Source organism: Lolium perenne, chromosome 7 (genome assembly GCF_019359855.2).
Source record: "Lolium perenne isolate Kyuss_39 chromosome 7, Kyuss_2.0, whole genome shotgun sequence".
In the NCBI taxonomy this organism is placed as follows: Eukaryota; Viridiplantae; Streptophyta; class Magnoliopsida; order Poales; family Poaceae; genus Lolium; species Lolium perenne.
This window is the reverse complement of record NC_067250.2, coordinates 180930492-181074670: the sequence shown is the minus strand read 5'-3', so window position 1 is coordinate 181074670 and position 144179 is coordinate 180930492. Positions and strand designations below refer to the sequence as shown.

General features: G+C 42.5%; 3 protein-coding genes, 2 long non-coding RNA genes and 1 pseudogene across 17 annotated transcripts in view; 4 read left to right on the top strand and 2 right to left on the bottom strand.

Moving 5' to 3' along the window:
* Nucleotides 1–48347: 48347 nt before the first annotated feature.
* On the bottom strand, nt 48348–48838 carry LOC139833442 (uncharacterized). Its single transcript, XR_011749225.1, has 3 exons — nt 48740–48838; nt 48493–48652; nt 48348–48398 (listed from the first exon to the last, which is right to left on the bottom strand). It is a non-coding gene; the product is annotated as an uncharacterized lncRNA (long non-coding RNA).
* Nucleotides 48839–50417: 1579 nt separating this feature from the next.
* On the top strand, nt 50418–52449 carry LOC139833773 (uncharacterized). The gene is made up of 4 exons (XM_071824115.1): nt 50418–51549; nt 51650–51969; nt 52051–52285; nt 52384–52449. Exons 1-4 carry the CDS (start codon nt 50617–50619, stop codon nt 52447–52449), a joined length of 1554 nt encoding a protein of 517 aa, XP_071680216.1. The 5' UTR covers nt 50418–50616.
* Nucleotides 52450–64054: 11605 nt separating this feature from the next.
* LOC127314866 (putative callose synthase 6) lies at nt 64055–103120 on the top strand (annotated as a pseudogene).
* Nucleotides 78492–81637, top strand: LOC139833080 (uncharacterized). The gene is made up of 2 exons (XM_071823237.1): nt 78492–78871; nt 80646–81637. The coding sequence occupies exons 1-2, from the start codon at nt 78850–78852 to the stop codon at nt 81635–81637; spliced, it is 1014 nt and encodes a 337-aa protein (XP_071679338.1). The 5' UTR covers nt 78492–78849.
* A 283-nt stretch (nt 103121–103403) lies between the features above and the next one.
* Nucleotides 103404–109508, top strand: LOC127314867 (uncharacterized). Of its 6 annotated transcripts, none has more exons than XM_071823396.1 (9): nt 103435–104005; nt 104521–104605; nt 105034–105234; nt 105414–105581; nt 106059–106162; nt 106652–106728; nt 106918–107159; nt 108724–108829; nt 109085–109508. In XM_071823396.1, exons 4-7 carry the CDS (start codon nt 105537–105539, stop codon nt 107025–107027), a joined length of 336 nt encoding a protein of 111 aa, XP_071679497.1. In that variant the 5' UTR covers nt 103435–104005; nt 104521–104605; nt 105034–105234; nt 105414–105536; the 3' UTR covers nt 107028–107159; nt 108724–108829; nt 109085–109508. The 6 variants fall into 6 exon arrangements, 4 of the variants coding, with proteins under 4 accessions (XP_071679500.1, XP_071679497.1, XP_071679498.1 ...); XM_071823397.1 differs by having other exon boundaries at nt 103436–104005; nt 105034–105088; nt 105181–105234; nt 106918–108829; XM_071823399.1 differs by having other exon boundaries at nt 103404–104005; nt 106652–106713; nt 106918–108829.
* A 32831-nt stretch (nt 109509–142339) lies between these two features.
* Nucleotides 142340–144179, bottom strand: part of LOC127314865 (uncharacterized) — a 2839-nt gene continuing 999 nt past the window's right edge. For 7 of the 8 annotated variants that reach the window (XR_007859997.2, XR_011748485.1, XR_011748486.1 and 4 more), the window contains 3 exons: nt 143960–144179; nt 142692–142881; nt 142340–142600 (listed from right to left, as the gene is read on the bottom strand). The exon at nt 143960–144179 is cut by the window's right edge. This is a non-coding gene — a long non-coding RNA (uncharacterized lncRNA). The remainder of the gene's footprint in view (nt 142601–142691; nt 142882–143959) is intronic. The other variant, XR_011748487.1, reaches the window with a different exon arrangement.

Genomic DNA, 144179 nt, shown 5'->3' with positions numbered 1-144179 from the left:
TTCTTTGTACACGAAGGGATGGATATCTTGAATTATCCAAGGGGATTTGGTACGCCACCCGAAGATGTGGAGCTGCATCAGAACCCAACACTGTCTGCGACAACAATGTGGATCCTTGGTGTGGAGGAAGGGCCTGCTGATTGTTTGCTCAGGGTGGAGTTGAAGTATTTTGCTGGCCCTAAGGATTTTGTGTATGCATTGCGTGTTGCAAACTTGCCAGATGTGAAGTGGGCTGTTGATGAGGAAGGCTCATTTGTACTTGAAGTTCTCCAGTCGTTACGCATTTGATTACACTTCCATAAATCACTTCTTCATATGTGCTCGGTTGATGTTGAAGTTTTACAAAGTTGCTACTGTAAGGAAAAGACACCCTGCTTTTGATGGATCGTTCAAGTCAATTTATAGCAGGCAGAACATCAATGACACCTGGGCTGTTGTTGAGTCAGCATAAATCTATATACATAAGTACTTGCAATGTCAGATGAACGAGGAATCAGGTGTTTGCTGAAGGACAAGTTGAAGATATCTATTGGTTATCAATCCAAGATCAGGCACACCTAAGTTGTCCAGTACTAGTTATGGCTTGTATGAACTATTAGTTTGTTTGCTTAAGCTTTTGCTGGGAGTGTGTTCTCACCTCTTTTTTCAATGAAGTGCTACCCTGTCAGGAAAAGTTGTAATGCTGTTTCTTCTGAACACAGATTTGCTTGTTTATTTGAACTACTCCTTGTTTGTTATGAATGTGTCTGTTGTCTGCATTGTTTTTTCTGGTTTGTTGGTATCCCCGAAATGTTTGAAATAGACATTTTTTTTATATGAATGTATCTTGTGTCCGGACGCCTTTGACAGGGTGTACGCTCGGTACGATCTGGGCTATGTCCTATTGCGAGAGGTACGATCAGGACGCCTTTACCGTATTTCAGTGTGTTTCAGTGTAAATATCTCCGTTTTCTGTAGCGCAGGTATAGGTGCAATTCTTGAAGAGTACATATATGACGAAGAAATGGGTACAGCGTCCTCACAAATAGTAGTACGGGACCGTGTTTCTATTTAATTCCCCATGCAGATATCCGTTTTCTCTATTGCAGATACAGATGCAATTTTTGAATAGTACGTATATAACGAATGTAGACGAGTACAGCGTCCGCACCAAGAGTAGTACGGGACCGTGTTCCTGTTTGTTTCTCCCATAAAGATATCTGTTTTCTCTAGTGCAGGTATAGGTGCAATTCTTGAATAGTACAACTATGAATAAGAGACGAGTACAGCGTCCGCACCAATAGGAGTACGGGACCGTCTTTCTGTTTGTTCCTCTGGAAAGATCTCCGTTTTCTCTAGGTACAGGTGCAATGCATGTGGAGTACAGAGGTGACGGAAAGACGAGTACAGCGTCCGTACCAAGGGGAACACGCACCCGTGTTTCTGTTTGTCTCGAATAGTACGGCTATGAGTAAGAGACTAGTAGATGTCCGCACCAGGAGGAGTTCGGGACCGTGTTTCTGTTTGTTTCTTTGGAAAGAACTTTGTTTTTTATAGCGCAGGTACAGGTGCATGGCTTGAAGAGTACAGCTATGAATAACAGATGAGTACAGCGTCCGCACCAATAGGAGTACGGGACTGTGTTTTCGTTGGTTTCTCCATAAAGATATCCGTTTTCTCTAGTGCAGATGCAGGTGCAAGGCTTGAGGAATACAGCGGAGAAGAAGAGACGAGTACAGAGTCCGCACCAAGAGGAGTATGGGACCGTGTTTCTGTTTGATTATCTGGAAAGAACTTTGTTTTTTATAGCGCAGGTACAGGTGCATGGCTTGAAGAGTACAGCTATGAATAACAGATGAGTATAGCGTCCGCACCAATAGGAGTACGGGACTATGTTTTCGTTGGTTTCTCCATAAAGATATCCGTTTTCTCTAGTGCAGATGCAGGTGCAAGGCTTGAGGAATACAGCGGAGAAGAAGAGACGAGTACAGAGTCCGCACCAAGAGGAGTATGGGATTTGTGTTTGTTTGATTATCTGGAAAGAACTTTGTTTTTTATAGCGCAGGTACAGGTGCATGGCTTGAAGAGTACAGCTATGAATAACAGATGAGTATAGCGTCCGCACCAATAGGAGTACGGGACTGTGTTTTCGTTGGTTTCTCGATAAAGATATCCGTTTTCTCTAGTGCAGATGCAGGTGCAAGGCTTGAGGGATACAGCGGAGAAGAAGAGACGAGTACAGAGTCCGCACCAAGAGGAGTATGGGACCGTGTTTCTGTTTGATTATCTGGAAAATTCTCCGTTTTCTCTAGGTACTGGTGCAAGGCAGGTGAAGTACAGCGGTGAAGGAGAAATTAGTACAGCGTCCGTACCAAGAGGAGTTCGGGACCGTGTTTCTGTTTGTTTCTCTGGAAAGAACTCCGTTTTCTCTAGCGCAGGTACAGGTGCATGGCTTGAAGATCACAGCTATGAACAACAGACGAGTACAGCGTCCGCACCAGTAGGAGTACGGGACTGTGTTTTTTTTTGTTTCTCCATAAACATAACAGTTTTCTATAGTGCAGGTACAAGTGCATGGCTTGAGGAGTACAGTGGTGAACGAGATATGGGTACAGTGTCCGCACCAGAAGTGGTACGAGACCGTGGTTCTACTTTTATCTACATGTCGTTTGAAATGATCCGACTTTGGTTCACTGCATGCAGTGTGAACAAATACAGCTGTTTCTTTCGTCAATGCATGCAAGAAATGTTAGCATGCATGAAACAGCGCAAATTAGGAAGTAATCATGGATTACCTACGTCCCATTACACAATAGGTTATGGAGGGAGCATCTTAGTCAAAATGCTTTTATTACTGCCCGAGATAAATGCTTATATTAGTCCGTTTTTTTTAATGCTACAGCGTTGGGGAGGTGAGACGACTCGGCTTCAATATATAGACAACCTTATCACTTTGCAGCTATTCTCACTCTTCTTCCCTCTTCCACCTTCCCTCGTCTAGGTCTACACCCACGCCGAGAGATTTTGGCAGTGCAGCGGGTCCATCAGTCCAGAGCGAAGCAATCGTCCTCTTTCTCTATCTCGGTGGGTCTTCTCCATATCTGTATCGCGTATAGGTTTCTTTTATCTTATCTCAGTTCTTTCCCGTACCCTCATGTGTTTGCATTAGGAACTCGTTGGATTCTTTTGTCTTCCTCTTCCTTTGCCTTTTTTGTCTCTTCGTTTTCTTTGCTATGTTTATCCTAAAACAGGTAAGTACCATGGACAACAACTTTTAAAAACAAATCATATTTGAAGATTTAACCCTAATAGATCAGATCTACAAATGGTACTTTCTAGATCTGTTACATGTAATCTCTGTGAGCTCATCGTCTTTGCCTGTTTATACTTTACCAATCAATTTTATTCCTTTTTTGTTACTAAAAAACTTTACTTAGGGATGTCCTTTTCCATGTGCGCAGGATTTTATTCAATATGGTCTGCAATGTTTGTGGTAATCCAGATGGACCATGCAGGGCCAAAACAAGGGATTGTTCCTTTTTCATAACAGAGCTGTTGGTTAAGTCTGAAGATTTGCTGGTACATTTTGTTACTATATTTATTTATGCACCAACGTATTATTTATATTTTTATCCTCTTTTTTTAAACAAATATTAACTTATTGTCGTTTTATTGTTGATTTTGCATGTTTCCCTTTCTTGTAGAATGTCCCATGCTATGTTAGGAACAAGATAAACATGATATGTGCAGGCAGTAGTGAAGTCCGTGTCTCTGATATTGTAGGCAACAATTACACTTTCAATGTAGTGGAGACTGAGTCTGTAACTAGTTTTTATGGTTGGGGGTGGAAGGAATTTCTATGCAATTCCGGTTCTCGTCCTGGTGATTTCATTATGTTTCAAATGACCAACAACTCCGATAGACCAATTAGAGTAGGACCTTGCAATTCAGCAACAACGTCCCAGATCATTAATGTCCAGGCTGGTACTTCGAGTGTTTCTTACAGTGAATCAAGTGATGAAGAACCAGATGAAGGTTATATGATTTTTATTTTTTCATATTTTTTACTTATGATACAATATGTCTCCATCTTAAACAAACATTAGCTTATTCAGACTTTCTTCGTTTTGCTTTTTTTGTTATCAGTGTATGATAGACACAGTGTTGTTGTTATGACAAGGCCACTTGATTGGTCTACCAACATCTTGGCTAGTTGGAAGGCAATTATCAATAGGAGAGGCACTGGGTTGGGACCATTGTTTATCCACAAACTCACTGCCACAAACATTAACAGATCCCTGATGGTATGTATGTAATCCGTGACTCCTTATTTATGCTTGTCTTTTTTTAATTTTGTTGTAGACCAAATCATCACATGTACATGCTTGCTTATATATTTACTTTGTTTATTTTTTTTGTGCTGTGCAGAAAATTCCAAGCACTGTTGTCCAAGGTCTTCAACTAGAACCTTCAGGTTCTATGGTTTTATCAGTAGATAACACATCAGATGTTGTTGGACAGTTCTATCCCTCCACTGATGGTAGGATGATAATAAGTCCTGATGCATGGGAAGATTTTGCTAAGAAGAAGGCACTAGTAGCTGGTCAAGTGGTGATGTTTCTCTTCCATCCTTATGGTGGTATCATGGAACAGAGGCAGGGTGTTGTTATTTCTGTTGATGTCATTTGAAGATGTAGTGCATTTTGTTGTTTGTATTACTTTATCTAAGCTGGGACATGGTTTTAGCCTTTGTTGCGTGTGAACATTGTTACTATTCTGTTTTTTGTATTATGTTTGTAGCTGAACTTCGACATCGATGACTCTGTGATGTGAACCATTTCTTGTGTTAAGCAATCTGTATGTGTGTCATCTTTATTTTTTAGCAATCATGCCTTGTGTTAAGCAATCTGTATGTTATTTTTTGTTTATCATAGGAGTTGCCTATGCAATACCTGAATAAGCTCCGGGTCTTTTCTCTCTTTTAAAAAGTGCTTATACGGCATATGGTTGCTGCAAATTGTACAGACAAAGAGTTGCTAGTTTATCATAGGAGATTTGTGCATAAGGGGGAAGAAGCTGCTGCCAGATGCATAGAAATAGAAGAAGCAGTTGCTGATGGGTTTATCCAGATATATGTGTACACGCAGGTACTTCTACTTCCAGAATAGTACAGACGTGGCAGGAAGATCAGGAAGATCAGACACGCACATCCTTAGCTATATCTAGCATTTTCCGTTCAATTTTTATTTAGGGCAGTTACAGTTGTTAATATTGTAGAGTACAGTTGTCAAACTGAGACTAGTACAAGTGCGGCTTGAAGACGAGTACCATATTGGTTAGGTTTATTTTTCTTCGTAAATCCGATTACATGGGGTATGTATAGTTGTTAGGAAATGTCTAGTATGACCGTTCTACTAAGAGGAGTACATTTGCGGCACGAAAAGAGGTACATTTCGCGTTCGTAGTTTTGCTTTTCTTGGTACTTTTTGCGGCATGAAAGTCACGATTACTAATAAAGTTGGGTACGGCGGTTCTACTGAGATGTGTACAAATGTGGCACGAAGAATAGTACCAGGTTTTCTTTGTTGGTTTTCTTAACATCAACGAAATCTATACATCAGCGATGCTAAATGGAATGATAAATTTACACATTTAAATACAATACATAGATTCAAGGTTCCACAAATTGAGATAGAAAGCATAGCACACAACAACTTTAAATCACAGGCTAGACCTAACTTTCACATATCTGGCCATGGCAGAGTTGGCACAAACCACATCGGTACCTCGTGAAACTCACCCCAGTTGAGCTCAGGCCAAACAAAAGTCGAGCCTACAGAAGCACCACCATCAACTGGTATGCGGCACCAATCTGGGAAACGTAGGATATGGTTGACGTAGTTTGGTGCAGCAAAAACACTGTCCGGCTTGAACAGCGGAAATGTGTTGCCAGCGTTGCCAGCTTCTGGTTCTGGGGCATCTAGCAAGAATGGGTAGTTTACGCCGAGGAACAAAGAGTTACCCTGTAGATCTCCCTGCCTCGGCGGTCTGTATCAACGGGATCGGTAACTTGCCCATTCCTTGCATATACTTCACAATGCAGGGAAGGACAATTCCATACATTCTTGCCCTTGTAATTGGTTGGAATACCCACTGGCTCGCCTTGACCTCGGATACAAACCAAGATAATGTTGCCACCAAGACCAGACGCTAGGAACCAGATTCTTGAATCTTGGCCTGCTGCGTTAACATTTGCCGCGTCCTCGTTCAAGGGCGTCGAGATTACACGGGGACCTGATCTTGCACCTTTTTTGTGTTTTAGGCAAAAGAAAAAGAAAAAAAACGGTGATCACGAGAAATAAATAAACAACGTAGTCTGAACATAGTTACAGTATATTTAACATGGTAGTTATTTAAGTAAACAATGTAGCATTGATCATATACTTTGTGATAACTATTAAAATTTTATAGGGTTGGAAGAAAAAGAAACAAGTGAAATGTGAATAAATTAAAAAATGCATAGGGAATTTGAACAAATTATCTGAGATTGAGATAAGTTTGATTGTAGACAGCCTTATAATTAATCTAGGAAACAGTTAACTGTATTTGATGGCGTAAAGACAAAAAGTGCAAAATTGTTATAAAATAAATAGAATACGAACTTACCATATTCCATTGGCTGCCACACAAGTACATCCCCACGGGGTTCCGTAACAGCATATATCCTACCTTCATCGTAGATGGCATCAGCATAGAATGGCGGACGAAGGAAGTCATTCTTAAGGATCCTCCAGTCAGAGTCCATTCCACCCATCATGATTGCCAATGTCTTGTCAAACACTGCTATGGCACAGTAGTGCCATCTGCCTTCAAACATGAATGGTTCACCAGTAATCTGGATCTTTAGTAACACGAGACTAGCCATCTCCCAATGATACCTGGGTGGTATTTTAAAAACTTTTGGCTTAAATAAATCAAAAAAGATGGTGAAATAACGACTTATCGAGCAATACCTGAAATGGTCATCCGGATGGATCCCAACATTTCGAATCGAAGGAAGTGTTATCTCCGCCTTGGTGTAGACGTTCATCAAGGTCCATTGTGCACGATCCTGAACAAATGCAACCGGTCCCCATTCGCACCAACCCAATGCTTATTATTACGGCCTATCACTCTACATGGAACGAATGCTGATACCGCAGCAGAGTCTAACGGCGTCAGGGAAGCGTCAATTCCCTATATGAGTTTTGCATCATTAATCTCACAAATTTATGTCAAAATAAAACATAAAAAACAAAATATTATTGAAAATAAATACATGAGAGTTCCGATGAGCAGAATACTCCTGTGGTCGTAGGCTGTGTAAAATGCACGGGGACCCGAACGGGAGGCTTCGGTCTTCATGGATGGCATCGCGCATCTCCGGTATACCATATGCAATGCGAGCGGTGGTAAGAAGATCTGATCGCGAAGTGATGTTTGCCATCGGACCAGAAGCAAGAACATACGCGTGCGTGTTCGAGTTGCTGCTGTCACCTTGCTCCATCGCTACAGATGAGCAGTGCAAGCCGCGGCGATCAATCGTTGGGTGGCAAAATAGGGGAGAAAGTGGAATGCGGGAATTAGTGGCGATGGTGGTGATTATTTAGAGAGGAATGTAGAGCGCTATATTACAGATGTATACGATTCAATTCCGCTAACCGCAAAGCGGTTCCACTACTCGTCTAACCGCAAAGCGGTTCATCTTCTTGCGTATTCTGTATCATGTCTAAGTCAGTTTGGCACTTGTCTGTCTGACGCATTACTGTCATTTTATTAAAAAAAAAATTTGTTAAATAATTGTACATAATATAACCTAGTACTTGCATATAAGCCTGAGCCGTACTTGGGCTCAATGCACTTTGTTACCTATTAGTGGCAAGTGTGTTATGGTAACTACTTTAAATTTTATAAATATGTGCCTAATAAAGTTTTTGATCTGCTCATCGGGATTACCATGTCTCGCGCGCTGAATTGCCTTTGTAGAAATTATAAAGAAAATATGTCACTGCGTGCGTACTATTTTTTTTTTTTTTTTTGTACTTACGCATCGCTCTAATATAGAATTGTGTAAGTAATGCAATTAACTACTTGCATATGCATTTCTCTGTATGTGGCAAGTGCTAGTAATTAAGAACGACACGTTTTATTGTACCTTGCACGATAATACATAGTGGCACACGTACACACACGTACACACACTATATGGTTGCAGATAAACACATACACTACATGGCTGCAGAGACACAAAACACTATTGCTTCCTTAATTTATTTCTCACCCTAGTCAACCATCTCTTCATGACCCTTTTGACCTTGCACAGAACAATTGAAGCAGTTACTTCTTTCTCCGTCTCAGGAGGTACCAATGCATGAAGGTACTGTCCTTCAAGAGCCCTCTCCAAGTGTTCAAGTGGAGGGTACTCCCCTGCACAAATACGCCGATTTCTTGCCTCCCTAGGATGCAATCCATCGACTCTTCTTGGCAACTCAGACATTGATGGCATGCTAGGTCTACAAGCCCTTCTAATGTTAGGTGGAGCATTTGGAGAAGGGAGTGCCATGATAGATGTTCTCACAAGACACTCACCTAGCTTCTCCAAATCATCCACAGCTTCCTGCTCCAAGAATGCTCTATTCCTCTCATCTGCCAACTCCCTCTCTCTTGCACTTCTTCTGTGGTAAACTAGGAGATTGGCAGGAGCAGGTTCTTGTGTCTTTGGAACAGTGGATCTCCGAGAATCTTGCATGGCTTCTATCTGCAAACCAACAATGCAGTAGCTACTATTTATATGAAAAAGTAGAAGTCACTACAAGAAATCGGTGGAATCAGAACCAGCCCATTTTTCTAATTGCATTGTCACTCGATCGAGAGAATGGTCACTCAATTGCTTGTCGCTGTATGCTTTTTATGATTTCTAGGCTGCATTTGTCTTGTCATTCTTTGTAGAATATATTCACTCGAAACACTGGCAGGGCGCATGACCCAATCCGTAATCATCAACGCAAAGCAACTACTATAAGCCGAGGAAGATAGAGGAAGATTCCAGGATTGCACATGAACTAAATAAATGTTTTCAGAAGTGCTGTCATATAACGTGGGTTAATTACATAATTTCAACAAGCACCCAAAACATGGGACAAATAAAAAAAGTAACACAGTAATATGGTGTAATCAGAGTGACTGCATTTTATATTATCTCGAACACACACTGTCGCTCAGTTGCTTGTCGCTGCATGCTTTATATGCTTTTTATGCTGCCACTATCGTGTCATTCTGTGCAGAATATATTCACTCGAAACCCTGACAAAGGAATATATTCACTTGAAACCCTGCCACTGTCGCAGTACCTTTTGTCAGCATGTTTTTTAGTTCACTGGGGAGGGACAGGTGTCAGCTGTATCGAGTTCAGCAATGGCACCAAGAGGAGTACAGGAGTTTTTTCTATATGTTTTCCGCAAGATTTGAGTTATCTAGGAATGTACAGGTGCCAGAATGGCTCGAGTACAGTGGAGAAGGTTGAAAAAGTACAGATTTCACCAAGTAGATTACACGAGTATTTCTCCAAGTTTTCTGCAAGTTTTTTGTTCCTTGCGAATGGACATGTGCCAGCGGGGGTCGATTACAGCGGTGAAGTGTCCACAAGTACAGCTTAGGCAGCAAGAGGAGTACTTGTCTTTTTTTTTCTATATTTGTCTGCAAATTTTGGGTTATTCAAGAAAGTATAGCTGTAAAGTGTGTCGAGTACAGCGGTGATGGGTGCAGGAGTACAGTGGTGAAGGGCACACGAGTACGGCTTAAGCAGCAAGAGGAGCACATGACTGTTTCCCTATGTTTTCTGCATATTTTTTGTTCCCTGGGAATGGACATGTGCCAGCAGGGTCGAGTACAGCTGTGAAGGGCGCACGAGTACAGATTAGGCAGCAAGAGGAACACATAACTGTTTCACTATAATATCCTGACAATAACGCGTACTGCAAGAAGGTACAGGTGTAATATGTGTCGAGTACAGCGGTGATGGGTGCACGAGTACAGAGGTTAAGGACACAGGAGTACAGCTTAAGCAGCAAGAGGAGCACATGACTGTTTCCCTATGTTTTCTGCATATTTTTTGTTATCTGGGAATGGACATGAGCCAACAGGGTTGAGTACAGCTGTGAAGGGCGCACGAGTACAGCTTAGGCAGCAAGAGGAATACATAACTGTTTCACTATATTTGTCTGCAAATATCGGGTTCTGCAAGAAGGTACAGGTGTAAGGTTTGTAGAGTACAGCGGTGATGGGTGCACGAGTACAGCTTCGTTAGCAAGATAAGTACAAGAGTGTTTCCCTCTGTTCTCTGCACGTTGTTTGTTCTTTGGGAAAGGGACATGCGCCAGCAGGGTCGAGTACAGCGGTTAAAGGCACACGAGTACATATTAGGCAGCAAGAGGAATACATGACTGTTTCTCTATTTTTTTTTTGCAAATTGTGGATTCTACATGTAGGTACAGGTGCAAGGTGTGTCGAGTACAACGGTGATGGGTGCACGAGTACAGCTTCGTCAGCAAGAGGAGTACAGTAGTTTTTTGTTACTTGTCTATGGAATACATGACTGTTTCCCTATGTTATCTGCATGTTTTTTGTTACTTGCGAATGGACATGTGCCAGCAAGGTCGATTACAGCGGTGAAGGGCGCACGAGTACAGCTTCGATAGGAACTGGGGCACAGGAGTGTTTCCCTATGTTTTCTGCTTGTTTTTTGTTTTCTGTGAAGAGACAGGTGCCGGCTGTTTCGAGTACAGCGGTGAAAGGCGCACAAGTACATCTTATGCAGCAAGAGGAGTACATGACTGTTTCTCTAAAAAAAAAGTGTGGATTCTGCGGGAAGATACAGGTGCAAGAAGGTACATCATCATTAGCAAGAGGAGTACATTTGGGAATGCTGCACGAGAGGAATAAATCGGGCTCCAAATTAAGATGCGCTCATCGATGGCAGGAGAGGCTGGGCCAAGTTCAACCACCAGTTGCACAACAGTACACAAAGTTGCCGCCTTGACCGCCCAACCACCAGCTGCACAACAGCACACAAAGTTGCAGCCTTGACCACCCGCTGATGCAATTTCGGTGTAGTAGATTCTTTAATCTTACCACACAAACCATATGCTAGCTTAGCTTGTGGTAGGAAGTAAGATCACAACAGATGTCATGGTAGGAGCTGCTGCTGTGAGTCGCATGGGCTAAAGCAATGCTGCGCTTATGATTAGCTCGAAATGGGCGGCTCGAGCAAAAAGAAAAAGATGAAAAGGACGAGTGATAGCTGATCTGATACAGAATGGCAGGGGCAAGTTACTTGGCCGATGCAGCTTTGGCAACGTTCACACACAAACACACCAAGAACTAACTGATCGTTGTTGATTCGTCACAACTCACACCAGATAGACCGAAGAGCAAGTAGGTGCTCGAACTAACTAAGCAAATTTAAAGCCACTGCCAAACAAGGTACTCCTACAGTTCTAAACTTCTAATGAAGGCTAATTCAAAACGGCGCCGGCGACACGCGCGGAGATCAAGCGACGAGCGTGGGCGCCGGATCCGGTGGTTCAGCTACGGCTTCGTGGGCTCGTAGACGGCGGCGGCGTCCATCTCGGCCAGCTCCGCCTCCAGCGCGACGATCTCGTCCTTGGCGCTCGCGATCTTCTTCTCCAGATCCGCTTTCTCCGCCTCCCTCATAGCGCGCGCCTCCTTCGTCATCGTATCCTCGGGGGCAGGCACGAGTCCCGGACGGTAGGAGAGCGACCCTCCGGCAGCCGCCACGCCGTTTCCTCCTCCGCCGGCCGCCGGAACCGCCCGAGATTTTCCCGTGGAGACCGACATAGTTACTCGCTGAGTTGTGGCTGTGCAGCGAGAAGAAGGTGCTGGTGGTGTGTGACTTTTGCTTTGAACATTGGCTTGAGAATTTTCAGCTCCCACCGTGTATTTGTAGGCGCTTCCGCTTTCTTTTTCTACCAGAGTGGCCCTCAATCTTTCAGCTTTGGAGCGCATCTTAATGCACGAGAGGAATAAGTACAGCTTAGGCAGCAAGAGGAATACATGACTGCTTTTTCTGGGATTAATAAGTCTCCTCGAGCGCTCTTTGCAGCTTGGCCTCCTACAAGGCTGTCTTCGGCTCCTCATTGGCTTTGTCTCTAATCCCCCTTCGGGATCGGATTCTCCCTATGTTTTCTGCATATTTTTTGTTCTCTGGGAATGGACATGATCCAGCAGGGTCGAGTACAGCTGTGAAGGGCGCACGAGTACAGCTTAGGCAGCAAGAGGAATACACAACTGTTTCACTATATTTGTCTGCATATATCGGGTTCTGCAAGAAGGTACAGGTGTAAGGTGTGCCGAGTACAGCGGTTATGGGTGCACGAGTACAGCTTCGTTAGCAAGATAAGTACAGGAGTGTTTCCCTCTGTTCTCTGCACGTTGTTTGTTCTTTGGGAAAGGGTCATGCGCCAGCAGGGTCGAGTACAGCGGTTAAAGGCAAACGAGTACATCTTAGGCAGCAAGAGGAATACATGACTGTTTCTCTATATTTTTTTTGCAAATTGTGGATTCTACATGTAGGTACAGGTGCAAGGTGTGTCGAGTACAACGGTGATGGATGCACGAGTACAGCTTCGTCAGCAAGAGGAGTACAGTAGTTTTTTGTTACTTGTCTATGGAATACATGACTGTTTCCCTATGTTATCTGCATGTTTTTTGTTACTTGCGAATGGACATGTGCCAGCAAGGTCGATTACAGTGGTGAAGGGCGCACGAGTACAGCTTCGATAGGAACTGGGGCACAGGAGTGTTTCCCTATGTTTTCTGCATGTTTTTTGTTTTCTGTGAAGAGACAGGTGCCGGCTGTTTCGAGTACAGCGGTGAAAGGCGCACAAGTACATCTTATGCAGCAAGAGGAGTACATGACTGTTTCTCTAAAAAAAAAAATCAAATTGTGGATTCTGTGGGAAGGTACATGTGCATGAAGGTACAACATCGTTAGCAAGAGGAGTACATTTGGGAATGCTGCACGAGTACAGCTTAAGCAGCAAGAGGAATACATGACTGCTTTTTCTGGGAATAATAAGTACTGATACAAAAAGTACATGTCCAGCATATTCACAAGTACTAATAGATCACAATGTAGTGAAGTTTACTATCCAACGGTACTAGTACTAAATTTACGCAAGCGCATCTGATGTACGTGCACTGTCCACCATTCACCATAGGGAATGTGCTACAAAAGACAGTAGATGAAAGTAATTAATAAATACATTAGACAAGTCATTGTCATGTTAACATTCATTGCTGAACATGTGAACATGCTTACTATGACAGCATCATCCGTAAAGTGCGGAAGTTGGTTGTAACTCTTGGATTCCAGATGGCAAATTCACCCTGTTGCGCAGGGTGAATATTAAAGCGTACAGATACTCACCTTTTATGGAGTTTATCTTGGGCTGCAATGAATGGAGACGACAGTAGTTACAATTACTGCATATCCTACAAACACTGTATCTTATTAACAAATGTGTATTTCAGTAACACTTACATGATCCTTTTCAATTGGCTCATATCCGTCTTTTTCATCCAATAGACGAATCCCATCATATAGGTACGCACCCTTCAGAACGTAAAATGCACATTGGTTTATTCCTTGGTGTGGGCATGCGATATATCTTGGCTTTTTTGCACAGGCAACCCAGCTCTTTGGTTGATTACTTTTATTGTATTTGTCTGTACCGTAAACATGCCTGAGTACAAGTTCCATCCTTGCCATACGTAGGAATCGGGGAATAAATGATTGTAAAATAATGGTTGACAACAACAAATAGTATTATTTGAAAAGCATGCATCTGGAATTTTTCTCTACTTACTATTTTCCCGCATTCCGTGTGGAATCTGCTCTTTGTATAAAGTTGGACATCACCTTTTCTCACAACATAGTTTCTAGAGTCCAATATTTCGAATTTTTGTGTATATTTGTTCATCACATACAAAATATGGTGAGAACTTTTGAAGTACGTCATCATTATCTGTTTGGAGATTGGACATGTAAGAACAAGATGGAAATAGTAGATGGAAATAGTAGATATTGTACTGATGTTGCACCTATAGAGGCAGGGAGCTTACAAGTTTTGCATCGAGAAGGCTCTTTGTTCTGTCAACATAGTTATGGAAAACATCCGATGCAATATCCACGTTGAAACCTTCTGTGTAGCTAGATGAATCATTCATTTTTTGAAAGGATTCTTCTACTTCCTCAGTGGACTGGGACCAAATACCCACCTGGAGAACGTGCTGCATCATACATATCAAACATGGATTATATCGAGTAGTCGATTGCACAATATAATCATTGTTATAGTGCAGCATACATTATAGACTGCAATGCGTACCATGATAAATCCTTGGCTTAACAAGACTCGTTCTCCGATGGCGTACAAATCGGATGTATTCCTCACCTCGTCAATGATGTAGTCCATCGTAGTACCATCCAGTAACTGATTAACACCAAATTGTGTTTTAATTTCAGCGCCCGTGTAACGGGTATCAAAGTTAGGAACAGTACTGTGCATAACTGGTGCATTGAATATCTCAATTCTGCATGAAAATCCAGAGGTTAAAAAATAACAAGTTGAAGAGATGAACATTATGCAGTGCAAGATGAAATACTTACTCATCATATTTCTTTCTTTTCGGTATGATGTCATATAAGGCGTTTGCTTTTTCGATGCTTGAACTTCCTTGGTTTATGGTTCGGCAAAGGCTCGCAAAACCTTTTGCAGTAGCTCTTGGTCTCTTTGTTGTCGTGACGTTAGACGGAGTAACATTGTCCCTCTTCGGTTTGTCTACATAATTGGACTTTGAAACCTTCGGTGGAGTCTCAAGACTTTGTGACCTAGTGAGGCTACAGTGCAAGTCTTTATCAACTTTATAACCAGGCGATGAAGAAGAGGTTCTGTTTATTGGAGTAAACAAAACTTGGTGCAATCTTGAGGGATCGTCAACTCTTGCTTCTCTAGTCCTCAAGTATTCGATCTTGTTGTCTTCATAGTTTATGGCAACAACAGATTTACGTTGCTTCGATTCTTGTCTTCTTCGCCGCTCTTTGTTGTTTCTTTGTTTTCTTTCTCTCTACGATGTTTCTTCCGCTCTGCGTCTTTCCTTCAAGCATTCCATGCTGTAGTCTTCTGGCTACCGATGAGTATGTATTCTTGTTCTTCAGGATAGTTTTCTTTTCCATCATCAATCTCCCTTGGTTCTGGTATATTGACATCAGGTAGGTCAATGATAACAACCATGTTTGGCTTCACAGTACTCTTCCTGATTAAATTGTACTCTCCTGGGATGATTTTTTTAAGCTTGCCTACACCAAACAATAAAACAAGAATATAAATATGTCATGAAATTTCTATATGTGATAAATCTTTATTAATAAATGGGCGATCTTGACTACCTTTGTCAATTGATTCAATAAGACCAATATTAACCTCCAAACTTTCCCACATAAGGATCAAGTATAATAATATTTTTCCGATGTACAATACATCTTTCTATCGAATGAACATCAGAGACTGTCCATTCCAGAACATGAGGAAAATCAGCATGTATACTCCACAGTTTAACCTGCGTCGATCACCATGTAAATCATTAGCATGTATTTATATATGAATAAAGGTTCAACAATTCTTATTTAATAAATGTCCAACGATTTTTACGTTTCTCCCTGAAGTGGAATAATTTTAGGCTTCTGATACGAAAAGTCGTCGAGGTTTTCAGGTGACAGCTTTCCGTTGCTTTGTTTGTACGCTTCCCTCCAAATTTCCTTGAACACGTCAGCCGTGTTAACAAAGTGCTGTTCAGCTTCTCGCCCTCCAAGTGAGTCTAGAAGTTCAAACCGCTTCTTCTTTAAATTCACGGACATGACGAAATAGTGACCCACAGGACACTCTTTATCTCCTTCTTCGAAACATGGAATTTTTATCTGCATAAACAAAAAATGCATTCCAGCTATTTGTTTGAGGCACTCTTTTTCTTTTAAGATAATTATGGACTCCACACTGAAACTTACAATATCGTATTTGTCCAACTGGAAACAATCTTCAACCGGATTAATTGCCTTTATGAGATTTGCCAATTTCCTCGTATTCATTTTGCCATCATTGTTCCTATTAATCCTGTTGCACCTTAACTGTTTGGGTGTTATATTTTTATGTTAGTGCCGCCTCAAATTTTCGCATAGAAACGTGCATGAAGAAAAATATTAATAATAATAATAATATTTCTTACCACTGCCATGAATGGCACTATTAGACGTTTGGTTTCAGGGCTTCGAAAAATATCCCGCGCTACATCTACCAAGATTGTCATGATCTTGGTTTTAATAGGAGCACCATCTTCAAAGGAGTCAGCAACATCACCAATGGTAACCTCCATATCACCATATCCAATAAACTTCGATTCCTGCGGAAATTTAATAAATTATTTGTCGAGCGGTGTTTTTGCATTATTTGTAATTACATATGCCAAAACACGATACCTAAATTTTTCCATGCGTTCCCTGCTGGATGGATCCTGATTATCAGTGATAGATGATCTGATACTGTATTTGCATACTTCTTTATAGACAAAATCAGTAATGGTATTATACCCATCATCAGGATTTTCTCCATCATCTGCAACGAATGATCATACTTTTTTCACACCGTATATTTTAACATATGTATTGTTTACGGAAAAAATAGATTACGTAATTTGCAACATTTTAAATATGCAACATGGGTTTTTCGTCTCTTGCCTTTATTGATGGAATTATCGATGATGCTTTTCAATTCTTCCTGAATGGTCATGGCTGGTTCTGATGCAATTTCAGGGCTGCGGTTGTCGCAATTGTTCTCGTCTGTTGCAATTGTACTCTCTTTGACAACCTGCTCTTGTTCATCGTGGTGACATGACACGACATTGGTTTTCTCTTCCCCATCAGCTGTGTTACCACCCGTTTTGGCTAACTCGTTCTCTTCCCTTATGTTACCTTCATCGGAGACATCTTTCACAGAAAAAGAAAAATACATGAGCTGCCATAAATGTAATCAAATTGGGTTGCACATCTTATGGATAGACCACTATACTACTTTTAAAGTATTTATCCCATGATTGGGTGTGCACCTTTGATAAGAGCATCATCTGCATTCTGGTCAGCGGTGGCACATGGACGCTCCATGATTTCCTTAGGTGTTGCATCTCCTGGCTGATCAAAACTAAGTTTGCTTGACACAGATTGAGTAGTTTCTTCTGCTGTGGAAACATGAATTGGTGGGCATTTCAGTGTGCAGATTGGAAAATAGATAAGAATATATTTTCGGTACTTGCCTATGTGCTGGCCATCCTCAAGCATTTGTCCATCATCGGGTACTATAGCAGTTGAGGGCTCCTCCACAATGGTTGCAACTACAGATATGTCACAGCCATCGCCATCTGAGCCCGTCGAGGTTTTAGAATCCTGGTTGGCAACATTAGGAGATGCACTAACATCAAATTCCATACAATTTTGGTAGATCGATGGACTTGTATTACATTGCGACAAGTTACCAATAAGAAAGCTCCTCTGGCTTCTTCGTCAATTTGTTCAGTCGTTGGTGGAGATATTTTTAGCTGGTCATAATTGCCTGAAAGAAAAGAAAAAGAAATTGTATTATGTAAATTACCAAATAGCACGGTAAAAAAATTCCATGAACTTGCCTTTGCACGCAGGATCCATTTGTTGGGTAACTTGCACATCATCGTCTGCGCGTGTATTCTCAACAACCTTATTGCATAGCTCCTCTTCGGCTGAGTTTTCATCTTCTATTCGTGCTTTTGAGCCCTCCACGCAATCTTCCAACAAATTGTCTGAAGTGCACTGGTCCGCATGTGCTACGTCGTGCACAAGATCATGTTCCGCCTGTTCTCCTTCTATGTAATCCCCTGGGTTCTGAACTTCTTCACTATTGGTTGCACTTGCAGATTTTATGTTTTGATCCTGCTTTTCAATGGAATTCTGTTGGCTAAAGTTAATGAGTCATATAATAAGTTATCTAACTAGAATGATAAAATGTTGGATGGTTTACGTTTCGATCAGATGACTCCGCTATCATATCAGCACTTTTCTGACTAACAGTAGCAGCACTTGTTTCAACGTATGGCGCATCAGCTTCGGCATCAGCATTCGAAGTTCCCGCATCCTGTACAAGAATTTAGAAACATTTATATCTGAGAAACAAAAATAGTGCTAAATTTGAAAATATATAAATTAGTACCTCTTTACCAGACGTTTCACTGGCTGGTTCCTTGATGGATTCTTCTGTACGAAGAAGAGGTCCAATAATTTGCTCTGGAGCAAGAGGGGGTTCTCTCACCTGCTGTTCTCCGATGCATGCCTGTTGTTCGTCAGTCGCCTGAAGTTACGTATAATAGAGATGGCAAAATAAATTTAATACATAAAGCACATTTATTAATACAGTTAACACATGGATGTACGGATGCTTATATTTATATTTTTTTCCAACTAGCCTGGATTGCACCGATGATATTAAACTTCACCTTAAGGTTATACAGAAGATTATATATATTAATGATTTATTACAAAGCTGCCGTGTACATGTATTGCAATTGTGTCTCCATATTGCACAAACACAGTGACATATAAAAACATGTAATGGTGTACCTGGATTCCTTCCTGCAAGTTATCCGATGGGTCATGAACTTCTTCAATCGTGGTTTGGCTCGTACATGTTTTTTCTTGATCCTGTTAATGAGTGGTTGGCCAAAATCAATGAGTTGTATAATAATTTATTTCATAGTATAATGATTAAAAAATTATGGTTCACTTTTGGATCGAGTGATTCCGCTAGCTTATCGGTACTCATTCCAGTGATTGTAGCAGCACTTGTTACAATCTCTGGCATGTGAGCTGCAGCATCCTGAATTGGGCAATTTAAAAATTAACACTGAATTGGTTATTTTGTAGTTAGTACCTTTTCACAGGTCATTTGGATGGCTAGATCCTTATTGGATTCTTGGATGTTCTCGGAGATATCTGGGAGAGAACCAGCCTGATGCTCTCTGGGATCAGGATGGGTTTCTTCTAGCACCTTGTCTCCAATGATGCCTGTTTTACTCGAGAGTTTACGTTTTTTCTTATTCCTCTTTTTTTTGACTACTGATTTGGCCTTGCAGCCTTCTTCTACTATTTTTGCCTGCTGCTCGCAAGTCTCCTGATAACACATGGAGTACAGTTAGCAATGAATAATAAGTACAAATACTGAATTCCACACATGCTTATGCTTTTACCAATTAGCCTATTTCTCACAGAGAAAGGTACATCATATCTTGTGTAAACATACAAAGCTATAAAAGAATGTGCGAGTGTATTAAAGGATTACCTTCCCTACATCAACCTCCACGGTTTGATGTGCCTTTTTCGCATCAGGAATTGATGTCAATTTGTTGGTTTCACTGACAAGTCCATCTGTACGGTGTCTATCAAGAAAAGATATCTGCTCATCTCCAAACAAATCAAACATCGATAAGAGGCTGGCTGTTTGGACCTTGAGGTTTTCAATCTTTCTGTCATCATTATCCCCGGGTATATCTCTATTTAGCAACTGCGACGTAGTCTGCAGATTGCCTGTCAAATTCAAAGCCTGTTGCATCAGGTTCTTGATGCTGTTAATCGTATCACTCTGGACAGCATAGCTGTTTCCTATCATCAGGGCTCCTTGGTGCTCAGATGCGGTTCCCGCAGGCATGTGATCGCCACCGTGAAATGACCTTCCTGCAACGGCAAAGCAAATGGATCCGTGTCTCTTTGCCATTGTTTCCTCTGCTTTTTCTTCTGATATTGTCTTGTAAACTCTATCATTTTGTGCCTTCCAAGTCTGATAAAAAGATTTAACTTACATTACAATGGCAAATAGATAGATCGAAACAAACTTTTAATTGCAAAAAGGACGTTACGCAAAACCAAGAAACAAAATATGAAAAATGTTTGTTTCAAGAGCATGCTTACAATTATTTTTCCAAAAGCCCAGTCTTCACTCCCTTTTTGCGCTCCCATGTCCCTGTCAGCTCTTGAAATTGCTGTTAATTTTTGTTCATCAAGAACCAACACCCGAGGTGTCTCCTTTCCCATATGAGCTAAGTCTTTGTAAATAAGAGAATCCAGGTACATTATTAGCGGTGCTACAGCTAATCCTTCCAAGTGCTTATTTGCTAACACATTGTAACTCTGCCAGTGAGTAGCTGAAATCTGCAGCTCATCCACCACTAGCTGACAGAAATCCATATCTTTCATTTTGCCATAATCAAGTCCTTTAACCATGCTTGCTTCTTTTGCAGTTACACGTGATCCAATTCCAACACATAAACCTTTATTAAACAATATGAGATAGAAGATCTTCAGTGCAAGGTTTGTATTGATTTCCACTGCATTTGTAGGACTAAGATGCTCATCGACCATAGATGTTAGCTTATCAAGAAGTTTCCTTGCATTGATATCTTCACCTGATTTGAACCCAAGTTCTTGCTTGAGTTCTGCCAGGACTTCTCTGCTTTCATTCGGCCTTGGAGCTGACACATTTCCATTTGGTATGCCATATAAATGATGGATAGCGTAGCGATTTATCTCTATCTTCTTCTCTTCAGAGAATGTCACCGTCATTGTACGAATATCTATATTCTTTAGAATGAAAGAAATGCACTTACGGTTGACTGATCCCTTTATTTTAGTGTCTATGAAAGGACCAAACCCTGCATTTCTAACACTCTCTATAAGTTTAGGGATCCTCGCCAGTTCTTTTGCAGCATCAATAATTATATTGATTGACATCTGACTCATAATATGGTCCTTGTCCGAAGGATCTTCACTGACTTCTCTAGGCAACAGATCCTTGCTTACCTTTATCCTTTTTGCATGCAAAACTTTATTTCCACTGTCTTTGCTTGGTAAGGACCTTTTGGTCCTTTTTTCAACAGTTTCCTTCACTGAAGTGTCTACTTCACACATTTCAACACGAGGATCATATAATACAACCTGAGATGAAGATGCCGGATTAGCTCCGTCATTTGTTCCTTCATCTCCTTTCCCCTCTGTATGCAGAACTACAGATTCTCTAGAATGCTTGGCTCTTTTAATTCCCTTCTTCTTACGCCCACTTGCCTTCTTCTCACAAGCACCTGTTATGTCTCTGTTATCTCTGCTAGACGGCTTGGGCACATGACTACCCTTCTTGATATCAGCAGCAGTCAGTGAAGTGGCACACTCCTCTGCATTTTCATCAGGCCGAGCAGCTGCTTCATCATCTGTACACTTGGTGTTGGAATTATGCATCTTGTCGTCGTTTCCAGCCTTCCTTTTCTGCCTTCTTGTGAAAACAGAAGTAAAAGTTTTTTCCTTCCTTCTCGGGTTCAGAACTGGAATATCTGCAGGATCAGCTCTATCTAAAACTGGAAGACTGTCTGCGAGTGGGTATTCCGTGTCTGCCTCTGGCGTGCTCAAGAGAAATAATGTATCACCAATGGTCCTGCTTGTTGGAGATCTTGAGAAATTATCTGCGTAACAAAAATAAAATACATCAAAGCATATATACACAACATCAAGAAGAAACCAATGATTTTCAGAAACAGATTACAAGCAAATATTGACTAAAGTAGCTTTAAAAATTAATTCTAAATAGTTGACGAGTACAGGCACAAACGCAATCAATCCGCTGCACTGCAAAAATAAATAAGAACACAACAACAGAAGAATGAACAAGAACAAATTAACTACTACCGGACTGTTTTGTCCCAGGACTAAAGTTTGAACATGGGGATAAGTACAAGTACAGAGGCAATAGCGGCTGAAGTACAAATCAAGGCAGGCCTCAAGTATTAACAAACCAGAACACAACATACAGCCAAAATCAAATTGCCCATCACGCGAATCTGAAGCACCGCAGAACTAAGGAAACCCTAAAGCAGTATTGGGAATATTCAACAGCACAAAAACTATTACGCCCTAGGGTTTCTTAAAATTATACAACAGAGCAGTGTACCAGGATTCAACGGCGGGGATGATCGCGAAAATGATGACATCTCGTTACAGGTGCAGACCTTGGACTCAAGCGGCGACTGTGAAACCCTAGATCAGCAGCGGCGGGACCAACAAAACAATTCCAGCACGATAAGGGCCGACGCGAACGGAGCAAAGCAGCAGAGTAGGTACGGGCGAATAGGCTGATACCCTGCGCAACAGTTATGGGAGGCAAAGGATCCTCCTCCTCGGCGCGGCGGCTTCTCCGGCGACGCTCTTGCGGTTTTCCCAAATTCTAGTCTGCTTTCAAAACTGGGAAGTTTTGCGGGTGGGGGAGGAAGACGGTGGGCGTAAAGACGGAGGGGACGAAACGGCAAAGAATAAGGCTGACACGTGGGTCCCGGATAAGAGACAGATTTTATCAGCCATGCTTTAGTTAATTAAACGAAATGTGCGTTATTTATTTTTGCAATAAAATAACACCGTAGTTACAACACTGTACAGTTATTATAGTAGTAGCATTTCATAATATACGATCATTCAGAAAATCTATCTCGTTGGTCTACCCATCTTGGTCGTCCATTTCTTCCTGTAACTACACTAGAGAAAAAAGAAAGAGACACAATCCTGTACTCCTCTTCCTAACTAGACTGTACTCGACTAGACGTCACCGCTGTATTCGACACGTTGTTAAACTTGTACCTGCGCTAGAGAAAACGGAAAGACACAAAATCATGTACTCCACTTGGTGCGAAACATGTACTCGACTAGCCTTCTACGATGTACTTTCCACGCATTTGAACTTGTACCTGCAATAGAGAGAGCGGAAAGAAACACAGACCTGTGTTCCTCCTGCTGCGGAACCCGTACTCGACTAGCCGTCATCGCCGTACTCGTCACCCCTTTGAACATGTACCTGCACTAGAGAAAACGAAATTCTCCCAGATAAATCAAAAGAGAAACACAATACCGTGCTCCTATTGGTGCTTCACAAGTGTTGCACATGTAAATGCCCTAGAGAAAACAGAATTATTTCCAGATAAACAACTCTTACCAAACCCTTGTTTAACCTTTACTCGACTAGCCGTCATTGCCGTACTCGACGCCCCTCTGAAAATGTAGCTGCGCTAGAGAAAAAGAAAAACAACTCCAGGATGCGGGATCTACATCCCATTGTTCATTGGCGGGAAAAAGGAGAGTCCGGGAATAATTTCCCGCCAAATGCTGTGGACTTCTATTTATGCTACATGTCGCTACACGCCCACGCGTGAAGGAAGACAACTCTTACCAAACCCTAGTTTCATCTCCACATTCGACAGAAAACTCCCCCTCCCATCGCAAATCCGTGAGCAAAGTCGATATCGCGGGTAGCTATGGATGGCCGATGGAGGAGGCGATCTACCACACCGATCCCTCCGCGCCATATTCCGTACCTCCCATCAATCATACAGATCCCTCGCCGAGTGAATCCATGCCGCCGCTCCCGGGCGCAAATCTGCACCCATGTCTTGCCATACCGCCGCTCAAGAACGGGAGTGTCCACGCGAGCGTACCCTGACCCCCCCAGATCAATCAATGTAAGACCTGCATCGTTCACCGGCTTTTCTCCCTTCCTAAGGATGGTATCCCTCTCATCCTGCTCGCCAATCAGAAGAACTTCCAGACGCGTTACTACTGTGGTTCTCCCCAAAGAGTCATGTGCCCGGGAGACAGCTCATGAGGTAAAACGAAAACAACGGCTCAGCATTATATGTTCTTGTTGACCTTTTAAAACAGAAACTGCTATGTTGATTAGTTACAGTTTCAGATAATATTGTTACAATTACACAGGATAAATTTATGAGTAAGTGATTTTATTGTACCTCTAGAGTATATATCATATGAGTTGTTTTCTCCAAAAATAAAATGCTATGTATAATTGTTCTGTCATGCTATATATATTACATTGTGCTGTGTTGAATCTAATCTACCTATCTTGAAATTAATGTACATCACAATAGATTTAGATCAGATGTGTGGGTTCACTATCTACAGTTGTACAAGTGCCTACTAAGAAAAACTCAAATAATTTATTTAAACTACAACTGTCATTCAATAAATGCAGGCAATTGAATCAAGCTTCGACAAGGATCAGTACGCCATGGATAAAAAGGAGGAGGTTGATAAAGATGAGGAAATCATGAGCACCCATCAAGAACACGAGGAGGTTGAACTGATTGTCATAAGTGATGAAGAACAGGAATATCATTCAGATAATGTTGTGCAAGGAGGCAATGCCGACGATGAAGACGATGATGATGGTGATGATGGTGATGATGGTGATGGTGATGAAGCAATGCTACCGATGAACAGTGAGTCAGAATCTGATGATGATGAAAAATACAGAGACTTTATTCACATGGAGGACCTAATTCCAGTGGACGAGGATGAGAGGAACCTCTACTATGCGAGCCTAGAGTCACTGGACAGCCTAAAATACCCTGAGGCAACTCCTGGAGCAATACAACAGAGGAAAGATGATGTAGTGTTCACCATTGATATGTTGATGGGAGTTGCACAATCCAAGAAGCAAGCAATCAATGATAAAATCAACAGGGACAGTGGACGTGCAAGGAAATGCATGTGTGACACGCCAGGTAAAAGCTGCAAAGAAGTGATTGTAGTTTCCGACGATGAATGAGGAAGAATACAGAAGGATGGAGCTTTATTTATAACCTGGTAGATTAAGTTATGTGCTTATTATATTTGCCGAATATGTTGGACATATTTATTTGTGTACACCGATTACCTTAAATTATACAGCTATTATGTGTGTTTGTGTGTGCAATACAATTTTGCTCTCTCATCTATAGCTGACAAGAAAAACAAAAGAAATTATCTAGCACTCCTATTCATGATACAGATGTACTTGTATCTACTGCAAAAATGTACTCGATACACTTAGCACCAGTACCTACCCCGCAGAATCGAAATTAATAACGAAAACCACGACATATAATCTGGTACTCCTACTCGTGCTGCAGACGTACTCGTCACAGTAGAACCACTGTACTCCATACCATAAAGCACCTGTACCTACGATATACAACAGAAAACCTGACAAGAAAACCAACAGAAATTATCTAGCACTCCTATTCATGGTAAAGATGTACTTGTATCTACAAAAAAATGTACACGATACACTTAGCATCAATACCTACCCCGCAGAATCGAAAGTATTAACGAAAACCACCATAGATAATCTGATACTCCTACTCGTGCCGCAGATGTACTCGTCTCACTAGAACCACTGTACTCTATACCATAAAGCACCTGTACCTACGATATACAACAGAAAACCTGACAAGAAAACCAACAGAAATTATCTAACACTCCTATTCATGATACACATGCACTCGTCTCTGCTGCAAAAATGAACTCGACACTGTTAGCACCAGTACCTACCCCGCAGAATCGAAAGTATTAACGAAAACAAACACAGATAATCTGATACTCCTACTCGTGCCGCAGATGTACTCGTCTCACTAGAACCACTGTACTCTATACAATAGCGCACCTGTACCTACGTTATACAACAGAAATCCTGACAAGAAAACCAACAGAAATTATCTGGCACTCCTATTCTTGATACACATGCACTCGTCTCTGATGCAAAAAATGTACTCGACACTCCTAGCACCAGTACCTACTCCGCAGAATCGAAAGAAACAACGAAAACCACCACATAAAATCTGGTACTCCTACTCGTGATGCAGACGTACTCGTCTCAGTAGAACAACAGTACTCCATACCATAAACCACTTGTACCTACGATGTACAATAGAAAACCTGACAAGAAACAAACAGAAATTATATAGCACTCCTATTCATGATACACATGCACTCGTCTCTGCTGCAAAAATGAACTCGACAATCTTAGCACCAGTACCTACCCCGCAGAGAAACGGAAATTTAAAGATAAAACAACACGGATGATCGAAAATATGAGCAAAAAACAACAGACTGGCAGTCCCCATAATAGTACATATGTAATTGTGTAAATTCCACAGATACTAGCTAAACTGAACTATAAACCATAGATAAATACGAGGTGAGTACAACAATAAACAGAAGATAATTAAAGTCAAGTACCACGTACATGGTACATTACATTGTACTCAACAACAGAAAGTCTTACAAGATAACCATACCGAACACGACACAATAAAGTCTTATAAGACAACCATAACCAACACGGCACAATAAAGTCTTACAAAACAACCATATCCAACACGGCACGATTTAACAATTTGCCACACACAACTTCAGAAGTTGGATTTGGATGCAAAAGCATCTAACACCTCTGCATAATCGGTAGGTTGAGCTTCAACATAGTAAATTTGACTGACATGGAAGGGTCCAAGAAAGTCATAATTGAATATGTGGCCAGTAACTTTCTGCAGGTCATTAGGATCTTGGAACTTGACAAGAACACTTCCATGATGGTAGTTCTCCATGGCAAGGAACTTTGTGTGACCAAGAAACTTGCTCAAAGCATGAGCGACAACGAATGTGCTGGTAAAAAACCTGGTTATACTAAACGTAGCTTCTCCAATTGTATCGACAGGACCAACATCAATTCCAAGCATATCCATTGTAATCCTTGGAAGTTCTGTACTTGGGTTTATACTCTAGAAAATTGAATTACAAACAATAGGGATCAAAGTTAGTAAGTGCGTATATTCCTGTGCAAGATGACTGAAAAAATAAGAACTAAACAAATACCTTGGCAATATCTTCGAACTTACGGATTTTTGAAGCATCTGCGACATCAACTGCATCTTCAACCTTAGGCTTTTTTGAAGCTTCTCCGAGACCAACTGCATCCTCAACCAAGGGCCTTTTCGAAGCTTCACCAGAATCCATCACAAACCGTGCTTTGTGTGTTCCAGCTTCTACAACACCACAAGAAAGAATAATGAAAATAAAGAACAAATATCATTTGGACCCATACAAAGAACCGAACAAAATAATGTTCTATAACAGCAGGAAATCTTGCAACAAACGAGCATGCTATAAATATAAAAAGAATAATTCTAGGGTTCGTAGACTCATCATCTACAAAAACAGCAGTTTAGAAATAAGAAATAGATACAGATCTGGAAGAAATAGACGGAAAGGAGGTAGTTAGAAAGCGAGAGAAATAGAGGATGTCCGAGAAAAAGTCTAAGAGGAATAAAGAGGAAACAAAATAAGAACCACACCCGAAACAGAAACAATATATCTATAGGATTAGAGAATGAATTTACGAGGGAAATTAACAAACAAACAAATGAACATATTACGGAAACCCTAACCAGGAAGGGAAGATGGTGAGCAGAGAGCGGAGCGGAGACGGGAAGGGTGAGCGGAGCGAAGACGGAAACCCTAACCAGGAAGGAACAGAATATAAAACCGGCGGTGTCGAAGCGCAAACCACCAGATGCTTCTAGTACGACGACTGAACGGCGCCATTTTACATACCATAGAGTGGCTTCAAGTCACTAACACGCGGAACCCACTTTATGTTGGCCAACTCATCAGTGAGTAAACGTAAAAGAAAAGTCGGGAATGCGAAAGGAAAGAATCTCACTCGCAGGACTATCCCACGCTCCACAGCACCAGCCACCAGTGCAAATTTAATGAGAAGTAAGTAGATTATTGACTAATCGTTTCCAGTTCCCCATGCAACATGCGCATTTCTCGCTCATTATTTTATTAATAAATTCAATCACCGCCACAGGCATCAAAGTGGTACCAAAGAACTGTGAATGTTCCCCGTCATACAAAAACAAGGCGTAAGTACAACGACAGAAGAGTCCCAAGTACGCCACATATCAAGGCGTAAGTACAACGACAAAAGGCATAAGCACAGCACCTATCAAGAATAAAGTACATTTCTATCGCGGAACAAGTACACAAAACAAGTCTTGAAAAACTATTACCCAATTGTACTCAATACTTTCCCATGTAAAATATCAGTCGAGTACAGAGGTGAAAGACGCACGAGTACATCTTAGGCAGCAAGAGTAATAAATGACTGTTTCACTAATTCTGTCTGCAAATTTTGGGTTCTGCAAGAAGATACAGGTGCAAGGTGTGTCGAGTACAGCAGTGATGGGTGCACGAGTACAGCTTAGGCAGCAAAAACTGTACATAACTGTTTCCCTATATTTTTTTTGCAAATTGTGGATTCTACATGTAGGTACAGGTGTAAGGTGTATCAAGTACAGCAGTGGTGGGTACTCGAGTACAGCTTCACTAGGAAGAGGGGTACAGTATTGTTTCCCTATGTTTTCTGCATGTTTTTTGTTACTTGCGAATGGACATGTGCCAGCGAGGTCGATTACAGCAGTGAAGGGCGCACGAGTACAGGTTAGCCAGCAAGAGGAACACATGACTGTTTTTCTATATTTGTCGATGAAGCAATACTACCAAGGGACAGTGAATCAGAATCTGACGATGATGAAAAATACAGAGACTTTGTACACATGGAGGATCTAATTACAGTGGACGAGTATGAGAGGAAACTTTACTATGCCAGCCTAGAGTCACTGGATAGCCTAAACTACCATCAAGCACCTCCTAGTGCAATACAACAGAGGAAAGATGATGTTGTCTTCACCATTGATATGTTGATGGGAGTTGCACAATCCAAAAAAACAAGCAATCAATGATAGAATCAACAGGGACAGTGGACGTGCAAGGAAATGCATGTGTGACACGCCAGGTAAAAGCTGCAAGGAAGTGATTGTAGTTTCTGATGATGAATGAGGAAGAATACAGAAGGATGGAGCTTTATTTATAACCTGGTAGATTAAGTCATGTGCGTATTATATTTGCCGAATATGTTGGACATATTTTATTGTGTAAACCAATTACATTAAATTATACAGCTATTATGTGTGTTTCTGTCTGGAATACAATGTTGCTCTCTGATCTGTACCTACTGCGCGGGTTGCGTAAATTAACCTAAAATCAACCTAGTAGTAATAAACCAAAATGGGAAGCAGGAATATTAATGAAATTCATCATAGACATTCTAGTAATCCTCTTTGTCCCAAACGTGTAATTGTCTGAGTAGAACCATTTTGTACTCCTACTCGTGCCGTAGATGTACTCGACTCAGCAGAACCACTGTACTCTACACAATAAATCACCTGTACCTACGTTTTACAACAGAAATCCTGACAAGAAAACCAACAGAAATTATCTGGCACTCCTATTCATGGTACAGATGTACTTGTATCTACTGCATAAATTTACTAGATACACTTAGCACCAGTACCTACTCCGCAGAATCGAAAGAAACAACGAAAACCACCACATAAAATCTGGTACTCCTACTCGTGATGCAGACGTACTCGTCTCAGTAGAACAACTGTACTCGATACAATAAAGCACCTGTACCTACGTTATTCAACAGAAATCCTGACAAGAAAACCAACAGAAATTATCTGGCACTCCTATTCATGGTAAAGATGTACTTGTATCTACTGAAAAAATGTACACGATACACTTAGCATCAGTACCTACCCCGCAGAATCGAAAGTATTAACAAAAACCACCATAGATAATCTGATACTCCTACTCGTGATGCAGACGTACTCGTCTCAGTAGAACAACACTACTCCATACCATAAACCACCTGTACCTACGATGTACAATAGAAATCCTGACAAGAAAACCAACAGAAATTATCTGGCACTCCTATTCATGGTAAAGATGTACTTGTATCTACAAAAAAATGTACACGATACACTTAGCATCAATACCTACCCCGCAGAATCGAAAGTATTAACGAAAACCACCATAGATAATCTGATACTCCTACTCGTGCCGCAGATGTACTCGTCTCACTAGAACCACTGTACTCTATACCATAAAGCACCTGTACCTACGATATACAACAGAAAACCTGACAAGAAAACCAACAGAAATTATCTAACACTCCTATTCATGATACACATGCACTCGTCTCTGCTGCAAAAATGAACTCGACACTGTTAGCACCAGTACCTACCCCGCAGAATCGAAAGTATTAACGAAAACAAACACAGATAATCTGATACTCCTACTCGTGCCGCAGATGTACTCGTCTCACTAGAACCACTGTACTCTATACAATAGCGCACCTGTACCTACGTTATACAACAGAAATCCTGACAAGAAAACCAACAGAAATTATCTGGCACTCCTATTCTTGATACACATGCACTCGTCTCTGATGCAAAAAATGTACTCGACACTCCTAGCACCAGTACCTACTCCGCAGAATCGAAAGAAACAACGAAAACCACCACATAAAATCTGGTACTCCTACTCGTGATGCAGACGTACTCGTCTCAGTAGAACAACAGTACTCCATACCATAAACCACTTGTACCTACGATGTACAATAGAAAACCTGACAAGAAACAAACAGAAATTATATAGCACTCCTATTCATGATACACATGCACTCGTCTCTGCTGCAAAAATGAACTCGACAATCTTAGCACCAGTACCTACCCCGCAGAGAAACGGAAATTTAAAGATAAAACAACACGGATGATCGAAAATATGAGCAAAAAACAACAGACTGGCAGTCCCCATAATAGTACATATGTAATTGTGTAAATTCCACAGATACTAGCTAAACTGAACTATAAACCATAGATAAATACGAGGTGAGTACAACAATAAACAGAAGATAATTAAAGTCAAGTACCACGTACATGGTACATTACATTGTACTCAACAACAGAAAGTCTTACAAGATAACCATACCGAACACGACACAATAAAGTCTTATAAGACAACCATAACCAACACGGCACAATAAAGTCTTACAAAACAACCATATCCAACACGGCACGATTTAACAATTTGCCACACACAACTTCAGAAGTTGGATTTGGATGCAAAAGCATCTAACACCTCTGCATAATCGGTAGGTTGAGCTTCAACATAGTAAACTTGACTGACATGGAAGGGACCAAAAAAGTCATAATTGAATATGTGGCCAGTAACTTTCTGCAGGTCACTAGGATCTTGGAACTTGACAAGAACACTTCCATGATGGTAGTTCTCCATGGCAAGGAACTTTGTGTGACCAAGAAACTTGCTCAAAGCATGAGCAACAACGAATGTGCTGGTAAAAAACCTGGTTATACTAAACGTAGCTATTCCAATTGTATCGACAGGACCAACATCAATTCCAAGCATATCCATTGTAATCCTTGGAAGTTCCGTACTTGGGCGAAAACTCTAGAAAATTGAATTACAAACAAGAGGGATCAAAGTTAGTAAGTGCGTATATTACTGTGCAAGATGACTGAAAAAATAAGAACTAAACAAATACCTTGGCAATATCTTCGAACTTACTCATTTTTGAAGCATCTGCGACATCAACTGCATCTTCAACTTTAGGCTTTTTTGAAGCTTCTCCGAGATCAACTGCATCCTCAACCAAGGACCTTTTTGAAGCTTCACCAGAATCCATCACAAACCATGCTTTGTGTGTTCCAGCTTCTACAACACCACAAGAAAGAATAATGAAAACAAAGAACAAATATCATTTGGACCCATACAATCAACCGAACAAAATAATGTAAACCGCAGTTTAGAAATAAGAAATAGATACAGATCTGGAAGAAATAGACGAAAAGGAGGTAGTTAGAAAGCGAGAGAAATAGAGGATGTCCGAGAAAAAGTCTAAGAGGAATAAAGAGGAAACAAAATAAGAACTACACCCGAAACAGAAACAATATATCTATAGGATTAGACAATGAATTTACGAGGGAAATTAACAAACAAACAAATGAACATATTACGGAAACCCTAACCAGGAAGGGAAGATGGTGAATAGAGAGCGGAGCGGAGACGGGAAGGGTGAGCGGAGCGAAGACGGAAACCCTAATCAGGAAGGAACAGAATATAAAACCGGCGGAGTCGGAGCGCAAACCACCAGATGCTTCTAGTACGACGACTGAACGGCGCCATTTTACATACCATAGAGTGGCTTCAAGTCACTAACACGCGGAACCCACTTTATGTTGGCCCACTCATCAGTGAGTAAAAGTAAAAGAAAAGTCGGGAATGCGAAAGGAAAGAATCTCACTCGCAGGACTATCCCACGCTCCACGGCACCAGCCACCAGTGCAAATTTAATGAGAAGTAAGTAGATTATTGACTAATCATTTCCAGTTCCCCATGCAACATGCGCATTACTCGCTCATTATTTTATTAATAAATTCAATCACCGCCACAGGCATCAAAGTGGTACCAAAGAACTGTGAATGTTCCCCGTCATACAAAAACAAAACGAAAGTACAACGACAGAAGAGTCCCAAGAACGCCACATTTCAAGGCGTAAGTACAGCGACAAAAGGCATAAGCACAGCACCTATCAAGAATAAAGTACATTTCTATCGCGGAACAAGTACACAAAACAAGTCTTGAAAAACTATTAGCCAAGGTTTGATGAGGATGGCAATTGTATTTGGGACGGTAAAATTGGTATGTTCCCTTTTGTGACCGAGAAGCCGGCCGAACGTCGTAGTGGAAACCGCCCTAGGGGAACAATGGAAACTAAAACGAGGAATGTTACACGAGATGTTAGCCGAGAGTTCCTTATTGAAAAAGTCTTGCCCGCTATCAAGGAGAAGTGGCCGTTGGAGGATCGTTGGAGCCCAATATTCATTCAACAAGACAATGCGAAGACTCATGTCTTGCCAAATGATACCGAATTTTTAGAAGCGGCTACTGCAGGTGGTTGGGACATTAGACTTCTTTGTCAACGTCCAAACTCACCGGATACAAATATTCTTGATTTGGGTTTATTCGCCGCTCTCCAATCATTGTTTCAAAAAAAATCACCCACTTCTATTCTTGACATTCTCATGAAGGTATACAAATTTTATTTGGTTTTATTTGCAGCATTTTAATTATTTATTTACTAATGTTGTCATTGTAATGAAGGTAGAACAAGCTTGGAACGAGTACCCGGCTGAGAGGAGCAACCGTGTCTTCTTGACACATCAAACTTGCATGGTGGAGGTCATGAACCTTATGGGGGAACACCGGTACAAGATCCCGCACATGAGGAAGGGGGTTCTACAAAGTTTAGGAATTCTACCTGAAGTGCTAAATGTTGATCCCGCAATTGTAAACGCGGCTAGAGAGTATGTCATGCTAGATAGTTGATCATGCTAAGTTTTTTGTAATGGACTTTAATCATGCTTAGTATTTCTTGTAATGGAGACTCATCATGCTAAGTATTTTCTGTAATGGAGTTTTAAAATGCTAAGTATTTCGAGATCTACAAAAAAAACAGTAACATGGTATGCCACGGAAATCCATAATTTTCTTAACAAAAGGCAATCCATAATTTTCTTAACAAAAGGCAATCCATAATTTTCTTAACAAAAGGCAATCCATAATTTTCTTACCATAAGGCAATCCATAATTTTCTTACCATAAGGCAATCCATAACATAAATTTCATATCTCTAAAGATTGCATTACATTTCATAACTCATTACATATTCCTCATAATAACGATAAACACCATTGTCGTCAAGATAAATTTTAGGATGGTGAATGTCAAACATGACATCAAATATTACTTGCTCACCGTTTGTGAACCTCTTGTCCATCCATCTCCACAATCTCTTCTACCCCTTGTATCTCCACATCTTGAACACTATCTTCAGCACCATCTTGAACAACATCTTGAATCCCTCTTATGTCTGCAGCAAACTCTCCTTCCCCATCCATCTCCACAACCTCTTCTACCCCTTCTATCTCCACATCTTGAACACCATCTTCAATCCCTCCTATGTCTGCAGCAAACTCTCGTTCCCCAACCATCTGCACGGCCACATCTTGAACTCCATCGTTCATCACATTATCTTCAACATCCATGCCATCGAGCCATGCATCAAAAGTAGACTGCACATCGAACATCCACTACATGGAAAAACTCCATTACCATATGCCTCACATGATGTTCTATCTACAAAAAAAAAATCATCAGAGATTAACACACTTACCTGCATGTTCGTGCGATGCTGCTCCATGAAGAAGTTGTCCTCAAAGATGTAGTCCTCCACGCTGACCGGCATCGCAATTCCGTCTTCCATCCATGGTGGGGATCCGCCCTCGCCCATCGCTGCCTGGCTGCTGCTCGAGCCGCCCTTCCCCGTGGTACCAGACGAGCTACACCCTTCACCGTTCCCGTAGGTGGCATGGGATAGCGCCAACGCCACCATCGCCAAAACTGCTGCCGCCCTACAGATGCGAAAAAATCCCATCGCCATGGATGTCTCACCAAGAAACGGAAGGAAGAAGGGGCCGGGGGAGAGGAAATTAACGGAGATGGACGACGTACCACAATTTGTAGTGGGACGGAGCGATTAATCGGCGCAGAAGCCGAAGAACGAGCCGCCATGGACGTTGCTGGCGCGCTGGATACGAGGAGCTGGGGAAGACGATCGGGAACGAGGGGGTACGTGAAGTAGGGGTAGAAACGGAAGTTGCACACGTCCACGACCCCCACGCCTTAAGCCCTGATGAAAAACGGCAAAAAATTATACGCCCTGTTCCCTGGTATGGAGGGAGTAGTACTCAATAGTTCCCCATGTAAAATATCAGTCGAGTACAGCTGTGAAAGGCGCACGAGTACAGCTTAGGCAGCAAGAGGAATAAATGACTGTTTCACTAATTCTGTCTGCAAATTTTGGGTTCTGCAAGAAGGTACAGGTGTAAGGTTTGTCGAGTACAGCGGTGATGGGCGCACAAGTACAGCTTCGTTAGCAAGATAAGTACAGGAGTGTTTCCCTCTGTTCTCTGCACGTTGTTTGTTCTTTGGGAAAGGGACATGCGCCAGCAGGGTCGAGTACAGCGGTTAAAGGCACACGAGTACATCTTAGGCAGCAAGAGGAACACATGACTGTTTTTCTATATTTGTCTGCAAATTCTGGGTTATTCAAGAAAGTACAGGTGTAAGGTGTGTCGAGTACAGAGGTGAAGGGTTCACAAGTACAGCTTCGTTAGCAAGAGGAGGACAGGAGTGTTTCCCTATGTTCTCCGCATGTTTTATGGTTCTTTGGAAAGGGACATGCGCCAGCAGGGTCGAGTACAGCGGTTAAAGGCGCACGAGTACATCTTAGGCAGCAAAAGCAGTACGTAACTGTTTCTCTATATTTGTCTGCAAATTTTGTGTTCTGCAAGAAGGTACAGGTGTAAGGTGTATCGAGTACAGCAGTGATTGGTGCACGAGTACAGCTTCGTTAGGAAGAGGGGTACAGTATTATTTCCCTCTGTTCTCTGCATGTTTTTTGTTACTTGCGAATGGACATGTGCCAGTAAGGTCGATTACAGCGGTGAAGGGCGCACGAGTACAGGTTAGCCAACAACAGGAACACATGACTGTTTTTCTATATTTGTCTGCAAATTTTGGGTTATTCAAGAAAGTACAGGTGTAAGGTGTGTCGAGTACAGAGGTGAAGGGTTCACAAGTACAGCTTCGTTAGCAAGAGGAGCACAGGAGTGTTTCCCTATGTTCTTCGCATGTTTTATGGTTCTCTGGGAATGAACATGTGCCAGCAGGGTGGAGTACATCGGTGAAAGGTGCACGAATACAGTTTAGGCAGCAAGAGCAAAACATGACTGTTTCTTTATATTTGTCTGCAAATTCTAGGTTCTGATGGAAGGTACAGGTGTGTAAGGTGTGTACAGTACAGCGGTGATGGGTGCATGAAGGTACAGGCGTAAGTACAACAACACAAAAGTCCTAGGTACATAACATACAAGAGTACAAATACAGCTAAAATATAAGCTAGAATATAAACTGCAAACACATGTATTAACTACAGCAACAAACAAACAACAAAGTACAATTCGAATACGGGAAAATAACATCTACATAACTTGAGGGAAACATAGCAAGGAATAGTAAGTGTCTCACAGTCACAATAAAGAGGTAAGTACATCAGGAAGCAAATATCAAGTACGTAAGACATAAGAGTACAAGTACAGAAAAATATATGCCAGAAAAAGGAAACCACATATGTTCAACACAAGGTGACAGTACAAAACAGGAGATTCTTGGGTTCACTTACAAATAGTAAAAGCACAAGCTAAAATATAAATAGAACCATAACGGAGAATCAATGATACTGTCGGAATACAAACAGAGAAACATGTTTCTTTCCGAAATGGTTTGTATCTCCTTATCGAGCAACATTCACCGTCTTGCATGCTTTCTCATTATATCAATGACTGCAGGCATTTTCTTTGCATTGCCTTGGAAAGTTAGCATATAGAACGCCAGCTGCTCACGCAGCTTGATAACATCATTCTGCAATTAACAAATGAAAATTATATGCAGACCAACAATTACATTTGCAAAGAAAAATATAGACAAAGACTTACTTCTCTTATCTTATGCTGGAAACCACCGCAATGTTGAAGAATTACTTTCATAGCTTGAGGTCCAGAGTCGTTCCTAAAAATAGTATTGAGTAAGATCAAGAAAATAAAACTATATGGATTACCACAGAACAAAACAAAGACACATAGAAACACACTGATAAATACAATCTCCTAAAATTTTACTTACTCATTGATGTTGTCAGAAACAATTTGGGCAGGCATCACCTGAAAGTTATAAATATCATAACGCTCAGAGTAATATGCTGCTGTATAAGCCTTCTTGAAGTTATCAATAACAGTCATTGCAATATTTTCTGCTTCAGTAGCATCATAATAAGGACAATATGTCTCAAATCGCAGTCGGGCGAAATTAGCGACAACCACAATCCAAAAGTGATTATCTCTAACAGGAAGAATTACGAAAAACAACCAAATTTTTAAAATACCTAAAAAAATAAAATTAAAAGGACAAATTTAATTTTTGAAATACAAAAAATCAAACAGTTGCACAAGAGTTCAAATAGCAGTTGAAACCAAATTCAATTATAAAACATCAAAGGAAAACTTGTGGCATACTAGACAATGTATATATTCAAGATACAAATATCATAAAAACAAAATACTCACAACATCAAAGTGATATATCCTGCAGGTAAATTAGGCTCCATAATGTAATTCTTGGTGCGTTCGGATCAGCACCCAATTCCACTGAATGCCCTCTAGCGAGAGAGAGAGAGAATAAAAAACACATTTTACCATTACGCCAAACAATTATCCATAAAAAAAGTAGAAAATATCCGTATTTAATAAATAAAAAAAGAGTAAAAACTTACTACACTCTCACTATACATTATGTACTTTAGGCACCGGGGACGACATTGTTGATTAAATAAGACAACATTGTTGTCATACTGCTCTTCCATTACAGTGGCAGCAAATACATTCATAACGTAGTCATGAACATAACCACCAGGCTGCATTGACAACCCAAAATTTCTGTGAGTGGCCCATCTTCCCCTTGTCTCAACAATTCTTGGGCTGCACAACGAAACAAAATCACAACATAGCAAAAACATTATTTAAAATGATTAAATAAAATGGAAAACCAGTGGCATAAAATAGTAGGATACCTTCTTCCAAATTGCGCTGGTAAATACTTTCGCACCCACTCCATCATATCAATCTCAGCCTGCGTCGAATCTCTAATTGAGAGGAAGGGGCGATGATTTCCATGATGCAAAGGTTGACTTTGTGAAAGCCCTGCTGTTGATCCTCTATTATATGTGCCTTGTGACAGACTCGTGTTAAATCGTACCTGCTGTTCACCATAATTCCTCCGGTGATACTGCGGCGTAGCACAAACACGTGGGGACCGAATCATGAATTCCGGAAAGGGAGTAACCACATAACCAGCGTTCCCACCCACATCTTCATCATCATGTTGGCTACTATTATACCTTCCTGCACTTTGAGAGCTCTGAAAATTTTGCTGCCCAAGCGTGTTGTAAGAGCTGTTATGACCAGTGTTGTAAGAGCTCTGAACAGAAGACGCTTCATAAGGAATAGATCTCTCATGTCTATAACCAGCAAACCCAGAGTTAAAACCAGACACAGATAATGTCCTTCCAGGTGTGTTCACTGCTTGCAAAGAAGAATGATTTGACAGGTGCAAACCATCAATGTTAGAAATAATAGCTTGGGAGGCAGGAGGGTCTGTGAAATTAACAGTCCTTCGCCCTCCATGGAATGTTCTTCCATTTCGATCACGGAGAATGCCCTGATAACAGATGACAATACAGGTTGTGATGGCTGCGACATACCAGGGACTCCGTCTAGATACTGGTGTTGAGTTCTGGATGGCATACAAATACTTCCAACAGGCACCAAATGCTCAGCCATCAAGACATCTGAGGGTGATGAATATGAAAATTTCTTCATTGCAAGCGTTTTCGTCCTCTCAATCCTTTCTATTTCTTCCCAGGCAGAAGGTTCATCCAACGGGTCACATTGAACAATATAACTAGTTTGGTCTGCTCCACTTGCCATCTTTGAGCTCCCCTCCTCCAGTACAGACATCTTTTGTTTCTTCGCAGACGAGTCATGCTGGAAACCGTGAGACTCAGATGAATTTCTCTTCGAAGACGGTTGTAGAAGAGAATCTTCAAGACCAGTAGCTGGATTATTAGAAGTGGAAACCTTAGCATGCTCATCAGCAAAAACAGTGGGATTAATTGGAGGTTACGCTGTAGTGCAATAAGATTGAGTTTCAACCGCCGACTTCTTGCCAATTTGTCTAACTTCAAGCTGTTGGATCGTTAGAATTACCGGATGAACCATCTTTGCAATCTACTCTATCAGCGTTAACACAAGCCAAAGAGTCGGCATTGCAGATTTTCGTAGTAGCACTTTGAAGAACACGCAGCTGAGCCACTCCCTCTGCTAGTGGACTCAGGAAAACAAAGGACAACTTCATTTCCTACAGCTGCATCAACTTGTTTAACATTGTCAAGCACCTTCAGGGGGGTCACAGAGGGCACGTTTAACCTCTCACCAACTGCGCTCTTACCAGTATCTAAGGCAACCGAGCAGTTGCAAGTTTCAGAAGCAAGAGGACTATTCAAAAGTCCACAACAGTTGCAAACAACTCCTTTCTGGACAAGCAAATCCAAAGCTCCTTCGGATGGGAGTATTGATGGAAGATCCTCCACAACGCGATCAAGATACGCTTCGAGATTCAAGAGATACTCTTTATACAATGCATTTGGCGTGTATTTGCAATTAATGGGAATGAGCTGTTGAAGCAACCTAATCTGTTTATAAACATTCTGACTAATCGGCATGATTTGCTCACGCCACATGTCATCGCACATCTCAGCATTAGTAGCAATACCCTTATTCCTGTTCTGGCCTTACGGCAAGTTTGTATGTTTGATCATTCAATACGGAGACTTCTTGATTTGATTCAGTTCTAACGGCAGATGGGCTATCACCCGTTCCATTCGAGCGGTATATATGATCAAAATCATTGAGTATACCCAGACAATTCGCCATATTACTGAACCATGGCCTTGAACAAGAACCACCCTGTTTATCTTCAGATGCGCAAAATCTTCGTTCATTATAGTGGCTCGCAAGCTGCAAAACATTGGCAATCTTATTGTTGATGATTGGCTGAATTGCAGAAAATATTTCAAAGTACAAGCCCTGCTGAATTTCTTTCAGGTCATCGATAGCCTGTTGCAAAATCAAAAACAAAACAAAACAAAAAATTAGTAATTGCAGACAATTACTTCAAAATATAAAACATTACACTACAGATGTCAATTAAAACAGAACATCACAATAAACGTACCAACGGACGCATCGCGAGCTTCACAAAGGAGCAAAGAAAAGTCTCGAGACCGGGATGCAGATCTCCAATACAGAAAGTGGAAGACCCACTCTGATGAAACGGAGTACGTCTCACATCCTTCAGCTAATTATAACACACACAAAGAAAAATAAAAAACACAGTTTCGGGACAACACATAAACATAAAATTTTAAAACATGTATTGCTCATCATCAGATAATAAAATACACTAACCGGTATTTCGCCATAGGTTCCATCCTCATGAAACAAAGTCAAGTTTTTCAAATTCACTAACTGTAACTGAATCCCATACGCTAATTCTTGGAACAACACTAGCAAGCTCTTTGACTTTTATATCAAGATATTCTAAGTAAGTCATCTACAAAGAACAACAAAGCAAAAAAAAAAAAGATCAGGCACTCAGATAGAATTAATCAATAACATGACAACGGCATTTGTTGAGAAACTAAAGAAGTTACTAACCGGAGGAACTACCAAGCAACCACGAGAGGGCACCACTGTAGACCACAATCAACGAACGTTTTCATGGAAGCGAAAGTTTAGAAAATCTCTTTGTAGACCAGTCATACGTGCGGATTTCCTCGAAGGACCCTCAAGTGCTGAAAGGTAGTCGGGACACACTCATATGTCGTTGGACATAGAAATGCGATGTCTGAGAACATCATCCAATATATCTTGAAATCTTCCTCTTCCAAGTCGAGAAGACAGCATATTCATTAGCTCATTTATAGTTGGGGTCTGCCCTCACAGCATGAACGATTCCTAACAACATCCACTGAATTGCTCCTTTGCACTTGTTAGGGATGCGCCGTCCTCCAATTGGTGTGCCTAACACCTTATGGACACACAGTGCATTGAAAGCAAAGTCAAAGCCATTCTTGAACACAAACATCCTTTTTGAAGCAACATAGTTGCTGACAATCCAAGCAACAAAAGCCCTTGGTATCTCTTCAAGACGAATATCAAGGAGAGATTCTTGACCTATATCTGCAACATAACCCCTTTGTTTGGGGCTAAGGGACTTGCAAACAGAAATGAACTTTGGAAGGCTAAGTTTTGTACTAAATTCTGATGAACCATTAGGCATAGATCCAGAACTGGAAAACAGAAAACAATAACACATAAACACATGATCATGACATGAAAATAAACCACAAGCATGAACAAACATATTTAGGAATAACAAACAATCTAAACTAACCAAGATTTTCTCAATCTGTGCAGCTCAATTTTTTCAGTATTAGCAGATACTTTCTTCTCCATCCTGATCCTTTCCTGCTCAAGCTGGTCACGCACCATGAATTCCTGAGTCACCATCTCAGTACCATCAACGGAAAAAGACTGCGTATCAGATAATCGAGGGGTGACCTCATCTTCACCATCACGAGGTACAGCAGCTTCGTCATCCATTGAACAACGCAGGCTACGAGAAAACAACGAGAACTCACAAAACCAGCCGAAAAAATCCACGGGGCTCTTTATTGAGAACCCGCCGCCTACATTCAACAATCGAAGAAAGAAATCAAACGATAAATAGGATTAGGAAGCATTCAAGACGAGAGGTTTCGGAAAACAGATCTGAGATGGGGGGCGCAAACGTACGAAGAGGCCAAGAGGGAGGAAGAAGATGGCTCACGGGATCAATGAATGACGACAAAAATTACGGGAACGCCACAGAAGAAAAATTGGGAAAGAGAAATAGAACCAATCATCCCATCCACAGTCCCACATGTCATCCATGCAGAAAAGGAATCATAAGAAAAATGAGGACCCACATGTCATACTGAAACATCAACTCCCATTTTAATGACATGTGCTGGCCCACAAATACAGGTGAAGAAATATATCGGAGATAGATAGATATCTTAACAAATCCTCCACTTCTGGTGGACAACAGGATCACGCTTTCCATCCCTTTCTCTCTCATCAACAGATTCAAAATTCAAATCAAGATCCAGACGAGAGGAACGACAGAGCCACCAAGGAAGACGAAGGAAGACGAACGACCACGAACTCAAGGTAAACATCTAAATCCCAGATTCGAAGATTTGTAACGTTGTATACCGTACCCCGATTCTTCTCGTTCGACATCTGGAACCCCATCCACGACTAACATGTATTTCGGTCAATCGCAATTTTCCATCTAACTTTTTTTTTCCAACGATTCAAAATTCGAACGTGCAGGACAACATCAACGCAAAGGAACAAACAAGGGATGAGAGAATTAGGCAACGTGCACAGTACATCCGATAGGAATATCCACATAGGTAAAATTCACCAGGTTTCTTTTTCATTGGTTTTGGAATCTAAAGAGTCACAGACTAACCACTCAAACAGGTGGCACTAAATAAGTTCAAACACTGGGTACTCATCAAAAGTAATCATAAATTCAAACTTGCACATTTGCTTCTGAATACTTTTCAAAAGTAGCAGTCTAACTTCTCAACCTTCCACGCTTGCTCTTCATACTCATGGACTTGAACACTTCATACTCGTGCAGAGCTGGAGAAGAAAAAAAGAGAGACATCAGAGAAGATGGATGAAACATGGGCACAACAGAACAAGGATGAAGAACAACCAATATTGTGGTTGAACAAGCTGCCTCCTGGAGTCAAGATACCACTAACCGCATGAGCAGAGATGGCAAAAGTTGCAAAAATGGTAAAACTTACCGAAATATACTCTACTTACAAGCACCTTCCCGTTATGATATAGTGCTAAACTTTGTGGTGTCGGGAAGTACTAAATCACCATACTAACAAATACTAGTAACAACTTGCATGGAGAAAACAGGACTAACGAGTGTAGCAAGTACGGAACTACCGAGTCTCGTGCTTACAATGATCAGGAAAAACTAACTGTTCATATCAAGAAGTACTAGTAACATTTGCAAGGAAAAACAATTTCCATGCTGTCAAACAAAAGCAACAGTATTAGGATGCCTATGTTGTTCAAAGAGTACTAACCCATAGTATTAAGAAGCATTAAAACAGTTCCAGGCAATCGACAGGTACACAAGTACTAGTACTATGCCTATAATATAACTTTATTGTGGTTTATTTTGTAATGTTATCATATATCTTTATTTAAAATGTACACAACATAAACTATATTTCTTTTGTTTTTGACATGCATGTACAAAATAATTTATATTCAATTTTTTTTCAGGCAAGAATACACACGTGGAGGAATAAAAGGGAAAAAATGCAACAAAATAAACTTAAACAAGCTGAGTCACAGTACAGAGTGCAGTGTGCTCACCTTAAACGATCTCTAATAGAAGTAAAGAAGGAAGAAGCTTCCAGCAACAGCTCGACAATGGAATTGGATAGAGAGACGAAGGAAAAAAATTGCTAACCTCTGAGAAAATCAATCAGTATGCGCCCTCCTACGCTTGTTCAAGAGAGCATCCTTCCCTGCTTCCAAGCAACATCAAATCAAATCAATCGCAAAAGTTCACAACGAAGGTTGGTAAAATTAATTACTAGACATGGCACCAAAAATTCACTACTAGATTTTATTGAATCAATTTAACGAATATACTTAAAATTGATTATTTTTCTGAGATGGTAATATTATTGACTGTCAATCTTCTTACAGGATGCCAATGGCACCAATTTGAGACAAAAGCATCACGAAGAAACAGGAAAGCATAATTATATGTCAGCAACAAGCAGCCAGAGCAGCTCAGCTGCACCAGCGGAAAAATACATGCAAAGACAATCATCAAGTTATGAGGTAAGTAACAAATATTACACAAGCAAAGTACAAAATCAAAAACATTTTTAGGATAAATACTGACAACTATTTATCCATTTCTCAGGGTTTATTCAAAGAAATCGACAACGATGATATGTCTGACGACAACAACGACAACAACCACACACAGATCAAGCTAGTAGACAAGCACGACACCTCCCAACAACAATCTCAACAAAACAAAGAAGACATCAAGAAGGCATGTAGATTACAGTTAATCAACAATTCTCGCAATGACCAGAAAAGTATCTGTGATTAAAAAATAGCCTGACAAAAATAATTTATATCCAATTTACAGGAGGTCTACAGCAACCAGACAAGAATGAAACAACATACAAGACCAAGCAGCAGCTATGCTATACCAGACAAACAGAATGACAGGAAAACACACAAGCAACCAATACCAGAAAAAATTATCAAGGTACAATTCAAGAATTTATACAAGATAAATGATGATTATGCATTATGGAGAAACATTAGTAAACCAGGAATCTAACACAAAGTTTACTTGGTTTACTTATTTGCAGGAAATGAAGTTTGCCACGGCCAACACCAACTCCAGTGATAGCACAACAAGCAATGCAAAGGTAGTAACTACATGTATGTATTTATAATTACAAATTACATTTAAAATAATGCATTAAAAAAAATTGTATACCTTTAATTTACAGGAAACATATGAAGCATACACATGTACAGAAACATCGGGAAACAAAATCATCGATCAGCAGGTACGTACTTTTGATTTCAAAAACAGTACACACTTTGTTATATGTGGAAATAAACATTAAAATATCTAAAAATCTGGAACACCATCTTACAAAAACTGATGCACAATATGAATGTTATGAATTCAGGAATACAGAGAAATGGGAAGTACAGACGAAGAAACAAGTGCCTCAAAGGAAACAAATCAAAAAGAAGCTTATTCATCATCGCAGAAACACAGCACAGGAGATTCAAACTCGCCCTCGGAGGAACAAGCTACCAAACAAGAAACAAAAGAAGAACTGAAGGATGATGATCCAGAAATAAATCCACATCCTGCAACAAAGATGGAAGAGGAAATGGACAAGATGTTCAGCACAGATGACTACCCAGCAGTTGAAGAGATTATCAGTGCAGCTACACCAAAGGAAGGTGCCCGTTTCAAAACAAGAGACGATGCATTCTACAGATACGCTCTGTATGCAAGAAAGGAAGGATTTGCAGTGAAGAAGTTCAGCAGCAAGAGATCAGGGAAAAAAGGAGAAATTTACATGCAAACGTTTGCATGTAACAAGGAAGGATGCACAAACACAGATGCCGAACCATCGTCGCACAGGAGAACAAACATACTACTGAAGACTGGCTGTAAAGCACAGATAATTGTAAAACAATTTGATGGATACTGGTACATCAAGAAGGTTCACTTAGAACACAACCACCTGCTGGAACCAACAGACTATCTCATTAGGTTTGTACACTGTCACAAAAGGATGACTGATCTCGACAGGAGATTAATTCATCTACTACAGATGGGACGTCTGCCACCAAGGAAGATGATGTTAATCTTCCGGTCGATCAGAGGGAAATTCCGTGGAATACCCTTCGATGCTGTTGATCTAAGCAACATAAAGAGTCAACAACAACAAATAGAGAAGGACCATGACATCCAGAAGTGCCTGGAACGCTTCAAGACACTCCAGAAAACGATTACTGGTTTCTATCATGCCATGGAAATAGACAGCGAAAAAAGAGTTCGGAGCCTGTTTTGGATGGACGCAATGTGCGTAATGAACTACAAGCTGTTCGGTGACTACATATCTTTCGACACAACTTTCAGCACAAATAAGTATGGCTTACCATTTGTTCCTATAGTTGGGGTGAATAATCACGGCTCCACAGTACTGTTTGCCGTTGCTCTGCTAAAGGATCAAACAACAGATACATTTATATGGGTACTGGAAACATTTGTTCAGGCCATGGGTGGAAAAGAACCAAAGACAATAATAACAGACCAGGACAAGGCAATGAAGAAAGCAATAAAAACAGTTCTAAAGTCCACAACACACAGGAACTGCTACTACCACATCGTGACCAAGATGAGCCAGAAAGAGAGCACCTTCTTTGCAAAAAACACAGGACTGTCGGAAATGCTAATGTACATTGCAAAGAACGCATTCACACCAGCTGAGTTCGAAATGGGATGGAATAAAGTGATAGAGGATTACAATGCTAGCGGAGAAGAACACCTAAGCAAGTTATTCAGGATAAGACACAGGTGGGTACCAGCATACTTCATGGATAAATTTTTCCCATTCTCATCAAGCACAGGAAGGAGCGAGAGCACAAATAACATGTGGAAATGCTATAGCCAGCACACAGACACGATAACAATGTTCCTTGAACAATATGAGGTCATACAAGACAAGTGCTTATCTGCCCTGGACAAGAAGAAGCTCACATCAACACTGAAAACAGCAAAATTAGTAACAAGACATCCGTTTGAGAAGCAAGCTCTTGAACAATTCACAAATGACATATTCGAGAAGTTCCAGATTGAGATCACAAACAACACGGCATTCAAGGTAGATGGATCACTTGAACCTGGCCGCCACCTGCGGCTGAAAAGAATAGTGAAATTCTACAACCACATGGAATTCAAAAGGGAGTTGTTTGATGTCACATTTGACGATGAAAAAAAAAATTCATGTGTTCCTGCAAAAAGATGCAGAGGGATGGTATACATTGCTGCCATGTAATAAAAGCAATGGTTCACATGGAGATCAATGATTTGCCAGAGAGTTTTGTGATTAAAAGATGGAGAAAAGACATAGACATGGAACTCGCAACATTAGGAAATGTCGCAGATGCTTCTTGCGGAGACGAAACACTAAAGTTTGCCGGTGTGATGAGCCATATGGCAGAACTTTGCAACAAAGCATGCCCAAATGACAAAGCATACAATGTCATGATTCAGTGTATGCGTGATATGGAAACAAAAGTGCTGGCAGCAATAAGAGAAGATGAAGGAGCTAAAAAACTTCACGACGAAGAAACAGGTAGCAACGAAACATTGCGTGACCCACCAATGTCCGACAGAAGAGGAACAAAACGAGGGGACAGAATGATGCCAGGTTCAGAAAAAAGACAGAAAACTAGACAAATAAAATGCGGATACTGCAAGAAATCAGGTCACAACAAAACAGGATGTGGAGAATCGAAAGCAAAAATTGCAGCGAGAGGCAGCACGAGCAGCACAAGCGGCGACGGCGAAGCAGACGACATCACAGGAAAGATATACAAACAATACAGCACAGAATCAATCAAGCAACAGACACACAAATAACGATAGTAACACAACAGAGAGAACAACACAACCAGGAAACACTTACGGTATGTACTACCACAACGGAAGAATAAGATGCGACTTGGAATATCTAGTATTTGGTACAAAAAACACATTAACAAGGTAAGTGTGCCCATGAAGTTTCTTTGTCAGTGATGAAAACCTACTGATGCAAATAATCTGCTTTTCCCTACAAATTAACATAAATTTAAAATATATTTATTTGCAGACGTCGACGATGAACAAAGGATATCAAAAGGAGAGCAACAAAAGTAGGAATCACTCAAGGAGGAAGCCACATGAATATTTAGAATATATGATACAGACAATGGAATGAATATGTAATGTTATTATGTACTTCATTTCCTTATTTTGTACAATCAAGTTCACTTCATTGACTTCACTGGACGAAAAAAGGATAACCATTGTAAAACAGTTCTTACTTTCGAATTCTTCAATCTGTTCGCGAACGAAACTTGCCAAATAATCAGGAGAATCATAAGTGAGCATCATTCCGGCGAAGAACTGTCGAAAACTTTCGATGTCAGCCTGAAAAACACGAAACAACACAATGGTTAATGATCTTCAACAAGAATGCACAAGCTCCAAACGAAAAAGTACACAACGACTAGACAAAAAGATGCACAAGTACTAAAAACAACCATTGACATGTACTATTTATACAGCGAACAAGTACTAAAAAACTGCGTTAAATACTATTGAATAAAACTATGTACACAACACATTACCTACCTTGAATACATCTGGGTAAAAATTAGCCTTGAATATCCAAATAAACCTCATTGCATAGATACCACAGTCACGCCTCGCGCTTGTCCTAATGGTCAAAAAGAAAGAAACAATTAAATCCAAACACAGTAAACAAAATAAAATCATAGTTCACATTAAGGAAAGATGATTACTCTGAACAAGAAGGGGTGCCACAAACTTTTATCTTGAACGATGAGATATTTAATCTCTCGACACCATGAAGATAACTGTAAAGTTTCTTAAATGATTTGCACTGAAAGAATAAAAAATAAAAGTTATTGTTGTCATGTGTAAATAATTATTTAATTAGCTAGATTACAACGAAAACCATACAATTCTTTGAGTAGAAGCCATCTGAGCTTCAGTCAACTCCAGCGAGCTAGACACTCTAAATTTCCTGAAATGGAAGTCGACAAAGATAACCCACCAATGGCTGTAATCGCAACAAGTAATGTAGACCTGTTTGAAATTAAACAATCACACGAGAAATAAGATAGCATCCACGATACTTGTAGTAGAAAAAATATAAGCGCCAAACAAAACATGACAAACATGCCTCTTCCCTATCCAAACTATAGTACTTTAGATCATGTTCACCAAAGCTTGCAGCAAGATGAATAGGGTCAGCCTCATCCACATCAAGAATATGCTGGAAAAAACAACAAGAAGATGTTTAAAAAACTAAATGCTAAAAACATTTAGTTAAAAAATAAATAAATCTAAAACATATACACATGACGTACCGCCAAAGAGCTCGGAATAAATAAGAAATCAAGACCATCATCAACGCACTTAAGAAAAACATCCATAACAGAAGGATCCATGAAACCACCACCCTTCATAGCAAGGTAGAAACTATGCCAGCTGACAGACTTACCACCAACTTCAAGTATTTTCTCGGAACTGCAATTGTTAAAAACAACAAGAATAAACATCCGTATATACAAAAATAGATGAAAAATAGATGGAAAATTGAATTCCAATGGTTACCCTTCAATGTAATTCCTAGGAGCCTCAAGTACATCAGCAAACAACATTCTATGCAAAGCAGTTACAGGGACTTCCTCTTCCCCAGATAGCTCCTTAAGCTCAAGTGACAAGGGATTAACTTGTCAATGCCTATGGATTGTAGGCTAGGGTTTAGTTAGAAGTAGAGGGTAAGTAGATCTCGAAGGTTTCAGCCGAAAAGTACTCGACGATTGTGAAAACTAGGGTTTGCAGAAAATGATTCGGTTGATTCTTCGTCCCTCGACTCCCCCTTTATATAGGAGGTGGAGTCGAAGGATTCGTGTTGTACAAGTTTACAGAGTTCGGGACGGTTTCTAACTCATCCCGCCAGATTACAAGTAACACTTCCTATTACAACTCTATTTCTTCCTTAAACGCATCTTGGGCTCCCGAATCTTCTTATTCTTCGGGTAGTGGGCCTTCAATAAACCCCGGGTACTATATTCGGCAGGCCCATTTGGGATGCCTATGTCAGTAGCCCCCGAGATTTTGCTTGAATTGTAAAGTCAGGGAAAATCTCCACTGTTTATTTTTACCCGAAAGCCTTAACTTTCTATATTTCTTCTCATAAAATTCTATATTGTACAGGGATATTGGTAATTGGGGCTAGTTCATCTGACGGATCAGGTACTAGTTAACTGCTCTAGTGGCAATCCGCAAAAACCTACTTCAAAATCACGTCCCTGGACATGATCTCGGGATACTGGTGTAAACTTCGACAGGTGCCGCTTAAGGTCTTACCATTCTGTCGAGTCCCAGTCAAATCTATCGGGTACCTAACGCGTCCGTTAGGATTTTTCTTCGTATCTGTTGATACGGATAAAAGTAGCAGTAGCGCGATCTTTGGCGATGCCACGCCCGACAGAGAATGGATTACGGGGTCTTACCTTCGCAAATTTGCGGCATTCAGAAATTGATCGCAACTTTGGCGTTCTGAGAATATATTGTCGAGTGCTTTTCCGGCTGTTGGAATGGCACATTTTATTGAGTCAAATATGACTTATATTGTTCTCCCGATGGGAGTATATGTAGAGTTAATTATAACTCGAAATATACTCTCTTGCTCTTCTATTTTTCCTTTGTTAATTTCATCGGGCACGCGAACAGCGTTCCCGATGGGAGTAGCGAGGCTACAGCCAAGAACTTGTGCTTGGTTGTAGGCTCAACATTTTATTCCACCTTGTCGCTATTTTGTCATTATTTCGCAATATGAACTCTTTCCTCTTCTTCTTCTTCTCTCTCTTTATTTTTATATTTCTCGGGTGCGCGAACAGCGCTCCCGATGGGAGTAACCCCCGAGGCTACAGCCAAGAACTTGTGCTTGGTTGTAGGCTCAACATTTTCTATATTGTCATACTCGAAATTTTACTTTTTGTCGGAGTAGCCCCCGAGCATTTGGGCAAAAACTTGTATTTGATCAAAGGCTCTCGAAGTATTGAATATTTCATCCTGTCGCCAATCTCTGAATACTTCCTTGTCGACATTCTTCACTTAATCAAATTTACTTCATCCTTGACAAGTAGTCGTGAATTTTCTGTCCTGTGGGTCCATTGCTTCCACCACGTTGACACGTCGTGCAAGTGGGGGACACACGTCCTCCGCTTTTCTCGGCGCACGTACGGTAACGCCTATCTCAAGAAAAATACCTTTTACCCTTGTTTCTAGAAGATCTATTCTCACCACACGATTTCTCCATCCAACGGCACGCTGCTTCACCCGATTCTTATATAAACCTTTCTTCAACCTCCGTTCATCCCCTCGCTTGCGCCGCTCATCTGTTCCCCTTCGCAAAACTTCTCCTGCGCCCGAATCTCTCCAAGCTTCCGCACTCACAGACCTTACTCTGCCCATTGCCGTTGATGCCACCGCGCACGCGACTCACTCGCCACAGCACTCCGGAATCCAAGATGGCTGCCGAGGATCTTGAGTGGGAGAGATCCAAAATCTCCAACCAAGACACCAACATGCTGAAGAGGCTTGGCCTCATGAAGAAGGAGGACGCCATCCGCTTCCCCAGCGAAGAAAGCTACCCCAAGCCTCCAATGGAGTACCGGGTTAGTTTTGTTGATCATCTAATCCGCGGCCTTTCGACCCCAATCCATGATTTCCTCCGCGGCCTTCTTTTCGTTTATGGGATTCAACTACACCAGTTGACTCCCAATTCCATCCTTCACATTTCTATTTTCATCACGCTTTGCGAGTGCTTCCTTGGAATCACTCCTAATTGGATTCTTTGGAAACGAATTTTCTGCCTCCGCCGCAATGGCTCCCACAACGTCACTTATAACATAGGTGGCGTTGTAATCTGTGTTCGTACTGATGTCGACTATTTCGACGTCAAATTTCCTGACTCTGTCCAAGGATGGCGCAAAAAGTGGCTCTACATTCACGAAGAAAGCGCCAATTCTGTGGAGCACAACATAGTTCCTTTTGACGGAAGTGCCAGGATTCAGCGTCGCCGTTCCTGGGATGCCGAAGCTTCTGAAGAAGAGAAAAAGGCGACAGAGGCGCTCATGGCTCGTATCCATCATCTTCAAAACACTCGAGGCAAAGAGCTATCTGGTGTTCAAATTACTGCCTACTTCCTTAGGATTAGAGTGCAGCCTCTTCAGGCTCGCAAAAATCCCCTTTGGACGTATTCTGGTGAAAATGACGCCAACAGAGTTTCCAGTGATCTTTCTGTAAAGGACCTGGAAAAATTGGTTCGAAGAATTTCTCGATTAGGCAAGAAGGATCCTATTCCCTCCTCCTGTCGAGTGGAACCATACAGTGCTTCCAATCCTCTTCCCGAGGTATTTTGTCTTCTCGAATTTCTATCTTGTTCTGAACTGTTCCTTGTATCTTATTGCAGTGGTATCTCACTTATTCTCTTTTGTCACTATTTCCTTGTAGAATCATCCTACTATGGCTTCCCTTCCTCCTCTTCCTGAGGATGGAGAGGTCGAAGAAAGAGCCGTTGTCGATGATGACAACCAGGAGACCCCCTCTTTTGTTAATGAACCCGCAGATTCTCGAAAATCTGCGGGATCTACTGAGAAGGATGCTGCCTCTGAAGGTACAACATCAGCACAATCTCCTCCTCCTGCTGTTTCTCCGAAGAGCAAAAGGAAAAGGAGCAATGCCGAAGATTCCGGGACCTCGAAACCCGAAGAAACTGCTCCTTTACCTCGAAAAGCAGCTTATGATCCATACATCGAGAGTATCATCAGCTCGTAGGTTCCTTGCTCTTTTCCTTTTCTATTTGAAGAATTTTATTTTGCCTTGCTTTTTATGCTGCCACTATTTTGTCACAGTGATGATGAAGAAACACCAACTTTAGATGTGGCTGCTCGAACGAGCACGTCACATACTTTAGTTATTTCAGAAAAACCAGTTGAAGGGGAGGAATCGTCGCCTCCTCAACAAAATGTTGATACATCTACTCCTCCTTCGAGCCCCCGTGCCCCTTCACCAAAAAGGGCACGGGTTGAAAAGATTGTTGATCCTGCCCCTCAGTTGGGCAGTTCGTCGACTCTGCTCTTAGATGATGTAAGTTTGTCGGCATCTATATTTTCCTTATTTTGTTTTTTCACACCTTTTCTCTTTTTCATGCCGACGTTTCTTTTGATGTACTTACCTTTGAACAGCCAATGATCAAAGAGCTTCTTCGGATCGGGTCCCAATTTGTTGGGTACCGTGAATATGCCGCCTGAGCCGAAGGTAACGACTTTTATACTTGCTATTTTTCTTTGACTTTCTATTCCTGTTGCTTGTCGCTATTTTTTGATCTTTCTTTTCTTTCTTTTTCATATCTCGACAGAAAAACTTTCAGAGGCCAACGAACGTGTCGACGCACTTGCTCAAAAACTCGAGCAAAGTGAGGCGGCTCGCAAGAAAGCTGAACTTGCTGCTAGTGAAGCCAAGGCCGAGGCTGATGAAGCCAAGGTGAAAGCTGCTAGTGTTGAAGCGTTGCAGAAAAGTCTCACAGATGCTGAATCTGCCTTGAATGAGCGTAAAACTGCACAAGCTGCACGTGAGCAAGATATCATCAAGCGCTTGAAGTCGCAAAGTCGACGTACGCTAAGTAATATCATCCATCCCTTCTGTTTTATTGTACGTCCTGTTTCTTGGTTTTCGACTAATGTTCGGTCTCATGTGGCAGCCCAAACAGACCAAGATTTTGACTTGGAAAATCCCGTCAAGGACCCTCTTCTTGACGCACTTTCTCTTCTGGAATTTCATGGGCGTGAAATTCGCGAAGGCGTGGCCAATGCCAGTGCAAGTTTGTCGGCGTTATTCCCCTACTTCTTCCCGAAGAAAGAGGAACCTTCGACTTTCCTTGCCCTTGCCAAGCTTTTCAATTCGTCGGAAGACCTGGGATTGAAGATGCGTCAGGAGAATATGAAGGTTCTTGCCGAAATCTTGTTGCCCTGGTTGCCGACAGCCAACGAGACGCTTGATTGGATGAAGGTTGGCGACACCGATCAGATAGAGCAGTCAAGATGGAGGTCGCTGATCAAGGCGGCCAAGCCCAACACGAAGAAGATCTTGGCGTATCCGGGGATCAAGCCAGCTTCAACTCCTAGCTCCTCGAGGCCGGAGGTCTAGTTGCATGCCTCTGTTTTTCTTCTCGTTTTTTGCTTCGTCGCCAAAGTAGTCATTTGGCGACACGTACTTTCTTAACTCCACTGTAATGCCCTTGTAATTATTCCAAGAGATTAATGAAGACTTCTATCTTTGCTTGTTATTTGATGTTGTCTTGTTTATTTTTCAGTTGATATTTGATAACTATACTCCATCTTCTGCTCCTTCCAATGTTTCGCCTTCTTCTTCCCGCGAGGAAAGCTTTTGGTGATACCGCTCACATCGACGATACCTTGTCGCAAGAACTGGATGAACTTCGGCAACAACTTCAATATGCGAAGAAGCAAACACTTGTGATGATGGAGCAATCTCGTAAGTCATCCGAAGCCGAAAAAATTGCTCTTCAACAAGCTCACGAAGCCGTGGCTGCTAAGGAAATTGCTGCTTCCGAGGCTGAAAAGGCAACTACTCGAGAAAATTTCATGCTCGAATTAATGAATGAAGCCAGTGCAGATATGCTCGGGTATGCCTGTTTCGTCCGTGATATTCTTTATCTTCATGCTATTGTTTCTTAGAGGTTTCCACTTCTTTGTTTTGATAGGTGCCTTTGTTGATGCTGCTGCCGAGGAAGAGAGGGTAAATGCTAGGACAACCCTCCTTGTTAATCTTTCCCTGGACCATGGTTCGTTGTTTTGGGCTACCCCAGAGAGGACCCGCCAAATTGTCGATTTCAAGATCGCGCCTCTCAAACTCGCGATTTCCTTGACTTCTGTACCAAGACCTTGTCCATGGTTTACAACTCCATGTTTCCTCGAACGTCCAACCAAAAACTCTTCCTGAATTGATGGAAAGGTTCAAGGATGCTCGCAGTATCCATGATTTTGTCAAGGCTCAACTAGTAGCTGGCGCTGATTTGCTCTTATCATGCTCCAAATCTGCCACTCGAAGCTTGACCTTACCCAGGTTGTCGAGAAAGTTCACCAAAAGTAAAACGTCGGAGAGTTGGTGTTGACAGGATTAACACGAAGGTTACGCCTATAGCCGAAGAAATGATTGAGGACCTACTTCGGATGGATGCCGACTTTTTGCCGATGGCCATTATGCCGATTTTCTTGGTGCTGCTCCCGAGGAAAACAGGGTTACTCTTGATGACATATTGAATCAAGACTAGTTAGTTTCTTCTTGTAGATATTTTTTCTTTGTAATCCACGACTATATTGTAAAGCAATCATTATATTTCTCTGTTTGTTTAGCCCCGAGTGTTTCGGTGACTCTTTACTATATTTGTATACTTGCGAGGTTTTGAACCAAGGCATTTATATATTTAAGGCGAATATGAGCCCCCAAGCTTTTTATTGAGTACTATTTTGTATTTTTGTTGACTCACGAGGTATTTGAATACCAAGGCAAGTTTTTCCTTTTGTTGATGAACTATATTGAAATTCGTCTGAGCGAAGACTTTGGTCATGTCGATAAAGAAGAAAAGTTATATTGTCACTATCTTTATTATATTGCAGCACCGCGAGCCCGCCTCATTAAAAACCTTCTCCGGCCCCACTCGGTGCCCCGAAAAAGGAAAAGAGTGCGTCTGAAAACTTCGCGGGCGTTTCAGTACATTGAAGCTTTACAAAGACTATATTTTGACTCTAGGCGTAAAACGCCTAAGTTGCGCCACGTTCCAGGGGTTTGGCTCCTCCACCCTGTCTTTTTGTCCTTTATTCTGTATGCTCCTCCTCCAATTACTTCCGTGACAATGTAAGGGCCAAGCCATGGTGACTCGAGTTTTTCATGACTTTTTTGCGTGAGCCGAAGAACTAGGTCTCCCACCTGAAAAGATCTTGGCCGCAAACGTCGACTGTGGTAATTCTTCAAGTCCTGTTGATATTTGGTTACCCGAGATAATACTTCATCTCGAGCTTCATCAAGTGTGTCGACGTCGTCTTCTAGCACTCTTCTCGACGTTTCTTCATCATATTCAGCGACACGTGGAGAGTTGTGCTCTATCTCGATTGGTAGTACTGCCTCTGCTCCATGAACCAGGAAAAACGGAGTTTCTGCGTTCTTGTGTTTGGTGTTGTTCGGATGCTCCACAACACGCTTGGTAGTTCTTCTGGCCAGGTATGTCGAGCTTTTTCCAGTGGTCCTAACAAGCGCTTCTTGATACCATTGCAGATGATGCCATTGGCTTTCTCGACTTGCCCATTGGTTTGAGGATGTGCAACTGACGCAAAGTTCAGCTTAATACCCACCTCTTCGCAATAATCTTTGAATTCATGGGATGTGAAGTTGCTGCCGTTGTACGTGACGATGCTGTGGGGCACTCCAAATCTGAAGACGAGGCCTTTTACGAATTTTATCGCGGATGCTCCATCTGGTGAATTTATCGGCTTCGCTTCTATCCACTTTGTAAACTTATCGACAGCTACTAGCATGTACTCCTTTCCTCCTGGCCAGGATTTGTGTAACTTACCCACCATATCAAGTCCCCATTGAGCAAAGGGCCACGACAATGGTATTGGTGCTAGCTCTGCTGCTGGAGAGTGAGGTTTTGCGGCGAACCTTTGACATGCGTCGCAAGTTCTTACTATGTCCTTGGCGTCTTCGATTGCTGTCAACCAGTAGAATCCTGCCCGAAAAACCTTGGCTGCGATAGCTCGACTACTTGCGTGGTGGCCACATATTCCTTCGTGTACATCCTTCAGGATTATTCTTCCTTCTTCGGGTGTAACGCACCTTTGCAAAACGCCTGAAATACTTCGCTTATACAATTCTCCCTTGACCACCGTAAAAGCTTTGGAGCGTCGAATTACTCGCCTTGCTTCAACTGGATCATCGGGTATTTCTTTTCTCATGATGTATGATATGTACGGCTGCATCCACGGTATCTGTATCACCATGACCAAGTCCTGATCCTCTTCTTCGTCCTCTTGCTTTTCCTTGGCAGCCCCCGAGGGTTTCTTCTCCTTCTTTTTTGACTTTGTTGGCTTAGTGGATCTCTCTGTTATCTCTTCCCAGAATACACCTGGCGGGACTGGAAGGCACTGTGACCCGATGTTTGCAAGAACGTCGGCTTCGTCGTTGCTCAACCTGCTAATATGATTTACTTCGCATCCATCGAATAACTTCTCAAGCTCGTTGTACACCTCCTTGTATGCCATCATGCTATCATTGATTGCATCACATTGGTTCATAACTTGCTGAGCCACCAACTGTGAGTCGCCAAAGATTTTTAATCGAGTTGCTCCACAGGCTTTTGCCATCTTCATCCCGTGTATGAGGGCCTCATATTCTGCTTCATTGTTAGATGCGTTAAGGAACGTCATCCGGAGGATGTACTTCAATTTGTCGCCTTCAGGTGATATGAGTACTACTCCTGCGCCAGCTCCTTCTAGTCTCTTGGACCCATCAAAGTTCATGGTCCAAGTTCTCGATAAATCTGGAGGTCCTGTATTTTGCAACTCCATCCATTCTGCGATGAAGTCTGGCAGTATTTGCGACTTTATTGCTTTTCTTTTTTCATACGTGATGTCCCGAGGGAAAGTTCTATTCCCCAAAGGGAGACACGACCCGTAGCTTCCGGGTTATTCAAGATATTTGATAAGGGAGCTTCATTGACCACTATGATCGGGTGTGCCGAAAAATAGTGGCGCAATTTTCGTGCTGTCGTGAACACTCCATATGCTAGCTTTTGGTACCGAGGGTACCTTTGTTTTGAAGGTGACAAGACTTCGCTCCACGAAGTATACTGGCCGCTGCACTCCATGGATTTTCCCTTCTTCCTCTCTTTCGACAACTAATACTGTGCTAACCACTTGGGGCGTGGCTGCAATATACAGTAGGAGAGGTTCCTTTTCCTTTGGAGCCACCAGGATTGGTGGTGTCGAGATTTTTCGCTTCAGATCCTCGAAAGCTCTGTCGGCCTCTTCGTTCCCCTGGAATTTATCTCCTTGTTTTATCAGCGCATAAAATGGTAACGCTTTTTCTCCTAACCTGGCGACGAACCTGCTCAAAGCTGCGACTCGCCGCTTAGCTGCTGTTTTTCTTTCATGTTTGTTGGCTTTCTGATTGTTACTATGGGGTGTATTTTGTCGGGGTTTGCTTCAATCCCTCTTGCCGAAACTAGAAACCCCAGAAGTTCTCCTGCTGGGACGCCAAAAGAACACTTCGTCGGGTTCAGTTTGAGGCAGAATTTGTCGAGGTTGTCAAAAGTTTCTTTGAGATCCTCGATCAACGTTGTCCCCTTTTTTGATGTTATGACGACATCATCGATGTATACTTGCACGTTTTTCCCGATCTGTGTTGCTAAACACTTCTGCATCATCCTCTGATATGTTGCTCCCGCATTTTTTAGACCAAAGGGCATTGTTTTGTAGCAAAACACGCCGTAAGGTGTAATAAACGCTGTCTTGGCTTCATCATCTTCTTTTAATCTGATCTGGTTATAACCAGAGTATGCATCCAAGAAGGAAAGACGTTCGCAACCTGCCGTGGAGTCGATAATTTGATCGATCCTTGGGAGGGGAAAGTGATCCTTAGGACAATGTTTATTGAGACACGTAAAGTCGACGCACATGCGAAGGACTGTCGTGTTTTTCTTCGGCACCATCACTGGGTTAGCTACCCATGTGGCTTCTGTAGATATTTCTCTGATAAAACCAGCTTCTTCGAGTCGATTTATTTCTGAAAGCATGGCTTTGCGGTTTGGTTCCGAAAAACGCCGCAAAGGTTGTCTGATTGGTTTCGCTGTTGGATCCAAATTTAGGTGGTGCTCGGCAAGTTCCCTGGGTACTCCTGGCATGTCAGCTGGACACCATGCAAAGATTTTCCAGTTCTCACGGAGGAACTTGACGAGCGCACTTTCCTATGCGATATCCATATCGTTTGCGATAGATGTCGTTTTTTTGGATCTGTCGGGTGAATCTGCACCTCCTTAGAATTTTTCTCTGTGTTGAAAGTTGATTCTTTATTTGGCCTTCCAAATACCGGGCAAGACGTCGTAATCAGTCATGCTTTTTGACGCCAAGTACTCGGCTTGCAGCCCGACAGTTTCTGCCAACCTGTGAAAATCCTTGTCGCAATTATCGGCTAAGGCAAAGCTTCCCTTGACTGTGATTGGTCCTCTTGGTCCGGGCAACCTCCACAACAGGTATGTATAGTGTGGTACTGCCATAAATCTAGCATATGCTGGTCGTCCCAACAGAGCGTGGTATTGTGATGGAAAATCCACGACTTCAAATTCGAGCTTCTCGATTCTATAATTTTCTCGGGTCCCAAATTGAACATCGAGATTGATTTTTCCCAATGGATAACTTGGTTTCTCTGGTGTGATGCCGTGGAATCTTGTGTCTGTTGGTTTCAAGTTTGCTAAGGATATGTTCATCTTCCTCAATGTATTCTGCATACATGAGGTTCAAGCTGCTGCCGCCGTCTATGAACACTCGAGAGACATCAAATCCTGCGATAATCGCCGGCAGAATAAGTGCTGACTGCCCTGGTCGAGGAACTTGCTGCGGATGATCTGCTATTGTGAAGCCGATATCTTGTCCCGACCAATTAAGGTACTCAACTGTTGGTGGAGGCATTTTCTCCGCCATAAACACCGTCGTGAGATTACTTTTTGAGCTCTATTGGACGGCCTTCCCTTCTGAATCATTGACACCGCTCCGTTGGAGTTAGGATCAACATAGGGTGGTGGTGCAGGTGCTGCCGCTATTCTTAGCTGGTGTCGATTGTCCTCTGTAATCGCGGGAGGTGGCGGTAGATGAACCTCGCTCCTAGGCTCCCGAGGGTTTCTCTCGTGCTGCTCGAGCGTGAGCATTTTCTCGCGTATCTGAACATTGCACGAAAATTTCGACAGTCTTTCTGCAGTGCCCCGACTGTCTTTTCCCGTTGTCGTCGAGGAAGAAGTGCATCCGGCACGGTCCGTTCAAAGCATTTCCTCGGGGACACGAAAGGTCTTGGAAACCTCGGCCCACTATTTTGCCTGTTGCGTGAATCATCCCTATTATCACCTCGCTGTTCACCGCTTCTCTCGGTAATCATCTCTGTTGCCTCCTGTATTTGTCCGAAAACCTGCCGAAATTTGTCTCGGGGCGTCGTAGTTCTGGTACGTCCGAGGAGATCTTCGCCTCGGTTGATAGTTTCGACCACGGTCCTCCTCTGGCGACCTGTGTCGTTTGTTTTTGCCATCGTCATCACCATCTGCCCATTTATTTGCAATATCCAAAAACGCGGATAAAGTACGTGGAATGGTCCTTCCCAAATACTCGACAAAGTCTCCACGCCGACTCCTCGCGACAAACGCATCTATTGCTCTCTCGTCGATATGTTTTCTGCCGAGTTTTTGATGATATTCCATCTCTGGATGTACTTTCTCATTGGCTCATCTCGGCTTTTGTCGACACGCTCTCAACTCCTCTAACGATGCGGGTTTTTTGCACGTGGATCTGAAGTTCTTGACGAACACGTCCTCGAAACTTTCCCAGCTGTCGATGGATCCTGGAGCGAGTTTCTTTATCCATGATCGTGCGGCACCACTCAGGTGCACCTGGATGCTTTGCATGGCTGTTGCCCTAGTTCCTCCTGTCAGCTTCACCGTCTCCAGATAGTCGACTAGCCAATCCTCTGGATCTTGAAGGCCGTCGAATTTCTTGAAATTATCGGGTAACTTGAATCCCGAGGGACTCGCGTTTTCGGACTCTCCTCGTGAAGCATGGTAAGCCGCACATATCTTCGTCGTTAAGTTCTGGGGATTGCCGATGATCCCTTCTGCTTTGCCGCGCTCTGTCGACTCTTGCTTGTGCTGCTGTGTCTCTTGCTCCACTTGGCCCTTCAGGTGCTGCCGCTGTTGCTGCTGCGGGTCGCGGACTATTTTGCCTTGCCACTCCTTCGGGAGGCGTTGATATAAACGCTGTCCCCATAGCTCCAACTCCTGCTACCGCCATATTGTACAGTGTTTCCCTTGGGTCACCCGGAGGTGGTTTAGATGCAAGGATAAAAGCATGTGTCGCCATATACCCAGCCTCTGGTGTCTTAGGGATGATGTTTCCTCTTGTATCTATCGACATAAAGGACATGTCGAGGTTTTGAACCAAGTGCTCTCTTTCCGCTTCGGGTATGTGTTGCAGTCTTGACCTTGCTCTGTTCCGCGCCTCCCGATGGCTATCACCCGTAGTTCTAGATTGTCGACTTAGATCTGCCCTTCTCCTGCTGGATGCAGAAGCTGCCTCCTTTCTCTGTTCAACTCAGTCTGTTTTTCCAATTCCTCGGCAGCTCGTGCGAGCCTATATTGATATGCTTGCAATTCTTCCGGTGTGGCTGTGGTAGCCATTGGTTACGTGCCGTTCATTGCTCTCGCAGCTCTGTCCCTGGGTGCTTGTGAAAGTTGAACTCTATCTCGCGGCTCTGGCCCGACGTATTTGTTGCCCAAGCCTTGTCGCAGATTGGAGGGATCGACGTATGGATTTCCCAAACTGTCGAAAGCCTCAGATGTCTCTTCTTGATTTTCAATGGCGTAAATCTGATGATACTTTGTACTCAGATCTATGTTGGGTTTGGTGACATCGTCGTTGAGACTGATGAAGACCTTGCCCACTGTCAAAGATTTGTCGATGAAGTCATGACTGTCGACATCGCTTGAGCCATCGCTTATATACGAGTCCGCAGATGACTCAAACGATATGTCGTTGAAGATCTTGGCGAGTTTCTCTCTTGCTCTGATACTGACGTAGCGTGTCGCCGAGGTTTCTTCTTCTCCTGACTCGTTTGACGATGCATAGCTTGAAAAATCTGAATCGGCCACTGATGATCCCGACGAAATCGGAATCTCGACACGATACGATCCTTCCTTCTCGACGCGAAAGTGGAACCTTCCGAACGTCATCTCCATGGGCTCCGCCAGATACGCATATGCATCCAAACGGGAGGGTGGGTGAGGAACAAAATCGACAAGACCAGTAGCGATCTGTTTACCTCGATCCATTGTGTTGCTTGCGGTTGACGATGTCGAAGATCTTGAGCGTGCCATCGAGATCAGCTCCTTACGCCTCTAATTCCCACAGACGGCGCCAATTGACAAGGGATTAACTTGTCAATGCCTATGGATTGTAGGCTAGGGTTTAGTTAGAAGTAGAGGGTAAGTAGATCTCGAAGGTTTCAGCCGAAAAGTACTCGACGATTGTGAAAACTAGGGTTTGCAGAAAATGATTCGGTTGATTCTTCGTCCCTCGACTCCCCCTTTATATAGGAGGTGGAGTCGAAGGATTCGTGTTGTACAAGTTTACAGAGTTCGGGACGGTTTCTAACTCATCCCGCCAGATTACAAGTAACACTTCCTATTACAACTCTATTTCTTCCTTAAACGCATCTTGGGCTCCCGAATCTTCTTATTCTTCGGGTAGTGGGCCTTCAATAAACCCCGGGTACTATATTCGGCAGGCCCATTTGGGATGCCTATGTCATCAAGACAATCATCAGAATCGCCGTCTGCATAGGAATCATACTCCTGAGCCACAGAACTACCTCCAACAACATTTTCAGTTTCAGGCTCCTTTTCCTTGCATGTACATGGCCCCGAACGCTCAAGACAACAATCCTCAAGACAATAATCAGAATCAGTGTCTGCATTGCCATCACCCTTCTGTGCCACAGAACTACCTCCAACAACATTTTCAGTTTCAGGCTCCTTTCTCTTGCAAGCACATGGCTGCTTCTTCAACTCAATTGACAAAAGAGAAACCATATCACGCATCTGATCAGCAAGACCACGTCCCGTTCTTATCATCGACGAAATGAAGATAGTCTTCCACATTTCTTTCAGCTTAGAACGTAACTGTAAATAAAAAACACAATTAAGAATGCAATTTACAATAACACAATAATTAAAAATCAAAAGACATAATAAAAAACCTTACATCATTATGCATTTCACCAGGAAACATATCTGAGATGTGACGATCGACTGCTTCACGAAGATGGTCAGGAATATCAGCACGAGAGTGGAAACCTGGATCTGCCATCTTTTCCAACCTGAACAAGCACTGGAGAACACTAAAATTAGTTCAGGTACAATGTGTGCAGCTTATCACTTTCGAAACTAGAAAAAACAGGACAACAAAAAAAGATTACAACAGAAACCACCTTTGTCGTCGCAATTGCATATCTTCACTACACGTCTAAAACGATACGCGCCTTTGGCGCAAATACATCGACAACCAAACAAACCAAAAGAAAGCAACATAATTTACACGCATGCACTGGCGAAGACGTGTAACAGAGCGGCACAAACTCTACAACAAATAGGTGCACAAGTACAAGAGATATAGGTGCACAAGTACAAGAGATATAGGTGCACAAGTACAAGAGATATACGTGCACAAGTACAAGAGATATAGGTGCACAAGTACAAGAGATATAGGTGCATAAGTACAAGAGATATAGGTGCACAAGTACAAGAGATATACGTGCACAAGTACAAGAGATATACGTGCACAAGTACAAGAGATATAGGTGCACAAGTACAAGAGATATACGTGCACAAGTACAAGAGATATACGTGCACAAGTACAAAAGATATAGGTGCACAAGTACAAGAGATATACGTGCACAAGTACGATAGACTAAGCTACGCAAGTACAGAACAAATTGTCACACGAGTACCAAGGTCAAACACGAACAAGTACAAGACACAAAGGACAGCAAGTACCAGACAGAAACGGGTGGACATACAGAAGTACAAAACCATCTTATGAACAACCACTGGACAAACCCTAGAAATAGTTCAGGTACGATGTGTGATAAAACTAGACCAAACAGTACAACAAAATACACAGATAGAAACCACAAGAACCACCAGAGTCATCGAATCTGCATGTCAACACGACACGGGAAACTCAGCGGCTCATCCAGAGCGGGTAAATCGTCAAGAAAAAAGACCAAGAAACCCTAAATAGTGAAACTCAGCAGCTCATCCAGATGCATGTAACCACGAAATGTGGAATTATACGGCTACTCCGACAAAGGCAAACCCTAACTAGTGTTACTCAGAAAGTGTATAACCAAGAAGAGGCGGAAGAAATCGATGAAAAAAGAACGACTTTACTGAGAGAAAACGCATCTGCATCCGCCTTCCGCATATTTTCCATTTGAAAGTGCTACCTCCCTCCCATTAATTCCCCAGAAAACTCACAGCCCGGAAATACAAAGGGAAAATACTGATTCGATCTAATCGAATCAAAGGGAAAAACCAAGATCTTAGAAACCCTAAGCAGGCAGAAAAACGCGACAGCGCTTACCACTGGAGCAGCAAAAACGTCCGCCGACGATGAGTTGCGAGAGGTTCTCGACAGCAACGGAGGAGAAGGGAAAATAGCAGCGCCGCCGACGAGACGACCAGCCGAAGGAACCAGAACCCACGACCAGCCCAGACGACAGAAGAAGAATAAGGGAAAAAACGGAGATAAAGGCAGACGCGAAACGGGTCCCTGTAAACCCGTTAAGTGAGAAGCGGACCCGTTACGAGAAGTGGACGGTTCGCAAAATCACCAGAAAGCAACACGTGTCGAGCGCGGAGGAAGTCCACCGGCAAATTCCGCGCCCCACGTTCAACCACGTGTCGCGCGCGGAGAAAGTCTCTTCCCTTCTCAGAGGTCGGCCTTTTTCTAGAGTTTTCGCGCGATTCCCCTCTATCATCCATGTGAAGAGTTCCCATATTTCGTGAGAAAAGCCCGCCTGTTCCGTTTGTCGAAAAAGGCAGGCACCCCATGACTTCGCTCGGCTCTCCAGTATTATTGAGATGCTCTGTCTTCCTCCTCCTCCTCCTCCTTAGTCTCCTCTCCACCTCTGCGCTCCATGGAGCAGCCCTATCCCCCTCCCGGCGAGCCGCCCACAACCGGCATCCCCTACTCGAGCACAGAGATGCTGAGCAGCACGCATCTGCACTCGGTGCTCGCCGGCGATTCGAGCGGCATTCAGGTGCCGTGCCTCATTAAACAGATCAACGACATTCTTGATGTGGCCAAGCAGATCGAGCCGCAAAATCCACGCGTTGCTTTGCTCTGTAAGAGCAGGTCTAACAGACCCCGTAAAAGGGGCAAACCCGTATAATAACCGCCGGTTTGAGGGTTTCGCGTCTACCCGGCCGTCTAGCACGCCCCGTAAAAACGGCCCCCGAATCGTTTTTTGCTGTTTTCGAGTACGGGGCGGGTCCTCGCCCCCTACTTGTGCGGGGTAGGAGCGGGGATAGTGGGCGAAGCCAGCATCCCAATTCCGAAAGCGCGCGCGGACATTTCAGTTCCCCCCACCCGTTTTCCCCCGCGCGCCGCCGCCGCCACGCGCGCGCCGCCGCCGCAATCCGTCAGATCCGTGCCCCTCCGCCGTCCGCCCAGCCTCGTCGAGGTTCTTCGACGCCCGCCGCACCTCCGCCGCACCCCCGCCGCACCCCCGCCGAAGTTCCGCGTCCGTCCGCACCGCCGCACGCCCGCCGCACCTCCGCCGCACCTCGGTGAGTATTCCGCCGCGTTCTTCTTCGTTGCCGCCGGTAAATTGGTCGGATTTGGGGCTGATGTATGGTACACCGTGGTAGATGGTTTCGGAGGATGTGCACATGGCGGATTTGGACGCGACGTCCACCGATTGGTCGTCGTCGGATGATTCCGATATCGACGAGTTGCTCAACGACGACGAGACGGAGATGATGGTGCTGCTGTTCGGCTTGAAGCAAACGGAGGACCGCTTGAAGCTGCTGGATCAGCGGAAAGGATCCGTGATGGGGCGTATGTGCATTCCGCGGAACCGCGCGCTCGGCCACGAGCAGCTGATGCAAGATTACTTCGCCGAGGTACCGACCTATCCTCCCCGCCTCTTCCGTAGACGGTACCGAATGCGTAGGACTTTGTTCGAGAAAATCGTCAAAGATTGCGAGGCAAATTGCGATTATTTCAAGCAAAGAAGAAATGCTGCCCAAGTCATGGGATTTAGCCCATACCAAAAAATTTCTGCCGCCATGAGGGTTATTGCATACGGTATACCAGCAGATTATACCGATGAGTACCTTCGCATTGGTGTGCAAACAACCACGGATTGCGTGCGTATGTTTGCCAAGATGGTGATCAAGTTGTATGGAGAGAAGTATCTCCGAGCTCCAAATGAGGATGATACAAAAAGGCTCATGGAGATCAATGAAAAGAGGGGGTGGCCGGGGATGCTTGGTAGTTTGGATTGCATGCATTGGACATGGAAAAATTGTCCAAAAGCATGGCATGGCATGTATTGTGGCAAAAGCCGTGATGCTACCATTGTTCTTGAAGCTGTGGCCTCTCAAGACTTATGGATTTGGCATGCTTTTTTTGGATTGCCGGGGACACTCAACGACATCAACATCTTGAATAGATCCCCTTTGTTTAAAAGACTAGTTAAGGGTGATGCTCCACCTTGTAACTACAAAGTTATGAACAATGAGTACACCATGGGGTACTATCTCACAGATGGTATTTACCCTAACTATGCAACCCTTGTCAAGTCCATAAAAGAGAAAAAGGACAGGCCTTTGACAAGAAAGGAAGCTTGCTTCACCAGAAATCAAGAGGCATGCCGCAAGGATATTGAGAGAGCTTTTGGTGTCCTTCAAGCAAGGTTTGCAATTGTCAGGGGTCCTGCTAGGTTTTGGGACAAGGAAACTCTTGTTGATGTCATGACATGTTGTGTGATTCTTCACAACATGATCATTGAAGATGAAAGAGGTTTAAACTTGCCATGTTTCTATGACAATGTTGGCACCCGAGTGCAGCCCGAGAGGAACCCTGATCGGCTTGAAGCTTTTCTTGCAGCTCATCGAGGCATTGAAAATGCCGAGACTCATCACCAGCTCACCCAAGATCTGATTGATCACCATTGGCAGTTGCATGGCCAATGATTTTTTACATTCATTTCCCATTGTTGTATGTGTGAAACATTCATTTCCTATTTGTTGTATGTGTGAAACATTTGTTATTTGTTTAATTCTTCCATTAGAACATTTGTTGACATTTCCGAGAAACATTATTGTAATAATTAAGACGATTATTGTGTGATGTAAAACATTTATTTTATGTGAATGGTGTGTTGGTTCTAATATGCAATTTGTCAAAAAACCCTGTTTTGAGGGGCCAAAAACTCGGGCGAGCTAGCAGAGCCCGTATCCCCACCCCGTAAAACAGAAACTCGGGCGAGCTAGCAGAGCCCGTATCCCCACCCCGTAAAACAGAATATTCTGTTTTACGGGGTGGGGATACGGGCTCTGCTAGCTCGCCCGAGTTTTTGGCCGGCGAAACCCGGATACAGGGCCCTCTACTCGTGTTATACGGGGCGAAAAAATAAGGGCCTGTTAGACATGCTCTAAGTTCTTACTCTCGCTTGAGTTTTGCTCTCCCTTTTTCTCGATGCTTCGCTTAACGTTGCCGGGCGATCCTCTCTGTACTGTTTTCCCTCTGTGCATAAAAAAAATTCATCTGTACTAATGTTAGTTGTTTTAGAATTTGCTCCTCATAAAATCTGTCTGATTTCTTGATACTCTGCTCATCTAGGCCGTATTGCTGCACGCGACAAGCTGTACCTCATGGATCCAAGATCAACTGGGCCTGGAGTTTCGGAGCTGAAAACCGACCTGTCAAGAAGGATTAGGGTATGCGCATTATGTTGGAACTCTAAGCTCAAAACCACATCAAAATTACCTACTCCGACGGATGGAGGGCATAACATGCAATCTATGCATCTATTTACCTTGATTTATTACGCCCAGTTGACGATATCATCATGTTATTTAGTCGAAGCTCTCCTCATCGTGTGCTATTACCTATCCCGATTTCATTAAAACCAAAACGTCAGACAGAGTTTTTACAGATCCCTGGCTATATTATAGTATGCAAAAGCCAGGTTTATCACCCTCCCACAGCCACAGGGGTAACAGAACATACGACAAACCCCTAAATTCTAAAAGAACAAAGCGTACAGGCGTACAGCTCCAGCAGAACAATTACTATGACTAGAGCTAAACAGCGGAGAACATTTTTGTTTTTTGATTCAAAGAAGGTAAAGGCGAGTTTCAGATCATCGATAATGTTTCAGCTCTGACCACAGTTTCTTGATTTCAGACTTTCTTGATTTTTTCCTGATAGCTGTGACCAAAGTTTCAGCTCATCGATAATGGTTCTCAGCAGCCTCTGCCTATATACGGCTTTGTTCTTGAAGATACGATCATTCCTCATTCTCCAAAGGCCCAGTAGGCACGCAGTAGGCAGATCGGCCAATGTTACCCTCTGTCACTTAGTAGCAGTTTGTAGTAATCAGCAGTAGAAGGTTTTTTTTTCCCAGTGGTGAGCAGTAATCTGTTGTCACCTTTGCGATAACTGCAGTGGATGTTCTTCCAAGTATCCCTGTAGCATTTCCAATTGTAGCTGCGCTGTGTTTGTTAAGGGATGTAGAAGCTGAATGGTTAGATTTTGATCCTGGAATTGTGATGTCACCGCTCCGGTGCTGGTGTATTGGTATGCTATCCTGCATGTACCAGCGTGAGAGCCATCCAAAGCATGGGCCTTCTCCTGTAGACAGTAATTTAGTGGTCAAATTTTCCATTAGGGCCATATTGCGTATGTGTAGGTTTTTAATTCCGAGAGCTCCTTGCTTCTTTGGGAGCGTGACATAGTCCCAGGTCACCAGCCATTCGCCTCCAAGCACTTCTTTTCGCCCTTTCCAAAGGAATGCTCTCCCCAGATTGTCTACTGCCTCAGTCCTCTCCTTGTCCCATTGTATGCAGGCCATAAAGAAATTACGGATGGGAGATAATATTGAATTCACCATCTCAGGTGGCTGTACACTTGGTTGATTGCTGTACTGTTGTTATTAGTGGCTGAACACTTGGTTGATGTGGCAGGATGAACAAGAGACAAAGCGAATGCTTGCGCCGACTGATGGAGCTGAGATGAAAATATTCTATGAGCAGTACTGCAAGGAGAATATCAATGAGGGGCTTAACATGAGAAGACCGTAAGCTTCAGTGTACATTTCCTTAACAATCTTCTGATAAAAATATCATCATAATATCTGTTCACTTTTTTGTGTATGACATAGTGAGATGGTTGGACTCTTTCAAACTGCATCTGTACTTCAAGACGTGCTAAATTGCATGACACCAAAAAAATCTGAGGTTCTACATCGGCAATATCAAATAGTTGCAACATACTGCTTCATCTTCATAACTTGCAAATCATTAAACATAATAGCTTGGAACATCTTTTTTGCAGATTGAAGAGTACCCTGAAGGTGTTGAAAAGGAGACCGCTTCTGTGTCAAATTATAATATTTTACCACTTAATATTTCTAGTCCCACACAACCTATAATGGAAATACCCGAGGTAAGATCATATATTCTATCATGCAGACTACTTATTTAATAGATATGTTGATTGAATTATTTTCTTGGCCTTGAAAACTGCAGATAAAAGCAGCAGTGGAGCTTATTCGCAAGATGGAGAGCCTTCCAACACCGAGGCTAGATATGACTACCAGGCCTGAAGATCAAACTAATGGACCTATAATTCAGGACTTGTTTGACTGGTTATGGAAAACATTCGGATTCCAGGTAGAAAATTAGAAATACTTATATTATATTCTAGACTATAATGTGATCAAATCTTTCATGACTACACATGATCTTGAAACTTCTGGTTTTCTATTTACTTTTCCTGACTGAAAACTGCAGAGGAGATCGAGGCCACAAAAGTAAAATTATATTGCAAATGGGAATATATACTAGAGTGACAGGGAATATACAATGGGTCAGGGGAATAAACTGGGAAGGCGAATATGAACAAAAATACTAAGCAAGCTGGTCAAGTTAGGCTTTGAGAATAGTGATGAGTTGCATCCTTTAAAGTTTTTGTCTTTCTAAATATTTTCTGCTAAACATTTTCGGTTTAGTAGTTTGAATAATTGGCACATATAGAAGTTGACTACAAAAGTTCATGAATCACGTGAGGCGTTTTTTGAGTCAGTGGAGCTGCGGATTTTAGACTACTGCAGTCAAGAAGTAACATGTTAGTTTTGTATCGGGTGGTTAGGCACTAAGGTGTTTTTGTTATTTGTTTAGGTATTTCATACTATTTTGGCTTTATATTTTGTAGAAAGGTAACGTGGAAAATCAAAAGGAGCATCTTATTTTGCTGCTTGCAAACATAGATATGAGAGGAAGTGGTATTGTGGACCCAGATGGAAGACGAAATCACGTGGTAAATCTTGTCTGTGACCTTTATTTGTTTCGCTAATTCTGAATCCATTCAATTTTGTGGATCCCTTTTGCAAATGTTTTAAGCTCCTATCAGTGTCCATTTTAAACTGATTCATGATCTTCTAATATCAATTGCAGATACATAGTAACACGGTGAGGCACCTAGAAAATAAATTATTTGAAAATTATATTTCATGGTGTCGGAATCTGCATTTGGTGTCAAACATCAAGTAAGTGATATAACCTTCTGTTGTACAGCTGGAAATTATTATCCTCGTTAACTGTGAAGAATTTACATGCAGAATTCCGATCAATGCCCCGACACAACAATCAGAGCTTCTTTACATAGGGCTACATTTGCTGATTTGGGGTGAAGCTTCCAATGTTCGCTTTATGCCTGAATGCATTTGTTATATCTTCCACCATGTAAGTGGAAATATTGTTCTTGCATATGACATTTCGGCTGTTAAAACAATTCTTGAATCGATTTTTTCATTCAATTGTACTTTCTTTGAAGTTTTATTGAAATTCTAGTATGTTAAGTTCCTTTTTAAACATGCACTGTGGTGTACTCTACTGCTACAAGGCAGTAAATCCCAAGTATTTTCATCATATATAGCTATATAAGCTTTTGAGTGACGTAAAGGTGAACTTCATACAGACTTACGTGGGAAATGCATGTGATGAGGGTTTTGAGGAAGATTATTAGCTGATTATTTCAGGAGACCTGTACCACACTATATAAAACATACTATGTTTGTTGTGTGAATTCAAGAGTACTTTACATCATAGCAATTCTGTAGCCACCGGAAAAAACATAATTTTTGCCAAGTGTAAATGGCGTAACGTGAAACCAACTTATTGATGGGCATAAACTCCAAATGAAACATGTAGCACCGAATTTGCATCAATTGTTATGAAATGACAATTTTGGGATATATTTTTGAAAGTAGAGGTGCATGTAAAACTTTTGTTAGAACTTCACATTTTTTTCTTCTTAAACATAGACTAACTTGACGAATGTTTTTTATCCTAAATTCATGATCTAGATGGCAAAGGAATTGTATGACATAATATCTAGAAACGACGGTTCCTTTGACCCACTCTTCCAGCTAGAGGGGAGTGATAATGCATTTCTAGAGGTGGTTATTGAACCCATCTACAGGGTTATTCAAAATGAAGCTGCATTGAGTAAGAAAGGTTCCGCGAGCCACTCAGAGTGGAGAAACTATGATGATTTGAATGAATACTTTTGGTAAGTTTACTTTTAACAGTTCGTTTTTGTGCTTTGCCTATCAGTAGGACCTAACAAATCATTTCAGGTCAGAGAAATGCTCCAAGCTAGGATGGCCAATGGAGCCAGCCCGTGACTTTTTTGGGGATCCTACAACAACTACAGATGTTATAGTGGTTATATACATATCTCTGAGAAATTCATTTAAAAAATAAATAATTTTATCATAATCAAACTAATTTTAAATGTGTGCATTACGCAGCAACATGATCGTTCAATTAGCAGACAGAGGATGTCAAAAACAAATTTTGTTGAATTTCGTACTTGTTTGCATCTCTTCAGAAGTTTTGATCGAATGTGGTCTTTTCACATATTAGCTTTCCAGGTATGAATTTTATCATTGAACAAAATACGTCAGGAATCTTATTTGCATATCATGTGTTTCTTTTTTTCTCTTAGGCCATGATAATTATTGCATGGAGCCATCCTAGATCACTTTCTGTCATATTCGAACCAAATGTTTTCAGAAAGGTTATGACAATATTCATAACAGCTGCATGTCTAAACTTCTTTCAAGGTATGGATATAATTTGTCATCTTAATAGAATATGACATTTCGTTGGCTCTTTTTCAATGTTGTACAGTTCCTAAAACTGGAAACTTTTTCAGCCACTCTTGAGATAATTTTTATCGGGAATGCTTGGAGGAGTCTGATGTGCTCCCAGATGATACGACATGTTCTAAAATTTATTGTAGCTACTGTCTGGTTGATAATACTTCCAGCGACATACTCAAGTTCTATTAAAAATCCAACGGGCTTGCTCAAGACCTTCAGCATTTTTATTGGAAATTTCAAGAGTCAATCGATTTACAATTGTGCAGTTGCTCTTTACATGTTTCCGAGCATTTTCAATGCCTTGTTTTGCATATTTCCACCGGTTCGAAGGGCATTGCAAAGCTCAAATTCTCGCATTGTTAGATTCTTTTTGTGGTGGATGCAGGTATAATTGAAATCTATCTATATGACTCAGTAAAAATCATTGTAGTTGTTGTTCTCACATGTTGTTTACTTATCAGCCAAAATTGTATGTTGCTCAAGGCATGTATGAGGACACGTTTTCACTTCTTAAGTAAGTCTCTTTGTCTCTTAATTTCCTGATACTAACTTTCAAATTTACCATCTTTTCCAATCACTAATGTTTTTCTTCATAAAATAGGTACACAACATTTTGGATTTTGTTGCTTATATGCAAACTTGCCTTCAGTTTTTATTCTGAGGTTGGTAGAATCTAGGCACTACATTTACATACTAATCTTCGGCAATTATGTTTATGTATTTTTAACCCCTGCTCCTTAAAAACAAATTGCTAACCAGTGCTACATCAATTAATTAATCCGAACAGTAATTGAGATTAACCTGCCACATATATATACCTCCATTGTTATATGTGCCATGTATAACCAACCTTTTTTTTCTTATGCAGCTTCAAATTCAAAGTGTACTTAAACTATTCTGTGTTGTGATCATTGTTGCAGATTTCTCCTCTAATCGAACCTACCAGGAGTATTATGTCTCTGGAACGAAAGTCTTCTCTTTTGCCCTTGCCATACTGTAAGATTATGTTGTAGTATTGAAGTGTCACCTGTAATTCTTCCGATAAGGTTCAAACACTGATAGGATGCTAATTATTCACAGTGCAGCATAATTTTGATGTTATTTTCATCATATGGGCGCCAAACGTCATGGTACGTATTATATCATGTGTTTGTGCATGCCTGTGGGGGGTACAGAGGGGCCATAGCAAGTTCTCATTTTATATTTCCTACAGATATACTTCGTCGATACACAGATATTCTACGCTATTTTTTCCACGATATGTGGTGGAGTAAATGGCGCCATCAGCCACTTGGGTGAGGTTGGTAGCATGCCATTTTTACAATAGGGTGTTTTGATGCTTTAGCTGCTGCTAGTAAAGTTTGCAGAATGCTTGCCTTCCTGCAGATCCGAACCATTGGGATGTTAAGACTAAGATTTGAAGCAATCCCCACAGCCTTTTGTAAAAATCTTGTGCCTTCACATGGTAGTCAATCAAAGAGCCGTGAGGTCAAATTTTGCTAAACTATCTTACAATATTTTCTCTGCCACTCTTTTGGCACAATAGCTCATTTTTTCATTTTCTAATGCGTTTGTAAACTCTTTTCACCAGAAGGACAAAAAAGTGCAAATTGATAAGTTCCCTGACCCATGGAATGCATTTATCATCTCTTTACGAGATGAAGACTTAATAAGCAACAGGTTTGATTTTGGTATTAATCTTCTCCTTTTGTTGATAACTTGATATGTTTCTAAAACTTTTTTCTGTTTGCTTCTAGGGAGAGAGATTTATTGACTGTTCCATCACTTGTGGGTGACACAAGCGTAATTCAGTGGCCGCTTTTCCTTCTTGCTAGCAAGGTATGATTAGTTCGACTCCTTGATTTTCTCCCTGAGATAAGATAGTGCTGTAATGCTCATGATTATTATGTTTTAGATTCCAATTGCACTTGACATGGCAAGGAATGTCAAGATAAGTGAGGAAGAATTGAGAAGGAGGATAACTCAGGATCCGTACACACATTATGCGGTAGTAGAATGCTACGAAACATTGTTCAATATTATTTACGCACTTACAAGAGAAACAAGGGATAAAGAGTAAGCATAATATCATGTTTCTAGGGAACTAACTTGTCAAAGGTTCATGTGCCTAACTAATGCATTATTTCATGCCTACAGATTCGTCGATCGCTTACATGGTATCCTTCAAGATAGCATAAACCGTCAAACAATTGTGGAAGATATCCGATTAGACGAACTTCCTCAACTAACTGCTAAATTTGATAAGCTACTAAGTCTAATATTGGTACTGATTTTTAGCAAGATATATTTTTGCATACTATATTTCTGTTTTGGAACTCATTAATTGATTAACAGGAAACTAAGCTAAACGAGCATGACACAAGAAAGACACTAATTGCCAATCTACTACAAGATGCAATGGAAATCATCACACGTGATATTATGAAGAATGGACAAGAGTAAGTTATATGCTGGTTAGTGAAATGTGCACCTTCAGAAATAATTTTTAACAACTAATTTTCTTGCAAATTCTAGTATTTTGTATGACGAAAACAGAAACAATCAACTGTTTGCAAATCTCAATATGGATTCAATAAAGGATGAAGCTTGGAGGGAGAAGGTCATTTGTCATTTTTAGCAACTTATTTAAGTAGTAGTATTCATTTTTATGAGTTTATAAGCATCACAGTGTCCTCACTATCTATTGGAATTCCGTGTTGGCAGTGTTTTAGGCTTCAATTGTTGCTAACAACGAAAGAATCTGCAATTAATGTGCCAATAAACTTGGAAGCTCGGCGCAGGATCACTTTCTTTTCAAACTCGCTATTTATGAAAATGCCAAGGGCTCCACAGGTTCGCAGCATGATGTCATTCAGGTCAGAATCTAACTCACTAGCCTGCCACATTTTTATCTGTTTTAATTACTGAACAATCATCAAAACGACGTGGCTTTTCTTTGGGCTGGACGCAAGGATATGCTAATGTTGTTTCCTCGATTTTTTAATCTCTGTTAGCTAGTTCACACACGTCACATACAAGATTATCTTTGTTTACTTTGTTATTTTCTTCTATTCTGATCGTTCCGCGTATCTCTTGCTGAAGAGAATATCCGATTAACCCTGATTATTTATTTACATCAGTGTTCTTACTCCCTACTTCAAAGAGGAGGTAGTCTTTTCAAGTGAAGATCTTTATAAAAAAAATGAAGACGGCATATCCATCCTGTTTTATTTACGGAAATTATATCCAGGTACTCATGCTTTGATTTATCGAACTGTGTATATTAATTATCTTCTGTCAATAAAAATGTACATCATGAACTGTTGCATTCCAATAGATGAATGGAAGAATTGTCTTGAGCGGATAGAATTTAAACCAAAGGATGAGGATTCCCTTAAATTAAAGATGGATGAGTTCTCACAATGGGCATCTTATAGGGGACAAACGCTCTACAGAACTGGTAATGTTACTAATTCACTTGTGTTGCATCACTGCTATTATTAGTGGAGCAGAGTCCTGTACTGTGATGTTTTTATTGATATAATAACAAAAAAGCAGACATTTGAATCCTTTAAGATTGAACTGCCCCCAGCGTGTGTTAGTTTTAGAATTGATCTCTACCAGAAAGTATGAGAGATCCTACTTGATAGTAGCGTGAGGTACATTGTTTTGATAGTATGCATCCCGGACTAATTTGACCCAAGGAAGTTTTTTTTTCTTATAGAACTTGTCCAAGTATTTTAGCAATGGTGCCTCATTTTTGAACTTTATAATGTAAATACCTAAACCACCTTTCTTCTTAGGTTTTACATTGGTTGTTTCATTCCAGCCTTTGGGCATTTTTACCTCCATTCAAAACACGGAGCACCTCATCCTGTACATTGCTTCCAATCAACCCCAAAATATTTTATAGAACACTGCAGGCATGCCATCCGGCCCGGGGCCTTTAAATCCCCCAGATTGTTTAGGATTTTATAGAACACTGCAGGCAATGATGCCCAAGTCTGTTCGATCAGTGTCACCTGGATTAAAAGCTTTGATCAGGGACTGACAGACCGTTTCGACAATTATCTGGTTGTATGGGCTGTAGATGGCAAGTTTCAGTCCTTGATAGCAGGCTAGTTCTTCACCGAGCTGTGCTGTCTGACAGTGCCCAATTCTGCTCCATGCAGAGGAGATAATTTTTTCCTTCGATGGCAAGTTTCAGTCCTTGATAGCAAGTTCCTGATTTTTGGTTATCATGAAAACTGGCGTCTACGTTGACTTTAATCCATCCTTCCATTGGCCTAATCCATGGAGTTACCTTTTTAACTGACGGTGCCTTCCCCTGAATTGTTTCTAACGGCTGTGCAGTTTTCTTTCCTTTCCTGTCGATATCTATGTTTCCAGACTTTATCAGTTGCATTGATTCAAGATAGTGTTTCAGGAACGATGCCGAGTGTGAGTAGCTTGCATCTCCTTTTCTGAAAATACAGTCATTCCTGTGGTGCCAAGTACGCCACCACATGAACATTACTTTTTCCCTCATATCTTCATTCAGACTCTGAAGAAGAATAAGAACCCAGTCTTTCCCTGTATATCTCAGGGCATTGTCAGGCGGCAGATCCCAAAGTTTCCTCAGTTCATAACGTAGGGCTCTTGCTGGTGTACAATTCATTACCATGTGATATCCATTTTCAACCCCCATCCCACAGATATTGCACGTTGGTATTTGGTTTGGAAGTCTTTTTCTGCGGTTTTCTTGAACTGACAGCGTCTCAGTAGCCGATTTCCACATAAAGACCCTCACTTTCGGAGGGACATTGGCATCCCAGATATTCTTCCATATCATGCGATACCCATTAGTATTTGAGATATTATTACTTTCATCATTGCTCAACTTCTCATTTAGGGCATGCTTGTATGCACTTCTAACTGAAAAGATTCCAGATTTTTCATAATGGCAGGACAATCTTGTATTGTTCTTCCTATAATGAACCCATATTGATTTTTGTGAATAATTCTAGAAGCTATTTCTGAAGTCTCTCACCAAGAAGCTTAGTGAGAACTTATAGACAATAATTCAGCAAAGATATTTGTCCATAATCACTTATACCAGTGTTGCATGTACTATATTTTCCTAACTACATTGTTTTTACTGTGCTAGTGAGAGGAATGATGTATTATAGGAGGGCACTTGAGATTCAGTGTATCCAAGATAAATTTGATGTTGATATGGCACTAGCGATTGCTGACATCAAGTTCACATATGTGGTCTCTTGTCAAGTCTACGGCATACAAAAAAAATCCAAGGATCCCAAAGATAATGCTTGCTATCTGAACATCCTTAATCTCATGATAAAGTACCCATCATTACGGATTGCTTATATTGACGAGGTAGAAGATCGCAGCAGAAATGGAACAAAGAAGACATATTATTCCGTTCTTGTCAAAGGAGCGGGTGGAAAGTATGATGAGGTACTTACTGAACATAAAGATAAATATTTTCACTTTACTTCTGTATCATATGGATTTGTCAACTTCTAGATAAAGGTAGAGAACTTCATTTTCTATGTTCCTTTTCTGGAAAGCTTTTTAAACAAAAAAATACATTTTAATTTCTGTATTTGAAACAACACCATCGATTGGATATACATCTTCAATTCAGTGACACTTTTTTGTGCTGTAAACTTGATTTAGGAAATTTATCGCATCAAGCTTCCTGGAAAACCCACTGATATTGGAGAGGGAAAACCTGAAAATCAAAATCATGCCATAATTTTCACCAGGGGAGAAGCACTCCAGGCGATTGATATGAATCAGGTACAAATCAAACTGCACTTGGTAGCATATGCAAAAGATGGTGCGACTTGGTTCACTCTAAGTCTTGGCTTCATAACACCTGAAACCAGTCTAAATTGGTCAATGGTTGCACTTGGTGGTATATGCATCTCTGTGGCTAATTGGATACAACAAACTGCACATGGTCGACATTGTCCAGCAAACACAGCAGTCCCACGATCTAATTTTATTACTAAGTATGCTCATTTTCTGGCGCAAACACACAAAAGATCTTGTTCAAATGCTGGCATACATGGCCATCTCTTAAACCGTGTTACCTAGGTTTTGAGCCCCTTGATTGCGAAACCAACACCACATTAGCTTTAAAGAAACAACAATAGTATGCATTGTGGCTAGGCTGGTTGATATATGCGTGGAGAACTCACGTGGAACCAGTTGGGACTAATCGTAAAGGTCCTACAGTATTCCTAATACATGTGTACATGAACAGATTTTTTAAAATAAACTACTGGTAACCATTGCCCCTTTGCCTGTAGGATAATTACCTAGAAGAAGCATTTAAAATAAGAAATTTACTGGAGGAGTTTGGCAGTGGAAATTATGGAAAGTGCAAACCCACTATATTAGGCCTCCGAGAGCATATTTTTACTGGAAGGTATATCCATCTATCTTAAATTATGTCCAATTTTATCTTGTTCCTGATATTCCTGCTAATTTCTTCCTTTTTTTCTCTTCTAGTGTATCATCACTTGGTTGGTTTATGTCCAATCAAGAGAGCAGCTTTGTTACGATTGGACAGCGAGTTCTTGCTAATCCTCTCAGGTATGCAACCTTATTATCATTTTCTTTTGAAACGAGGCAAAAACCTTGCCTCGTTCCAAAAAAAAATCTCATTTTCATGTAGAAGATATTAAAGTTGGCTTTCAGCTTACAATTGTATTGTTTTGCTCTTAGTTTGTATTTGTAAATCATTCAGATTGATCTTATGAAACTTTGTGCTAATTTCCTTTACATACTAAACATTATGAAGTAGATCCAATTATCCATGTTCTACAACAAATTCCTAATCTGTCAAATAGTTGTAGTCTAGTAAGAATGACATACTATACTACCAACAAGGCAAGGCCTTTGATATATTTATGTAAAATTAGGGGATCGTAAGTCCGATAAAAAATTTAAGTCTTAGCTTTTGGTTTGACAAAAGAAGAAAGCTAGCCATGATTGATAGACCATGCTGGATAGTTTTACTATGTACAAAGGCAACAAACAGAATTACGAGTGTTGGATATTTTGGTGATCTAGGCTGCTCTCCTAGGTCAGATCTTTTTGGGTTGCTACAGTAGGACGGTGCTACAGTAGGGCGGTGCTACAGTAAATGGCCACCTATCCTTATGTGTTGTCTTGATCGGAGACATCGATTTTGATCCAACGGTGCTGGTTCCCCTAGTGCATAGTGCTAAACATATAAAAGGGGTCAAATGACCTAGAAGAGGAGTGTGTGGAACACGGCTGCTCTCAGCTCTCTCTCTCACTCTCTCTCTCACACAAATTAAGCCACCGATCAGGCTAGCACTAAAGCACTGGGAAGAATCAAGCACAAGTTGCTCCATTTTGGTGTGAGCAATTAAACAAGAGGAGACATGGCATCATCTTCAGATCAAGGTATTTCTGATCTTATTCTTTTGTGGCTCAAACTAGAGCTAGTTGATCCTGCTGGATTCAACAATGGTATCAGAGCACCTAGCTCTTAAGTTTGAGCCCTCTTATGTTCAAGATCATGCTTGTTTTATCAAGTTAATGTCAAGTATCAAGCTATTCTGGCTTGATCTTTTTTCTGGCCCCAACAAATCTTTTAAGGCTCAAGGGTTTTTCAATTATCAAGTTAAGTAAAAGGGGGTCTGATGCAACAACAGAAAATCCCCAATTTCTAGAAACCCTAGAACAGAAATTTCTTTGTTTTACCCCTAATTTGGATCAAGAGTTTCGGTTTATGTAACAAATTGATGGGGAAAGAAGCAAATTATGCATGAATCTTGATGTTTTCCCCAAAATCCGAAACCCTAGCTAAGGTATCTCTCTGAAATTTCCCCTGTTTTGATGCTTATGGTTTCGGCTAAGTATGAATTGAAGTGGGGATTGATTGATTTGATGCCGTAATCAACCCTAATGTAAAATCCCCAAATCACCGAAACCCTAAATTTAGGAACTTCCCCAATTTTGGAGGAACCCTAACCCTAATCCTAAAGATCAAGAAGCGGACGATTACCTAACGGGTTTCGTCATCGCCGCTGGCCACGGCGGTGTCGGAGCCACCACCTAATGCTTGCGGGTGGACCCGGGTTCAAACCCGAGCGGCCTCGCCGTCCGCCGGACCGGCCCGCGGCTGCTGCTCTCCTCGCACGTTTGTCATCGTTGGAGACCAGCCGCTGTGCCGGATCCTGACGAAGCAAGCCATCGTCGTCACGGGGACGCCCGCACGCGTATGCTTGTTTCGCGAAGGGCGCCGTCCAGGGCCGCTCGACGAAGGTGCGCTCTGGCCAAAGCCGAACGCAGCCCCGGCGAGAGGGCCTGGAGGACACCGACGCCTTCTCCCATGGTCGCGCGGTGCTCGCTACCGCCGCCTCTTTCTGGTCGCTCGTCGTCGCAGGAGAGGAAAAGGAAAGGGAGGAGAGTGGATGTGGTTAGGGTTTTCGCGGGGAGCCGGGCGGCGACGACGCGGCTGGTTTTGTTCCAGCTGCGGTCGTTCCTGGCCGTCGGATTGCATCCGACGGTTCAGGTCGTCCTGGCATGTTGCAAATGGGCTGTGGCCCAAGAGGGGATCAGGGGGAGCAAATACTGGGCTGGGCCAATTTCGGCCCAGTTCAGCAGAATTATTATGCAATAAAAAAAAAAATTGGGGCTGAAATAATTAATTTTCAGGCTGATTTTTCCTGCATAAATTTATTATGTCTATTTTAGGACACATTTTTTTTTTTTTTTACCATGCCTAGTTAATTTACATGTTGTTATTACATTTATTATTAAGTTTGTTTATGATTAATGAATTATGGTGATTTTCATCACTATAATTATTATGTGATAATGCTTTCGCTGCAAAATAAAGTTTATGGATCCTCAAATAAAGTGTGGTTTTATGCCTTGTCATTCTGACCAAAGTTGTTTGACGGGCATTTTAACTGCAAAATTCTTTTATTGGTCTGTTTCACTTCTGGCCAAAGCTGATGTGAACCGGGTCGGTAAAAGAAAATAATGAATGAGGATCATTAATGTGTGGCTTCTATTTATCAATTTGGCCAAAGCTAATTGATGAATATTTGTCCACAAAATTTTGTTGTTCATTTTCATCTCTGGCCAAAGCTGATTTGAATTTGATCAATAAAATTTAATGATGATTATGATGATGCTTACTAAAGCATTTTGAATTTTTCTTTTGCAGCAACTAATGTCTCTAATATTGCTGGAATGCTAAATGGCATCGAACAGCTAAATGGCAGCAATTATGTCACGTGGAAGGAGAAGCTTGAGATCACTATGGCCTTACTCAATATTGATTATGCTCTCCTTAATGATCCTCCTGAGGTGCCTAAAGAAAATAATGAAAATTATGAAGCCCTCAAGAAAGAATATGACATTATTAAGGCTAAGTGGGATGATTCTAATCGCAAGTGCCTTATGATGATAAAGGGCTCCATTACACAGAGTATGAGGGGAGCCCTTCCTGATTGTGAGACAGCAAAAGGGTACTTTGCAAAAATTGAGCATCAATTTAAAGGGTCTTCTAAAGTTTATGCAACAAGTCTTATCAGAAGGCTAATTGATGAAAAATATGATCCCACTGGAAGTCTTCGAGAGCATATTATGAAAAAGTGCAACATGGCCGCCAAACTAAAGTCAATGGAGATGGAAATCTCTAATGGTTTCCTCGTCCATTTTATTATGTCATCTTTGCCTCCCCAATTTGATCCATTTATGATCAACTATAATGCGATGGATGTTAAATGGGAGATTGATGAAATGATGGCGCGATGTGTGCAAGAAGAAGAAAGGCTTAAGGCTGACAGAATTGATCATGTTAATCAGTTTGGTCATTCACAAAAGAAGAAGTATAGAAAATTTGTGAATGAATATGTGAAGCCCAAGCCTTATAAGTTCAAGGAAAAAGGCCAATCCTCAAAAGGTTCACAGCAAAAGAAGCCAGAAAAAGCGCCTAATGCTGAAGGAAATAATTCCAATGCTTGCCACTTTTGTGGAAAAGGTGGGCATAGGCGAAAGGATTGTTTTGGCTTCAAGAGATGGCTCAAAGAAAGAGGTACCGACACTATTACTGTTGTTGAAGAATCCCTTTATGTTAATTATGCCACCAATACTTGGTGGATTGATTCAGGTGCAACAATTCATGTTGTAAATTCGTTGTGGGATTCAATATGAGGAAGACCCTAAAAAGAGGGGAAAGAACAATTAGAGTTGCTAATGGTGTTGAAGCTTATGCCGAGGCGCTTGGAGACTTCACTCTTACACTTCATGGCGGTTTTAAGCTTCAGCTAAATAATGTTCTTTATGTACCCTCGATGAAACGGAATTTAGTTTCCGTCTCATGTTTAGATGATGATAGTTATGAGTGTCACTTTGGGAATAAGCAATGTATAATTATGTATGACAATAATAATGTTGGTCTTGCCTGTCGACAAGACAAACTTTATGTAATTTCCCTTTGTGATGATATAAATAATGTGGGTTCTACCTCAAATATAAATGTCGGTACCAAACGCAAACGTAATGATAATGAGACTTCTTCGAAATTATGGCACTATCGTTTAGGCCATATTTCGAGGGGGAGGATTGAGCGTCTCATTAAAGATCAAGTTCTTCCTTCTCTTGATTTTTCGGATGCGGATGTTGATCATTGTATCGACTGCATCAAAGGAAAATATGCCAAGAAAATTAAGAAAGGTGCAAACCGAAGCACGGGAGTTTTGGAATTAATTCATATGGATATATGTGGTCCGTTTAATGTGAGATCGGTGGACGGTTATAATTCATTCATAACGTTCACTGATGATTTCTCCCGTTATGGATATATTTATCAAATCAAAGAAAAATCAGAGGCATTAGACAAGTTCAAGATTTTCAAAGCTGAGGTTGAAAATCAATGTAATAAAAGAATTAAAGTTGTAAGATCTGATCGTGGTGGTGAATACTACGGCAGACATGCAACTTATGGTCAAATTCCTGGACCATTTGCAAAATTCTTACAGGAAAATGGCATTGCCGCCCAGTACTCAGCACCGGGTGAACCTCAGCAAAACGGGGTGGCTGAAAGGAGAAACCGCACACTTATGGATATGGTGCGGAGTATGTTAAGCCACTCCACTTTACCGGTGAATTTATGGATGGAAGCCCTTAAAACAGCAGCACATATTCTGTCAACACCCGGATTTTTAAGTCCGAATGCCTATTATGTCATACATCGCAATCCCAGGAATATTGTTGTTGCGAGGCATAATAGTTAAGTATCACAGTCATCATTCATTACAAACCATAAGTCTTACAAATTTGGAATCACATGATCCATATTACACGAATAGTTGATCTATCGATCAACGAACAAACACAAGTTCATAGTTCAACATAGCGGAAGCGTAAGATACAAGGACTCTCGAGTCCACAGGCCAACGCTTGACGTCGGAAGGCGCTTAGTTGTCGTAGGCGTCCTGCTGGTCATCTCCTTGTTCATCTTCATACTCTGGCCATTTGAATAGCCAGGGACAAAGCCGTGAGTACGTTGAGTACTCGCAAACTAATTCAAGAAAAAGTGCTAGACATTCTAGTAGGGTTTGCTAAGCTCTAGTTTATTTGCATAAAGCTAGTTTTGGTTCACAAAGTTTTGAGAAAAACTTATTCAGGTGCTAACTAACCCAAGGGGGAACATTAGTGTCATTCCCACCATTCAAGTGGTGATTTCAATTCAATTCACCACAAGTCAATTCACCATCACCTTTCAACATCATTTTCAAAGATATGACATCGGAAACTGTATGGCCTTTCCAACCGTCCGTAACCGTGGACGCGGCTATTCGAATAGGTTTACACTCTGCAGAGGTTGCACACTTGTGCCACAACATTTGATTTCATCCGTCGGGATTTCCCCGAATAATCGTAACACAGTACGCGGATCATCAACCATAACCTTTCACTTACGAATCCTAGTATGAGCGCCTCTCCCCATGAGCTTGGCCTCCCAGTGAAGACCAACTGTCAACCTGGGAACTGCACAGGGCTTGGGCCGGACATTCACCTCCTTTCGCATCATATCGTATCGTTTCTTTTGTGGTAGAGGCAGCTTTCGGCATAACCCCGATGACGCTTGTTTAGAGGGAACCCATACTAAGACGCATAAACTTCCGCTTAAGCCCTACCCATAATCAGGTATTGTGGGGGTACTTGAGAATTGGAAAGGTATCGCATTCAAACCAACATCATGTTTTATCAAAAATCACCATCTTCTCTTGGTCATATTCACCTTCAAAAATCATTCAATGGAATGCATCTTCATTCCAAGGTTTCAAATTCCTTTCAAAATCACAACGTTCCCATCTAGAGTAGTCAAGTTTAGTTGATTAGCACTAGCTCTAAGTCATGAGGGGTGCTACCTTGCTTTGCTTGGAAGGGCTAACTCACTACTCTAACAACCACTTGTATTTTGACCAAAGTTAACTATAAAAGGAAAAATCATTTGGAAAACAAGTAAAACTTGGGATGGGTTCTCATAAGAAAAGGTAAGACATGGTGCCTTGCCCCAAAGGGGCTTTGCACTTGGCAAGAATAAAAGCTTGCATAGTAATTTAGCTTGCCTTGGTAGTTCTCAAACTGTTCCTCTTCCTCCTCCTGGTAGCAACCTTCTTCTTCGGCGTACTCTCCGGTGCTACCGTCTAAATTTGAATACGAGTATAATTACTCACTAATTCCAGGGCTATTCCACACATCACAAATAAACACACAAACTATTCTATGCACACACATAAATAAACTAGGGTGCATGGGTTGTGGGATTAAAATAGGATTTGTATTCTATATGTAAATGATAGTTTCCATAGGGTTCTTGAGAAATAATTTCCTCTCATTGAAATCTTCTTAAGATTTAATTTCTCCAACAATCATGGATGAACTCATCTTGACCTTGATCCAATGTTCATCATCATCATCATTTGGGGAGAATGATTTAAATGAGGTGGAACACCTCATGCCATTTAAATAACACTACACTTGATTTAAATCTCAAGAATTTCATATAAGAGAGTTTGGAACCAGGGGTCCAAACATCCCATGAATTCATGTGATACAAGTTTAAATGAAGTATAAGACTTCACACCATTTAACTTTACTAATTCTGGACAATATCACTAGTTAAACTAGTCAAAATATCCATTCACTAAACCATGGCATGATCATGCAAAGTGACCACACCATTTTATTGCATAAACAATTAGTGTAAGTCAAATGTGAGCTATTAGAGTTGGAATTAACTTAATATCTATTTTGGTTGATTTTTAAGAATTATTTGAATAGGGAAAAGTCCCTGGCTTGTTATTTTTGTCACATTAATTCTACAAAGAATTTGACCAAGAGGCCAGTGGCATTTTGTAGAGAATTTCAGTGGCTTTCCAACAATATCAAATTCACTAAATTTGGTTTAGCCAAATTGAAACTATTTAATTTCAAAGTTTGGGCAGTATTGAAATTGGGTGAAATTGATTTAAACGAATTTTGAAAAAAAGGGCCGGCGGGAAAACGAAGCTGGGCTGATTTGAAATAAAACGGCCCACCTCAGCCCACCACGCGTCTGTGCCCGCGTGGGCTGCCTGACAGGGGGGTCCCGCATGTCAGCGGCGTTTAAAACCCGAAACGGTACGAGCGACGTGGCGCGTTGGATTAGAAGGCGATCCAACGGCGCACGGTCGTCGTCTTCTCCGGCGAGATGCCGAGGTTCTGGCGGCGAGCCTAGGGGGTGGGAGAGCTAACCAGGGCTCCCGCGGTGGCTGGCAGTGTGCGTGATGTAGATGTGGACGACGGCGAAGCTCTGGTGCGCGGCGTCTCCTGGATCGGCTTCAATCGACGGCGATCTTCCGCGGCGTCCGGCGGCAGTGAGGTGGCGATTGGGTGGCTATGGCGGGGAATGTCGACGGTGGAGTGGCTCAGGCGGTCGAGTGAGAAGAGGGGAGTGTGCTGGTGTGCTCAATTCGACGGACGGAGCCCTCCTTTTATAGGCGAGTGAGTGACCGTGGGGGCTGCGGCTAAGTCGACAGGCTCGCGGCGATTCCGGCGAGCGGTTGGGCTAGGCGAGGGTGCTACGGTGTTCTCCTCGTCCAGGCGAATCTGTAGGTGGCAACGGCGCGGTCGGGCGGCGTCGGTAGGCGACGCATTGCTTCCGTGTCTGCCGTGCTGGTCGCGGGATCGCGTCGTCGTCTCCGGCGGCGGCGGGCACGGGTCGTGGTCTTGGCCATGTCTGGCGACGTCCTGGTGGCGCGTGCGTGCTCAACGGCTAGTCAGGGAGGCCAGGGCGTGCTCGTGGTGGTGGCGCGGCACGTGGCCAGTGTGTGTCCGCGGCGTGCTCACGCGCGACGCGAGCGGCGTCCAGGGCGGGTTTGGGCGCGCGTCGTCCGGCCAATGTCGTCGTCGAGCGCGACCATGGCGGTGCTAGGGCGGCGTAGGAGAGGCGGTGGCATGCGTGGCGCAGGGGCCGGGGGTTGGGGAAGCAAGGGAGAGAGGGGAGGTGGTCGGCTCGGCGACATGGCCGGCATGGCCATGTCCTAGCTTCTCTCCTCCTCTCCTTAGCTCAACTATGTGGCCTTGATGGTTTAAGGGGACCAGGGAACAATGTAGTATAGCCTTGGTTTGAATTAGGTGAGGTATATCACTATTTGCAATAGTTGCAAATAGTGCCCAATTTTGGAAATTCACAAAAATGTCCAAATTTGAAATAATTCAAATGGTGAACCTTTTTGAAAAGTGAGTGTTGGGATAAGTTGTACTTGACCAGAGATGAATTGAGGTGGTGGTGGAGAAATTAGATTTCAAAATTTGGCCAAAATGGCTAAGGGGAGATTGTTGATCTTAATATAAAGTTGCAACTTTGGATGAGCATAGCTAGTGATCAAAGATGAATTTGGCAGGGTGGTCTTCATCAAAGTTGTTCACCTTGATGTTGACTTTGAAATGGTGCAAGGAGTTAGCAAAGAATGGTTTGGGAAAATTGAATTGCAGGGGCTCAAAGTGGTGATCAGACTAAAATTGGCAGATTTGGTCATCATCACATGTGAGTGGGAAAAGTGTTGGAAATTCATTTGGATGGTGAACCCTTGATTCCAAAAGTTGTAATAAGTGTTTCACAACATTATTCAACTAATGGTGAAGACCAAATAGGTCTAGGGTTAAAATTTATAAAAATGCCATAGGGCATGTGTGAGGGTTTTTAGGGTTTTGCCCTTTTATTTGATTTTCTTCCTATTTGATTTATTTGGTTGGTGATCCTCATATGATCACTCTAGGGTTTTAGGGCACATCAAGAACAAGTAATAACAATCATCATGGCATATCACTCAAATGCACAAGTCCTATGCATGGTACTATATGCAAAAGAAAAGTTTTTGTTGGTTTGAAAATTTGTATTTCTGGAATCTTCTAACTTTCTTTTTCATTGAAATTTGGGGTGTTACAAACCCTTCCCCCTTACAAAAGATCTCGTCCCGAGATCAAAAAGAAAGTTAGGTACTAAAGAGATCTGGGTACTCCTTCTTCATGAAGTCTTCGCGTTCCCAGGTGGCTTCATCCTCGGTATGATTGCTCCATTGGATCTTTAGAAACTTGATGCTTCGGGTGCGGGTGGTTCTGTATGCTTCTTCTAGGATGCGAATCGGCACTTCGCGGTAAGTCAGATCCTTGTTGATATCCACCGATCGGTGATCGATGTTCTTGAACACTTCGGTCTTCTCAGGGACTTCAAGACATTTCCGGAGAAGTGAGATGTGAAAGACGTCGTGCACAGCCGACATTTCTCCAGGCAACTCCAGTTGATAAGATACTTCACCTCGGCGGCTGAGGACTTGGAAAGGTCCCACGTAGCGAGGTGCAAGCTTTCCTTTCAGCTGAAACCTTTGCATCCCTTTCAAGGGGGATACTTTGAGATAGACAAAATCTCCGATCTCAAAGGTCATCTCCCGACGTCTCTTATCGGCGTAGCTCTTCTGTCTGGATTGCGCAGTCTTGAGGTACTCACGGATCTTGTGAACCTTCTCTTCGGCTTCACGAAGAACGTCTGGGCCGAAAACTTGACTCTCTCCGACTTCTGACCAGTTCAGGGGGGTACGGCACTTCCTTCCGTACAAGGCTTCAAAGGGGGCCATCTGTAGGCTGGCTTGATAACTATTGTTGTATGAGAATTCTGCGTAAGGTAGGCAGTCTTCCCACTTGGATCCGTATTCCAGTACGCATGCTCTAAGCATGTCTTCTAGTATCTGGTTTACTCTCTCAGTCTGTCCGTCGGTCTGAGGGTGATAGGCGGTGCTGAAATTTAGGCGAGTGCCTAGTCCTTCATGCACCTTCTGCCAGAACCTTGAGGTGAACTGTGATCCTCTATCTGACACTATCGATTTGGGGGTTCCATGCAAAGCGACTATTCTGGAGATGTAGAGTTCAGCTAACTTGGGGCCTTGATAGGTGGTTTTGACGGCGATGAAATGGGCGACTTTGGTCAATCTATCGACCACTACCCATATGGAATCATTGCCTTTGCTGGATTTGGGCAGTCCGGTGATAAAGTCCATTCCTACGGAGTCCCATTTCCATTACGGAATGCGAAGGGGTTGCAACATCCGGCGGGTCTCTCGGTGTTCTGCCTTAACTCGCCGGGCAGATGTCACACTTAGCGATATAGCTACCGATCTCTCTCTTCATTCCGTGCCACCAAAATTGTTCTTTCAGGTCCTGGTACATCTTGGTACCTCCGGGGTGGATTGAGTAAAGGGTGTCATGGGCTTCTTGCAGGATGACTTGTTTCAGGTCAGAGTCCGATGGTACGTGAGGCGTTCTTTGTACCAAAGCACTCCGGCGTCGTCAATGGTGAATCCGGGGGCTTTTCCTGCGGCTATCTGTTTCTTGATTCCATCAATGCTAGCGTTGTCCTTCTGGGCTTCCTTGATCTGACCAATCAAGGTAGGTTGCAGTGCGATGCTGGCTAGGAATCCTTCACTCACAAGTTCAAGTCTGAACTGTTCAAACTCTTGGTGCAAACTAGGCTGTTCGGTTGCGAGCATGGAGTTCAACTGGCACGGCAGTCGACTCAAAGCATCCGCTACCACATTGGCTTTGCCGGGGTGGTAGTGAATCTCCATGTCGTAATCCTTGATCAATTCGATCCATCGGCGTTGTCTCATGTTTAACTCCTTCTGGGTGAAAATGTATTTGAGGCTTTTGTGGTCGGAGTAAATCTCGCATCGATTACCCATGAGGTAATGACGCCAAACTTTCAAGGCTAAGACCACGGCTGCAAGCTCGAGGTCGTGGGTTGGGTAGTTCTGCTCATGTTGCTTGAGTTGTCTAGAAAGGTAGGATACAACCTTTCCTTCTTGCATAAGCACGCATCCAAGTCCAGTCTTGGAGGCGTCGCAATATACGTCAAAGGGCTTTGCGATATCTGGCATGATCAGGATTGGGGCTGTTGTCAGTCTACTCTTGAGCTGTTGAAAGCTCTCTTCACACTTGTCGGTCCACTCAAACTTTCTGTCCTTTTTCAGCAGTTGGGTCATTGGTTGAGCGATGCTCGAAAAACCTTCTACAAATCTGCGGTAATATCCGGCTAATCCAAGAAAAGCACGGACCTCAGTTTGTGTGGTCGGAGCTTTCCATTCCATAACAGTTTTGATCTTGGCGGGATCTACGGCAATTCCTCCTGCAGACAAGATGTGTCCGATGAATCCAAATTCTTCCAGCCAAAACTCACACTTGCTAAACTTGGCGTACAACCTGGTGCCGTCTCGTGGTTTCTAGAACAATCTCCGGAATCTTGTTCATGTTCTTCTTCGGATTTGGAGTAGACCAAAATGTCGTCGATGAAAACAACGACAAATTTGTCCAAGAAGTTCATGAAGATCTTATTCATGAGATTCATGAAATAAGCGGGAGCATTGGTCAGTCCAAATGACATGACGTTGTACTCATACAACCCATATCTGGTGGTAAAGGCAGTTTTTGGAATATCGGTGGCTCGGATTTTCAGTTGGTGGTATCCAGTTCTAAGATCAATTTTCGAGAAAACTCGGGATCCGGTGAGTTGGTCGAACAAGTCCTCGATCTTGGGTAAGGGGTATTTGTTTTTGATGGTGACATCGTTAAGCTTACGATAGTCGGTGCATAAACGATTTGCACCATCCTTCTTGTCGACAAACAAGACGGGGGATCTCCAGGGGGATGCACTTGGTCTGATCAAACCTTTGGCTAACATGTCATCTATTTGCTTCTTCAGCTCCACAAGCTCGGCTGCGTTCATGCTGTAGGCTCTCTGGGCGATGGGTCCAGTTCCGGGGATTAACTCGATGATAAACTCGATATCCCGGTCCGGGGCATACCGGGTAGATCATCCGGAAACACATCGGGGTAGCGACAAACGACCCTGATTTGATCCAGTAGGCTTGGATACACTTTGGTTGCGAGGTAAATTTTCCGGGTAGTTTTTCGAGACGTGCTCAACTACGATTCCGGTGCTGCTAGTCATGGTTATGGCTTTCTTGGCGCAGTCTATCAATCCATTGTGTTTGGACATCCGAGTCCATTCCTAGGACAACTTCCAAACCTTTGGTTCCAAGTATGATGAGATTTGCAAAGAAATCAACATCATGGATTTTGATTGGCACATTTTTACAAAATTTTCTGGCTTTGGTGGTTGATCCGGGGATTTGAACTATCATAACATGCTTCAAACTGAGGGGTTGAATTTTACTTGTTGATGCAAAGTCTTCGGTGACAAAGGAATGCGATGCTCCGGAATCAAACAACACTCTAGCAGGGGTGTGGTTGACAGAAAACATACCCAGTACCACATCTGGGGCTTCCTGGGCTTCTTCGGCGTTCATGTGGTAGAGGCGGCCGTTGCGGTTGTTGGGGTTGTTGGGGGCGAACTTCTTGCCGGTGGAGACACGGCGTTGCTGCTGAGCAGGAGCAGCGGTGTTGCCGGCGAGCTTGGCAAGACGCTTGGGACACTCGTTGGAGTAGTGCCCCACTACACCACACTCATAACAAGTGATAGTGCTCTTGTCCTGCTTGTTCGCAACGGGAATGGCATTGCTCCCGGTTCTGGGGTTGGTGTTGGTGTTGGTGTTGTTGGTGTTCGGGGCTCGAGGTGGAGCGCGGTTGTAGTTGTTGTTGTTGTAGTTGGGGTTGTAGCCTCCTGGCTTGGAGTTTCCTCCACTTCGGTTCGATAACCGGGGCGAGAGTTGCATCGGGGGTTTGTTATGTCTCGGATTGAAACCTCCGCTTGAGCTAGGGCGAAACTTTTGGGGGTGGCTTGATCCACTCTGATTTGCCAAGCGGCGCTTGCGGTTCTCATTGGCTTGGTTCAACTTGCCCTCCATCTGGATGGCGGAGTCAACCAGGGCTTCGAGGTCGGCGAAGGGGATGTTGACGAGGACAGTCTGCATCTCATCATGCAGCCCGTTCAGGAATCTCTCCTTCCTCTTTTCAACGGTGTCCGTCTCATCGGGGGCATACCTTGACAAGGTGAGAAACTTGTCGCGGTACTCAACCACCGTCATGCGACCTTGTTTCAGTTCACGGAACTCATCCCTCATCTTCTTGATAAGACCCGGGGTACATGGTACTTGCTGAACTTGAGTTTGAAATCCTCCCAAGTCATGAATTGACCTCCGTTCATGGCACGGGTACTGGTCCACCAAGCGCGAGCTGGTCCAGCGAGGTAGTGAGTGGCGAACAACACCTTCTCGTTGGCTTCCACTCCAGCTACTTCAGATTGTTCTCCATAGTCCGGAGCCAATCGTCGGCGTCGAGGGCTCCTCGGTCTTGCTAAACACCGGAGGGTTGGTGTTCTGGAAGTTCTTGAGCTTGGATCCGGGGTGGTCATGATTTCCATGGCCTTGGGCGATGTTCTCGCAAGGCGATGATGTTGGCTTGGCGCTCGGCTCTCTCGGTTTCCCGGTCTGCAAGCAGGGTTTGCAGAAGCTGCATCATCGCGTCGTTGGTGCGATTCGGAGGGGCCATCTGAAGGTATAGAAGATCATGAGATAAGAGGGAACATTCTATGGTTCATTTAAGTTTGAAAAACATTTGAAAACTTGTAATCTTTTCATGACAAACATAACATTCATTCATTCATGCAACACATAGTACAAACTACACACATACTCCAATGGTTTTAAGAACCATTCTCATGCTACGATACAAAGGACGGGATACAACTCACACCTACTATAAGTGAAACTAGTGCAACTACTCCTCATCGTCGATATCAATCGGGACGTAGTCATCCTGTCCGGCCTCCGGGAACTCGTAGTCCTCCTCCTCGGTGTTCTCGTCCTCCTCAAAGTCATCGTCATCGCTCAGAAAGGCGTCTCCTCCCTGAATATCGATGCCTTCATCGTCCTCCTCCATGTGACGAATCTGATCCTCCTGGGCCGTGACAGTGGCCTCAAGTGACGCGATCCGGTCGCGAAGGCGGCGAATCGTAGCGTCCTTCTTGGCACGCTGCTGGCGAAGGTTCCTGCGGTCGTTGTTGAGTAGCTTGATCGCCTCACCCTGCTCGATGATGTGAGCATGGGTCTGGTTCGCGTAAGCGCGAGAGGCGTCGAGGTCCCTCTCGAGTCCGGTAGAGCATGAAGTCCAAGTGATCCACATGGTGCCTCAACTGGGGTGGAGTGGCACATCCATGGGTCTTCCGTCGAGTTACGCCGTGCGAGATGCGCAAAGCGTTCCTCACGAAGGGCTTCGGTATTCTGTCCGCACGACGAGCAAGTGCTTCTGAAGAGCACGTGCAAGCCCGTCGAGCCAGTTGCTTTCCACGAAAGAGAAAAGGATCCTCTCCGAGGTGGGAGGCTCCAGCTTGCCCCTCAAGTCGGCAGTGATAATCCACTGCAGTTCCCCTCCCGGCTGGTCGTCCACCTGAATCCCGTGAAACTCGGGGTGTGGGCGGCCAAGGTGATCCGACAGGGAGTCGAGGTCATGCTCGAAGATCAAGCTTCCTCCGTTTCCAAGCTGATAAAACTTGGTGTTGAGGGGTTCATTCGGCTCCATCTGAAAGAGAATTGGATGAGTAAGTTAGAGAGTGCAAAGTGTGGCAAGGTTTTAAGTTGATTTAAATAAGATGGAACATGATCAAATTTTGGCAAAGTCTCAAAGACAAGAGTGTAGTAAATTTTCACAAATAAGTCCTTTCATTTGATTTCAAAGTTAAATTTTTCAGAACGCCCATTCTAACTAAGGTCTTCTAAGGTCAAACAATGGCTCTGATACCAACTTGTCAACACCCGGATTTTTAAGTCCGAATGCCTATTATGTCATACATCGCAATCCCAGGAATATTGTTGTTGCGAGGCATAATAGTTAAGTATCACAGTCATCATTCATTACAAACCATAAGTCTTACAAATTTGGAATCACATGATCCATATTACACGAATAGTTGATCTATCGATCAACGAACAAACACAAGTTCATAGTTCAACATAGCGGAAGCGTAAGATACAAGGACTCTCGAGTCCACAGGCCAACGCTTGACGTCGGAAGGCGCTTAGTTGTCGTAGGCGTCCTGCTGGTCATCTCCTTGTTCATCTTCATACTCTGGCCATTTGAATAGCCAGGGACAAAGCCGTGAGTACGTTGAGTACTCGCAAACTAATTCAAGAAAAAGTGCTAGACATTCTAGTAGGGTTGGCTAAGCTCTAGTTTATTTGCATAAAGCTAGTTTTGGTTCACAAAGTTTTGAGAAAAACTTCTTCAGGTGCTAACTAACCCAAGGGGGAACATTAGTGTCATTCCCACCATTCAAGTGGTGATTTCAATTCAATTCACCACAAGTCAATTCACCATCACCTTTCAACATCATTTTCAAAGATATGACATCGGAAACTGTATGGCCTTTCCAACCGTCCGTAACCGTGGACGCGGCTATTCGAATAGGTTTACACTCTGCAGAGGTTGCACACTTGTGCCACAACATTTGATTTCATCCGTCGGGATTTCCCCGAATAATCGTAACACAGTACGCGGATCATCAACCATAACCTTTCACTTACGAATCCTAGTATGAGCGCCTCTCCCCATGAGCTTGGCCTCCCAGTGAAGACCAACTGTCAACCCGGGAAGCGCACGTGGCTTGGGCCGGACATTCACCTCCTTTCGCATCATATCGTATCGTTTCTTTTGTGGTAGAGGCAGCTTTCGGCATAACCCCGATGACGCTTGTTTAGAGGGAACCCATACTAAGACGCATAAACTTCCAGTTAAGCCCTACCCATAATCAGGTATTGTGGGGGTACTTGAGAATTGGAAAGGTATCGCATTCAAACCAACATCATGTTTTATCAAAAATCACCATCTTCTCTTGGTCATATTCACCTTCAAAAATCATTCAATGGAATGCATCTTCATTCCAAGGTTTCAAATTCCTTTCAAAATCACAACGTTCCCATCTAGAGTAGTCAAGTTTAGTTGATTAGCACTAGCTCTAAGTCATGAGGGGTGCTACCTTGCTTTGCTTGGAAGGGCTAACTCACTACTCTAACAACCACTTGTATTTTGACCAAAGTTAACTATAAAAGGAAAAATCATTTGGAAAACAAGTAAAACTTGGGATGGGTTCTCATAAGAAAAGGTAAGACATGGTGCCTTGCCCCAAAGGGGCTTTGCACTTGGCAAGAATAAAAGCTTGCATAGTAATTTAGCTTGCCTTGGTAGTTCTCAAACTGTTCCTCTTCCTCCTCCTGGTAGCAACCTTCTTCTTCGGCGTACTCTCCGGTGCTACCGTCTAAATTTGAATACGAGTATAATTACTCACTAATTCCAGGGCTATTCCACACATCACAAATAAACACACAAACTATTCTATGCACACACATAAATAAACTAGGGTGCATGGGTTGTGGGATTAAAATAGGATTTGTATTCTATATGTAAATGATAGTTTCCATAGGGTTCTTGAGAAATAATTTCCTCTCATTGAAATCTTCTTAAGATTTAATTTCTCCAACAATCATGGATGAACTCATCTTGACCTTGATCCAATGTTCATCATCATCATCATTTGGGGAGAATGATTTAAATGAGGTGGAACACCTCATGCCATTTAAATAACACTACACTTGATTTAAATCTCAAGAATTTCATATAAGAGAGTTTGGAACCAGGGGTCCAAACATCCCATGAATTCATGTGATACAAGTTTAAATGAAGTATAAGACTTCACACCATTTAACTTTACTAATTCTGGACAATATCACTAGTTAAACTAGTCAAAATATCCATTCACTAAACCATGGCATGATCATGCAAAGTGACCACACCATTTTATTGCATAAACAATTAGTGTAAGTCAAATGTGAGCTATTAGAGTTGGAATTAACTTAATATCTATTTTGGTTGATTTTTAAGAATTATTTGAATAGGGAAAAGTCCCTGGCTTGTTATTTTTGTCACATTAATTCTACAAAGAATTTGACCAAGAGGCCAGTGGCATTTTGTAGAGAATTTCAGTGGCTTTCCAACAATATCAAATTCACTAAATTTGGTTTAGCCAAATTGAAACTATTTAATTTCAAAGTTTGGGCAGTATTGAAATTGGGTGAAATTGATTTAAACGAATTTTGAAAAAAAGGGCCGGCGGGAAAACGAAGCTGGGCTGATTTGAAATAAAACGGCCCACCTCAGCCCACCACGCGTCTGTGCCCGCGTGGGCTGCCTGACAGGGGGGTCCCGCATGTCAGCGGCGTTTAAAACCCGAAACGGTACGAGCGACGTGGCGCGTTGGATTAGAAGGCGATCCAACGGCGCACGGTCGTCGTCTTCTCCGGCGAGATGCCGAGGTTCTGGCGGCGAGCCTAGGGGGTGGGAGAGCTAACCAGGGCTCCCGCGGTGGCTGGCAGTGTGCGTGATGTAGATGTGGACGACGGCGAAGCTCCTGGCACAGTGCGGCGGCGTCTCTGGATCGGCTTCAATCGACGGCGATCTTCCGCGGCGTCCGGCGGCGGTGAGGTGGCGATTGGGTGGCTATGGCGGGGAATGTCGACGGTGGAGTGGCTCAGGCGGTCGAGTGAGAAGAGGGGAGTGTGCTGGTGTGCTCAATTCGACGGACGGAGCCCTCCTTTTATAGGCGAGTGAGTGACCGTGGGGGCTGCGGCTAAGTCGACAGGCTCGCGGCGATTCCGGCGAGCGGTTGGGCTAGGCGAGGGTGCTACGGTGTTCTCCTCGTCCAGGCGAATCAGAGGGTGGCAACGGCGCGGTCGGGCGCGGCGTCGGTAGGCGACGCATTGCTTCCGTGTCTGCCGTGCTGGTCGCGGGATCGCGTCGTCGTCTCCGGCGGCGGCGGGCACGGGTCGTGGTCTTGGCCATGTGCGGCGACGTCCTGGTGGCGCGTGCGTGCTCAACGGCTAGTCAGGGAGGCCAGGGCGTGCTCGTGGTGGTGGCGCGGCACGTGGCCAGTGTGTGTCCGCGGCGTGCTCACGCGCGACGCGAGCGGCGTCCAGGGCGGGTTTGGGCGCGCGTCGTCCGGCCAATGTCGTCGTCGAGCGCGACCATGGCGGTGCTAGGGCGGCGTAGGAGAGGCGGTGGCATGCTGTGGCGCAGGGGCCAGGGTTGGGGAAGCAAGGGAGAGAGGGGGAGGTGGTCGGCTCGGCGACATGGCCGGCATGGCCATGTCCTAGCTTCTCTCCTCCTCTCCTTAGCTCAACTATGTGGCCTTGATGGTTTAAGGGGACCAGGGAACAATGTAGTATAGCCTTGGTTTGAATTAGGTGAGGTATATCACTATTTGCAATAGTTGCAAATAGTGCCCAATTTTGGAAATTCACAAAAATGTCCAAATTTGAAATAATTCAAATGGTGAACCTTTTTGAAAAGTGAGTGTTGGGATAAGTTGTACTTGACCAGAGATGAATTGAGGTGGTGGTGGAGAAATTAGATTTCAAAATTTGGCCAAAATGGCTAAGGGGAGATTGTTGATCTTAATATAAAGTTGCAACTTTGGATGAGCATAGCTAGTGATCAAAGATGAATTTGGCAGGGTGGTCTTCATCAAAGTTGTTCACCTTGATGTTGACTTTGAAATGGTGCAAGGAGTTAGCAAAGAATGGTTTGGGAAAATTGAATTGCAGGGGCTCAAAGTGGTGATCAGACTAAAATTGGCAGATTTGGTCATCATCACATGTGAGTGGGAAAAGTGTTGGAAATTCATTTGGATGGTGAACCCTTGATTCCAAAAGTTGTAATAAGTGTTTCACAACATTATTCAACTAATGGTGAAGACCAAATAGGTCTAGGGTTAAAATTTATAAAAATGCCATAGGGCATATGTGAGGGTTTTTAGGGTTTTGCCCTTTTATTTGATTTTCTTCCTATTTGATTTATTTGGTTGGTGATCCTCATATGATCACTCTAGGGTTTTAGGGCACATCAAGAACAAGTAATAACAATCATCATGGCATATCACTCAAATGCACAAGTCCTATGCATGGTACTATATGCAAAAGAAAAGTTTTTGTTGGTTTGAAAATTTGTATTTCTGGAATCTTCTAACTTTCTTTTTCATTGAAATTTGGGGTGTTACATATTCTTAACAGGGTCCCCAGTAAATCGGTGCCCAAAACACCGTATGAATTATGGACTGGGAAAAAGCCAACCCTGAATTATTTTCATGTATGGGGCTGTCCTGCTGAAGCAAGGATTTTTAATCCGGTGATGGGAAAATTAGACCCCAAGACAGTCAGTTGCCATTTTATTGGTTATCCTGACAAATCTAAAGCATATCGATTTTATTGTCCAAATCAGACAACGAAATTTGTTGAAACAAGACACGCTGTGTTCTTGGAAAGTGATATGATGAGGGGGAGCATGACTCCCAGAGAAATAGTCTTGGAGGAAAAACAGGAATATGTCCCGATGCCTGTAATCCAAGAGCCAGTGTTTCCAGTACATACTGAAATTGCACCTCAAGTTTCAGCTCCTGTAGCTGATGGTGCTCACATAACTGGACAACAAAAGGACCAAGAACAGCAATTACGAGTGTATTCAAGAAGGCAACATGCTGCTAATGCAACACCTGCTGATACACCGGCGACTGTTCCAGATGTCACATCTAATGATGCTCTTATTGAAAATAATCAGCAGTCTCAAACTGTTATTAATGTGCCGAATAATGAGCCTCTTAGAAGGTCACAGCGGGCTAGAAAGCCTGCTATTCCTGATGATTATCTCACCTACATGAGTGAGGATACAAATGAGCCAGTGCTAGATAATGATCCCACCTCATTTAAGGAGGCTATGCAAAGTGAATATTCATCTAAATGGCTTGATGCTATGAAAGATGAAATGAAGTCCATGAGCACTAATGATGTATGGGACTTAGTAGAAATCCCTGAAGGAGCCAAGACAGTTGGATGCAAATGGGTCTATAAGACCAAACGTGACTCCAAGGGTGATATCGAAAGGTTTAAAGCAAGGCTTGTGGCAAAAGGATTCACTCAAAGAGAAGGGATTGATTATAATGAAACTTTTTCACCCGTCTCTTCGAAGGATTCATTCAGAATAATTATGGCACTCGTAGCTCATTATGATTTAGAGCTACATCAGATGGATGTTAAAACAACATTTCTAAATGGTGACTTACGCGAAGATGTTTACATGGCACAACCAGAAGGTTTTGTTATGGAAGAAAATAAACATTTAGGATGTCATCTGAAGAAATCCATCTATGGTTTGAAACAAGCATCAAGAGAGTGGTATCTCAAATTTGATCAAGTCATAAAGAAATTTGGTTTTAAGGAAAATAAGAAGGACAATTGTGTTTATGTTAAGTTCAGGAGGAGTAATTTTATCTTCCTGATATTATATGTTGATGACATACTCTTGGCCAGCAGTGATAAAAATATGTTGATGGAGACCAAGAGATTCCTGTCTTCAAAGTTCGATATGAAAGATCTCGGTGAAGCAACTTATGTTTTAGGAATTGAAATTCACCGGGATAGATCCAGAGGGATCTTGGGGCTATCTCAGAGAGCATATATTGAAAAGGTACTGAAAAAGTACAATATGTATAAGTGCTCAGCCTCGCCTGCTCCTATTGTTAAGGGCGATAAATTTGGGACTTTCCAGTGCCCAAGAAATAATTATGAATCTGCGCAGATGAAGTCAATTCCTTATGCCTCAATTGTTGGGAGTCTTATGTATGCACAAGTGTGCACTCGCCCTGATTTAGCTTTTGTGACCGGGATGCTTGGCAGATATCAGTCCAATCCAGGTCTGGATCACTGGAAGGCTGCTAAAAAGGTATTGCGTTATTTGCAAGGTACTAAAGGCCTCATGCTTACTTATGAGAAATCTGACAACCTCGAAATAGTGGGTTATTCAGATGCTGATTTTGCGGGGTGTGTTGATACTAAGAAATCCACATCAGGTTATATCTTCACCCTTGCAAAAGGAGCTATATCATGGAAAAGCTCAAAGCAAACTGTCACTGCATCGTCGACAATGCAGGCAGAATTTGTAGCATGTTATGAGGCTACCGGGCAGGCGGTATGGTTGAAGAATTTTATCTCGGAACTAAGAGTGATTGACAGCATTTCCAGGCCTCTCACTCTATACTGCGATAATCAACCCGCAGTGATCTATGCGAGTAACAACAAGTCAAGTGCAGCTGGCAAATTTATTGACATTAAGTATCTTGTTGTGAAAGATAGAATCCAGGATCAAACAATAGATATCAAGTACATTAGTACTAAGTTTATGTTAGCGGATCCGCTCACGAAAGGCTTACCACCCAGCGTATTTAGAGAGCATGTTGCCGGCATGGGTTTGGTTGAAAGCTTTTAATCCTGGAGAAGTTGGAACTATTATGGCACCATCTCCCCAAAAGGGGCTCATTTTGAGATCGGATGGGAACCATAGTCACTTGGTTTAGCAGTACTTAATTGACTGTTGTAACCTATTGTCTTGGTGTACCATTTTATCAAAAGATGAGTCTGTAATGTTTATGATGTTTATGTAAAGAATTATGTAAATTAAGTTAATATATGATGTGAATAAAGTTTATGGAGCTCATAAATTAAAGAGGTTCATTTTGATATGAAGTAATGTGCTATAGTCACTAGATTAAATGGTACCTAACAGACCATTATAATCTTTTCGTCCTAGTGCATTATTTTGTTGAAAAAATGAGCTTATAATGATCAGCCTTACGATCAAGGGGGAGAATGTTGGATATTTTGGTGATCTAGGCTGCTCTCCTAGGTCAGATCTTTTTGGGTTGCTACAGTAGGACGGTGCTACAGTAGGGCGGTGCTACAGTAAATGGCCACCTATCCTTATGTGTTGTCTTGATCGGAGACATCGATTTTGATCCAACGGTGCTGGTTCCCCTAGTGCATAGTGCTAAACATATAAAAGGGGTCAAATGACCTAGAAGAGGAGTGTGTGGAACACGGCTGCTCTCAGCTCTCTCTCTCACTCTCTCTCTCACACAAATTAAGCCACCGATCAGGCTAGCACTAAAGCACTGGGAAGAATCAAGCACAAGTTGCTCCATTTTGGTGTGAGCAATTAAACAAGAGGAGACATGGCATCATCTTCAGATCAAGGTATTTCTGATCTTATTCTTTTGTGGCTCAAACTAGAGCTAGTTGATCCTGCTGGATTCAACAACGAGATGACAGCAAGGGCTAAAAAAATGTTGACATATTCTTACAAATACTTTGAAGTCTTTTATCATGATTGTATGGAAGGTGCACATTTTCTTTTACTCATGTGATATTTTTGTCGCTAACTCATTTTAATGTACTATAGGGTTCGATTTCATTATGGCCACCCTGATGTGTTTGATAGACTCTTCCATATTACTAGGGGTGGTATAAGTAAAGCTTCGAGGACTATCAATTTAAGTGAAGATGTTTTTTCAGGTAAACTTGTGTCTCATATGAAAATTTTGTAGTCGTCCCTTACCTAAAATGAATTAATGCGAACAATGTTCTTAGGTTTTAATTCGACAATGAGAGAAGGAAATATCACGCATCATGAGTACATGCAAGTTGGTAAAGGACGTGATGTGGGAATGAACCAAATTTCAAGCTTTGAAGCAAAGGTCGCCAATGGCAATGGTGAACAAACATTGAGTCGTGACATCTATCGTCTTGGACAAGGATTTGACTTCTTTAGACTGCTCTCGTTCTTCTACACTACAGTTGGATTTTATGTCTGTTGCTTGGTAAGTAAATGGGAAGGAAACTCTATTCAAAATAGGACTTTAATTTTCTGAAAACCAATGTGAAATGAGAACGGTATGAGATAGGATATGCAAGACACCAAACGGTAGATTGAGAAATCAACACTTGCTAGGAAAATTAATGCAGTTCTACCTTCTCGTGGAGCCCAGTTTCTGAATCTTTCAACATTGCAAAGGCAGAATTCGGTAATACATCCTTCAGCAAGCTTTCATTCTCGGAAATGCAGTCTCCTTGAGGGAATTCAACAGAAGGTGGCTTGAATTTCTGCCTTTCCACACAAACTTTTGTTCCCTGATGAGGATCCCTTTTCAGGAGCATCAACCATATTTTTGGAGTTCTTAAGAGCTTTGAACCAAGTCCTTCAGTCTTGGGTTTCTTTCATTGCTTTGACCGCCATCTTCTTCTTTTTCTTCTCAGCACCTTGCTTTTTCTCCTTGTTAGATTTTTATGATCTTGCAAGTTCCCAACTGGCACCAAGTTCCGTCTCATAAATGATTGTTTATCAGCCTCCTCTTTCTCAAGCTTTCGAAGACTTTCCTTCAACAAATTCTCAGCAAAAGTTTGTGCTGCAATTAGTTCTTTCTACCTATGAATTTGTGTTGCTATCTTTTTTCTCTCCAGTTGAACTGGCTTCATTTAGGAGCATCCTAAAACTAAAAGCAACATATTTATTTGATAACCAAAAAATGGGATAAGAAGCAGAAATTTCAAGGACAACTAGAAGGACAACAGAAATCATTGGTACCGACCTGTTAATGTTTAATGCATGGGCACCCCTTCAGGTTGATCCGTGATATCAGCAGGCTTAATAGAAGAATTGACAATGATTTTCTCGATATTGTTAACCTTCGCTGCAGCAACATACCAGCAGTATCTAAGATTCACTATGCCCAAACTGTCTACATCCGGCAAATTATAGACAAAGTTAAGGAACACCACACTTTCTTTTTACCTGAATATGAGAAAAAACACTTGACTTTGAACTCAGTTCCCTTTCAGGATTTCATTTACTATCCATACACATAACTGCTAGTTTAGCCATGGTGTCAACATGTAATTTGTTCATTTCCCTTCTGTCAGGTTACCGTGCTTGCAATCTATGCATTTTTACACGGAAGGTTATATCTCATCCTGAGTGGTCTGGAAAACAGTATTCTTCAGGATAAAAGTATTCAGGACAATATCAAGACTCTTGAAAATGCACTGGCTTCACAATCGGTTTTCCAGCTTGGTTTGCTGCTCGTCCTTCCTATGGTCATGGAGGTGGGCTTAGAAAAGGGATTTGACATAGCGGTAGCAGAGTTTGTTATGATGCAGCTTCAGTTGGCCTCTGTGTTCTTCACATTCCAGCTTGGTACCAAAATACACTACTATGGGCGAACGGTACTCCATGGTGGCGCCAAATACAGACCTACGGGACGTGGATTTGTTGTGTACCATGCAAAGTTTGCTGAGAATTATCGCATGTACTCGCGAAGCCACTTTGTTAAAGGACTTGAGATGCTAATACTTCTAATTGTGTATGTAGCCTATGGGAAATCCGATCGCTATATATCTGTTACCATCTCAATATGGTTCCTAGTTGCATCCTGGCTATTTGCACCGTTTATTTTCAATCCTTCATGCTTTGAGTGGCAGAAGACGGTTGATGACTGGACAGATTGGAGGCACTGGATGGAAAACCGGGGGGGTTTCGGTATATCTGTCGACCAAAGCTGGGAATCTTGGTGGATAAGTGAGCAGGATCACCTCAGGAAGACCAGCATCCCTGCTCTTCTCTTGGAAGTCATTTTCGCTCTTCGTTTCTTGATCTACCAGTATGGTATCGTGTACCATCTGAACATTGCAAACGATAACAGAAGCATTATGGTACTTTCTCTACATATGATCTGTTTTTTTGCTCATTTGTAGTTCATATTGTTGCACTGTATCCTAATGCAATTTCCATTTCCTTTCGACTCCTAGGTGTATGTATTGTCATGGGTAGTTATACTGCTGGCTCTAGTAGTTTTGAAGGTAAGTGTTTGGCCTTTCATTTTTGAACAGTACTTCGGATGCTTAAAAGTCTTACATCTAGATGCTTTAACTTTTCTTCAGTTAGTTTCAATTGGACGGCAGAAATTTGGGACAGACCTGCAGCTACTGCTCCGCATTCTGAAGACTTCTCTGTTCCTCTTGTTTGCTGTTGGGATAGCGGTCCTAGTCATTGTATATCACCTCACAGTTGGTGATTTCTTCGCTTAGTATTCTTGGGTTACTACCAACTGGTTGGTGTATTCTTCTGGTGAGTAAAACCTCTATGTACCTACTTTTTTTTGAGCTTTGTAGGTGCTCCAAAAAGGTGAACTAAAAAAAATTGAACTCTGTGCATTCCTACCTGGTCGAATGCGAACCAGAAAACAACGTGCAGTCCGTTAATTCTCTACCGGCTAACTCAAAGCTCATTAATAATTTGAATATGTAAGATGATTTTGTGTTAATTCAGTGAGAGTTTTCAACTTTATGTATGCACTTGACCTAGTGCAATCAGCCAATCCATTTAACATGGCATACTAGCCATCCGCTAATCAGTCCAGGCACGTGGGCAGCGCCGAACCTATGAACCCACAGGTTTACACCCTCTCAGAAGAGTTGCCAGCTGAACCTTGGGCCTGGAAATTTGCCACAGGTGCACAGGTCCGAACCAGACCAGACAACCTGCACATGTTGCTGCATGTTTGTGGAAGCTGCTAGATACCAAGTTTTAGACGAGTTTGTGGATTTGTAAATGTGTATCAGGTTCTGTTTGGAAGTAGATATTCAAGCCAAGGAATTGAAATGGGGCTTCAAAACTGAGAGGGGAAATGGATGAGCATCTCGGGACGCAAATTCATCTAAACTGAGGCGTCTGCAATCCTTCTTCTCTCCCACCAATCACCCCACCGTCCTGCACCCAAATACCCAATCCCCTCAGCCGCCTCCTCCCCCAATCCGCCGCCTACACGAGCAGCCCCTGGAGAAGCAGGGTCGGGACGGAGCGTGCGGCCGCTGCCCCGTGCCTCGCATCTGGTGGAGCGTGGCCGTCTCGCGGTGCCCTCTGCTTCCCACCCGGCAGCTGCAGCACGGCAAGCACGCGCGGGGACGCGGTCGGCGGCGGCCGAACTCCACGAGCAGCCCCTGGAGAAGCATGGCCGGGAGGGAGCGTGCGCATCCGGTGGAGTCTATTTATTACCCTTCCTTAATTTTTCTCCTTCTTCCCATCTTTGTTTGTGCAGATTTCGGTTGTCTACGTGACTACGCCTACAAGGGCTTCGATTAAAATCCAAAAAGGGTGGGTTGAGATTGATTTATGTTAGCCATGTGATTTAATTCTGCAAAAAAGTAGTTTCAGTCGGCATAACAGTATGAGTACTTGATTAGCTCTTTGCAAGTTAAGTAAAATTGTAAATAAGCAAAAAATATTGGGTCAAAAATAGTTTCAGTCAATCAGAAGAAGAATTATATGCTCATTGAGTACCATCTGATTTCCCTTTTTAAAATGGACACATACCATGTGGTATAATATTTATGAAGAATGGCCTGGAAATTGCAAGTAAATTGTTACTTTGTCCCTGTAGCTTCTTAAGGAGTGAGATGTGTATGCTGGTAGCATCTAGAGATGCTTGATAGGACAATATAATGTGTTCACTCTTTTGTTTGTATTTAGTTAGAGTGTAAGCTGTATCTGTTTAATTGGATTTGTGATAGCTTGGACAATATAGCCGTTTACACCTGAAATTTCTTAGATTGCTATGTGCTTGCCTATTGCCTTTTCTTAAGTGCACATTTTTGTTTTCCCTTGTGCAGATCGGAGATACTAGCCTATGAATTGCATGGCAGCTAATTGTCAGCTATTAATTCTTGTTCAGCAATGTCTGTGTACGTATTTCAGGTATGGCAACAAAACAGGACAGAAACATTTTGTGCTTTTCAGTAGTGAAATTGTGGATCATAGTTTGTTCCCAGTAGAAACGACGGATAAAAGAAAAGGTCCTGTTGAGTACGAGTGCTGCATTCAAACCTAGCGGCAAGGGCAGAGCTGCTAATTGAACTTTACACGAGCTGCTAATTAAACTTTACACGAAATAGAGCTTGCTTTTCTGGTCTTGAATTGTTTTCAGATTGTTTCAAAGCAGTAACAAACAAACTGTACAAATAGAGCATGTACATCTGGTCCTTAAATTGATTAGAGTGACTTTTAATTATTTCTTATGTGCAACTCTCGGTGTTATTGGCTGTTGTTATATTTCTAGCCACCAGAGGGTGTTTCTTATTTTCCTGCTTTTCAATATGAGTTTGATTCAGTGCCCTGTATTTTAGAAACTTCTCATGGTGCTCTACAAGTGACACTTCATCAGAGAAAGAAATTCAAGAGGTTCCTGATCATATGAAGATGATTTCTATGACCAGCCCTTTTGCTGTTTGGACGCAAGTTTTATTGAGAGCCGCTGCTGGTTTCTTTGATAGGGGACCAGATGTACACATCCACGGGAGGTGCTCTTGCTCCAAGAAATACTTCAGGTCTGTTTGATGATTCTTTCATCCATTTAGTTTTAATCAATGTTCATGAAGTCCCAGCTTTTTGGGTACTTTTGTGCTCATGGTAACCTGAAACCATTCATGCATCCATCTTCTTTCCATTTGATATTTCAAGGATCTAGAATATAACCCCTTTTCCATTTTTTATTCCAATATTGCAGAGCAACATGGTGTGGAAGTTTCAGCAAATGATGTCATCATAAAAACATTATGGGATCTTATAAAGTCATGATTTCTCACCCATACTCTCGGCGGCCCGTGAAGCTAGCGGTGAACATAGATACATGAATTTGTTTTATGTCAATGACATGCTCTGCTTAAGCTTGCAGGTTGAGACCTTCCTCCGCTCACTGTTTTACTTTGGTCATTAGAACAAAATACACATCACATTCTTGTGCAAATGCTTCTCTCTCAGATTAACATATCTGTTTATGCCTAGATCTGGGCTCTTTTTCAGAATATGTGAAGCTATTATTTTTACTTACCATTTAGGGTGTTCAGTTGCCATCGTTACTTAGGTCTGGGCTTCTTTTGTAAGTTCAGTTATGGTTTCCCTTTGGACATGAGATAGATACTAATCTTGGATGCATGCTTTATAGCTATTTTCATTTCGGAGTTCTGTGTGGCTCTTCGAAGCACCAAATAACCTTACATCACCTAACATTTCACACGTCGGGTTGCCTGGTTAAACTTACGGCTGAAGCCTCGAGACAACAAATAGTTTGGCCCTTTCAAGATATCCAACATGAACTGCTAATGATTCACTTCTGTTCAGATCCTTCACGTTGATACATGTTTGCTGTCAGGTGCATTGTGGACCAAATGGTCAGCCTGGGATTTTCGGGAGCAGCGGATGCCAGCTAGGAGGCGGCTCAGCTTGGACCGGCGATGGCGCTGTCGACTCCCCACTGTATATATTATTTCTCTTCCCACTACATGTTAATTGCATTGGTTTCAAAACCTCCATAAGTTTCAGTTTTTGTTGTATTGTTTTTATTCTATTTTAAGGCCTTGTATGTTTGTTGCAAATTCTTAAAAGAAGAATGCAGTTGCTTGAATGGAAATTGTTCTTAAGCAGAATGTGTTATACAAGAAATGCTTGAACCTATTGTTGTTTCATGGTTGGATCTATGTTCCAGTGATCTGCTCTTAATATTAAACAAAGTTCAATTTCTTTCTATGCCAAAAGAAGCACACCGAGTTAGGAACCTTGATCAGTGTCTGGCAAAAATTCTTGTTGCATATATATAATAACTTTGAAATGTTGTAGTGTATTTGGAGGTACCACTTTCCATTAATTAGATCTAGCAAAACTTTCTGTAGCTTATTTTTACTACAGTTGACATGAAAGTCGAATTGTTGGATAATGGTACTATGCTCTTGTTTGTACTCAATACAGATATAAAAGCCTGAGGTCATCGCCTCCAAGACCAGAAGGTCCTGCTTACTTGTTTATTATCGGTATGATAACTGCAGGTAATACTTATATTGTTGTTTACTCATGTATCACTTAGAGGTAAATAGGTAACTGAATCTTTTTGAGGGCGCCTCTTCCTGATAGAAATGATGTGGACGACTTATCCCTACTAACTATTTCACTTCAAAAATAGGTAACTAAATCTTTTTTTAGGGTTGTAGGTAACTGAATCTCTTTTTCTTCTCTAGATGCAAAGCATCCAGGATGTGATCAGTCATACATTGGGTGCCGAGGGCTTTTGTTTACACTGGAGAATGACATTTATCGTTCCAGTCCTTTGACAGTGCAGCTGAACTGAAGAGCTGTCAAAGAGAAGCGCGTTTCAAGATTGCATTGGACCTGTGTGCAGTGTAGATATATGTTTTTAACATCATTAAAATCAACAATTATGTTTAGTATCACACAACGACTGAAAATGAGTGAGGATCAGGTGAGCTGCCATGTCTACTCTCATGTCAGTTCAGAGTTTATATCCTTCTGAGGGTAGTCGCAGTGAAGAGCTTTGAGTACAAAATGACCATCTTTGTTAAATATGTTTGACCTCTTACAATTGGATTTTACTCTTAATTTGGTTCGTGCATTATATTTGAGAAATTAGAAATTGTTCTTGGGTCAGTAATCCCTTTAATTTATTTGTTTTTGACGTTCCAAAGTTGCTGCTTATCTAAAGTGGGTTTTGATTTTCTTCATTTTCTTTTGCAGTTTTGTTAGATAGGCTGTCAAGTTTTGGTTATTGTACAGTGGTTTCAGTTTTGGTTTTGGTCACAACCACGCTTCTGGTGTTGTACTGGAAGCCCTTTTGGTTTTGTATAGTGGTTTCCGCAATATTGCTCTTGTTGTTCGCCATCATCAGAGCAAGGAAACATAAGCGCAAATAAACATAGTGAACGATGTTTGTTCAAATAAGCTCAAAATTGGTGCTCTTTGTTCTGAATGCTGTGACTGGAAAGTGTGCTGAACATGGCTCCATATGTTCTCACTTGAAAAATCATTAATCATAGTTGAGTCGTGTTGGGGGCAGATGGACGAATGTTCTTAATCATATCCTCATTGATCATCTCAATTGTATTTGCTTCTGCTTTATTCAGTTTGTTTCTTCCAAACTAAATTACACATGTTGTTCCTTCTCTATTTTATGTTTTTCCATGCAATTAGTTGAGCTTAAATTCTTTGGACTCATGTCTGCAACCGACCTATTCTGTTCTCGGTTTGATCGAGCTTGCACCCTGGTGAATATAAAGATTTGTTGTCGTTTCAGAAGGCACATTGCTTTCTTTATGTTACACTCCATTTGCATAATGTGCATATGCTTAGAAGGGTAAGCACAGAGTTTTGCGCCCCTCCAGTTTTAAAGTGTGTGATGTCAAAATATTCATAGATAAACAATGTTCTAAAAGGCACTCGGATGTGGAAACCACCTGTAAATGAAGGTTCGCGAGGACACTGGAGCTCTGGCCCCTTTTGCTACAGATTTTGGTATACCTTGTATCTTGCAGTGTCCTAGGAGCTCTGGCCCCTTTTGCTACAGGTTTTGGTATGCCTTTGTATCTTGCAGTTTCCTATCTCTGAATAGCAGAGTATGTGGAAATGTTTCATGATTTCGATGTTGGTTCTTGGGTGGTGACTTGAAGTAAATTATGAGTGGATCTCCATGGCATTTTGGTAAAATAGGCAAACTACAAAGATGGACAGGGTCTCAATCCTTATTTTTCTTTTGGGGTCTCTTTTTGACAAAGAGTTAGGTATGCACATGTTTAAAATAGGGTGTTCTTTTGTTCATATGTTTCCTTATCTTTCAATCCCACAGGTGGATCACATTTTGCTATGAATTTTAAGGGTACTGTGTGCTTGCTTGTTAGGACGACTTTATGATACTATCGGAAGTATAGAGTTAAAGCAAAACATCATGTATTTATTTCTACATGGGATCCCATGTCTGCAAATACTTATGCTTGACCAACCAAGTTATGTAAGGGGCCAGATGTATGCTGCAGGTAGTTCTTCGTGATCCGATTAAATCTTTTGGCCTATTGAGGTGTTGGAGATGATTGAATTAATGAAGTTCACTATATGGAGGCTACCTTTCAGTTTTACCTACAGGTTTACTTCTTCTGCTGAGCTTCCTAAGCCCTGTAGCATGCATGGAAGTTTGCTCGTGAGTTAGCATTTGTTATTTGGTATTGTAGGCCTCATAATTTTAGTTCTCTAAAGCTATGCCCATCGATTGTTTAGACATATTCAAACTTTGCGACCTTTTCTTAATATTGGCTTGGTAGAGCATTAGTTTGTCTCTACTATTTTTGTAGCTCAACAATTAGTCTATGGAATCGTACGATAATAGCATTTCATTTTCAGACCAGGGTTGCAATTTTGGAGAAAATGGGACATTTTGGTGACGTGTTGGTTAAGGTTTTGAAGGATCCATTGGCAATGAATTGGACGTATCACATAGCTGACAATAGAAGATATGCAACAAGGACACAAAACTGTACATCGGGAGCTTGCCTGCGGAGAATCAAAGATGGATATCGAGTTCTAAATGCGAATTGCTATCTTTGTGTGTCCATTGAAGGGTATGGCACAGTGAAGATTTTTGTTTCTAACATTATGTGATCTCAGTGTGTTCAATTTGTTTGCTTCTGAATCTAAAATGTTCCATGGGTGCCCCCGCTTTGAATTATCATGTTTTGCCTGCTTTGAATTATAGCAACACTCGAGTACCCTACCTAATGTAGTATTGACATTTAACAGTAGTATTATTGGTTACTCTGCTTTGACATGCTACTGTGATTCTGTCTAAGACCTTCCAAGGTCTCATGGAAGATTTATCAACACTCGAGTACCCTACCTGATGTAGTACTGACATTTGATGGTAGTATTATTGGTTACTATGCTTTGACATGCTACTGTGGTTTTGTCTAAGACCTTCCAAGATCTCACGGAAGAGTTATTGTTTAAACCAAGTGCAATATATGTTATCAATCTCATGAATCCATCTGGACTGAAATGTGTTATCGATACTACATAAAACAACAAGCCTCCGCACTAAAATTAGAAAAACTCGTGGCTTAAGTATTGTCTTGATTTCGTCACTTGTGCCAGTGGCGCAACGAAGTCATCTAGTTACTCCTTTTTTTTTCGAAATTTTTCACCACATATATTAGGTCAGCAAGCCGCCTCATTAAAACCCTCGGTACCTTGGTAGGGAAAAGAGCGCGTGTGAAACTGCCGCCTCTCAATGATCAAACAAAAGAAGACCCAGAATGCAATCTGGTGGATCCTCATGCCACACCACGGAGTAAGGACTTGTCGCTAACCTAGCTATACAATGAGCAACTTGGTTGTTTTCACGAGGTGTAAATCTAAAGATAACATGAGCAAAACCTCTAGCTAGAAATGATCACTCCTCATAAATTGCCGCAGCCGGGCCCAAAGAATTTCCTCCGTCTTGCATCACCTCGATCACCTCCGAGCAATCACTATTTACTTCAAGCTTGGTGCATCCAATCTGACCAGCTATAAGTAGTCCGTCACGAAGGGCTCTTGCCTCGGCCATCGCAGCATCGCTGATGTTATCGATGTGGCAGCATTGTCCAGCTATGAAACATCCACGGTCATCTCGTATCACTGCACCTACCACTAGACGATGTATCCTCCAAGAAAGATGCATCAATATTAAGTTTGACGTACCCTTCTCTCGGACACTCCCAGCCCTGTCTCGGCCTCCCTCCGTTCTTCTTCTGCTGTAGTAATTTAGCGCGATGGCTGCAATAGTTTGGGCTGATCTCGATGGCTTCTGCACCTTCTCATCATGGACAATTTTGCGTCTCTCCCACCACATGTACCAGCATGCAGTAGCTAGCACTTCTCTGTGTCCTATGTCTTGCAGGTTTGGCATGGTAAACTCCTGCTCTCTCATCAAGGCCTCAAAGACTCCCGACCCTTCACGATCGGAGGGACAAGCCACATCAATTGTTGTGCTTAGGCCAAGATTTTCCCAGATTTCAACTACTCTTGGGCATTTGAAAAAAGCATGCGCCGTGTCTTTGCAGTGTACAGTACAGATTGGACAAACACTGCTCGTGATGATGTGTCTGTTTGCCAGTACAGCCCTACACGGCAAGGTCCCATGTAGAAATCTTCAGCAGAATATTTTTACTTTTGCCGAAACTTTAAGCGACCAAATGTTGTGCCATACTGGATTAACATAAGCAGATCCAACAACGTTTGTTCTCAGGATTTTACGCCCGTGTTAATGATACCACATTCTGCATGGTAAGCAGATTTGACAGAGAATATGCCGTTCTTTGTATAGTTCCATGATATGAAATCATCCATCATTCCCACGGCGAGCGGAATCTTCAGAATTCAATTAACACCGACAGAAAAGAAGATACTTCTTAGCCGTGCTTCATCCCAAGACCTGGTCTCTGGATTAATTAGTTTCGAGACCTTTGTTTGCATTGCTATACCCCGCGGAGTGACAATCTTCCTAGACGGGCTGCTCGGAATCCATGCATCGGTCCAGATATTAATTTCAGAACCATCTCCGACTCGCCATATATGTCCTCGTTTGAAGGTTTGAATTCCGCACCAGATGCTTTGCCCAGTGTACGAGGAGCCCTTCTTCATCTTCGCTTTCAGTAAATCGCCAAATGGGTAATACTTTGCTCTAAGCACTTGGGCACACAATGATTCTGGTTCACATAGTAATCTCCAGCATTGTCTTGAGAGCAATGCTAGATTGAAGCAGTGGAGATCCCTGAACCCCATGCCACCTTTATTTTTTGGCACACATATTTTCCACCACCGATGCATATGTTTCTGGTTGTCTTCGTCTCCCCGCGAGTAACGGGACATTGCATCGATCATCCCTTTTACTTGTTTCGGAAGTTTAAAGACTGACATAGCATATGCGGGGATAGCTTGAGCCACCGCCTTCAGCAAAATCTCCTTACCACCATAAGATAAAATTTTCTTTGTAGCCCGCAAGCCTGTTACAGCTTGTCAATTAGATCAGCAAAGCAATCCACTCTATCAAGACCAACAAGAGGTGTCAGCCCTAAATATTTCTCCGTGATAGCCTCTGTAAGAATATTTAGCAACACACATACCTCTTCCCTCATTGCTACAGGGTACATGGGCTAATATTTTTGTTTACTAGAATCCTTGCTCCTCAGCCATCCTCAGAGGCAGCTTATCCTGACGTGCCTCTGCATCATGTGCGTCTGTTCGCGTTCTGTGGGGTGAAAACTCTAGCCGCCACCCAATCCTCCTTCCTCGTTCGCGACCAATCCCGCTTGATCCCCGCGTCCTCCCTCCGCACCCAATCCCCACTCTCACTCCCCAATCCCCTCTGCTGCGTGAAATCCACCGTCGCCGTGCGCCTCCTCCTTCGCCGCTCCCTCCTCGTGCTGCTCCAGTCGTCGCCGGTGGTGGAGGGTGTTACAAACCCACTACACTAGTCACTTAACAACACCAGATTACAAGGATTTCAGTTAGCTGATTTGGGGATACAAGCAGAAGCAGGAGGATGGGGAATAGAGAAGATGATCTAGGGCAGAGAGGAGAGGAGTTCGCGGAGGAAGAAGCCGACGTTCGGTTCATTCGTGATCCAACTAGATGGGTTTCTCGTTGCCCCCTGATGCGTACATGTAGCAGCGCTGACTCCTGGAGGGTAGACTGGGCCAAGCCCATCGGCGATGATCCGTGATGGCAGCCCAAGTTGGGCCACATAGGCAAGGGTCATAACATTCCTCCCTTCTTAAATTTCGGCGTGTCCCCAAGCCTGAGGTCTTCGGATGATGACGAAGGGCTGATTTGCCAGGATCCCATGGAGCGTAAACTTGTTTGTCGAAGGAGTACACTTGGTTGGAGCAGCAGTCGTAGCCGACGATGATCTTGTTGGCGAAGGCGATGTAGTAGTGGTGGCCGACATGGACTGAGGTGGAGATGATGGCTTGGTTCAAGACATTCCTCCCTTCTTGAGAAAATGCTTGCCCACGACCAGAAGAGAGCTCCAGCTCATACCCAGCCCATGCTACCAACCAGATCTCAGATGCATACGCAAGTAACAGTGACAAACTCCACCAGACTTGATCAAAACTGTGTAGATGGGTGTGTTCTGAAGTAGTTCCCCATTTCTCATTGCTGTACCAAGCAAGCATGCAACCGTCCGAATCCCACAGACTCATGTTGATGTGGAAACACTCAACCAAGTGATAGTTGTCAAGACACGGAAACAGTTCATCAGTGCACATGGACCTCTCCATGCTGATTTTAGTGCACACTCGAAGCACACATGTGAAACAAGCTTCCAGCAGAATTTCCTTCATGCGAGCTAATGCACTTATATTGCATATGCATCTTCTAAGGCCTTTTCCCTGAAAGAAGCTTAGGAAAGTAACACTACCAAGATTTTTCTTGAATACTTGCTCCGTTGCATGGTTTTCACCACCACGAAGAAGAGCATAAGAAGTGTTAAGATCAACGGCAGGAAAAGATAGCTACTCAAATATATTAAATCCAGGTTCAGATATAGATGTGTTGCGCCCAGTGAAAATTTCAATCTCAAACCAACCGAGCAGCTGCATGTCAAGCACCTCCACTGCTATGTGGACATGATCCTATAGCAGCCAATATGTATAAACCATAAGCATAATCGATGAGAAAGTGTGCAGAAGCAGCCAACTCCAACGAATTAGTACTCCACTAATTTGAAATGCTTTTCTCATAGAACTCCAATGCATTGATATATGTAGAATTTCCAGGCACCCCTTAGTTGAGTAACGAGCTGCAAACCTCAATTTCTCAAGAGCTCTCGGTTCATTCCCGGACCAACAGCCAGTAATTTGCATATTAAAACTGCGTGGAGAACAACTAGAAAACAAAGACAGGACTAAACCATTGACCACGGCTTTCAAAGTAATTTCCATGGTATCTTGCCCCTGCCAAGTAGGAGCATACGAAATCGCACCGGCTTGCTGCATCCTTTGAATATCTATCGCCCATTCTTTAACTCTCCATAGCAGATCTTTGTAACACCCCTTCATGCTAGAATCCTTGGCAATAAGGAAACCAAGAGGGGTTAGGATGATAACCTGTAACTGCAGCATTCGTGACTCTAGAGTTGTACTGATTGTCACTCTCGGACCATTAGCTATACAGTGTTGCAAGTCAAAACTAGCAGCCTGACCAAGGATTTCCTTAAGCTTATGAAGTGATGAATTCTCACAAAGTGGTGGCCAAGGATGCCACACTCTAGTGTACTGATATTGTGCTTCTCCAGCCATGGCTTTAACTCAGCTTGACTGCTAGTAGAAACCCCCCAACACAATAACCTGATGGTGCAAATTAGGGGTGGCGGCTATGGTGGTTGTCGGTGATCTCCTGGGTCAATGTAGATGATGCCGACCATAGCAAAAGCCACTACGTCAACCCTCTCAAGCGACACAACATCATCCAGTCCATGACGCCATTGATGAGGTAGGCCAAGTACCGTGAGGTGCCAACACACTGAGTCGATGACACTGAAGGGCTTCAACTGCTTAGTGGCTGCGACATCCAGCGGTGTGGTAGCAGTACGAGGAATGGCCTCCAGAGTCACCAATGAGGAGGCGCCGCTGCTTGGGCATTCCGACGAACGGGTGGCGCGCAACGATGCAGCGTCACCAATGGCACTCGCTGCAGTTGCAACAAGTTTGGGCACGACATCGACAGTGGCCGTGGGCGACGTCAGTGTCGTTGCTGGAGCGAATGCAGGCCTCGACTCGATGGTATCACGGCGTGGGCCTTCCGTCGAACACCTAGTAGTCGTTGGAGCCGCAAGGCCGGTGGTTTCGACAACGCTGGTGTTGGAGCAGACTGGGGACGCGCCTGCGGTTGCAGATGAGCCTGGACCGGAGCTTGGGACTTCAACACCGAGTGCCAGTGCAGCCGTGGTGGTGTCACCGTGGCTCACGGTGACTGCACCTGTAGGCACTGCTGAAGTCATAAACGGTGATGCGTTCCTGCTCCTCATCATTTCCAAGATCTTGTCCAACTTCCGCTCGATCCTTTCCTTCTCGTCTTGAGTCATGACATCCCAATCACGAGCAGGACGAGGTTCACCCTCGGTGGTGATGGAGATCATGGTGGAGGTGGTGGAAGCGTGGGGAGATGGCTCTGATACCATAATGTTACGAACCCACTACACTAGTCACTTAACAACACCAGATTACAAGTATTTCAGTTAGCTGATTTGGGGATACAAGCAGAAGCAGGAGGATGGGGAATAGAGAAGAGGATCTAGGGCAGAGAGGAGAGGAGAGGAGTTCGCGGAGGAAGAAGCCGACGTTCGGTTCATTCGTGATCCAACTGGATGGGTTTCTCGTTGCCCCCTGATGCATATGTAGCAGCGCTGACTCCTGGAGGGTAGACTGGGCCGAGCCCATCAGCGATGATCCGTGACGGCAGCCCAAGTTGGGCCACATAGGCAAGGGTCATAACAGAGGGCCGCAAGCCGCTGCTTTGCTCGCTTGTGGAGAAGGAGAGGACTGGCTGGCTCCGTGGAGATGAGCCGTCCCTCCTCGTGCTGCTCCGGTCGTCGGTGGTGGAGGGCCGCAGGCCGCTGCTTTAGGCTTTAGGTGCACGGAGGACGGAGCAGCCCGGCTTCCAAAAGCTCCCGAGAAGGACTGGACCTGGAGTTGGACAGAGCACGGCGGCCAGGGGCGGAGCTAGTTGTGGAGCATGGAGCTCCCTATACTAGTCGGCATGGACACTGCCTTGCATCGGAGTACAACTTCCGCCATGTTACGAGTTTTTCCGCGTTTCTGATTTTGCCCCTCCGCCGAATGGGCGTCTGACTCGTCTCTCTCCTGCACCGCTCTCCTCCTCAGGCATCTCGCCGCTCTCCCGTCGCCACCCTCTCCCTCTCGCTGCCCTCTTCTCTCGCCGGCCCTGACCACCGCCCCTTGTTAAGAAGTCTAGTCCTTGTATATCTCTGTCTGTACGTGTCCGTATGTTGTACGATGTAATCTGATCCTTCTATATATAGTGGAGAAGACGTGAGGGCTGTTCACCCCACGCAAACCCTAAATCATCTATTTTCACTTGGTATCAGAGCCTTGCGCCGCCGCGGGCCCTCTTCCACGACCACGCCGATCCAATCGGAGTGCACCTCCGCGCCGCTGCGATCTCCCCACCGCGGCCTATGCGATGATGTCGTCCGCCCTCACGACGGCGAGCCTCGGCGCCCTTGCATCCTCTACATCGGCGTCCACTCCCGCGACAATCTCGCCCTCTGGCCTCATCCGGCTCGATCACAACAATTTCATGCTGTGGAAGGGCCTCCGTCTACCCAACCTCTCTGGCGCCGGTCTCCATGGATACCTCGACTCGACCGTGACCGCGCCGGCGAAGGAGATCACCACGGGGGAAGGCAGTGAGGCGGTGACCATCCCCAATCCCGCTTATCAACATTGGTGGACCCAAGACCAGAAGGTTCTGGGCTTTCTTCTCGGCTCCATGGAGCCAACCATCGCGTGCCAGCTGATCGGTTGCACAACTGCAGCCGAGGCGTTGGCATCAGTTCACGCCATGTTCGGCGCTCACAGCCGCGCGAACGTGCGGCACATCCGACGTCAGCTTCAGACCCTGCGGAAGGAGGACAAGCCCGCAGCTGAATATATGCACATGATGAAGTCCCTTGCCGACACCATGGCCGCCGCCGGTGTTCCTATCTCCAACGACGAACTCGTCGACTACATCATCACCAGGCTTGGCTCCGCGTTCAACTCCATCACGGCATCGCTCACTGTTGGCAACCAGTCTGTGCCCTACACCGCCTTCTACGCACACATCATCTCCTTCGAGGCCCTTCAAGCGCAGCAAGCTCAAGCCGAAGGGTGGACCTCTGATACGTCTCCAACGTATCTATAATTTCGGATGTTCCATGCTTATATTATGCCAATTGCAACATATTTTATATACACTTTATATCATTTTTATGCATTTTCCGGGACTAACCTATTAACAAGATGCCGAAGTGCCAATTCATGTTTTCTGCTGTTTTTGGTTCCAGAAAATCACTTCTGCAAATATTCTCGGAATTGCACGAAACAAAAGGCCAAGTCCCTATTTTCCAGCACCATCACGGAGTCCGAAGGAGAGACGAAGTGGGGCACCGAGGTGCCCACACCCCGTGCTCGCGCGGGTGGGCCCCAGGCCGCGCCACCAGGGGGTGTGGCCCCCTCGGGCCTCCACCGACGCCGCCCCTTCGCCTATTTATTCCCCCAACGCGAAAACCCTAATACCGAGAGTCATATTCTAGAAAGAGTTCCGCTGTCGCCGCCGTCGTCAACCCTAACTCGGGGGGTTCTGAAGCTCTTCCCGGCACCCTGCCTAAGAGGGGAATCATCACCGGAGGGCTCTACATCGCCATGCACGCATCCGGAGTGATGTGTGAGTAGTTCATACCTAGACTATGGGTCCATAGCAGTAGCTAGATGGTTGTCTTCTCCACTTGTGCCATCATATTTAGATCTTGTGAGCTGCCTATCATGATCAAGATCATCTTATTGTAATGCTACATGTTGTGTTTGCTGGGATCCGATGAATATTGATACTATGTCAAGCTGAATATTGTGTTATCATGTCTATGTCATTGGTGATCTTGCATGCTCTCCGTTACTAGTTGAAACTCTGGCCAAGTGAATGCTTGTGACTCCAAGAGGGATGCATGATAGTTGGGTTCAACCTCTATTTAATCTGGAATAGTGACAGCAAGTCCTAAGGTTGTAGATGTGTTGTTACCACTAGGGGTAAAACAGCAATGCTTTGTCTAAGGATGAATGTGTTGTTTACATTATGCACTTTACTTAATGCAATTGTCTGTTGCTTGCAACTTAATACTGAAAGGGGTGCTGATGCTAACCGGAAGGTGGACTATTTAGGCACAGATGCATGCTGGATAGCGGTCTGTGTACCTTGTTGTAATGCCCAAATGAATCTCATAGTCAACACTACACTTGCACATGCATGTTTATGCACTTATCAATATTGTCAATTGCCCAGCTGTAATTTGTTTACCCAGCATGTTAGTTATCTTATTGGAGAGACACCACTAGTGAACTGTGGACCCCGGTCCATTCTTTTACATCTGAAATACAACCTACTGCAATCATTGTTCTCTACTGTTTTCTGCAAGCAAACATCATTTTCCACACTATACGTTTAACCCTTTGTTTTCAGCAAGCCGGTGAGGTTGACACCCTCACTGTCTCGTCGGGGCAAAGTAGTTTGATTGTCTTGTGTGCAGGTTCCACGTCAACTATATGCACAGAAGTTTTCTGGCGCCATTGCCGGGGAAATTACGAAGCTTCTGAGGCTGAGCAACTTGACCTCCCCTACGACGCAAGTTTTCTTGCACCATTGTCAGGGAGCTCAACATCCCCATCAACGCCCAAGTTTTCTGACGCCGTTGACACCTTCTGGCAATCGTTGATTTCCTACTGGTTCGATAAACCTTGGTTTCATACTGAGGGAAGACTTGCTGCTGTACTCATCAAACCTTACACTTGAGGTATCCTGACGAACGTGTACTTCACACGCATCAACCTCGTCCGCCAATGCCGTCGCGCGCCCTGCACCTCCTGCTCCGGGCGGCAATGGCGGCTATCGCCCCCAAGGCAGCAGCAGCCCTTATGGTGGAGGCTACGGTGGCGGCAACCCCTACGGTGGTGTGGGCAACAACCCCTACGGGGGCAGCACTGCATATGGAGGCGGCAACTACGCCCATGAAGGCGGCAATCCCTACGGTGGTGATAACCGTGGCGGCGAAAATCCCTACGGTGGAGACAACCGTGGTGGCGGAAACACCTACGGTGGAGACAACTGTAATGGCGGCGGTGGCCGCAACGGTGGTGGCCGTGGTGGCGGCGGTGGCCGCAATGGAGCAGGAGGACGTCAACGGTGGCGCCCACGCTGTGGCTACTGCGGCTATTGGGGGCACCTTGCCACCGATTGTCGTCGTGCAGCGGAGGACAACCGCTCCAACAACTAGCGCTCCGGCAACTCCGCTTCAACGAGTAGAGGCGAAAACTCACACTGGCATCTGGACACCGGCGCCACGGATCACCTGACGAGCGAACTCGAGCGCCTTCAGTTTTATGAGCGATATGGTGGCAAGGATCAAGTGCAAGTGGCTAATGGTTCAGTTTTGTCAATTTCGCATATTGGTTATTCGAATCTAGCCGGTTCATCACTTCATCTAAAAAATGTTCTTCATGTTCCCCATATTAGCAAACATCTCCTTTCCGTGTTTCGTCTTGTTTCCGATAATGACATGTTTGTTGAATTTCACCGTCATGCTTTCTTTGTTAAGGACAAGGCCACGGGGAGAATCGTCCTTCAAGGTAGAAGCTGTGGAGGGCTCTATCCTATTCCGTTTGGCAAAGAGTCGTCCACCTCCGCGCGTCATGCCTCCGCTAGTGTCAAGGTCACTCCATCGCAGTGGCATCAACGTCTCGGTCATCCGTCAAATAATGTAGTGCAATCTATTGTTAGAACAAATGAGCTTTCCTGTTCGTCTTCAGACAGTTTATCCCTCGTGTGTGATGCATGTCAGCGTGCTAAAAGTCATCAGTTACCGTATTCTTTGTCATCTCATGTTACTACCATGCCTCTTGAGTTAATACATACTGATGTTTGGGGTCCGGCACGTGCTTCTTCAGGGGGGGGGGGTACAAATACTATGTTAGCTTTGTTGATGATCATTCTCGTTTTTGCTGGATTTATCTCCTCAAGAACAAGTCGGATGTTGAGCAGATTTTTTATGCTTTCCAGGCCCATGTTGAGCGCCTTCTGAACACCAAAATAAAGGCTGTCCAATCTGACTGGGGTGGCGAATACCATCGTCTCCATCAGTACTTTCAGCGCACGGGAATCTCACACCGTGTGTCCTGCCCACACACATCCCAACAGAACGGGATCGCTGAGCGTAAACACCGTCATCTGGTTGAAACAGGTCTTGCCCTGCTCGCCCATTCATCACTTCCTCTCCACTTTTGGGATGAGGCTTTCTTAACGGCGTGCTACCTTATCAACTGTATGCCTACACTTGTTCTTAAAAATGAGACGCCTCTTTTCCGACTTCTCCAGGTCCAGCCAAACTATTCTTTTCTTCGCATCTTTGGGTACATATCTCAAGAATATGCGTGATTTTTTCAGGATTTTTGGAATTTTCTGCAGGGAGAAAAGCTCAAAATCGTGACAGCTAAAAATCTGTTACTGCGCAGAAATCCAAATCTTGCATCAACTTTCAATGTAGAACTTTACTTGGCACAACATTGCGATAAAATAAAGATACAAAGGAGTTGCTACAGAAGTAAACAACACCTTGACTCAAAGAAAACAAAAATAACAGCAAATAAAAATGATGGGTTGTCCCCCATAAGCGCTTTTCTTTAGCGCCTTTCAGCTAGGCGCAGAAAGTGAAAATCAAGTGTTATCAAGAGAAGAAGCATCAACATCATAACTTGCTCTAACAATAGAGTCAAAAGGTAACTTCATTCTCTTCCTAGAGAAGTGTTCCATACCTTTCTTGAGAGGAAATTGGTACCTTATATTACCTTCCTTCATATCAATGATGGCACCAACAGTTCGAAGAAAAGGTCTTCCCAAAACAATAGGACAAGATGCATTGCATTCAATATCCATAACAACAAAATCAACAGGGACAAGGTTATTGTTAACCGTAATAAGAACATCATTAACTCGCCCCAAAGGTTTCTTCATAGCATTATCAGCGAGAAAAACATCCAAATAACAATGTTCCAAAGGTGGCAAATCAAGAATATCATAAAGCTTCTTGGGCAAAACCGAAATACTTGCACCAAGATCACACAAGGCATTGCAATCAAAATCATTCACCTTTACCTTAATGATGGGTTCCCAACCATCCTCTAATTTCCTAGGAATAGAAGCTTTAAGTTTCAACTTCTCCTCCCTAGCTTGCAAAAGAGCATTTGTAATATGCTTTGTAAAAGCCAAATTAATAGTGCTAGCATTGGGACTTCTAGCTAGCTTTTGCAAGAACATAATAACTTCAGAGATGTTACAATCATCAAAATCAAAATCATTATTGTCAATGGTGGTGGAACCATTGTCTCCAATAGTTTGAAAAATTTCAGCACTTTTATCAGAAAAAGTTTCAGCAGTTTTAGCCAATTTCAAACGCTTTGCAGAAGTGGTAGAGACATTACCAACACCAATAACATTACCATCAATAGTAGGAGGCTTACTAGCATTACTAGTGGTGGTGATAGTACAAACTCTAGCTATACTATTCTCTTTTTCAAGTTCTTCCTCTTTTTCCCACCTAGCATGCAATTCAGCCAACATCCTAATATTGTTATCAATTCGAACTTGGATGACATTTGTTGTAGCAAATGACTTATCAATACCTTTAACTTCATTAGGCATAACTTTCAGTTTTAGAATTTCAACATCATGAGCAAGAGTATCAACTTTAGAAACAAGAACATCAATTTTTTCAAACTTTTCCTCAACAGTTTTATTGAAAACTTTTTGTGTGCTAATAAATTCTTTAAGCATAGCTTCAAGTTCAGAGGAAACACTTCTATTGTTGTTGTAGGAATTACCATAAGAATTGCCATAACCATTTGAAGGATAAGGCTTATAATTATTGCTACCAAAATTATTCCTATAAGCATTGTTGTTGAAGTTGTTGTTTTTAATGAAGTTCACATCAACATGCTCTTCTTGAGCAACCAATGAAGCTAAAGGAATATTATTAGGATCAACATGAGATCTACCATTCACAAGCATAGACATAATAGCATCAACCTTATCACTCAAGGAGGAGGTTTCTTCTACAGAATTTACCTTCTTACCTTGAGGAGCCCTTTCGGTGTGCCATTCGGAATAGTTGATCATCATATCATCAAGTAGCTTTATTGCTGCACCTAAAGTGATGGACATAAAGGTACCTCCAGAGGCTGAATCCAATAAGTTCCTTGAGGAAAAATTTAATCCTGCATAAAAGGTTTGGATGATCATCCAAGTAGTCAGTCCATGAGTGGGACAATTCTTCACCAAAGATTTCATTCTTTCCCAAGCTTGAGCAACATGTTCATTATCAAGTTGTTTAAAATTCATAATGCTACTTCTCAAGGATATAATTTTAGCAGGAGGATAATATTTCCCAATGAAAGCATCTTTGCATTTTGTCCAAGAATCAATACTATTTCTAGGCAAAGAAAGCAACCATTCTTTAGCTCTTCCTCTCAAGGAGAAAGGAAAAAGTTTCAGTTTTATAATATCCCCATCCATATCCTTATACTTTTGCATCTCACAAAGTTCAACAAAATTATTAAGATGGGCAGCAGCATCATCAGTACTAACACCAGAAAATTGCTCTTTCATAACAAGATTCAATAGAGCAGGTTTAATTTCATAAAAGTCTGCCTTAGAAGCAGGTGGAGCAATGGGAGTGCATATGAAATCATTGTTGTTTGTGCTAGTGAAGTCACACAACTTGGTGTTCTCAGGAGTACTCATTTTTGCAAGAAAAACTAACAGACATAAATAACAAAAATAACAAGTAACTAATTTTTTTGTGTTTTTGATAAAGAGAGCAAACAAGACTAAATAAAAATAAACTAAGCAAGACAAATAACAAAGTAAAATGATTGGGTGTGAGAGACTCCCCTTGCAGAAGCAACTTGATTTCCCCGGCAACGGCGCCAGAAAAAGTGCTTGATGCGTGTAACGTCACGCGTCAGTTGGGAACCCCAAGAGGAAGGTATGATGAGTGCAGCAACAAGTTTTCCCTCAGTACGAAACCAAGGTTATCGAACCAGTAGGAAATCGAAGTTGCTTTGAAGGTGTCAATGGCGCCAGAAAATGTGCTAGTGTCGTAGGGGAGGTCTGACTCGTCGACTTGGAACCTGCACAACACAATCAAACTACTTTGTCCCAACTTAACAGTGAGGTTGTCAATCTCACCGGCTTGCTGAAAACAAAGGATTAGACGTATAGTGTGGAAGATGATGTTTGCTTGCAGAGAATGTAAGAGAACAATGATTGCAGTAGGTTGTATTTCAGATGTAAAAGAATGGACCGGGGTCCACAGTTCACTAGTGGTGTCTCTCCAATAAGATAACTAACATGCTGGGTAAACAAATTACAGCTGGGCAACTGACAATTGATAAGTGCATATAACATGCATGTGTGAGCTATGGTGTCTACTATGAGATTCATTTGGGCATTACGACAAAGTACATAGACCGCTATCCAGCATGCATCTATGCCTAAATAGTCCACCTTCAGGTTAACATCCGTACCCCTTCCAGTATTAAGTTGCAAGCAACAGACAATTGTATTAAGTAATGTGCATAATATAAACAATACATTCATCCTTAAACAAAGCATTGTTGTTTTACCCCTAGTGGCAACAACACATCCACAACCTTAGAACTTGTTGTCACTATCCCAGGTTAAATAGAGGTTGAACCCAACTATCATTCATAAATACTCCCTCTTGGAGTCACAAGTATTCACTTGGCCAAGGCTTCAACAAGTAACGGAGAGCATGCAAGATCACAAATGACATAGATATGATAACACAATATTCAGCCCCACATAGGTATCAATATAAGTCGGATCCTAGCAAACACAACATGTAGCATTACAATAAGATGATCTTGATCATGATAGGCAGCTCACAAGATCTAAACATGATGGCACAAGTGGAGAAGACAACCATCTAGCTACTGCTATGGACCCATAGTCCAAGTAGGAACTACTCACGCATCACTCCGAAGGCGGGCATGGCGATGTAGAGCCCTCCGGTGATGATTCCCCTCTCCGGCAGGGTGCCGGGAAGAGCTTCTGGAACCCCCCGAGTTAGGGTTGACGACGGCGGCGGCGGCGAATATGTTCTGGATGAAAGGCTCGGTGCTTTAGGGTTTTCACGACTCAGGGAATAAATAGGCGAAGGGGCGATGTCGGCGGACCCCCGAGGGGCCCAGTCCGCGTGGCGGCGCGGTTCAAGGGGGGGCTGCGCCGCCCTGTGGCTTGGCTGCCTCATGGCTCCCCTTCGTGTCTCCTTCGGACTCCGTGTACGTGCTGGAAAAATAGGGACCTGGCCTTTTGTTTCGTGCAATTCCGAGAATATTTCCAGAAGTAACTTTCTGAAACCAAAAACAGCAGAAAACAGGGAACTGGCACTGTGGCATCTTGTTAATAGGTTAGTCCCAGAAAATGCATAAAAGTGATATGAAGTGTATACAAAACATGTAGCAAATGGTATAATATAAGCATGGAACAGCAGAAATTATGGATACGTTGGAGACGTATCACCCACCCGGGGTTAATATCGTTGGCAGTAAGTGGATCTTTAAAACCAAGCGCCGTCCTGATGGCAGCATTGACAAACACAAGGCTCGTTTGGTGGCTCGCGGTTTCACTCAGCAGCATGGGATCGACTATGGTGATACTTTCAATCCGGTTGTGAAACCTGCGACTGTTCATCTTGTGCTCTCGCTTGTAGTCTCTCGTGATTGGAGTCTTCGGCAAGTGGATGTTAGCAATGCATTCCTTCATGGGTTTTTGACTGAAGATGTTTATATGCGACAGCCGCCAGGTTTTGAGGACGCCAGATACCCCTCACATGTGTGCAAACTCCAGCGGTCTATTTATGGTCAGTCACCGCGTGCCTGGTATGCCTGTTTGAGTCAGCTTCTTTATCAGCTTGGTTTTTCTGCTTCAAAGGCCGACACCTCCTTGTTCTTTTTCTCTCGGGATGGCATTCAGATTTATATGTTGGTCTATGTCGATGATATAGTCATTGCTGGTTCCACTTGCGAGGCGGTTGATCGCCTTGTACATGCCCTGGCTGCTGCTTTTCCTATTAAAGATATGGGTAAGCTGGATTACTTCCTTGGCTTGGAAGCTTCTTACAATTCAGGGGGCATGACATTGACTCAGCGGAAGTATGCACTGGATCTTCTCCACAGAGTCAATATGGAGAATTGTAATCCTACTTCCACTCCTCTGTCAACTTCGGAGAGGTTGGCTCGTGAACACGGGTGCTGTACTTAGTAGATAATGCATTCAGGTACCGTAGTGTTGTTGGAGGCTTGCAGTACCTGACCCTTACTCGACCAGATATTTCATTCGCGGTGAATAAGGTGTGTCAGTTTTTGTCTCGGCCCACTGAAACTCATTGGGAAGCGGTTAAGCGAATTTTGCGATATTTTAAAGGGACTCTCCAGGTTGGCTTGCAGTTTCGGAGATCCTCATCTTCATGCATTAGCATTTTTACTGATGCAGATTGGGCTGGCTGTCCAGATGATCGTCGCTCCACTAGTGGTTTTGCTATGTTTGTTGGACCGAACCTTATTTCCTGGATTCGAAGAAACAACCCGCAGTCTCGAGATCTAGTACCGAGGCTGAGTACAAAGCCTTGGCAAATGGGGCTGCTGAAGCAATATGGGTCGATTCTCTTCTTAAAGAGCTTGGGGTAACTCAATAGCGTTCACCCATACTATGGTGTGACAATATTGGGGCTACATATCTGACGGCAAATCCAGTCTTTCATGCTCGGACAAAACACATTGAGATAGATTTCCACTTTGTGCGTGAACGAGTAGCAGCGGGTCTATTGGATGTCAGATTTATTTCCACTAATGATCAGCTGGCTGATGTATTCACTAAACCAGCCACTAGACAGATGCTAGACAGGTTTAAGACCAATCTCAACCTAGTTAGAGGTTTAGATTGAGGGGGTGTGTTAAGAAGTGTAGTCCTTGTATATCTCTGTCTGTACGTGTCCGTATGTTGTACGATGTAATCCGATCCTTCTCTATATATAGTGGAGAAGACGTGAGGGCTGTTCACCCCACGCAAACCCTAAATCATCTATTTTCACTCCCCTCATCACCTATCGTATTCTTCACCGACGCTGCACACCCCTAACCCCAGAAACCCGCCTGCGCGAGAGATTTTGATGCCAAAGGTGGCATTTTTATTCGCCGGAGATGCATGCGCTGCTAGGCGAGGACGCGGTGGATCTCCGTGCGCCGGTCCCCGATCTGCTATCTGGAGAAGCGGATCTGTAGCTGGTGGGCGTCGCGCGGCATGCAGGCATGCTCCAAGAAACCCGAGGCGACCGGCGAGAGCGACGGCGAGCTGGCTCCCCTCCTCCTCGTGCTTCTTCGGCAAGCTCCCCTCCGCCGTCGGATCCTCCCGCCGCGACACCGGCGCAGCCCCTTCATGAAGGAGACGGCCATCGGGAGAAGGGGCTCCTCATGGAGGACGACGACGACGGACGCGGCGGCGGTTTCTCCTCGCTCCCCAAGAAGTTCATCCATCCTCTGGGGCACCAGACGCAACCAGAAGCCCGTCGTCTCCGTCAACGTAAGAAATCAAATTCCCCCTCTTCAATCATTCTTCGCTTCTATTTCTTTCCGTGATTCATTCAAGGACTATGCTGGCTTGAACTGAACCGATCGATTGTTCCTCTCCGGCCACCTGCAGATAAAAAGGGAGGAGATCAAGTCCTATGGATCAGGCTGCAGTTGGACGCCGTCCACGCACCACAAGGAGAGACAGGAGGAGCAGCGACCGACGTGAAGACACCTTTGTCGTCCGGTATGGCATATCCTCTCTCTCTGTATTTGTAGATCATGCTTGAACACTCGAGCACTCTGTAGATATTGTCTCTGTACGTGGTAGGTTGCTTGCTTGTTTTAGTTTGCTTGTGCATCTGTACTCATGCTTGTACTCTGATGACACGAACGTGTTAAAGTGAATGAACTGGCACAGTTTGTTTGCTTGCACTGTTAACTGTTAACTGAACATGAAAATCATCTCTGTTAGTGTTAACTGAACATGAAAATCATCTCTGTTAGTGTTAACTGAACATGAAAATCAACTTCTAATCTGCCTGCATTTCTTGTCATCTCTTTTACATCTTCCACCATTGCTCATGCAAAGAAAATGCATTGCCACATAGGCAGCATATTTCTGCTCGTCAGTGAGCAGCTTTCTTGTTTTCTTTGGTTGATGCACACCTACAACAAATAAATAAACCAAGAAATAGTTCAAGTTAGCTTGCTTGCTAGGAGTTTTGATATTGTGCTTGAAATTGCTAGGAGTAAGATAAATAAAAGGAGTACCTGCATTTTGACCTGCTATATTTTCTTCTTCGAGCATATTTTCTCCTTCTTCAATGAGCATATCTAAGTTTAGATAGGAAACTCAAGTTAGTGACAAATTCAGTGTCATATTGACAAGTGCATGCATGAAAAATTATTGCTTGCTTTTCAGTTTAGAGCTCCTTGGTGGCGAGTTCAGTTAAATACTTCTTGCTTTTTCAGTTAAATGAATTACTGCTGTAACTTGCTTGCTGCCAGAAATATTGATGTTGAATCACAACACAAACTGGAACCATTGTGTAGATGTATCCGTGTTTAACAAAGAAAATAGACACATGAGCATGAAAACTCCATATTCAGTGTTCTTGCACAGAATTATGATGATTCAGTGTGTTGCTAATTCGTTTGTCAACATTTAGTGTGGAGTGTGTTGCCTGAATGATGTGTTCCTACTAGTAGATCGTGTACTGTGCAGCGGAGTAGCAGAGTATCAGTGCACTAGGAGTACTACTGTAAATGAAATAAAACTTGCTTGTTCTCTTTGGTTGCTGCAAATCGTCATCTTCTTTGCTAACAACATAACATGCCAATCTCACACTATTGCACCTGTCATTTCAGAACTAAACTTGCTGCTTGTGAAGATGAACGTGGGATTATACCTTCATTTTCAGGTATGTTGCCTACTTCTTCTTCTTCGTCAGGTGGACTGAAATTCAAATCAATGAGCACCATAGTTACAGATTTGGTTCACTGATTGCAGTGGCCGACAACGTTGGGCGAGGAGCTGGTGAACTTGAGATCCTTGGTGGCGAGCTCCTGAGGGAGAGCTCCTTGGTGGTGAGTTCCTGATGGAGAGATCCTTGGTGGCGAGCTCCTGCCGGCGATGCTGGACCTGGGCGCTTTGTTCTCTATCCTGGGAGCGAGCTGCCGCTGGGAGTAGCTGGTGAACTTGAGATCCTTGGTGGCGAGCTCTTGATGGAGAGCTCCTTGGTGGTGGCAAGCTCCTGATGGAGAGCTCCTTGGTGGCGAGCTCCTGCCGGAGATCCCAGCTCCAGGCGCTGGCCCAGCGAGGTTCTGGCCGGCGGCGATCCCAGCTCCAGGCGCTGGCCCAGCGAGGTTCCTGGCCAGCGGCGATCCCAGCTCCAGGCGCTGGGCAGCGAGATCCCGATCCAGCAGAGGCGATGCCTGATCTGAAATTCAAATTTCCTGGTCCGCTCGATCTGCGAAGCGTTTTCACTTCGGGATGGCAGTACATGTAATATTGGTGATTAAGCATGGGCAAAATGGTCATTTGTGCGATCTTGGGGGCTGTCGGAATATTCCTTTAACGTCTTACTTTGTGAAACAGAGGGAGTAGTTCGTCCACAGCAGCTGGGGCTCGAGATCTTCTCTGGCTGGAGGCACGGGTAGAGCTCCTCTTTTCCTTCTTGGCTTTTCTCTTTTCTTCCTCAAATTGTATTTACATTTATTGAATTACTGTGTGTTTTGCCTAATATCTCTTATCTTCTTTGAGATAAATGTCAGTTCATGCTGCTCCGGCAAAGTCTCAACGGAGCTACACTTCCTCCTTGCTCAGGTCTGTATATGTACCTCACTCTCCTTTTTCATGTCGTGTATTGATTTTGTTGGAACTATCCTAGCTAGCTCTACCTCTTTTTTCTGCATGCCTGTGTTGAATTCTCTGAACATTTGGTAAAAATGGATGGCTTTGATGCAGTTGCTCCTTGCAATTTTTCTTCCCTGAATTTTTGTACTCCGTATCAGATTGGGCAGAAATGACTTTGATTGAGCTGGATAGATAATTTTTATTAGCAAATATGTCAACTGTTGTCTGTGATTGTTTATCTAGAATATTGCTTCTCTACATACATTCAGCTCGATTTTCATTCATGTCTACCTTTCTGGGTCATATTAAAATGGTTCTTGGCTAATCGGGTTATCGTTATTTAACTTTCTATTTACATGAATAGCTCCAACTCCATGGTAATATTATTGTTTAGCTCCCAGTAATTGCAGTTTATATTTTGTGGTGACCTGGCAAGGTTCTTTAGCAAGTGGTAGAAAACATTTTTTCTGAAGGCGTCCGCATTTTTTAGAACTTATTTCATATTGAAAAATTCTTTTAGTGACATGGGCCTTTTCTGATGCTATGAAACATTGTTAAACAGACCTACCAGATCAAGAGATAACACTTCATGTGTGCTATGACTATTGTTCCATTAATTGAAAATTTGACGGCCTGCTTTACAAATTGCTAATTAAAATGTAGCGGAATCTTCTACTGTGACACACACTTCTCTCTAAAATGCTTAACTAGATGTCACAGTGCATTTTTTTATTATCCCCCCCTTTTCAGCCCGAATAAATAAAGGGAAGTTTCTACTGCTGATAAAAAGTTCAGGCATGGGACACATAATATATCATCTCTTGGATGCATTCTAGGGATTTAAAAGCTGAGGTGAGGTCTCGACATTCCATAACCTTTATTTTCTGGCTATTGGTGGATTATAAGCGATTATTAAATTAAATCGTACGCCTTCTTTCAACTAAATGTTAGGCAAGGTCACCAGAACCATGACGTGACTATGCAGACATAATAACCAAGTGTTGGATTATCCTCATTCTTAATATTCCATAATGTCTACTTTTCTAGCTTACGATATACCTTCAGTTGTACAATATTATGCCTCTCTCAGCTATTAAAAATGTGCTTAATATTGCCCTGATTCTCCTCGCTTATGAGAGTCAAGTTATAGTTGATACAATATAAGAATGATTCTTGGACACATATTTGTTTATCAAATGCTATTTCACTTCTCTATTCTAAAACCAATGCTGATTTCAGTTCACACTTGTTTCCGAGATCAGTTTATATATTGCTCTTCTCAGGGTAAGAAATAAATAGAAGAAGAAGTACTGTAGTGGTCCTGTGGATCCGTTGGGACATTCGGCATATATGAATTATATCTCATAATGCTCCCTTAGTTTTGGGGTTAATGAAATAAAGAGAAGTCTCCTCAAGTAGAGCTCTGTTTTTTTCCGTTGTGTTCAGTATCTTCTGTACATTTGAGGTTTCAGTGTATACCTATGATATTTGAATACTGTATGATTGTGTGTGTTTTGGATTGATTACATAGCTGTGGAAATATAGTTATAATATTTTGTGTTTAGAATTGGTAGGGTTGCCTCTAAAAAAGAATTGGCAGGGTTGCTTCTACGTCAAAGATAGCAAAAAAGTAATGTATTATGCTTACATTAAGATTATTAAATATTTGACTTAGGGCCATTGCATGTCTCCTATTTTTTCCTAGCTTTCATTTTTTAAAGAAGACTGCCAGCAATTTAGCCCATTTGCTGATTAATAATTCAAAACATGTCGCGTCAATGTATTTTCTATCTTCTTCAGTACTTTCTTAAGTCCATGTTGGTAAACTAAGCAGCAATCTATTTACAAACATGATGTGCTTAGCTAAGATTGTAAATATTCAGTTGTAGTTTCAACAAATGAATATGAAACTTGGAATCATTTGGATTGCAACAGAGACTTCTACATTTCTATTGCAGCTATAATCAGAGATCTTCTTATGACAATAAATTTGCCATAACTTAGACATTTTCCCCAATCCTGTGTTGACCGAGTTTTGGTTCGCAGAGTCTTGGTGCGGCAAACATGAGGACCGTGGCGTGATGGAACAGGCATGAGCATGACGATGAAGAACACGGGCTTGGATTGGGGAGTGACTGCAGATGTTAAGATGCCATGATGAGGTTCTCCCACTCCCTATTTGATTATGAAATAGGCCTACACCTGAATTGGGCATCATAGATTGCACTATCTTACCATTTTTTCTTCTGGAACTTGTCCATTTGAGCTTTCATTATCACATTGTTCTGAATTTTGACCAGGTAATGTGATCTGAATGTTCTAGGGAAGTACACAGTTTTTTTTGGGAGGATACAGATGAATGGAAGTTGTAAAGAGTGTTCACGTTTTCAGACTGAAGAGCAGGAGGTTGTTGATGAGTCAGATTCAGTAAGAGTAGATACATGACAAGAGTTCACTCTGCTCGCATGTAGGTAAATGAAAAAATACAAAGATTTAACTGTTTTCAAGGTCCAATAAGTTCATGCATTTTCCTTTGTATGTTTTTCCATTTATGACACGTGTCAAATTTCCATGATTTTGTATCACTGTCAATGCAAAACCTTGCTTTTCCTATAAAACTCAAAGATTTCGTTTATTTCCCATGTTATCTGCATAAAAATACTTGGTGGACTATTCCCTATTTAATTGGAGGTCCAAACTGAAAAATAATAGCCTATTTTATTTCCATGAAAAACTAAATGATGGAAGTATGAAATATATTTAGGCTTCAAGAACATGATGAGGGAGCTGCATATCTAACTCGAGACAATTTCTGTGTTGGCTTTTGACTAGGACAATTGCTTGATATTACTCCAGGCCGTGCATCCATTTGTTCGTGCAACGTCTCAGCTTTATTTACATTATAATACTAATGATATCATGTAGGTTATGCATATACTGCGAGCTATTTGGCTATGTATTAGCATCAGGTATACTAATATTTCATGTTATTTCTCCAGTCTTCACTTTGGCATATCGTCTCACTTTTGGTTTTTTCCATCTATATGTAAATGGCATTATCCACACAAGCAATGAACCTCCCTACGGGTGTATATTTTTATTCACATGACAGGTTGTGACGACGCGGTGGGCAACCTGGGTCTGGTCGTTTTCCATGATTATAGCGTATAAAATTCCCTGAATTGTAGAGAAGTGTGTAGACGCAATTTGTTGTACACAGGGAAGCAAACTCATTAGGTTTCCAAAAAAACTTCTTGTAGATACTGGAAGATATTATACCGTGTGGTGACAAGGAAGCAAAATCAATTGTTTACAAGTAATATAAAGAACCATGGTTCTAGAGATCATGATTTTGGATTTGGTGATAGACATGTGTGGTTTTAGTGATCTGATGGTTTGGATCAAACATCGATTGAACGGTCAGATTCTGAGGCAAGTACTGCATATCAACATAACTTTATTTTTTGATATAAAAAACAAAGCTGTATATTCTAACCATAAAAGTATTGCATATTAGGTTCAGTAAAGTATTCAACCACCAAGAGCGGAGTAGAAAAAATCCATCAGGCCATCATTCCATTTCACATCAGATTGAACATACCAGTGACAAAAACGAACAAGATAGTAAGAGCGACCTCTGTTTCTTGCCAGCATGTAGAGTATGATAGGAATCATTCTTTTCATGTATGGAGCCATTCTTTTTCCTGTATGGGGTGACAATGACATATATTTTTATATTGAATGTCCCAGAAGGGACGCGACTATGACATCTTAAAAGTATTTGCTTGCACTAATTTGACAAATGAAAGTTATTCTGATCTATTCCCTCACGTACTCTTGAGTTTTATTTGCCATGCGTTCTTGTTTACATTGTTGCTTGTCCAAGGCAATACCAGGATAATAAGAGTATTACTCTTTGAACTTACATCGATCTATCTGCCCACTTTTCATCAAGTTTTTCATTTGCAAATACAACATCAAAGTATTTTTTTTCAACATATACAAACATGCATCGACAATGATAGTACTACTACTTATGGTACCAATACAAACCGAGTGGAGAGTTTTTGCTCCCGGGCACCGCTGCTCCCTCCCATTTAAAGAAATCTAAAAACATATTTATATGATTTTAAAAATTCTGAAAAAAATCAGGGGATAGTTAATGATATATCCTATAAACGTGTAAAATATCAAATTCAAATAAGTTGTATTTTGAGCTACACAAAAATAACAAAAATGTGGATCTAAGTATACATATTTTCAAATCTCTAAGTTTGATCAGATTTGTTATTTTTGTTGAGGCCAAAATATAAAGTATCTTGATTTGACAATTTACACGTTGTTGGTATATATCATCAACTACATCCATATTTTTTTTCAGAATTTTTAAAGCTCACAAATATGATTTCCAATTTTTTTAAATGGGAGGGAGCAGTGGTGCCCGGGAGCAAAATGCCTTTTCCGACAAACCCCAATAATTTGTATTCGGACCGGTCATTCGACTGCATCTAAGTATTACGTCTTTATGCCTCCCGGTTCCTTATTAACAGCCCTAAGATCATGGGATCTCAATTCCTTGAAAACAAATGCCCCTCTCTGTTAGAAAAAAGAGCTCCGCGCCTTAGATCCATCAAGAACAAAGAACGACAAAGTTAAATGTCTAAATAGTTCAAAGGCCACATTTTTGTTACTACTTAGCCAACATGAAACAACATCACGAGATAAAATGTATGGCTCTAATTCAGGCCCGATTGTGGCACCCGCCCCAATGGAAGAATAAGAATGATAATCATAAGAAAAGGAGCATGGCTACAATACAGTCTTGCTTCTGGCATTTGATACGTCTCCAACGTATCCATAATTTCTGCTGTTCCATGCTTATATTATACCATTTGCTACATGTTTTGTATACACTTCATATCACTTTTATGCATTTTCTGGGACTAACCTATTAACAAGATGCCACAGTGCCAGTTCCCTGTTTTCTGCTGTTTTTGGTTTCAGAAAGTTACTTCTGGAAATATTCTCGGAATTGCACGGAACAAAAGCCCAGGTCCCTATTTTTCCAGCACGTACACGGAGTCCGAAGGAGACACGGAGTGGGGCCACGAGGCGGCCAAGCCACATGGCGGCGCGGTTGCCCCCTTGGCCGCGCCGCCACGTGGGTTGGGCCCCTCGGGGGTCCGCCGACATCGCCCCTTCGCCTATTTAATCCCCGAGTCGTGAAAACCCTAAGGCACCAAGCCTTTCATCCAGAACATATTCGCCGCCGCCGCCGTCGTCAACCCTAACTCGGGGGGTTCCAGAAGCTCTTCCCGGCACCCTGCCGGAGAGGGGAATCATCACCGGAGGGCTCTACATCGCCATGCCCGCCTCCGGAGTGATGCGTGAGTAGTTCCTACTTGGACTATGGGTCCATAGCAGTAGCTAGATGGTTGTCTTCTCCACTTGTGCCATCATGTTTAGATCTTGTGAGCTGCCTATCATGATCAAGATCATCTTATTGTAATGCTACATGTTGTGTTTGCTGGGATCCGACTTATATTGATACCTATGTGGAGCTGAATATTGTGTTATCATATCTATGTCATTTGTGATCTTGCATGCTCTCCGTTACTTGTTGAAGCCTTGGCCAAGTGAATACTTGTGACTCCAAGAGGGAGTATTTATGCTAGATAGTTGAGTTCAATCTCTATTTAACCTGGGACAGTGACAGAAAGTTCTAAGGTTGTAGATGTGTTGTTGCCACTAGGGGTAAAACAGCAATACTTTGTTCAAGGATGAATGTATTGTTTACATTATGCACATTACTTAATGCAATTGTCTGTTGCTTGCAACTTAATACTGGAAGGGGTACGGATGTTAACCTGAAGGTGGACTATTTAGGCATAGATGCATGCTGGATAGCGGTCTATGTACTTTGTCGTAATGCCCAAATGAATCTCATAGTAGACACCATAGCTCGCACATGCATGTTATATGCACTTATCAATTGTCAATTGCCCAGCTGTAATTTGTTTACCCAGCATGTTAGTTATCTTATTGGAGAGACACCACTAGTGAACTGTGGACCCCGGTCCATTCTTTTACATCTGAAATACAACCTACTGCAATCATTGTTCTCTTTCATTCTCTGCAAACAAACATCATTTTCCACTCGATACGTTTAATCCTTTGTTTTCAGCAAGACGGTGAGATTGACAACCTCACTGTTAAGTTGGGACAAAGTAGTTTGATTGTGTTGTGCAGGTTCCACGTTGGCACTGGAATCCCCGGTGTTGCGCCGCACTACACTCCTTCGCCAACACCTTCGAAGCAACCTTGATCTCCTACTGGTTCGATAAATCTTGGTTTCATACTGAGGGAAAACTTGTCGCTGCACTCATCATACCTTTCTCTTGGGGTTCCCAACTGACGTGTGACATTACACGCATCAAGAAAGTTTTCTGGCGCCGTTGCCGGGAGGTCAAGTTGGTTCTGCAAGGGGAGTCTCTCACACCCAATCATTTTACTTTGTTATTTGTCTTGCTTAGTTTATTTTTATTTAGTCTTGTTTGCTCTCTTTATCAAAAACACAAAAAAATTAGTTACTTGTTATTTTTGTTATTTCTGTTTGCTTTTGTTTTTCAAAATGAATGCTCCTGAAGTTGAAGTTCGTTCTTTTAAGCAACTAGGAGGGGAAAATTTGAAAGATGCTTGGTATAGAATTAGTGATGCTCATCGTAGATGTACTAAGAAACACTCTACCACTATCCTCCTTAGGAACTTTTATGTTAGTATCTCTAGTTGGTATAGGTATGTTCTAGACACTCTTACATGTGGAAACTTTTTGGGCACTCCTGCTTCAGAAGCCTGTAATATTATTGAAAGTTTGGTAGGAACACCACCCACTAAAGACATTAAAATTGAGATCACCTTGGAGGATGTTATAAACAAGTTAGACTCTATGGAGAATTTTTTTCCAAACTTTCTTGATTGTCTTGGTAAGACTAATGAATCAATAGCCATCATCAATGATAGAATCACTGTTCTAGAGGATAGTAATGTCCATGACAATCAAAATCATAGAATTGATGAGTTAGAGGAGGCTATTGAAACCTTAAGTTCAACCTTTACTTCTCTTAAGTCTAAAAAGGAGAAGGTTTATGTGGGTAGAGAGCAAAAGTTTATATATGTTCCTAAGGTGCCAAAACCAAAGACTAATTATGATAAAACTTTTAGTATGGTTAAAGGTAGTTCGAACAATGAAACACCTCCAGGAACTTCTAAGATACCCATTGTTACAAGCTGTGTGTTGGAGGAAGCTTTCAATGATTTGGATGATTTGCCTCTTGATAATACTTGATTTTCACTTTTTGCGCCTAGCTGAAAGGCGTTAAAGAAAAGCGCTTATGGGAGACAACCCATCGTTTTTATTTGCTGTTATTTTTGTTTTCTTTGAGTCAAGGTGTTGTTTACTTCTGTAGCAACTCCTTTGTATCTTTATTTTATCGCAATGTTGTGCCAAGTAAAGTTCTACATTGAAAGTTGATGCAAGATTTGGATTTCTGCACAGTAACAGATTTTTTAGCTGTCACGATTTTTAGCTTTTCTCCGTGCAGAAAATTCCAAAAATCCTGAAAAAAATCACGCATATTCCTGAGATATGTACGCAACTTTCATTGTTCTGGGACAGTTCCATCTGAGCAACCTAAGTGCCTCGAAAAAATTCGTCTTTACAGACTGTTCTGTTTTTGACAGATTCTGCATTTGTTTTGCATTCGCTCTTTTACGATGTTTGTGTGGATTTCTTTGCTCGACAAAGCATCAGTGGCTGTAGCTAATGTCCAGAAGCTTTGGGATTGATTGTATCATTACAGAATATGAGAATTTTTAATTATGCACTAACCCTCTAATGAGAACTGTCTTGAGTTTGGTGTGAAGGAAGTTTTCAAGGATCAAGCGGGAAGGGTGATATTATGTGATCAAGAAGAGTGAAAAGCCTAAGCTTGGGGATGCCCCCGTGGTTCATCCCAATCATATTCAGAGAGACTCAAGCGTCTAAGCTTGGGGATGCCCAAGGCATCCCCTTCTTCATCAACAACTTATCAGGTCATCTCTTGTGAAACTATATTTTAATTCTTTCACATCTTATGCGCTTTACTTGGAGCGTTTGTGTGCTTTTATTTTTATTTATGTTTGAATAAATTCGGATCCTAGCAATCCTTGTGTGGGAGAGAGACACGCTCCGCTTTTTCATGTGAATACTCATGTTCTTCACTTATATTTGTTGAGTATTCTTAACTAGCTACTGCAGTGCTTTTAGCTCTTGTTTTTCATGCATCTCTTCGAGCTGTTAGCACTTGTTTATAAATGCTATCTTGCTGCATATTATTATCATTTGGAGAGCTTTATGTTTAAATGAATTGATTGAGATTTGTTTGGAAGAAAGAAAATGCTACATGTGGTAGTTGGTATTGGAAAGACATATGCATTCTTGTAGATCATTGTCTTGTTTCGATTTGACACTTTACAATTGTTTTGAGCTCTCAAGTAGATCATGTTTAAGCTCTTGCATCATGTAGTTAAAGCCTAGTAGTGGAGAACTACCGTAGAGCTTGTTGAGATTTGGATTGCATAATTGTTTTCTCTAAGGTCTAGATATTTTCTGATAAAATGTTTGAGCAACAAGGAAGACGGTGTAGAGTTTTATAATACTTGCAATATGTTTTTATTTAAGTCTTGCTGTACCGGTTTATACTTGTGTTTGCTTCAAACAACCTTGCTAGCCTAAACTCTGTACTGAGAGGGAATGCTTCTCGTGCATCCAAACCTTGAGCCAAAACCCATGTCATTTGTGTCCACCATACCTACCTACTATGTGGTATTTCCTGCCATTTCAAGTAAATACTTCATGTGCTACCTTTAAACTATTCAAAACTTTATTACTCCTTATTTGTGTCAATGTTTTATAGCTCATGAGGAAGTATGTGGTGTTTTATCTTTCGATCTTGTCATTTACTTCTGACAGACTTTCACCAATGGACTAGTGGCATATACATCCGCTTATCCAATAACTTGCAAAAAGAGCTGGCAAATGGGGTGCCCAGTCCTGATTAATTACAACTTTCATTAATAATTCTCTTCACATGTTTTGCCCTGATTTATCAGTAAGCAACTTAATTTTGCAAATAGACACTCCTCCATGGTATGTGAATGTTGGAAGGCACCCGAGAATTCGGTTAGCCATGGCTTGTGTAAGCAAAAGGTTGGGAGGAGTGTCATCAATAATGAAACAAAAATACATGTGTAAACAAAAGAGAAGAGGGATGATCTACCTTGCTGGTAGAGATACCGTCCTTCATGGGAGCCGCTCTTGAAAGTCTGGTTGACAAGGTAGTTAGAGTACCCACTACCATTCGTTGACAACAACAAACACCTCTCAATACTTACTTTATGCTCTCTATATGCTTTTGAAAACTTGAAAAGCTCTAGCACATGATTTAATCCCTGCTTCCCTCTGCGAAGGGCCTATCTTTTACTTTATGTTGAGTCAGTTTACCTACTCCTTTCTATCTTAGAAGCAAACACTTGTGTCAACTTTGTGTGCATTGATTCTTACATGTTTACTTATTGCACTTGTTATATTGCTTTATGTTGACAACTATCCATGAGATATACATGTTACAAGTTGAAAGCAATTGCTGAAACTTAATCATCCTTTGTGTTGCTTCAATGCCTTTTACTTTGAATCTATTGCTTTATGAGTTACCTCTTATGCAAAACTTTTTGATGCTTGTCTTGAAAGTACTATTCATGAAAAGTTTTTGCTTATATGATTCATTGTTTACTCTTTATCTATCTGTTAGCAAACTATAGACCATTGTTTTGAGTCACTTCATTCATGACATGAGCCTAGCAATATTATGATCAAGATTATGTGAAAGCATGTCTCCTCAGAAATTATTTGTTGTTATCGTTTTACCTACTCGAGGACGAGTAGAACTAAGCTTGGGGATGCTTGATACGTCTCCAACGTATCCATAATTTCTGCTGTTCCATGCTTATATTATACCATTTGCTATATGTTTTGTATACACTTCATATCACTTTTATGCATTTTCTGGGACTAACCTATTAACAAGATGCCACAGTGCCAGTTCCCTGTTTTCTGCTGTTTTTGGTATCAGAAAGTTACTTCTGGAAATATTCTCGGAATTGCACGGAACAAAAGCCCAGGTCCCTATTTTTCCAGCACGTACACGGAGTCCGAAGGAGACACGAAGTGGGGCCACGAGGCGGCCAAGCCACATGGCGGCGCGGTTGCCCCCTTGGCCGCGCCGCCACGTGGGTTGGGCCCCTCGGGGGTCCGCCGACATCGCCCCTTCGCCTATTTAATCCCCGAGTCGTGAAAACCCTAAGGCACCAAGCCTTTCATCCAGAACATATTCGCCGCCGCCGCCGTCGTCAACCCTAACTCGGGGGGTTCCAGAAGCTCTTCCCGGCACCCTGCCGGAGAGGGGAATCATCACCGGAGGGCTCTACATCGCCATGCCCGCCTCCGGAGTGATGCGTGAGTAGTTCCTACTTGGACTATGAGTCCATAGCAGTAGCTAGATGGTTGTCTTCTCCACTTGTACCATCATGTTTAGATCTTGTGAGCTGCCTATCATGATCAAGATCATCTTATTGTAATGCTACATGTTGTGTTTGCTGGGATCCGACTTATATTGATAACTATGTGGAGCTGAATATTGTGTTATCATATCTATGTCATTTGTGATCTTGCATGCTCTCTGTTACTTGTTGAAGCCTTGGCCAAGTGAATACTTGTGACTCCAAGAGGGAGTATTTATGCTAGATAGTTGGGTTCAATCTCTATTTAACCTGGGACAGTGACAGAAAGTTCTAAGGTTGTAGATGTGTTGTTGCCACTAGGGGTAAAACAGCAATACTTTGTTCAAGGATGAATGTATTGTTTACATTATGCACATTACTTAATGCAATTGTCTGTTGCTTGCAACTTAATACTGAAAGGGGTACGGATGTTAACCTGAAGGTGGACTATTTAGGCATAGATGCATGTTGGATAGCGGTCTATGTACTTTGTCGTAATGACCAAATGAATCTCATAGTAGACACCATAGCTCGCACATGCATGTTATATGCACTTATCAATTGTCAATTGCCCAGCTGTAATTTGTTTACCCAGCATGTTAGTTATCTTATTGGAGAGACACCACTAGTGAACTGTGGACCCCGGTCTATTCTTTTACATCTGAAATACAACCTACTGCAATCATTGTTCTCTTTCATTCTCTGCAAACAAACATCATTTTCCACTCGATACGTTTAACCCTTTGTTTTCAGCAAGCCGGTGAGATTGACAACATCACTGTTAAGTTGGGACAAAGTAGTTTGATTGTGTTGTGCAGGTTCCACGTTGGCACCGGAATCCCTGGTGTTGCGCCGCACTACACTCCTTCGCCAACACCTTCGAAGCAACCTTGATCTCCTACTGGTTCGATAAACCTTGGTTTCATACTGAGGGAAAACTTGCCGCTGCACTCATCATACCTTCATCTTGGGGTTCCCAACTGACGTGTGACATTACACGCATCAGCATTCTCGCTAGAGGCGGAACGGGGTTTATAAATAGATTGGTCATACACAAATAAATTCAAACATGGGCTAAAAATCATATGGTTCATAAATAAGATGTTCATCTGCAATAGAAATATACATGTTCATCTGGAATCTAATCATAACCATTCGAATATATTATATATTGGCTGCGTTAAATTCACTACCTATTGAACTCATCCGCGATCCAAATAAATGGTTCCTCCAGTTGAAGACTTTACACAAATATAATTTATGATTACCACAAAGGTTAGTCGTACACAAATAAATTCAAAACGCATATGGGTGGGGCGGATCCAGGGGGAGCTAGCAGGGGTCAGACCCCCCCCACCCGCCCGCGTAACCTTCCGCCCGCCTCAACAAAAATCGTATGTACTATACTGGTAATTGCGATTAATTTTCGGCTATTAGACAAAGAAACAAAGGCACAGCTCTCTCGGCTACGTGAGACAAAGCCCAACTGGTCCTCAACAGCCCATTAGGTGAACCAATATTTGATCATTTGGGCCTCGAATGGATGCACTACAGCCGTACGTGCATAATTTTTTAGGACACGGAGTATAACAGGGCAGCTGGTGGAGGCTTTTTTTGCCGTTTGGTGACATATATGTTAGGTTTTATTGGCACGTGTGATTATACATCAGCCGTTAGAGTTGCTCTTGTATATAGATTTTTATTTCTAAAATAAAAATCGCTATAAAAAGCAGTATTTTGCCATTGTAATCGGGGTCGCTCTTCTAAAACCTTAGTGTAGTGGAATTTATCTGGATCTGTTCATTTTTGCATTTGAGTGTTTTTCATGGTCGATAAATTCTTTCTTTTGATGTCTTGCTAATTCAATGTTTTGACAGAAGCACGCGGTGTAATTCCATTGATTTTTTGATTTCGATCGTATCTAAGATCCTTATTTTTATCTGGGTTGCTAACTCAATGGTAGAGTACTCGGCTTTTAAGTGCGACTGATCTTTTACACATTTGGATGGAGCAACAAATTCGTCCAGACTCTTGGTAGAGTCTAGAAGACCACGACTGATCCTCAAGGGTAATGAATGTGTGAATGTTATTATAACCGTAAACCCTATTATTTTTCCTCTAATCAATTGAAAGCAGCGTTCAATTGAAAGTGTCTGCTCGGCCGCTGACTTCCGTGCCCGTGTCAGAATGAAGCGGAGATAAAGAACAAATGAACGGAGATGAGGTCAAGAGGGGAAGAAAGGGAGAGGGAAACGTCGCCGCCCGCACTCAATACTTGCTCTGCCCCGATAGCCACCACCGGCCAGAACGCCAGTCGCCTGCACCGGCGGCGCTCCCGGGCCGCCTCGCCGCACAGCCCTCCTTGAAGCACCTCCTCCACTGGTCCTCGTCTGGTGGCTCGAGGTGGTGTGGGTGGTGGGTACTTAGCTTGGCACTAGGCGGTGGTTCTAGATCGCGAGGAAGAAGAACCAACGAAGAAGACGACCAAACGGCCCTTCCGCGTGCGAAGGGGAAAAATAGGAGCGATAGCGTTAGCGGACATCATTTTTCTTCTAGAAACAATATAGTATAGCTTGCGGCTGGTCTGCCTAGTCCACCGGAAAGAGCGGACCTAACTATGGGCGGACGTGGAAGCCACTACTATGCAATTTACTGTTCACGGACGGAGCGGATTAAAACGGACGCGCCGGCGGTTCGTCCGCCTGCATCCTAACCAACACTGACAACAGATATTACATAACTACGATTCAGCGGACGAAGGAATATATTTTTAAAACATTAAAGCATTTGAGTTTGACTTTATTTTTTAGCACTAAGATTGTCCCATCATCATTTCTACTTCGATCTTATTATTCATGGAGACAAGTCACAACTGAGAAGCAAGAGCCAACACAAAGAGATCTACATCCAAAAATTTGAAAATCATGCGCCTAGATGAGTATGTTATCACACATGGTGTTCAGGAAGGCAAAACCGAAATCCTTAGAAAAATATAATGATCTTGTTACTGGAGAAAAATAATTGAAGTAATTAACACTTATATGTAAGAAAAAACATATTAATACAAATTTTAACACAGCAAAAACCTACTGTTGTAATTGTAGAAATCCTCAAGGTCTGCATCTTCATCTTGCATGTTCTATGTGGAGTTGTGGAGAACTGCAGTATCAGGCTGTGCCATCAACAGAAGAGACACAACAAATAGAATGAAACAAACGCAACACAAGAAATTATTCTTCTGGAACCATCAAACAGCAAGCTCCCACCACACATTTCATATAAGGAGACTTCTTTTTTTATACCAAACATAGATGTCGATTACTACTGGTTCATCCAGTACATAGGTAGATCAGACTGGCTATGCCAATCAACATGTATGTATACATGACAAGAAGAGCGTTGGGAAGTATATTAAGCTAACTAAGCGACGAATTTAAGGATCCTAATATTACCCATTATTCAACATTGACGACCATTACTTCTCCAGTATCGGACTCAGCATCATGATCTCTGCGCCAAGCAAGAATTATTTGAGCCACCGACATAATGTACTTACAGACTTGAAAAAATGAACACAGCAACTCCAACAGCCTTTGCATACCATGCGTGCCATGCCCGTATCCAGTTGAGTTCAATGAAATTATAAAACCATAAAACCAGCAAGCCCATGTTCTTCATAGATCAATCAGGAATTCAGAAGGAAGGATTGATCGAGGTGAATCTTGCAATTTGTCATATGTCATCTAAATACAAAAATAAGGTCATCCCTGACTCCTTGGTGCCCTCAGAACCTACAGTTATAGGAAGACAAATTCAGATACTGCACGCTTGGTCTACGGACTAAATTCACTCAATACTCCGTAACAAGAAAGCTGAAAACATAAACATGAGAATGTTATGTTACTTCAGCCAATATTTTGTAATGAGAAAGCTCATGTTACAATTTGCAAATGAGGAAGAATTTGAAAAACTAACATCAATATAGGTGTCAAAGGATGCTCAGTTTTTGCTTGATGTTTCTTGCAAGCTTAGCTTATGGGTTGGTGGCCGCTAAGGATAGGCATTTGTGTGATCCATGTTCTCTACTGTGTAGTGCTTAGACCAAGTCCTAGTTCGTGCACCAATCGTGCCATCGTGTACATGTAAGTGTCAGTTAGGTGTCTTTTATTATATAAACCTTTTACTGTAACTCTGACTCAATCAATGAAAATTATCAAGTTCAGTTTGCATTCCTGCGATACCAGTTAGCTCGGAAGGCCCAAATACTTGCAGTTCAGTATTAATACTCATGCAGGTATGCAACGTGACTAAGGGCGTGTTCGGCAACAGCCCAGCTTCTCAAAATCCGCAGATTCTGCTCCACGAAGCGTAATATGTTTCTTCAGTTATTACTGGAATAATTCACCGATAGATGGATCATTAGAGGAGCATTTCATTTTTCAACTTCTCACATTCTAGTGCTTCAGTAAGAAAATAGTCAAGCCAGTCAGTTGCCTACTTGAATGCAGTACACTTTTAGGCATGTTGCTTTCTGAGGTATGGTTTATTTTTGCTCCTCTCTATTGTTCTCAAATTTGGATTCATAATAATTGTTGATTCATAAAAATGGTATATACTACTCTTTCTCTTTAAAAAAAACCGATAGATACTATTGTCTAATATGTACTGTCACTTTTTCCATTCGAGTCAGGTGGATTATCTGTCATTAAGTTGGGATTAACGAGCATTTAGAGACATCTTTGAGCATGAGAATGACTGAATAGTAAAGCCTACAGGATGTTTCGGAGAGCATACAGTACCAAAACCTCGAAAAGTAAAATATGGCTACTGTAATGTTGAATTGATGCGAAAAAGGGAAGGTAGCCGAACCTCCAGCAGCTACAGCATGCAACCAAGAGTCTTCTTCGACGAATCCAGAAGATCAACATATGCTTGCTCTATCTCCTGATCGTGACAGGAGAACCTTGACTTGGCGGGATCCTGCAAGAACACAATAATAATATGAGTACATTAGAATGTGGCCTACAATAATCCTGCATTCTTCAGCAGCAACAACAATGAATATAAACAAGCGAGAATGCTTGTTGCG

What these genes read in the sequence shown, in the direction of transcription:
- LOC139833773 (XM_071824115.1), top strand. Translation starts at nt 50,617, where the DNA reads ATGCCACCGCGCACGCGACTCACTCGCCACAGCACTCCGGAATCCAAG. An exon ending in CTTCCAATCCTCTTCCCGAG is followed by an intron (nt 51,550 to 51,649) that starts GTATTTTGTCTT and finishes ATTTCCTTGTAG; the next exon opens with AATCATCCTACTATGGCTTC. An exon ending in CGACTCTGCTCTTAGATGAT is followed by an intron (nt 52,286 to 52,383) that starts GTAAGTTTGTCG and finishes ACCTTTGAACAG; the next exon opens with CCAATGATCAAAGAGCTTCT.
- LOC139833080 (XM_071823237.1), top strand. Translation starts at nt 78,850, where the DNA reads ATGGCATCATCTTCAGATCAAG. An exon ending in GGCATCATCTTCAGATCAAG is followed by an intron (nt 78,872 to 80,645) that starts GTATTTCTGATC and finishes TTTCTTTTGCAG; the next exon opens with CAACTAATGTCTCTAATATT.
- LOC127314867 (XM_071823396.1), top strand. Translation starts at nt 105,537, where the DNA reads ATGAATTTGTTTTATGTCAATGACATGCTCTGCTTAAGCTTGCAG. An exon ending in GGCGCTGTCGACTCCCCACT is followed by an intron (nt 106,163 to 106,651) that starts GTATATATTATT and finishes TACTCAATACAG; the next exon opens with ATATAAAAGCCTGAGGTCAT. An exon ending in TATCGGTATGATAACTGCAG is followed by an intron (nt 106,729 to 106,917) that starts GTAATACTTATA and finishes TTTCTTCTCTAG; the next exon opens with ATGCAAAGCATCCAGGATGT.